The 138,642-nt window shown below is 55.0% G+C and overlaps 5 protein-coding genes and 1 long non-coding RNA gene across 8 annotated transcripts in view; 4 read left to right on the forward strand and 2 right to left on the reverse strand.

The window, feature by feature from the left end:
- STXBP1 (syntaxin binding protein 1) overlaps positions 1 to 8,158 on the forward strand; it is a gene marked incomplete at its 5' end in the record, with an annotated part of 11,883 nt that extends 3,725 nt beyond the window's left edge. Inside the window, 10 exons of one of the 2 annotated variants that reach the window (XM_082492749.1) lie at positions 93 to 200; positions 319 to 379; positions 1,005 to 1,070; positions 1,261 to 1,341; positions 1,450 to 1,588; positions 1,797 to 1,906; positions 2,086 to 2,187; positions 3,386 to 3,471; positions 3,786 to 3,940; positions 6,327 to 8,158. In XM_082492749.1, coding sequence (XP_082348875.1) covers positions 93 to 200; positions 319 to 379; positions 1,005 to 1,070; positions 1,261 to 1,341; positions 1,450 to 1,588; positions 1,797 to 1,906; positions 2,086 to 2,187; positions 3,386 to 3,471; positions 3,786 to 3,940; positions 6,327 to 6,409 — 991 coding nt within the window. In that variant the 3' untranslated portion in view covers positions 6,410 to 8,158. Of the gene's footprint in view, positions 1 to 92; positions 201 to 318; positions 380 to 1,004; positions 1,071 to 1,260; positions 1,342 to 1,449; positions 1,589 to 1,796; positions 1,907 to 2,085; positions 2,188 to 3,385; positions 3,472 to 3,785; positions 3,941 to 4,866; positions 4,999 to 6,326 lie in introns of those variants that run through there. The other variant, XM_082492748.1, reaches the window with a different exon arrangement.
- Positions 8,159 to 9,523: 1,365 nt separating this feature from the next.
- AKNA (AT-hook transcription factor) lies at positions 9,524 to 20,280 on the reverse strand (the record flags this gene model as incomplete). The annotated part of the gene is made up of 22 exons (XM_082492551.1): positions 9,524 to 10,314; positions 10,669 to 10,834; positions 11,157 to 11,282; positions 11,982 to 12,083; positions 12,166 to 12,324; positions 12,508 to 12,611; positions 12,867 to 13,040; positions 13,449 to 13,635; positions 13,736 to 13,968; positions 14,203 to 14,309; positions 14,412 to 14,619; positions 14,816 to 14,989; positions 15,075 to 15,202; positions 15,412 to 15,574; positions 15,672 to 15,772; positions 15,884 to 15,943; positions 16,049 to 16,200; positions 16,768 to 16,924; positions 17,422 to 17,496; positions 18,084 to 19,063; positions 19,179 to 19,451; positions 20,268 to 20,280. 22 exons carry the CDS (start codon positions 20,278 to 20,280, stop codon positions 10,032 to 10,034), a joined length of 4,125 nt encoding a protein of 1,374 aa, XP_082348677.1. The 3' UTR covers positions 9,524 to 10,031.
- A 6,011-nt stretch (positions 20,281 to 26,291) lies between these two features.
- Positions 26,292 to 85,391, reverse strand: WHRN (whirlin; the record flags this gene model as incomplete). Its single annotated transcript, XM_082492465.1, has 12 exons — positions 26,292 to 26,474; positions 27,215 to 27,337; positions 27,997 to 28,175; positions 30,374 to 30,971; positions 31,379 to 31,450; positions 37,092 to 37,124; positions 38,786 to 38,998; positions 39,336 to 39,579; positions 41,747 to 41,970; positions 53,405 to 53,530; positions 66,533 to 66,748; positions 84,795 to 85,391. The coding sequence occupies 12 exons, from the start codon at positions 85,389 to 85,391 to the stop codon at positions 26,292 to 26,294; spliced, it is 2,808 nt and encodes a 935-aa protein (XP_082348591.1).
- A 30,233-nt stretch (positions 85,392 to 115,624) lies between these two features.
- ATP6V1G1 (ATPase H+ transporting V1 subunit G1) lies at positions 115,625 to 119,382 on the forward strand. Its single transcript, XM_082492652.1, has 3 exons — positions 115,625 to 115,757; positions 117,174 to 117,274; positions 118,620 to 119,382. Exons 1-3 carry the CDS (start codon positions 115,676 to 115,678, stop codon positions 118,791 to 118,793), a joined length of 357 nt encoding a protein of 118 aa, XP_082348778.1. The 5' UTR covers positions 115,625 to 115,675; the 3' UTR covers positions 118,794 to 119,382.
- Positions 119,383 to 127,157: 7,775 nt separating this feature from the next.
- LOC309679332 lies at positions 127,158 to 128,262 on the forward strand. The gene is made up of 3 exons (XR_014269826.1): positions 127,158 to 127,215; positions 127,559 to 127,752; positions 128,046 to 128,262. It is a non-coding gene; the product is annotated as an uncharacterized lncRNA (long non-coding RNA).
- Positions 128,263 to 129,446: 1,184 nt separating this feature from the next.
- TMEM268 (transmembrane protein 268) overlaps positions 129,447 to 138,642 on the forward strand; it is a 9,963-nt gene continuing 767 nt past the window's right edge. The window contains exons 1-8 of one of the 2 annotated variants that reach the window (XM_082492768.1): positions 129,447 to 129,640; positions 130,091 to 130,409; positions 132,286 to 132,395; positions 132,933 to 133,043; positions 134,222 to 134,371; positions 135,421 to 135,531; positions 137,211 to 137,291; positions 138,167 to 138,352. In XM_082492768.1, the coding sequence (XP_082348894.1) occupies positions 130,304 to 130,409; positions 132,286 to 132,395; positions 132,933 to 133,043; positions 134,222 to 134,371; positions 135,421 to 135,531; positions 137,211 to 137,291; positions 138,167 to 138,352 (855 nt within the window). In that variant the 5' untranslated portion in view covers positions 129,447 to 129,640; positions 130,091 to 130,303. The remainder of the gene's footprint in view (positions 129,641 to 130,090; positions 130,410 to 132,285; positions 132,396 to 132,932; positions 133,044 to 134,221; positions 134,372 to 135,420; positions 135,532 to 137,210; positions 137,292 to 138,166; positions 138,353 to 138,642) is intronic. The other variant, XM_082492769.1, reaches the window with a different exon arrangement.

The raw sequence follows: 138,642 nt of genomic DNA on the forward strand, positions 1-138,642 counted from the left end.
GTGCCCCCGTGTCCCTAGAGCCCAGGCAGCGAGGGGACAGTGTGCCCCCCCCAGCCTCATCTCCACCGTGACGCTCCCTGTCCTCTTCCCAGGTACGAGACGAGCGGTATTGGGGAAGCCCGGATTAAGGAGGTTCTCCTGGACGAGGATGACGACCTGTGGGTCACTTTGCGCCACAAACACATCGCCGAGGTGTCCCAGTGAGTGTCCCTGCGGGTGGTTTGCCAGCTGGGTGGGACATCGGCTTGGAATTGCCACCCACCTCGCTGTTAGGGTCCCCTCCCCGCTGACGGCTGTGCCCTCCCCTCCTCTCCCCAGGGAGGTGACCCGGTCCCTGAAGGAGTTTTCTTCAAGCAAGAGGATGAACACAGGCGATAAGGTGACCTGACTGCACCCGCTGAGCTGGGGACGGGCACCCGGGGGACTCGGCCGTGGGCTGGCACATGGCAGAGTCTCCTGGGGACACCCGACGGGGACCTCTGCAAAGAGCCAAGGGTGCTCGGGTCCCTGATGGGGGGCGATATCTGGGGGGTGCCGATCCGACGCCTGGGGCTGGGGAAACAAGGTGCCTCGGGAGAGCACCGTGCCAGGAGGGTCAGTTTGCCACTGTCACGGGGTCCGTGGCCATCCCGCAGCGGCTGCCTCTGTCCCCGGCCAGTTCCCTTGTGGAGACCCCCAGTCGGTGGCAGTGAGGGGACCCCCCTCACATAGGATGTGAAAAGGGCCAGAAGCAGCATCTCAGCCTCAGCCGAGAGCGTGGGGGTCCTGAAGGAAGGTGCGGGGGGGATTTCTGCCCCCCGGCACTGCAGGTTGCAGAGCTGCAGACCCCCTCCCGCCCCTCAGCCGCAGCGGAGGAGACCTGGCCATGCCACAGCCACAGCGGGCATCGCCAAACCCCCGCGAGGGGCTCACGTGGGGACAGAAGTCCTTGGCAGCAACATCCCCTCTCTGCTCACGCTCCCTTCATCCCCAAGGGTGAGTGACCATGTCCCCTTCCCTCGTAGACCACCATGAGAGACCTGTCCCAGATGCTGAAGAAGATGCCGCAGTACCAGAAGGAGCTCAGCAAGGTACGGGGGAGGGGGGAAAAGGGTCGTACAGAGGGGCTGCTGCTGCTGAGCCCACCCGGGGAGCAGGCGATGGCAGCTCTCCCCAGAGGGTCCCCGGCCGCGGGTGGGGGCTGAGGCTACGGTGGTGGCACGGGGACCTTCGGCTGCTGCCAGTACTGCAAGGGTGACTGCGGCGCTTGTGTCTCCCCAGTACTCGACCCACCTGCACCTGGCTGAGGACTGCATGAAGCACTACCAGGGCACTGTGGACAAGCTCTGCAGAGTCGAACAGGTACTGGCTTCCCCAGCCCCACGCCCCCATGGGGACAACAGGCTGGCAGCTCCTGCCCCACAGCTCAGCACTGAGCCGTGGGGTGATGAGTACGTGTGTTCTCTGCAGGACTTGGCCATGGGCACTGATGCTGAAGGCGAGAAGATCAAGGACCCCATGAGGGCCATCGTCCCCATCCTGCTGGATGGGAACGTCAGCACCTATGACAAGATCCGCATCATCTTGCTCTACATCTTCCTGAAGAACGGTGAGGAGGAGAGCTGGGCAGGGCTGGGCAAGGTGTGCAGGCAGCTCTGGGTAGCAAACAGCTCAGGGTTTGGACAAGATAAGCCAGCTGGAAAAGCTCAGCCCTGTCTCCCCAACCACCACCAAGCTGGGCGTCCTAAGGTGGGGGGGCTGCGTCCCTGCCGGGAGGCATTTCTCAAGAGGACACCATCTCCCCGTTGCGCTTCCAGGTATCACCGAGGAGAACCTGAACAAGCTGATCCAGCACGCTCAGATCCCGGCAGAGGACAGCGAGATCATCACCAACATGGCCCACCTCGGGGTGCCCATCATCACAGACGTGAGTGTCCACCTCCCGCTCCCCGCAGCCCTCCTGACCCCTCAGCAAGAGCACGGTACCCGCTCTGCTATGGGAACCGCGTACCCCCCCAGGGTGCCCCCAGCACCCCTCCGGGGTGGCCCTGGTCCCACCGCTGGAGCCCCCACGTCTCAGGGTGTCCCTGTGCTCTGTCTGCCCAGTCCACCCTGCGCCGCCGGAGCAAGCCGGAGCGGAAGGAGCGGATCAGCGAGCAGACCTACCAGCTCTCCCGATGGACCCCCGTCATTAAGGACATCATGGAGGTGAGCCAGCAAGGACAGGGACAGGGGACAGGGCAGGGACCTCAGCACCACCCAGGAAGGCACCTGTGGGGAGCTGGCTGCTTCCAGCCCAAACCCCGGCACCTCTCCCCGACACGTGCCCTCCAGGCTGCCTGCTGCCTGCGATTGCTGCAAGGCTTGGATGTTTTGGGAGGTTTTCCTGGCCCCGACGTGCACCCAGGTGGGTTGCACAGCATCCCCGTGATACAAAACGCAGTAAACAAACTGGTTGCTCCTTGTGCTGCAGTGGGTGCCACGATGGGTACGGCTCCGGGTGCCCTCGTCGCAGCGTTGCCCATGTCACGGCTGAGCAGGGGCACAGGCAGCACCGTTCAGCGCTCGGGTAGCACCGGGCAGAGCCAAAAAGTGATTTTCTCCAGGCACTGCCTTCCTCCTGACCCCCCCACTTCAAATCGGAGCAGCCCCCTGGGGTTTGCCCGGAGCCGGAGGGATCCCAGGCACCCAGGCTGCACCCTCACACGGACATTTCCCACCTGCTCAGACAGACCCCAGAGCCGCATTTTGGGGGGTGCCACCTCTGCTCCCCCGCCCCGATGACAAGCGCAGCCCCAGCTCCCCTCATTTCCAAGAGCACACAACGCCAGCTCCTGCCTTCCTCTGCCACGGCCCGCGCAAACCCTCCCGGCATGGCTTTAGGCACCCCAAAACCTCATCCCCAGGACCAGAGGGGACCGCACAGGGCAGCAACAGCTCACAGGGAGCATTAACCCCCCACTACTGGTGAAAACATGAGCAGCTCACTTACCCCAGGGCTGGATCGGAGGTGTGAAGCCTCCAGCTTAGCTCATGCCCCTGAGCTTCTTAAGAAGGCTCTTTGCCTTCTTCCCCCACCTTATCCTCCCTCCACAGACACCCCAAGCTCGGGGCGAGCCTCACCCCATACCCCGGCGCTGCAGCCCCCCCCCCACCGCCCTGCGCTGCCCCTGCCCCACAGCAGCCACGCGCCGTCCCTCCTCCCCGAAAGTGCACCCTATTATGGGAACACAACCCAATTGTTCCAAAAAGTAAGGCTATGCAAATATATGCAAATGAACCCAGCCCCAGTTGGACCAATCCTCCTGGGCACAGTGCTGCAGAGGGGCTCTGGGGTCCGGGCTGTGCCCGGCTCCTTGCTGACCCCCCCCCCCCTCCCCCCCACCTCGGGGCTCTCTGCCCGCAGGATGCCATCGATGACAAGCTGGACACCAAGCACTACCCGTACATCTCCACCCGCTCCTCCGCCTCCTTCAGCACCACTGCCGTCAGGTGGGTACCCCGCGCCCTCCCCGTATACATTAGCACCTATATCACCATTACGTCTGTCCCTCGCCTGCCCGGAGCGGCCGTATCCATCAACAGGCGTGTGAGCTGCTCTGCTGTCATTCAGGCATTCCGTGCCTCAGTTTCCCTACCTGTGACAGCCAGCAGCGCTCATGGCTGGGAAGCTGGACTTTCCCTGCTCTGGCAGCAATTTGGGAGCTAATTAATGTGTGCTTTAGTTCAGATGTGAACTCAACGCACAGTTTGTTGCTGAGCATCCTCCTGCCCATCCTTCATCCCTCTCCTCTTCCTCTCTCTAGTGCCCGCTACGGCCACTGGCACAAGAACAAGGCCCCCGGCGAGTACCGAAGCGGCCCCCGCCTCATCATCTTCATCCTGGGCGGCGTCAGCATGAACGAGATGCGCTGTGCCTACGAGGTGACGCAAGCCAGCGGCAAGTGGGAAGTGCTAATAGGTGAGTGGGAGCCGGGGCCGGACCCCGCGCCCCGCCGCGCTGGCTGCTCATCCCACGCTCCCACCGCCATCCCGCAAACTCCCGCCTCCAGTCGACGGCGGGAGCAGGAGCTCTGCGGAAAGGTCTTCTCCTGCCGCCCGCTGTCACCCTTGTGTCCCCCCCCTCCATCCCCAGTTTTGCTCCCGTTTTTCCTCTCCCTGGCTGGTTTTGTTCAAGCAGAGCTGGGTGAAAGGGAGGGGGGGTTTGCAGCTTGAGTTGCTCCTGGCGCCCCCGTGTCGCACGCTCGTCCTCGGGGTCGTTACAGGGAGAAAAGGCGAAATAAAGAGGCGTGCAACACCGCACGCCAACCGCGGTGCGCCCTGTGCGTGCAACAGGAGATGCCTCTTCGTGTTGCACACGCGCTGTGTGTCCTGTTAGACACGTGTGCAACGGGACGTGCATTGCGTACTCGGTCTCGGCACCCCCCGGCTGTGCTCCGGGAGAAGCCGTGGGTCAGGTGTGGAGGACACAGCGGAAGCCCTGCCAGATGTTAGCAAGTAGCTTTTAGGTCCCCTAAAATTCCCCTAGGGAAGCACAGCTGGATGCACACCTTGTAGGGCAGGGGCAGGAGCCCCTCACCGTCTCATCTGGTCCCTCGATTCTCACCTGGGATGTCTCTTCCTGGCATCTCATCTGCTCCTTGGGAGCAGCAGCCCCTTCTCCATCACCTCCCGCAACCCCCAGCCGTGTCCCACCACCACCGGACCCACCACGGTGGTCCAGCTCCATCCCGCCTCTCGCCCATCTCATCCCGTGTCTCTCCGTGGACCATCCCCTGCATGCGCCTATGATGCTCCGGGTGGCAATCACGTCCTTCCTCGCCCCAAACAATGGGGGTGTGGGGGGGGTCCTGGCGCAGCCGTCAGCCCCGCTCTGTTCTCCCGCAGGTTCTACTCACATTCTCACTCCCACCAAATTTCTCATGGACCTGAGGCACCCCGACTTCAGGGACTCTACTAGGGTATCATTTGAGGATCAGGCTCCAGCAATGGAGTGAGCCAAAGAAACCAAGTAAAGGCAGCTTACTAATGAAAAAGAAACTCTTCCTCCCCGAAGGGTTTTCTTTGATTCTTCCGTTCCTCCTTTCTTTAATTATTATTTTGGGTTTCGTTTCCGTTTGGTTCTCCGATAAGAAAATGCTTGCAGTTCCTCCTTCCAGGTGGAAAAGCATCCAGCGCCGCTCCATCATCCCTCTGCCATGTCTCTTGGCCGGACCTGGCCGGCTCCTTCATGCCATGAGTTCCCCCTCGCCGGGGCCGGAGGGGCCGGGGGCGGCGGGTCGGGGTCCTGCCTGCCTGGCAGAGGTGTCCCGGGGCCGGGCAGGGGGACGGAGCACCCCGGGATGCTGCCGGCAGTGGGCGGCTGGAGCGGGGCTGGGGGTTCGGTGCCCGGGGGAGAGCGGGCAGCGGTGGGCACGTGGTGCAGACCCCAGCGCCTCCGGCCCCTCTCGTCCCCCACGGCGAAGGCTGGGCACTGCCGTGACCCCCCCCCACCCAGCTCCGGGGGCTGAAATCGTGAATCGATGGGAAAGCTCAGGTTTGCTCTTGCGGCGCTTGGTGCCCTTGGAGGGGCAGGATGCCCCCGACGTCGCAGACCCCCAAAGCCTGTGCCGGGGTTTAGCTGCCGGCGGTTTTGCCGGTGAGACCCATCACGGCACGTCCCTGAGCCACCGCTGCCGTGCGTTGGTCCGCGCGGAGCCAGGGGCGCTGCCAGGGCGGCACCGTGGCGTGGAGGGCAGGAGCCGCGCTGCGGGCGGCGCGGTTGGGGGCTGCCGCCGGTCAGTCCCGGGGAGCCACCGGGCAAGGGGCGGCAGAAGGCGAGAGCCCTTTTCCTCCTCCTCTCCCACCCGCTCCCCTCCCAACCGCCTCTTTGACCCAACGGCGCTCCGTACGGGCAGGGGAAGAGCGTGGGGACCCACAGAAGGTCCCTCCATGCCCACCCGCCCCTCCTGGCCTGTGCACCCCGGTGGCTTTTTGGCGAGTGCCCCCTGCATCCCCAGGGGGTCCAGGAGCCACCCCACCGGCCACGACCCCACTGCACGGGCACCTCCCGGCCCCCCTCTCATCCCACCCAGCTCCATGCATCTCCTTCATCCCTCCTTTTTTCCGTTCCTTTCCCGTTATCCTCGCCCCACAACCTTCCCACCCCCCCATAGACGTACATTTTCTCGCAAGCATTTCCACCAACGCGCAGGGCCATCACCGCCAGGTAAGGCCTCGCCGTGGGGGGGGGGACGGACACACACTGGGGACAGCGGGGCCGGTGGCCGGGGTGCAACGGGACGGGGGGTCCCGAAGCCATCACTGATTTCCCCCCCTCTCCCCTTCCCTTTCCTCTGCCCCTGCAGGGTCCACGCACATCCTCACCCCACAGAAACTGCTGGACACGCTGAAGAAACTCAATAAAACAGAGGAAGAGAGCAGCAGTTAAAAGGAAACGCCGCCACCGACTCAATGCCGAATTCACCCTCCCCATGGGGCGCCCGGCCCGGGGTGCCATCCTGCGCCCAGCCCTGGCCTGGCTCAGCTTTTCTCTCTCTTGTTCTTGTGTTGAACCCCCCCCCCCTTTTCCCCTCCCGCTGCCTTCCCCATCTCATTTTATCCACAGGGAGGGGACAACAGCCGAAAAAAAAAAAAAAAATATATATATATTAAGAAAACCGATGCATTGTGTTTAAAAGAGGAAAAGAAAAAAAAAAAAATCTCTATATCTGTAGCTGCAGCTATCGGAAGCGCCCCGGAGCTCATTGCGGAGTAACCCATCTGCCCATCGCTCGTGAATGATGGTGACAAAAAAAAAACCAACAGAAAAACACCTTTTTCCCAAAGTTTCCCTCCTCGTTTGGGGTCCTGTGTGGACGGACGGACGGACGGACGGACGCACCACCATCACTCCAGCCTCCGCTCAGGCAGGCGCCGCGGGCTGCGTTCAGCTCTCGGCCGGGGGGGGAGTCCCCACCGCCGTCTCCTATCTTCTCGGGGTGGTGGGCGCTCCCGCCAGATGTGCACGCCGACATCTGGCACAGGGTTTGGGGAGAATGGGGGGGGGGGGGAGCGCGCGCCTGGGATGCTTCACGCTGCGGCAATTCCCATGTGAAAAAGGGACCAAAATGGTCAAATCCTGGAGATGGGGCTCATTTGCTTGCGCGGCTGCTCCTCTGCACGGCTGCAGCCCGGCCTCCCCCTTCTCTGGGTACTCCTTAAAATGCATATATATATATATATATATATAAAAAAATAATAATTTTATATATATATATGTATCTCTCTCCATCCCCCCCACGGAAGCCCGGTGCCCCCGCGCTCGGCTCCGCTCGTGTCGTCCCGTGGTGAAGCGTTTCTGAGCGTGCCGTCGCCCCGAGGTGCCCCCCCTGCCCCCCACCGCCCCCTCCTCCGGACTCTGTGTATATTAATGACTGTGTCTCGTGACGTTCTTACAAGCTTGGTGTATAGTGATTTAACCAAACCTCTGATTTTAGTTGTTTTGTTTTGTTTTGTTTTGTTTTTAATTTACACCCAAGGATTGCCCCCGCCCTCCCCTGCCATTAGATGCACTGCAATATTTTGGGGTCCATTGTTTTGTTTTATCCCCCCCCTTGAAGGCTGTGACCCCCTTTTCCTTCCCCAAAATCTCTCTTTCTTGCCTCGTTGGTGGTTAGCCCCCCTCCCCCCCCCTTCCCTCCCCGTCTGTTCCTTGCCCATAAAGTTAAATATATATTTTTAGGGCAAAGGCTGTATCATTGCACTGATATTTGTTGGTTCCTCCTTGATCCTCCCCCCCCCTGTTTGAGTTCCTTCTCGGTTTAGCAATGCAAATGCTTCAGGATCTTGTATGTTGGACATTATTATTTTTTTTTTCTGTTACAGTTATTTATATAAAAAATAATTTATCAAAAAGGAAAAGTTAAAAAAAAAAAATAAATAATAATCTAGTCTGTCTTGGAACTTGTTTACCTTGAAATTACTGGAATCTAAATGTTTGAAAGTGTTGAAGCACAAACATGTATCATCTCTGTATATCTGTTCTTCTGTACTAAAGCACTCGAGTGACTTAAATAAAAGCGATCTCCATCCCTAGTGCAACCGGGGCTGTGCCGTGCTGCTTGCTGGGGGGGGGCAGGCAGGCGAGGGAAAGGCTGGGGGAAATATTCTCACCGAAGCCCAGGTGCCTCCAAGGGAAGGATCCTGGTGCGGCGAGGCCAAAACCTCCCCGGAGAAATGGCTTCGGAAAGGAAGAAAAAACCCCCCACACCGCATTTATTTCGTTCAAAAATAGGCGATTATCTTCGTACAAAATACCACCCGAATGGCTCCGCGGGTCGTTACAAAATAGGAGATATGGGGGGGAGGGGGGGGGGAAGAGGGAGAAAAAAGCGATCTCTGCTCCTGGCTATCGCATTTTGGAGAGTTAAATACGGCTGCGCGCTCCCCGCGTACCCCCGCTGGGCTGGGGGGGGGGGGCGGGGGGGGTCACAGCTTCCAGCGCAGCGGCTCGCTTGGGACACGGGTATGAGCAGACGCAACCAGAGATACAGAAATCCTCCGTAAAATCCACCCTCCGCGTGCCCCCCAACCCCCCCCCCCCCAACGTTCCCAGTCCCTCCCTGTCCCCCCCCCCGTTCCCCCCTCCCCCAGGCTGGTTGCAGGATCCGGGCTCAGTGGCTTTGCAGGCGCTTGGGGAGGGCTCTAGACCTGAGTAACTCACGGTGGGGGGCGTTAGCGATCTCTCCCCTCCCCAAAACATGGGGTTTTGTAGAAAAAAAATAAAAATAAAAATTCAAAAATAAATAACTTTGAGACGGGCACTTTAGGTAGGTCCTACACAAACACAGCCAGCGGCACCGCGGGCTGAGATGCTCAGGGATGGAGCGGGGGGGTTGGGTCGGACCCATGCGGGGGGTGGGGGTCCCACACGGGTCCCCCTCAGGGTTTGTGGGGCGCAGAGCACCCACCTCCGCGGCACCCTGCCCTCCCCAGGGGCTGCTCCAGCCACGTCCACGTCGCTAAAAAATAAGCATTAACTCATCACAAAACCAGCCCGGAGGTACGGGGGCTCTGCACACCCCCTCGGGGCCACATCCTGCCCCCGCCTCGGTCTCACAGGGCGGTTTTTCCTCTACCAGCCCACAGTCCCTGGGAATCCCGAGGAAAACCCCAAATCCTTCTGGGTTTTTCTGCCTGGATGAGACGGTGGGCGGCCACATCCAGGGATGGCCCAGAAAAAAAAAAAAAGCTCCTCGAATGCCCTAAGGATTATGCTGGAAATTAAACCCAAAACATATATATGTATCTCTATATAGATACATACACACACACACATTATATATCACCGACGAACCCTAAAAGAGTGATTTAGCTGCTTACTAGCTACCTTGGAGAAAGAAAAAAAATCACATAAAACCACAAAAAGAAGAGTTTTCCCGGGGAGGACCTGGCGGGGTTCAAGTCCAAGGGCTGAGCAGAGGGGGGGGGGGGGGGGCACACGGGTCGAGCCGCGGCGCTGAGCCCCCTGGGGACGCCTGAAGGTTGGGAGAAGGGTTCAAAAGGGAATTGCGGGTGTTTCTGCCCACGCAGGCACAGAGGTAAACGCAGCTGCCAAGAGGGGGGGGGGGGGGGGGGGATGGACCTGCGTTGCAGTAGGACCTACGCAAAGTCAGAGCATCCCCAGAAGTGCTCAGCTCGGGGTGGCTTCCGCCTTAGGGGACGTGGGGCCACCCCCTTGGTCCCAGGGGATGGTGTCCGCCTGCCGGGGCTGTGCTCGCGCCAGAGGGACGGTGCAGGTCTCGGGGAGACCTCTGCCCATGTCTTGCCCCGCTTCTTGCAGCTTGGGTGGTCCTGAAAACGGACGGACAGACGGACAAGCGATGCAGGAGGTCTGGGGCAAGCAGGATGAGGATGGGAGCCGGTGCAGGACCCCGTGGAGATGCCTCCAGCCCTGGTGCCCCCAGATCTGGCAGGGAGCATCCAGTGCGGGGAGGCTGATGGGGGGACCGTCTTCTTCCTCCTGCCCCCTGCGAGGGCAGGGAGGGCTTTGGCAGGTGCCGGTGGGACCCTCAGAAGAGGCAGGAGCCTCGCAGGTCCCGTGCTCGGCTCAGCTCGGCACCCAGCGCCCGGCTCATGCGGGTGGTGGTGAGCCTCATGCTCTGGGCAGCCTCCACGGCCCGGCTCAGCGACCGGTTCAGGTCCTCCAACTCATCCAGGTCCAGGGTCAGGCAGCGGTGGTGGGCAGCGGCGTGCGGCCGGGGGGGATGCTCTGCCCGCCGGGACCCCGCGGCGTGTTGGAGGGGGACCCCGGCCATGGCTGGGGCTGAGGTAGGTACCGCTGGGGAGCAGTAGCTGGGAAGAAGAAGGGGACACGGGCTCGGCTTTGCTCCATGGGCTGTGTCCCCGTGGGGCTCTGCGCCTCCACTCCGCCGTGTTTTTCACCCCTCTCCCCCTTCTCATCCAGCTCCAACCCCCAGCACCCATCTCCCTGTGCTCACCCCCATGCAGACCTCCCCCCCCAAAAAAGAAGCCAGGGGCTGCGTGACCCCGCTCCCAGCCACCTCCCACCGGCGTGCCTGGGCTCCCAGGGCAAACCAGTGGGTCCCTGGGGTGGGCACAGCCCCTCCTGGGTTCACCCTCCTCCCCCGGGAGATGCTGACCTCCCCTCTGCCCCCCCGCCCCCTCCCCACCGCAGAGCATCCTTACAGCACGGAGGGTCCGTAAGGCACGAGGGGGACGGGTGCAAGGCAGCCGATGGCGGTGGTGGCACCGGGGCTGGCCGCCAAGTACCAAAATCCGGGTTGCTCCGGCTTCTCGGCGCGGGGACCGACGTGGGAGCCTGGGGGAGATGTGCCACCGCGGCCCCGCTCCGCTGCGGAGAGGAAGACGGTTAGATGTCCCCAAGGGTGTTTGTTAGATGTCCCCAAGGATGTTAGATGTCCCCAGGGGCATCAGGCATCCCCAGGGGGGTTCAGGGTGCAGCAGCCCCAGGTGAGCCCCCCCCCGTGCCACGCTGGGCTGCCACTGCAGGGTGGGAACACCCCTGCCCGCAGAGAGCGGGTAGTGGCACCGCTGGCCGTCACTTCTGTCCCCAAGCAGTGCGCCAGCGGTCCGAGGGGTGTTCCCTGTCCCCCCCCCCCCAGCCCAAATGCAGGGATGAGCCGTGCCAAGCATGTGCCATCCCCGTCACCCACCGTGCGCGGCTCCGTCCCTGCCGCCGGACGCGGGGGTGACCACGGGTGCTCGGCACATGGGGCAGCGCGTCCTCCTTGGGGTGCTGTGCCGGGGCTGCCCCGCGGCATCGCCCGCCCGGGAGCCGGCTATGGAGAGAGGAGCCAGTGTGTTCGGGAACGTCCCCGCGCAGACGGTTTGGAAAGAGCAGAGGGGTTTTGGGGGAGCGGCAGGGACTTTCCCTGCAAGGTGGGAGGGGGGGGGACATGGGGGGGCAGCAAAGTGGGGGTCTGAACAGGAGGGTCTGCAAAAAGGTAGGGGTCTGCAAAGGGGGGGGTGGCTGCAAAAAGGGGGGTCTGCAAAAAGGGGGGTCTGCAAAAAGGGGGGTCTGCAAAAAGGGGGGGGAGGTCTGAAAGAAAGGGGAGTCTGCAAAAAGGGGGGTCTGCATAAAGGGGGGTCTGCATAAAGGGGGGGGGAGGTCTGAAAAAAAGGGGGGTCTGCAAAAAAAGGGGGGCTGCAAACAAAGAGGGGCTGCAAACAAAGAGGGGCTGCAAACAAAGAGGGGCTGCATGCAGGTCAGTTCCAGGCAGGCAGGGGACACAGCAGAGCCCGGCTCCGCGCTGTCACCCGGGAACGGGCTGGCTTAACCTTCAGCTAAAGGACAGGGCTGGGGACAGGTCCCAGCAGCAGGGAGCAGGGAGGGCAGCCCAGGGCAGGGGGGTCTGGCCAAGGGGCAGCGGGGAGAGCCCCGAGCCTCTGTAATTAATGAATTCAAGTCATTAGCAGCTCCGTTAGCGGGCGTTAGGGAAGGCCAGAAGGGGCTGGGGGCTGCTCCCAGTGCCACTCACCCGACGGCGTCCCGCTCCCGCGACACCGGGGGCACCCCGGGGTGCCCGGCTCTTCTCGTGGTGCCGGGGCAGCGCATGGCATCCCCGTCTGGTACCGCGTCCCTGCCAAAACCCAGCGTGAGTGTGGCCGGGGACCACAACATGTGGGGGGTCACCCCTGGGGCTGACCACCGCTGGCACCCACCTGTGTATTGTCCCCGAAATGTCACCGCACCGGGGGGTCTCCCAGGGCTCTTCCGTGGGGAGGGGGTGGCCCGGAGCCCGGCAGGCGAGGGGTCTGACTCGGAGGCTGTGGCGGAGGAGAGGGAAGCCGGGTGGGATCCAGCGGGTCCGTGCCTGAGATCTGCAGGATGTGGCCCTGGGCTGAGCGGTGCTGGGTCCCCCCGGGGCCACCGGGACCTGCCCTGTGCCCGTGGTCCCGCAGCCCCACCAGCACCCCGCTCTGTTTGGGGAAGGGGAAGCGGCGTGCAGGGAAGAGTGCGTCCCCGCTGTCCCTCTGTCCCCACCCCAGCAGGGTCCCACTTACTGAGGTCCAGCTCCGGTCTGTCCCGCGGCAGCGATGCCGACCTCCCCCTCCTGGTGGGTGCGACCCCGGGGGCCACCCTGCCCCGTGCCGGGGGGCTCGGCTCCCTGCGGAGGGGACAGAGCCGCTGTCACTACCCAGACCCCTCAGTGTCCCCACAAGCATCCCCCCGACCCACCACCCTGGCACAGCCAGGCTACTGCCCCCCCCCCGGCCCCAAGCCCAACATCTCCCAGGTCGCAGCAGACTGGGCTTGTCCCCATGCCCACGGGACACCAGGCACCAGTGGACTGCTGCCACCAGCCAGGGGTGACCACTGCCACCCTCCCCTCCATCCCCCTCGGGTCCTTCCTGCCACCTACCCCGAGGGTGCTGCATCCCTGGGGGACGATGCTCCGCTGGCCCCCGGCTGCCTCCTGGCCGGAGTGGCACGCGGGGTGGATTTTCCCTCGGGATAGCTGCGGGAGCGGCGCAGACTCTCCTCCAGCCTCCGCCGCAGCCGCCAGACCTCATCCCGCAGCGCCCGGATGGCCTGGCTGCAGCAGGACAGATGCCACGGTGAGGGACGCCCACAGTCAGCAAAGCTCCCAACAGTGCCGGCTGCCACTGGGTGCCCTGGGGGGGGGGGGAGCAACCCTGTCCCCCCCCGGACCCTGTGCCTGCCCCCATCCCCACTAGCCAGGACCTAGTGGCTTACGCTGTGATGCTCCCCAAAACCAAACCTGGGGCTTCTCTGGGCTGGGGTCCAGTCTCAGATGGCCCACACATGTCATGAGTTTGCAGGACTCAGCCCCAGCTTGGGTCCTGGCTCTCCCGCAGGGAAAACCCGCTGCTGCCCAGGGGAAGATGATGGTGCCTTTGGGGACTTTGCTTAGTGGGGTCCCTATGTCACCCGGGGCGGGGGGTTCAGCCTGGTTTGGGGTGGGGGGTACATAGACACTCACTCGCGCTGCAGACGGGAGCCCAGCAGGTCGCAGCGAGCCGGGTCGAGGGACGGCGGGTTCGGGGACAGCGGGGTGGGGGACGGTGTTTCAGGGGCTGGTGGGGGGCTGGCCGGGCCCCTGGCCGTGGTGGGGGGGTGGTCGCCAGTGCTGGTGCAACTCCTGCCTTCTGCCTCCGAGTCCATGTGAGCTGGGGAGGAGGGGGGGCACGGTGAGGCGAGGGTGGCAGCAGGGGACATGGGGGTTTTTCCCCCGGGGACCCCTCCCTGCCCGAAACGCTGCCTACTCACTGCCGTCACCGTCGGGTCCCACCTCGCTGCCCGCGCTCTCGGCCCAGCGTGGGGGGGAGCTGCTCTGCGAGGGGGTGCTGGGGGGCAGGCGGAGCCCCCCCCTGCCACCCTGCCCGCCCGCGGGGTAGATGCCCATCAGCTCTGTCTTGGAGGGAAGCGGGGTCACCTCTCTCTTCTGCGGAGGACGGAGGGTCGTGGGGACAGGGATGGAGGGTCCCAGCAAGCCTGGGGTCCTGGGGACGGGAGGGGTCATGCAGGCAGCCCCCATGGCTCATCCCCTGGCCATGGGCCACCCTGAACATCTCCAACACCCCCCCAAAACCCCCTCCCTGCTCCCCACATGCTCACCACCTCTTCTCCCATCTCTGCTCCCCTTCCATGCCCCAAATCCACTTGGACAGAGCTGACAGCCCGTGTCCCTGAATCCCTCCCCGCCCCGGAGCGAGGGCAGGGACCCCGAGCCGTACCCAGTGCTGGGGGGCCGGTGCTCAGGAGTGTGCACGGTGGGTGACACCCTGCTGGCCTCGGAGCCCACGAAGCCACTGTCTGTCTCCGGTGACACAATGCGCTGCTCCTGCAGATGCATTGGGGAGAGCAGAATTGGTGCTGAGCGCTCCCCACCCAACAGGGTCTGGGGGTGCTGGTGGATGGGGACCCGCAGCCAAAGGGAACTCACCTTGCGGGGTCGGTGCTGGGCAGCACTGCTGCCCACCCCGCTGCTGCAGCGGGACAGGGGTGCCCGTGATGATTCGGGGAGCCCCAGGGGGAGCTTGGCTACCTCCGGTGGCTCCTCAGTGGTGGCAGGGGACAGGTGGCCCCGTGTCCCCCTTGGCCATGGGAGCTCCTCGGGGGGCAGCGGCACGGCTTTCCTCTCTGGGGGGTGCCTGTGGGGAGAGGACAGAGCACGAACGATGGGGCAGAGCAACCCCAAACGTGGGGAAACGCCCTGGTGCAGCCAGCGATCCCATGGAGGCTGTTAACTCTGAAGCCTATCAATGCCAATGACGGAAAATCTGAGACTTGACATAAAAGCTCCCACTCGCCCTGCCTGGGGGGGACTTGTCCTCCCTCACCACTTACAAGGGGGAGGTCTCGAGGTCGGCCTCCTCTTCTAGTGACCGTGTCCTGCAGGGAACCTTGCTGGGGCCGCTGTCCCCTGCTGCAGGTCCATCTGCCTCCTCTTGGGACCCGCTCTCTGCCAGGCTCAGCTGCTCCAGGCTCAGCGACTCCGGCAAGGACTTGAAGTGCTTGTACCTGGAGGGGACCCACAAGAGTTGGTAGTTTTGGGGAGCCGCTCCCTGCCCCCGTCCCCCCCCATCCCCGCCGTGCGGGCACTCACTGCGCCAGCAGGTCATCGAAATCCTCCTCCACTCGGAGCTGCTTGCGCCAGAGGGGCCGGGGCAACCCCTTGGTCACCGCCTCGCTGTCCCCCGCTGTCCCCTGGGGACCCTCCATCAGCGCGGGGCTCTGCAGGGCAGAGTGAAAGGGGGTCGGAGAAGCACGGCCCCCACCCCAGCTGCAGCAGGGTGCCCCCACCCCAGCATCCTTGTACCCCCCCAGCATCCTTGTACCCCCCCAGCATCCTTGTACCCCCCCAGCAGCCTTGTAACCCCCCCAGCAGCCTTGTAACCCCCCCAGCAGCCTTGTAACCCCCCCAGCAGCCTTGCCCAGCTCACCTCGGGGCGTGGGGAGCGGGTGGCCGGTGGTGGGGAAGGGGTCGGTGGGCAGCGGGGCTGGGCTGGGGGCTGCGGGGGGAGCTGCCCCCCAGCCCCCGGCTCCAACCGCTCCTTCAGCTCCTCCAGGCGCAGCCCCAGGTGGAAAATCGCCCCTTCCACTGCGCTGCAACACAGTGACCATCAGTGCCGGGGAGACACCGAACCCCGCAGCACCGGGGTTTTGCTGGTGGGGAGGGGGTGGCGGGGGGTCAAACACTTACCGGTCGGGGTCGAAGTCCCCTGAGACCCCCGGGTGCTGGTGCCGGGCTCGCAGGTACGCCCGCTCCAGCGCATCCTGCGCATCCTTCAGCTTCCTAAACCTCTGCAGCGGCACAAGGGTGATGTCCGAGCCCGCCAGCTCGGCCCCCGGTCCCCACTGCCCCCCACCCCGGCCCCTCCGCACATCCCTGGGGTTGGGAAGGGGTTGACACACCTGGAGCTGCTCCCGGGGCGCGGGGTTCCCCATCCGCATCCAGCCCTCGAAGGACTCCACCTGGCCGGGAGAGAAAGGGCTGAGCTCAGCCCTGCTGCAGCCCCCCCCCCTCCCCGCATCCTCCCCCCCCTCCCCGCATCCCACCCCCCCCCTCCCAGGGCTTGCCTGCGCCTGCAGCTTGTGGGTCTGCCCCACCAGTGTCCGTGTCAGCTGGGTCCCCGGGCAGCGGCACGGCCCCGGGCAGGTGGGACAGTGTCCCCCGGGTGGAGGGGGGGAAGGAGGTGACCCCCCCTGGTCTGGTGGTCCCGGTGCTGAAGCTGTGAGAATCATAGAATGGTTTGGGTTGGAAGAGACCTTTAAAGGCCATCTAGTCCCTGTCGTGAGCAGGGACATCTTCAACGAGATCAGGTTGGTCATCAAACCCCATCCAACCTGGCCGGGAATGTTTCCAGGGATGAGGCAGCCACCACCTCCCCGGGCAAGCTGGACCAGGGGCTCACCACCCTCAGCATAACAAATTCTTCTTTTTACTTAGTCTACATCTATCGTCTTTTAGTTTAGAACCATTCCCTGTTGTCCCATCGCTCCCCTCCCTGATCCAGACTCCCTCCTCAGCTCTCCTGTAGCCCCTTTAGGCACTGGAAGGGGCTCTGAGGTCTCCCCGGAGCCTTCTCTTCTCCGGGCTGAACCCCCCCCAACTCTCCCAGCCCGTCCCCCCAGCAGAGGGGCTCCAGCCCTCCCAGCATCTCCACGAGAAACACAAGGACAAGGTGATGCTGGGGTGCGTCCCCCCTGCCACCGGCTGAACATCCCCCCCCCCAAAAAAAAAAAAATCTGGAGCAGGAGGGCGATGAGCCGGATGGGGGAAACACGGTTGAACTCACCTGCACCCGGCGAGGCCGGTGGGGCCGGTGCTGGGGCCATGCTGAAAGCCGCCGTCCTGGCCCGCGGGATGCTGAGGGCCATCACCCGGCAGCCGGTGCCCACGGTGCCCATGGCGAGGCTGCGGCTGGGCCGCGGCGGGTCGGCGTACAGGCTCACCTGGGGACAGGCAGAGGGCATTGGGGGCACCCAGCCTGCACCCCCCCCCAGCGCTGCCCACCCCGACGCACCCACCCCCATGGGGACACAGCGCGGGGTTGGGGGGGAGGAGGGGGGGTGTCACAGCCGGGCACCGGCCGTGCCTCAGTTTCCCCACCCGCGCCGTGTGCGGGGTGGGAGGGTGACACGGGGACACGCTTCCGCCCGCTCTCTTGCCATGTCGGTGATGTGCCCGGCAGCCGCCCCTGCCATTTCGGGGACGTTCCGGCACAGCCACCTCCCCGGCGTGGTGGGGACCCCTCTGGGAAAGGGGAGGGGGGGACGGCAGCCCCCGGCTTTGCAGCAGCTTCATCCCCCCCCTTCCCCAGGCTGGGCGTGCTCAACCGCAGCTCCCCGGGAGGAGGAAGAGCGAGGCCAGGGGAGGAAGACACCCCAAATAACCCACCCCCAGGGAAGGGGGAGCAGAGGGGGGGTTCCCCCCCACCCCCAGCACCCACCCTGGCGCCCAGGCGCAGCTGGTCGATGGTGTTCTCGGCCTCGGCGTACTTGGTCAGCAGCTTGTGGTAGTCGTCCTGCGGGAGGGGGGGGGGACACACACGCAGCGGGTGACAGCACCCGGTGTGGGGACAGGGGCTCGGAGGATGCTCAAGGGATGGGAGGCAAAGGGAGATGCAGCAGGGAGGGGGCATCCCTGCGTGGGGGTGGCGGGGGGCTGCCATGGGTGTGGGGGGGGACACCCTGGGGTTCAGAAACCCACCCCCCCCAAAGCAGCCAGCCCATCTTGGTGCAGATGTGACCCCTGTTTCTCTGCGTAGGGGACAGCCTCCCTCTCCTCCCAGGGGACAGGAGGCCATCCCAAGGGACAAGCATGCTGGGGGGAGGGGGGGGACAGACACGAGCATGGGGGGGGTGTATACGCAAACTGGGGGGGAGAAGAGCATCCCTGCTTCCAGCCCTGAGTGCTGCCCTCATCCCTGCCTGGTCCTTCCCTCCTCGCCAGCCCCCGCGCAGGACTGGGAAGAGGTGACCACCACCAAACCCCTCATTGGTGACACAGGACTGGTGACACCTCCATTTTGCCTGCACCCCCCCCTCCCCCCCACTCTGGAGTCCCTCCCAGTAATGCCCCTCTGGCTGAACTGGGGGAGCCGGGCGTTACCTGGAGCTGCTGCACCAGCTCGGTGGCTTGCCTGGGGGACCTGAACTCCTGCGGCAGCCCGGCGGTGGTGGGGGGCTGCGGGGGGGCCCCCTCCCCGCTGCTCAGCAGCACCTCGCGGACGATTTCGGCGGGGGATTTGAAGCCGATGGGGCCACCGGTGTCCCCGGGATGGGCAGGCAGGGCTCGGCCCCGCGGCGGCCGGTAGCTCTGGTCGAACTTCACCCGCGCCTCCACCTTGGAGAGGTCGGGCAGGGGGTGGTTGAGCCGCCCTCGGCCGTAGCGGGTGCCCTCGGCCGTGCCGGTGCCCGGTCCCGAGGGATCCCTCGCCTCCTTGCCACCCGCGTGCCGCTGCCGGGGGCTCAGCGACCGTGACTGCCGGCTGGGCTTGGGGGGCAGCACTGTGGGCACCGCTTTCTTGGTCACCCCGGACCTGCCGTGCAGTTGGGGTGCAGGATGGGTCCCCGCACGCCAGGGCTCCCCGGTGGGTGCCAAGCCAGTGGTGCTGGGGGCCGGTAGCCCCGTCCCAGCTGGCTGGGGCTTGGGAAGGGGCTCGATGCTGGTGGCATCACGCAGGTCATCGGTGGAGAGGCACAGCTGGAGGCTCCGGCTCAGGGTCCAGCCCTGCCTGTGCCCCCCGCCGGTGTCCCCGGCCGCGTCCCAGCCCCGGTGGCGGTGGGACGGGGTGGCAGGGCCAGGACTGGCGTCCGACAGCCCTGAGGTTTCACCGCCATCCGTGCTGCAGCTGTGGGGCTGGCAGAGAGCCCGGCGGCCCCGCAACCCCTCGGGGCTGCCGCTGGACCCCGAACCCCACCGGCCCTCGTAGGAGAGTTCCGGGTAGGGCTCCCCATCGCTCTCTGCCCCCCAGGGCCCCTCGTCCCCCCCGGAGCTGCCCCTCTCCTCATCCTCCTCCACCAGTTCCTGCCGTGGGTGCCAGTGACCCTCCTCTGCCGGGGACCCCTCCTCCAGGTCCTCGCCGTCTCCTGCAAAACACCATCACGGTGGGGCTGCCGCCAGCCAGCCGGTGCCCCCCCAGCACCAGCAGCTCCTGGGACCCCCCCACGAGGGTCTGCGGGCAGCGGGGAGGGGAGGACTCACCCCACGGTGGGCTCCTGGCATCCTCCCCCCCGCCGATGACCCCATCCTCGTCCATCCGCCTTTCAAAGTCGTCGTCTTCCTCCTCCTCCTCCTCCTCCTCCTCTCCCTCCCAGCGCGTCAGCTCTGTTTGTGTCCAGCGCAGCCATGGTGCCGGGCTGGCCATGGCCCGCGGGCACGGCGTCCCTGTCACTTGCGCCGCTTCATGGCCCGGCAGCGGCGGCTGGCTGGGGACCTCCTTGCCACGAATGTAGGTCACATCATCGCCGCCGCGTCCTGGGGGGGCCGAGGCAGAGGGAGAGATGCTCAGCGGGACACAGCAGGCTCTGTTTGAGGTGTCCCCCCCCCAGCTGCCAGACCTTCCCCCATCCCCCTGACCTTGGGGACAAGAGCAATCTGCCACCACGAGGGGGTGACACCCTCGAGCCATCCCCCCACCCTGCATCCCACCGTGAAGCCGGAGCTGCAGCGTCTCCCACAGCCATGATGGTCTCCAGCGGTCCCCATGGGGAAGGAGCCCCCCAGGGCCACCCCAAAAGGCATTTCCCCCCAGGGCAGGCACCGGGAGACACCCAGTCCAGAGGTCACCCCAGCCAGGCAGCCACAGCCTGGGGACCATCAGCAGTGCCATCATGGTGCAGGATGGTGCCGGGGGAGGCAGGAGCACCCCGAGGCCCCTCTGGCTGTGGGGGGCTGACAGCGAGAGGGATCACAGCAGAGGCCTGGCACACTCGCTCCACTGATGACCTAAAAGCAGGAGCTCACCCTCGCCCCGCTCCACCGTGTGTCAGGGTCCCAGAGCCGCAGCAGCAGCAGCTCGAGAGATGCCGGATGCCGAAAACCCAACCACAGGGCGGGTAGCGTGAAAGGCCACGGGGTTTTCCCAGCAACGTCCCCTCAGCTGGATTTGAGCCTGCCCGTCCCCCCCCCCAAAACCCAATTTTGGCTATGGGGTGCTGGAGGCGGCAGCTGGTCATGTATCGGTCTTTGGTACTGAGCACCGCACCGGCATCACCGGTGGCCACCCCAACCGCATCCCCAACCCAACGCCGGAGCATGGAGGAGCAACCAGTCCGTGAGGGACGCACTCACCTCGTACCAGCATCCCAGCGACATCCCCATCACTACGACCCCATCGGGGTCCCTCCCTCCCTCCGAGCACCCCAAAAACTTTCCTGCGCCTGCACGGTAGCCGGTAGCCGGGCTTTTGCAGAAGTAGGAAACGATGCTCGGGGTGCTTCCTGCAAGTTTGCAGGCAGCCGCAAATTCGTTAACCCCATCAGGCCCTGCGCGGCGGGGGCTGAACCCTCCTCCCGCACCACTTTTCATCAAAACATTGATTTTGCTTCGGCGTTTTGCACCAAACTGGATTAAAAAAAAAATCAGAGTGGGGGATCCCTGGGACCATCAGCAGCTGCAGCCTCCAAAAAACATCAGGATGAGGGTCTTCCAGGAGGACAAGCAGCCCCAAAATTCAGCCATACAGCCCCAAAATTCAGCCAGGGAGACCCTCCCCTTGGAAATCCGAGATATGGGCAAAGTCCTGCCCATGGGGTCCGCCTGGCCCCCACCCCGAGATGATGCTCGCAGCCCCGGGAACATCACAGCCATAACCGGCGCCGTGGTTCATCCTGGCACATTTGCAGGGAGGCAATTAATCCAGCTTGTTACCGTGTAATTAGCGGCACGCGGAGGAGAGCTTGCACAAGCTCCCAGCTGCTAACGAGACCGTGGCCCAGTCCCTGGGATGGGTGTATTTAGCCGGAGGGTGCTGCGTTGATTTTGGGGTGCTGCTGGCTCGGGGATGGCGGTGATGAGCAGCAAACCTATGGCACCCACACGCTTCGGGAAAAAGTCCTCTAACCCACCCCGAAGTCTCAGACCTGCAAATTCCCTGGCTTAAATCCTGCTGCTAGTGGAGTTTTGGGTTTTATTTTTTCTAGTGCCACTCGGGCATCATCCCTGCTCCAGCAGCAGCGTGGTCCCAGCCCTGCCTGCATCCTTGGGGCTTTACGGGCAGGGAGCAAACCCCAAAGCATCCCTTAGCGTCTTGCAAACCTCCTCGGGGAGTGTGCAGGAGTTTTTTCCCCTGTCCACTGGTCGGGCAACTCCACTTTCCGCACCTGGAGATGCTCCACAGCTTCTCCTGCCTCCGGGGTGCTGCCACCAGGGAGGAGGGGGTGGCTTCTGGGATGCTTCAGGCTCTGCGGCTTCTCAACGCAGCTGTAGAGTGATTTTGGCTCTCCGAGGTGGGATGTTGCCAGCCCCGAGCCCTGGACCGCAACCTGGCCTGCAGAAGCAGCGCACCAAAGTACCCTCAACCCGCCTCGAGCCCTGCAGCATCCCCAAGAGATGAGGAGTCCCCAAAACCAGCCCCAGAGGGGGTCCCAGCGGGTGGGCGGTGGGTGAAAGGAGCCCGTGGGTCCTGTTCTCCCAGGACAAAGAGGGTTAAAATATTTCCTACCCGGTTTTGGCAGGCCGGTGCCCGCATCATGCCTATCCCATACGCCAGCGGCTGTCACCCCCTTTCTGAGCAGCGGTTCCCAGGGCTGCGCTGCCCACAGCAGCCGCAGTCGGTGGGATCTGCTTGCGAATCCAGCCACATTTATCGCTTTCCCGGAAAGTCTCTCCACCGACGGTTATGGTGGTAAGAGAGAAAAATCTTGGCTTTTTTTTTTTCTCCCCCTTTAAGTGAGTCGATCACTATTATGGTAGCACAGGAAAACAATGTGGCTCTATACTCAGGAACCACAAAGCAAATGCAAACAATTCCAAGTGTGTGTGTGCGCGTGTGCGTCTATATATATATATTTAATCTTGCTCTTTGAAAGCCGGGGTTTTGCAACAGGGCAATCGGAGAAAGAGCTAAAGAGAAATTTAAAAGCCTCAGCTAGGAAACATCTTGTACCCCCACACTCTGCTCTGCCCGAGACCCTCAGCCCCTCTCCCCCACCTCTGCCTCTCACCAGGGGTTGTCCCAAATTGTGCCTCGGGGCTGGAGGTGTTCGGGTGAGAGAGGAGATGCTCAGGGCAGTGATGAGTGCTGCCAGGTCTCTGCCTGGCCAGCAGGCAGGAGGGGTCGCCTCTGCCCGTCTCTGCCCTCTCCTCCTCCTCTCTGATCCCCTCCGCAGGCAGCTTCACCCTCTGCCACAGCGATCCTGTCCCTGTCCCCCTCCAAACCCCCGTGGGACACACGGCGGGGTGAGGCTGAGACCGCCCAACTCATCACACGTGTGAGGCAGAGGAACAGCAGCGCCATCGAGGCCCCATCGCCGCTCTCGGGTTTATCAGTGGTGACAGTGGAGGAGACGTCGCATCACCCACCCCAGGGCTCACTCGGTGACACGGAGGGGGGGGGGACACGACAACACGACAGGGCCGCTGTCACTCTGCCTTCGCTGCCTCATCAACCTTGGGCAGAGCAGGAGGGTTGGGGGGGGTTAAAGCCCCATCTCCGCGGCACAAAGATGACATTCCTCGAGCCATGGGGTATAACCCTCCCTGTGCCCCAAAATAAAATATCCATCCCTTGCCCGGGAGGGGGGTTAAAGCCCCCCACGCGTCCCAGACCGGCACGAATGTGCCGGTCTGGGACGCGTGGGGGGCTTTAACCCCCCTCCCGGGCAGAGGATCCTAAACCTGATGTCCCACATGTACCAGGCACCCGCATCCCCGCAGGAATCTACACCCCAGCCCCCCCGAGAGGGTAAGCCAGGGACACCCCCCCACCCCCCACCCCAGTAGTAGTCTTTTTTTTTCCTGGCTAAAAAGCTCTGCAGCCCAGGGCTCTGCAGTTAAAAATATACATTTTTCTATTTTTTTTTTTTTTTCTGCTTGAGTGTCTGAAAAGAGAGGTTAAAAGCAAGCTGGGGCTGATGACCTGCAGGGGAGGGCTGTTTTTTTTGGGGGGGATATGGGTTTCTCGCAGCTTCCCCGCATTCCCCTTCCCCTCCTCGGCTCACAGTTTCGTCCGAGCCCCCCCAACAGGAGCAGCATCTCGGCGCTGCCAGCCCAAAACCATCTCTTTTTGGGGGGGTTTGAAGGAGGCCAGAAGAACAGCCTCGGGCTGGAACTTGGCAAGGGGCGTCTGCACTCCAGGAGGGAGGAATTCTTGGTTTATAAACCCCCTCCTCCTTTTTTTTCTTTTCTTTTTTTTTTTTTTTAAGCTCAGAAAGTCCCATTTTATGAGCATGAAAGAGGGCAGAGAAGCGGAAACGGCGCTTTCTTCGTTTGCACTATTTGCCATTAAAACAAGGGAGAAACCACCATAGTGAGGACGAGCCTGACAAACCCTCCTCGTCCCCTGAAAGCACACACGCCTGTTACTACGCCATCGCTCCGAAGCCCACGCGTCCCCCCGGTTCCTCTGCCTGGAGGGGCCGCATCCCCTCCAGCTCCCCTACGCCGGCACATCCCCACGCAAAGGTACCGAAACCCCACGGAAACGGCGTCTCTCCATCACTCGCACGGAAGCGAAGCCCCATGGAGGGAGAGGGAGCTGCTCCGGCGGCCGCTTTCCTGCCTCCTCCCCGGCACGCGAACCTGCTTTCCCCAACGCAGGACCCTGTCCTCCCCGGGGACAGCGTTGTCCCCATGTCCTGCTCTGCAAAGCTGCGGGTTTCCACCGCGACGCTGAACCCCAACGTACCTGCGGGAGCCGGGGTGAGCCGGGGGCTGCGGATGGCCGTAATGCCAAGGGCGGCCTTAATCCCCGTCTGGAGAGAGCCGCCACAGCTGCAGAGCCGGTGGCACAGAGATCCCTTATTAGCAGAGGACAGGGGGAGGTGGCGGGGGACGCGGGAGGGCAGCCGGCCCCGAGCAGTGGCGGGAACGCGTGATGGGGTTAACCTGGGCTGGATGTGGGTACACAGCGCATCGACCCCTCCGCTTTACCGGGGACTCCTTAAAACACGCGTGCCTGGAACGCTTCGAAAGGGCGCTGGAGAGCATGGGAGACCCGTGACACCCCACTGGCACCCCCTGACTTTGAGGAACAGAGAAAGCTCACAGCTGCCCTTTAAATAAAACAAGGAACTGAAGTTGAAGGCAGCCCTCGCAACTTCCTCGGAGGAGCCACAGGCAGCGGCACGGCCCCGCGTCCCGCGATCTCCGCGCGAGCCCTGGCCTTGGCTTGGTGGCCGCGGCCACGCCGGCCTGACGAAACCCTCCCGAAATCCTCCGGCCGTACCGCCCGCGCGCACAAACTGGGCGGCAGATTCGGCCCCGGGTGGGGAGGAACCGCCGGAATAAGAAAAGTTATGACAAGTTTCCTCGGGGGCCACGAAGGCGGTGGTGGCGTGGGCAGGACAGGGGTTGGCGACAAGCGGCGCAGCGGCGTGTCCCGCACCCTCCCGGCGCATCTCCTCCGCCCCGGGGACCTCGGTGGGGTGGGGGGTTCCCCCCCTCCGCCCGGGGACCCCAACCGGCTCCCAGCTGCGAGCCAGCCCCGCCAGAGCCGGGCTCAGCATAGACGGGGGGTGCTGGATGCGGCCCCCGGGATGGGACCAGCCCCGCGGGCCCCCCAGCTGCGCATCCAGCTGTGCATCCAGCGGTGCCTCCGGGCCCCCCTTCTTCCCTCCAGCTGCAGCAGGCGGTTCGCAGGAAGCAGCAGCGCAGCGCTGTCCCCATGTCCCCACGCCCTGGGTCCCCCCCCCCCGGGGCACATCTGGAGGGGAGGGAGGACACATCTGTCCCGGGAGCACCGTTGGAGGGGCACCCCCCGCCCCGCGCATGCAACAGCTGCCCCGCGACCGCCCCGCGGTTGCCCACCTGCAGGGAGAGCCCGACCGGTCCCTCCTCGCCCGGCGCTGGGCGGCTCCGCACGGCGGCTCCAGCCCCGGCCCGGCCCCGGTGCCGCTCCCGCCGCCGCCGCCGCCGCCGCCTCCCCCCGGCCCGGCCCCGCCGGACAATAGCGCGGGCCGCCGGCGGCGGGGGGCGTGGCCCGCGCCCTCATTAGCATCCCCGCCGCTTTCCGCCAATCCGCGCGCCCCGCCGAGAGGAGGAAAAGGGAGGTCGTTAGCATAAAGCCAACCCTCCCCCGCCCGACATTTGCATAGCCCGCGGCGGGCGGCCAATGAGAACAGCGGCGGGTGGGCCTCATTGTCATAATTTATGCAGCGCGGGCACCCCCTGGTGGGGCGGAGCGGGGCCGATGGGAATGGGATGGAGATGGGGATGGGATGGGGTGGATTGGGATGAGGATGAGGATGGGGATGGGGGTGGGGACGGGGATGGGGACGGGATGGGATGGGAATGGGAATGGGGATAAGATGGGATGGATTGGGATGAGGATGGGGATGGAATGGGATGGGGATGGGTGGGGATAGGGATGGGGATTGGACGGGGACGGGGATGGATGGAGATGTGATGACGGTGGGGGATTCCTTCTGCAGGGATGGGGCATTTTTGCCCATCACCCACCCCCCACCTGCCCTGTCGGTGCTGGGGTGCCCTGTAGGCATCCCTGCCCCTCACCCCCCTACCCCCCTCCCCCCCCAGCCCTGAAGAAACCCCCACAAACCCAGCCTTTTTCTAACCCGATAGATTTATTGAAAAATTAAAAGCACAAGCTCTGTATATATAAATATGACGACATTGCCAGCAATTTACAAGGCCTCCGGTTGCTCTCTCTGCATCCCCACCCGTGGCCCATGCCACCCGCCTGGGCACGGGGTCAAACACCTGAGGGAACAGTCACCACCCGAAAAACCCTCCTGCCTGAGCCATGGGCCCACCTTGCTCTGCATGTGGCACTGAAATGATAGCAGGGACACCCAGACCTCCGCCATCCTCCCACTCTGCTCCCCAGCCTGGCCGAGGGGGAGACGGTGTCCCCAAAGGGCAGCCCCCCTCCAACCCCAGAGAGGACAGGGATGAAGACTTTAAGGGACGTGCACTGATTTCTGCCCATTCTCAGCCTGCCCTACCCAGGCAGCGAGTCTGCGGCAGGTGGGGGGACATTTGGGGGATGAGATGGGGGTGTCTGTACGTGCAGGATAGCGCAGCGGGTGAGGGCTCTGCGTGGTGGGATGCTGCTTTCACACCTCGGCGCTGCCTTTCATCCCCGTTCGGGTGCTCCCCATCCCAAGCCACGCTCCCAAAAACCCATTCAGGTTCCTAAAGGGCGACGTTGAATTCTGTGACCAAGAAATCAATGTAGTCCTTTTCCTTCAGCTTAAAGGCTTCAGCGATGATACGGGCAGCTTCCCGATGCTCTTTGCCCCGTAGCCCCGTGCCATTCACCTCCAAAATGACGTGGCCCACCTTCAGCTTCCCGCAGTTGTGCGCCGAGCCTCCGCGCTGCGGGAGAGAGGTGGTCAGCTCGTGGTCCCACCAACCCCTTGGTTCAACCCAGGGATGAAATACAGGCGGTTTTTAGGAAAATGTGAAATGTTTCATTTCCTTCGTGTTCACCATGACCTGGCGAACACCAGGTCAGGGTGAACACGACAAAAATGAAACATTTCACATTTCTGAACAAGGGGATGAATTTGGCTTCCCTCCTGCTTGCTCCTGGAGAGCAGTGCCAGCTGGGATGGCCAAGAATAACCAAGGCGCAGTCAGCTTGGCTTTTCTTTTGCTGTAAATAACTTGAATTTTGCCCCAAGTAAACAGCAGAGGAAATGGTGCAGGGAGACGGCTCTCCGAGCGCTCGGTTCCCCAGCTATCATCCACCGTTCCCCCTCCCCAAACCTTTATCTGAGCAGAAAAAGGGAGTTTCCAGACGTCTGGAGACACCAGCCAAGCTTTTGGGGCTGCCCAGACCCCCTCCAAAATGTCTGCAGCAAATCCTTGGCTCATGGTATGGGATCATCCACAGGACACAGATGCAATCCTCAGCATATCCCCCCCCCAGCAGAATGATGCCTCTGATGTCTGGAGAGATGCAGGGCTATAGAGGGGGGGAAGCACACCTCCAAAATCCCACCTGGGACAGGGCTGCCACCACGTTCTGACTGTGGCTGAAGGGCTTTCCTGATGTCCAGGGAGGAGAGGGACGGGATGTGTATTGAGTTCTTCCCGTTCTCAGCCTGCCCTACCTGGATGGTGACGATGCGGGGCAGTGGCTGCCGCGTGTTTGCTCCACCCTCGATGGCGATCCCCAAGGTCGGTGCGCTCTTGGACACTCGGATCAGACACGACGTGGGCTCCAGGAGCCCCGGCTGTGGGGAGAGACGGCAGCGCTGCCGAGGGAGGCCGGGCACCGTCTGCCTGCCGCGCTCCCTCTGCCCCACGGCAGGCAGGCTCACCCACGGCAGGCTTCCACGGGAGAGGGGCAGACACGCTGCCTGCCATTCCTCCCTGACTCCTGACATCCATGGCCATGATCCCAACCGTGCATAGGTCTGGACGGGCTTGGGGAGGAGTAGAGCAGCTTTCTGCCTGCCTACATCCCCCCAACCTTGCCACCGTCAGAAACCCTCCAATTTACTTCTGATACACGATGCCACCTCTTCTGGGCAATAGGGGACTTCGCTCATGGGATGCTGTGCCCTGTGGACGTTCCGTCAGAGCCAGGGACTCCGCCACGACCCAAGTAGCCGCTTGCTGGAGCCGAGAAGGACTGGATTTACCCAGGATGGGGTGAATCAGCCCTACGGTCCCTCTCTCAGTGCCTCCCGGCTGCCTTCCCCGCAGCTCAGCCCACCAGCGAGCTGACTCAGCTCATGCAAGAGGAGGAATAACCCATTGAAGCACACAGGAGAGGTTGCTGCCCGCAGGCAGAGGGAGCAGAACCGGCAGACAGCACGATGAGGCAGCCCTGGGTGCCCGCCTCCCACCAACGGGCAGCACCCCGAGGCCCGTGGGCACCCAGCCTCACCGGCTTGGAGGCCCCTTCTGCCGCCCCCTCGCTCCTCGCCGCCTCCTTGAGGCTTCGGCTTTTCCCAGGGCCCGGCTGCCGGCTCTTGTCCTTGCCGCTCATTTCGACCTCCCCGATGTCCACCCCGCTGTCCTCGCTGAGGGTCTGCCCGCTGTCCGACAGCTGGGAGAGCGTGGAGGCTGGGGAGAGACGAGGGCTGTTAGAGGCTGGGCAGCACGGCTCTGCGGCCAGCCGAGCACCCACAGGGCCACGTACCAGAGGGAGGACATCTCACCCGCTCCCAGGGCTGGGCAGGTTCCCTGGGATTTAGACCTGGACTTAGAGCGGGGTTCCCCAGCGAACCCCTCCCGAAGAGCAGAGCTGTGCACAGGGAGGAACAAGCGGTCTCAAACCCGTGTCCGGGATCCAACCCGGATCCCAAATTGGGATGGGGGAAGAGGGTGATGAGCTCAGGGATGTGGCTGGAGGCCAGTTTGATTCAAAACCAGGGTCTGGGAGGAGATGGAGACAGACCCGAGCAAAGAGGAGACGCCGGGAAGGAGCATCCTCCCCTTCGAGGATGAAGATTCCGGGTGGAGATGGAAACTCTGCCTCTGGAAATAAGGCTGAGGAACAACGGCGTGACAGCACCTGAGAGAGGGCTGAGGGTCTGGGAAGTCGCTCCGGGAGTTGAAGGAGCGGGGGGGGTCACACTGCTGACACCCCTCAGGCAGGACCCGGTGCCGGGGACAGGCGCTCCAGCCCCGCACCCATCACCCCGAGGCCAACGAACTCACTGCAGTGGGAGGACAGTGCCACTGGAGGGCGACAATGCCACTCGCATCGCGTCCCACGGAGCCTGGATGCAAATACGGCATTTCCAAGGGGGTCGCGGGGGCTCGGGGATGCTGTGGGTACCCCCAACCCCGAATGGGCTCAGCCAAAAGCAGAGCCCACCCTCCTGGGCAACCCCAGGGCTCCAGGGCCACCCTTCCTACACCCGCTGGACCACAGCCGAGGGACCTGCGGAGCCCGGCCCGCTCCTCCCTCACTTCCACTCCAGGATACACTCAGGATAAAACTGACCCCCAAGCTCTGCGTGGGCACAGTAATTATTTTTTTTCCCTCAAATTTGGCGTTAATGGGAAAATCCCAGAATTCCTTCTTTTTTTTTTTTTTTTTTTTTTTCTCTTTTAAAACTCCCCTGGAAGCAGATTTTATTAACTAACACAGCAAAGCCCACGCAGGACAGAAGTTGCAATCAACTGCCTCACACAGCTTGGTCTTTAAGTAAAGGTCAGGCTGCAGTGCCCTGGAAACCCAGGGAGGCTCTGAAGAGCGCCATGAACGCCGATGGGGGGTTGGCAGCCCCGGCCCTGGGCCCCACGGGTTTCCCAGCGTTGCCAAAACGCAGGGCTGAGGGCTTTGTCTCAGAGATTAACACCGCTACTGCTGCTAACGCTGATGAGGGCTTTATGCGTTTCCTGGATTTTCACTTTTTTTTTTTTTTCTTTTTTTTTTTTTTTCTTTGCCATGATGCTGTCAAATTGAATTGAAAATTCATAGAATGGTTTGGGTTGGAAGGGATCTTGAAGATCATCCAGTGCCACCCCCTGCCCTGGGCAGGGACACCTCCCCCCAGCCCAGGTTGCTCCCAGCCCCGTCCAACCGGGCCTTGAACACCTCCAGGGATGGGGCAGCCACAGCTTCTCGGGGCACCCTGCGCCAGGGGCTCACCGCCCGCACAGGGAAACATTTCTTCCTGATATCTCATCTAAATCTCCCCTCTTCCAGTTTGAAGCCGTTCCCCCTCATCCTATCACTCCATGCCCTTGTGAAAAGTCCCTCCCCAGCTCTCCTGTAGCCCCTTTAGGGACTGGAAGGGGCTCTCAGGTCTCCCCAGAGCCTTCTCTTCTCCAGGCTGAACCCCCCCCAACTCTCCCAGCCTGTCCTCCCAGCAGAGGGGCTCCAGCACTCACAGCATCTTCGTGGCCTCCTCTGGCCCTGCTCCAACAGGTCCATGTCTCTCCTACATCGGGGGCTCCAGAGCTGGACGCAGCTCGGAAAAAAAGCAAACCAACCCACAGCTACCAAACATTGCCACACCGATCCAGGCTCGGTGGCTTTTACCCTACCCTACTGACCCGAGTTTGAACCAAAATCACAACGTTTGCCCTTGTGGCCCTGGCGGGGCAGGCACTGCCAGCCCACATCCCCACCAGCAAGGGGGAAGCCCTGCAACCAAGCCTGCTGCTCAGGCAGGGACCTGCAGCTCCGTGTAGGTCTCCCTCTTCCAACTCCACCAGTTCCTGCCCTTGAGATCCATTTCTTCTCCTGTTTCTTGAGGAACACTCCAGAGAGGGTTTTTTCACCCCACGGCCGATAACGGGACACCCACCTCTGGCCTGGGGCAAGGGCCTCACTTCGTTGACGTCGGGCTCGCTGTTGGGTTGGTGCACCTCCACCATGATGAAATGTTGGTTGGCCACAGCCTGGGGACTGCCCTTGTCCGGTGGAGGGGGGGCCGGGTGGGGTGGAGGAGGAGGAGGGGATGGGGAATGGGGGCTCTGAAGCCCACCGGTTGCAGGGCCCTCTGGGGATGGGCTCTTCAACCTCGTTGGGGACTGGACCCTGGGGAAGGGACCGATGGGGTGCTGGTTGACCAAGGAGAGCTGGGCATCCATTTGCCTCCTGGAGCTGTGCAGGGCTGGGGAAATGGTGGCATAGATAGCGCTTGGGGCAGACTCCTCAGTGGATGTGGTAGCAGTGGAGGTCATGCTGACTGTGTCCTTCTCGGGGTGGCTAGGAGGGGGTGTGGGGTTTCGGGGGGCCACGAAGAAGAGGCCTGACTGAGAGGACTCGGAGGAAGGGCGCTTGGGCTTGTCTTTCCCTGGGTTCCTGTGCTGGGCAGCAGATGGGTCCAGCATCTGAGGGGCTGAAGGAGGAGGTGGAGGCTTGAAGTTGGGTGGTTCATCTGGGAAGGAGGAGAGATCATCCTGCCAAACCAAGGACAGAAGCCTTTAGGACAACATTGCTCAGCTGCGAGAACTTCCCCGGGCCCACAGTCACTTGCGTCTGCCTTCTCACAGTGACCATGGCAAAATGAGCTGATTTCCACAGAAACGCCTTTCTGACCTTATCAGCGCTAAGAATACGACTCACAATTGAGGATGATTAGAGGACAAAGTACCCAACTTTTGCTCTGGTTTGCACAGCTACTACTCTTATTCGGGGAGCCAGAATCCTTCGTCCTAACTGGTCTGATTAATTTGCTTCAGTGACCGCAGTGACATCCACGGGCAGGTGATGTAGCAAAGAGCTACAGAAACTCAGGCAAAACTCATTATCATCAATTTGCCTCCAGCTCCCACCCGAGGCGCAGCAGCACGGCGCAGTGTCTTACCAGGGAGATGTCCGGCAGGGTGTTGATGCTACTTTGGTGGCCATCTCCACCTCCCTCCAATTCTGATGTGTTCTGATAAGGCAAAGAAGGAAAAGAAAACCTGGTCACAGCAGCAAGGAGCAACCACCACAGCACCAGCACGACAGGGAACATGCAGAGCGATGCACGGCATTGCCCAAACCCCCCACGCAAGGCCAGTCTTTCACCCAAAGGTTTTGGTTTCCTGTGGGGTTCCCTAGAGACTCACACATACGAGCAAAGCAACTTGGTTGGGAAAATGACTCTCCCAAGCTAAGAAGTGTGCTCAAAGCATGCTGTGATCCTGACCTACCAGGGCAATTCCCTCTGCAGCGGAGGAGCATGCTTCTCTTAACCCAAATCACAGCTCCTCTGATGAATTTGGAAGGAGCGGAGGAATCGGCTTAGATGGCTGCAGGTTCAATACCTGGATCTTTCCCGGGGGGAGGGCAATGAGAAAGTTTAAAACTTCTCTCCCTTGCAAACCAGAGCAGTCGGTCTCAGATGCAAATAGAAGCCGCCGCCGCTGCCTTCTCTTTACGAGTCTAAATGTCATGAGAAAATGTCACAACACAGCTCTGAACACACCACAGCTCCAGGAGTCAAGGGTGTCAGGAATCTACCAGTCCGTCTGCGCAGGGGCAGCTGTCGGTCAGGATGGACCCCCGGAGAGGATGCTGGATGCAGTCAAGCAAAGCAAACGGGCCCCCTGGCTAAGTAAGGGCAGGGAGGGCAGGACTGGGGCTGTGCGGCGGAGGCTGGGTGAGGAGCTCTGCCCTGGCGAGCCATGACATGCCCGGCAGGGCCCTGGCCAGGGCTGAACCCGGCTGGTCCCGGGTCCAGCCCAACGCCACGGCTCTGCTGCTGGCTTTGCCCCAGGCGGGCACCAGGTCCAGTCCTGGGGGATGCTCTGCCGGGGGTGCACAGCCCCAGCTCTGCCCGGTTGCCCTGTAAGAGCAAACCCAGGCTCAGCACCCGCCTCTCACAGCAACCCCTGGTCTGGAGAGGTGTCTGCTGCTGCTCAGAAAGGGCGTACTTCATTTCCATCACGTTCAGGGGGATGTTTGTGTGTTTGTGCTGGAATGGGCAGGGTACAGTTTGTCTTTAACCATGTGTTATTTATTGCAGGGTAAACAACTGATTAGTTGAAATGCTGGTGCATCTGCATTTCCCCCATCTGCTGGAGGCTGCTGCTGTGCCTGTAAGATGTTAGTGTCCCAAAATAGACAAGGGAGACAATTAAGAGCATTAGAGAAGCAGCAAAAACATTGACGGAAAGTGCTTTTATCTCTGTGGCTTCAGAAGGAACCCTGGAGAATGAGAACTACAAGAAATGGCCTGTTCAGAGAGCGACAGGGAAAGTATTAGCTTGGGAAAGCACTCTGATGAGGGCTGAGTTCATCATCAATTAATCCAACGTAAAGGCAGGTGGCTTTCGAAACAGAAACATGCCCTACCCCTCCTTGGGTTAGTGACCGTGTGGCCAAGCCAGTCCAGAGGACTGATTTGGCGGAAAGACATGGCAGCAGCAACACAAAGAACAGGCTTCAGCTAGACCTGACGTGCCATGGGACTGTGCCAGTCCACGCACTGGCATGAAGGATGGGGCGATGCCACACAGCAGGTGGAGGGAGGTCATCCTCCCGCTCCGCTCTGCCCCGGGGAGGCCACATCTGGAGCACTGTGTCCAGTTCGGGGCTCCCCGGGTCAAGAAGGACAGGGAACTGCTGGAGAGGTTCCAGCAAAGGGCTACAGAGATGATGAGGGGACTGGAGCATCTCTGTGATGAGCAGAGGCTGAGGGAGTTGGGGCTTTTCAGTCTGGAGAAGAGAAGACTGAGGGGGGATCTTATCAGTGCTTATCAATCCTTCAAGGGCGGGTGCCGGGGGGATGGGAACAGGCTTTTCTCAGTGGTGCCCAGTGACAGGACAAGAGGGAACGGGCACAAACGTGACCATAGGCAGTTCCATCACAACCTGAGGAGGGACTTCTCTCCTGTGGGGGCGGCAGAGCACTGGCACAGCTGCCCAGAGAGGGGGGGAGTCTCCCCCTCTGGAGCCATTCCAAACCCGCCTGGATGTGTCCTGTGCCACTGCTGGAGGTGCCCCTGCTCTGGCGGGGGGTGGCACTGGGGGAGCTCCAGAGGGCCCTTCCAGCCCTCACCAGTCTGGCATGCTGTGGTTCTGCAACACGTCTGAGCCCAGAGGAAGAGGCAGGGAGGACTACTGCAAAAGCGATCTGCCTTCACATTGATTAAAATGATCATGAACTGCTCTGGGCTGTGTACACATTAGCAACAGGACTTCGGATTCGACTGAAGTGCCTATGAGTTAAAAAAGCTCCAGTGCCATCGTGTCCCTGCACGATGCTCAGCCGGACAAAACGCAGCACTGGGGAAACCGCAACAAACTGCATCAACGCGCTCGCCGCAGGGCTCCCTCCTTTTGCCATCGCCTCCTCTAACAAGAAAACTGCTCTGCAGAAAGCTGCCCGGGCACCACCCTCCCCCTGCACCACCAGCCCACCTCCAGATGCTGCCCAGCGCATTTCATCCCGCCGAACGGCTGCGTGCACAAGGAAAGGAGCCAAGGCGGAGATGGCGGCGTTTCAGCACCAGCCTGGCCACGTCTGGGAGGATTTCAGCTGTGTCCCTAACTCTTCCCTCTCCAGCCCTGACCTCTGCCAGCCTCAACCCGCCTCTAACAGCTCGCTGAGCTCTTGGCAAATGCACGAGGACCGGACCCCTGCGAGGTGAGCGGGAGCAGCCTGCCATCAAACACTCATAGCTACATCGCTACTAAAAAGAGAAGAACCTGCCCGCTGCCCCCTAAAATCTGCCAGCGCCATCTCCTCCAGTCCTGCCACTGAACTGCGTCCATCACCGTGGCATCGATCCCATCCCAGAGCGCATCACGTACCGTGTCCCAGCCCCGGCCTCGTAGCTAGGACCCGTCTGCACCGAGACTTGAACCCTCCTGGCACGCGGAGGCTGTGCCCAGTGTCCCCCCGCCAGCCCAGCGCTGCCAGGGACACTAACACCGCTCATCTTCTTCAGGGCACTTTTTTCTGCTGAAGCGTGCAAGCAGGAGATTTGCCTTTCCCCAAGCTTAGTACTTTTGGGGGCAAAAGCAATTAAATAGAAATCGCTCTGGGCTCTAAAATGTAATGGCTTTTGAGCTGAGCACATTTGCTTTCAGGAATTGACTATTTTAAGACCGTGCTTTCCTGGATTTCCCTTGAAAGACCCGTCGGAAGCCACGTGCCTCTGCTCTAAAAGATGGGTATTTATTGAGGAGGCTGCTCCCTCCTACCGACCCTCTGCTCCTTCACCCCATTTTCCAGTTACTTATAGAAATCGGAGGCCAGACGAGGGCCTCTGAGCCCCTCTGCAGGGCGCAGCTGCAAAACTTCTATCCCTCCTATCTTACACAGAGCCCACGGCAGCAGTGATGGAACTGGAGAGCATCTTTCACACAGGCAGCCAGTTCCCATTCGCAGATTAAGTGGTGGAGAAACTGCCACCTCCCTGGGGAATATAACCCAACCTTTAATTAACCTCACAGCTCCAAATTAGTCCCTTATTTTCCAGTTACTGCTAACGAGAGCTTTGCAGAGCTACTCGCCTGACTCCCGCGGGGTTTAAATTTTGAACAACTGCACCAGTCTGAGGATCAGCCCGGCTTTCCTCCTCTCTCCCCTTCCCTCTCCTTCCCCAGAACCCATCCGCAGGGCTGGAGGAGCCCCAGAGCCCCCGGCCCTGCCCCCGCCTGAGCACAGACCTCTCTCAATTTGGGGACTCTGAGGGCGACACAGCGGTGGCTTCGCTCTGTCTCCATCCCCATCGCCTGAGAGGATCGTGCAAAGTACATGGGAACCCTCCGCATGGGATGTCTGTGCCTGTCCTGGGGGGGGGGGGTCAGAGACCAACTGGGACCTGGAGAAACTCTGTAATAGATGAGGAAGATGTCCCCCATTTCTCTGCTCTCGTTCTGCTCTCCCTCTGGGGACACAGATCATCTGCCACAGAGGCTGTGGGCTCTTGTGCTTGAGATTCACCTTCCAGAGAAAGGAAAAGCTCAGTGCCACCCTCTTCTTACTTATACTCCTTGTGGAACGGAGACTGAAGACAGAGCGGGGCTAGCAACGCTACTGGGCTACCCAGTGGGCCCGATCCTGCCGCCTCAGGGAGCCGGGACCAAGTCAGCCTCTGTGGAGTCAGTCCCCGGGAGGAGAAGGCATCTTTGGACGGCAGCGCCTTTGCTGGGAGGCAGCGGAGAAGAAAACCGAAATCAACGGGGATTTCAATTCCTTAACCCTACCGATGAGGGCTGGGGCGGGAGGCAGGAGCAACGGAAATGCCAGACTGCCTTGCTCGTAAGCAATTAGAAATTCATGCTGCTGTCATCGGACAAGTTGCATCTGATTATTGCAGTCCACAATTAACCCCCGCTTTGCAGGACTCATCTCGAGACTCAAGATTTACAAGAGGTGATGGTGACACTTAGGCAGACACACATCATCCGTGGGTGGCACCGTCAATCACGGCTTTGTCTCATCTCCGAGTATCCTTCAAGCATCCCATAACAGAACCCTTCTTCGCACGGCAGGTCCTGATCAGCCTCATACTGGTTATTTTTGGTGTAAGTTCACCCATCGACCCTTGGAGAGCTGACAGGACAGGGGACCTGGGTTGGTGTCATTGCCTTTGGTCACGAAGCCAAAGAAATCTGTGTCCCACGGTTCAGGGTGCTTGTGATAAACTCAATCTGGCAACACTACAGCTATCCTCTTCTAGATTAAGTACCGATCCCAGAGGGATGTGGCTTTTGGGTCAGGTTCATGGCTACCAGAGGTCCTCTCTGCCAAAGCAGTCCTAGGAGCTCTCAGCGCCACCACTTGCTGCGTGTGCTCAGCCTGCTGACCCCCGCGATTTCCTCCCAGACGAGGCGGAGGGAATGTTCTCCGCACCACGGAGCAGCGCTGCGGGGCACAAGCCTGCAGAGCGTCTCAGCCTCCTCCCAACCGAGAGCTCTGTTACGACAGAGGGATTTCTGAGGCTCCCCCCCGATCCGTGTCCAGCCTCTCTAAACTCCGTGCGAGGATTTCTCCAAGGCTGACCACGCACAACGCGAGTACGCTGACCCCTCCTGTACTGCAGCCCAGATTTTTATAGACCCAAAGGCCCGTATGGAAAATTGTCCCCCATCCCCGAGGATGCTTGATGGGATGGGACCAACCTACTGGTATTTAGCCAGGGTGCCCGTAGAGCGAGACAGCACAGCAGCAGGTAGAGCAGGCAACGGGGCAGGGCGAGCAGTCGGGGGTCCAGCAGGCATCGACGCTGGTGGTCCTTCTAAAAACCCCAGCCCTGAGCTGTCGGTGGCACTCGGGGCTTTAGTGCAAGCAGGACACTGGTACCAGCTGGGGCTGGTTGAAGGCTGAGTCTCGTCCGCAGCGCAGCACCGAGACCTGCAGCCGTGCTGGGGAAAGGGACTCGGGGCTGGCTCAGCGGAGCCACGGGAAGGAAAGGCAGAGAGGGGTGACAGCAGGCGGCTGTTCACGTGGCTGAGCGGTATGCTGGCCCCCGGACGGCCTGTCGCCCGCCTCCCGCCCGACGCGCACTCGCACGCGCTCGCGACCCGCCTGCTATGGCAACCGCAGCACTCGAGCTCCCCGTCTCGCTGACGGGCCCTACCTCCATCAGGTCTATTAGCCACAAGAGTCGCTCCTGGGGACGTGCGAGGGGAAGAGCGGATTAAAACAAGCACAAAAGCGAAAACATAACATCAGGGAGGATGCAGAACAAGCAAATCCCGGCACAACGCATCCCTCCTCCCTCAAAAAACCCCACCCTGCAGAACCCGCATCCAGCTGCACCCAGTGCCGGACGTGAAGGCTGAAATGAGCCCCCTCCTGCCAGAGGTGCGGGGGAGGGGAACAGCAGTGGGGACAAACCAGTTAGGGGGCTCTGCCCCTCTTCTCTCCCTCCTGCTAGCTGGGATAAGCCCCCAACAGCCATGAGCCGGTGCCCTTTGCTTGGCAGTTGTTTGAGGAAGCAGTGGTGACAACCATCTCAAGCGTTAGTGTTCCCAGGACCTGAGGCAGAGCTCGGAGGGGCGTATGTCCTCGTGCCCATGGAAAGAGGTGCCACCCTGCCAGGGAGGACCTGCGGTGTGACCGAGGGACACATATTCTTGAAGGAAGCTCTTAAAACAGTGGTGCCCACTCCCATCTCTATGCCGGAACAGCACCCCTGTCTCCCCCCCCCCCCCCGACCTCTGGGCTGGTGTGCCAGGTGGGGCTGTGCCATCGCTCACACGCCAAGGCCAAGCAGTGATGCTTGGCACGTGGTGTCACGGAGCAGGAGGGAGAGCAGGGCACACCCGGAGCAAGCGGTACAGCCCCAGGCACGGGGACAGCATGAGAACAGGGCGTCACGCTCAGCGCACAAGTCCCGGCAGACCCGTGTCAGCCCTCTGATATTTCAGAAAGATTTTCCCGGGAGGTCTGCAGAGAGCAGAGCAAAAACTCGCTTTGCTTATCCTGATCCAGAAAGGATCTCACCGTAATCCATCCTGAACGGAGCAGATGGCTTTCCTACGGGTATTTGTGAAGTGGAGGGGACAAAGGCCCAGCTCTGATGCTCTGGAACTCTCCGAGGCCTCTCGGGAAGCCGGTCCAAAAGCGCGTAGGCAGGCACAGCCCCAGGAACCCCCCCCGCCGGCTCTCGCCTGGGCCCTCCGCAGCACAATCCCACTCGCCCCGGCCGTGGGCTGGCTCGCTTGCCGTCAAACTTGCAGAAAGCCCATTGTCGCCCGTTCTTTTCATGAAGGTTTTAATTTCCAAGGTTGCTAATGCATTTATGATGAAAGGCATTTTTTTTACGGCTAGGAAATTAATTTTGGGACTGCGTGCCTGCACACTCTGAGGTGATTACGATAACTTAATTAGACGGTGCGTGCAATGACGGCCTGGCAGAGGGACGTGGGAGTGCTGCCGCTTAATGCTGCGGAGTGGGCAGGGGCTGGGAGAGGATGCAGCTGGCCTGGCCGCCGCGGTCCCCGCTGGGACAGGGACAGGCAGCCAGCGTCTTTAAGGAGGTGATTTAAAAGCGACAGCCAGAGCTGGGGAATAGCGGCAGGCACGGTGTGGCAGTGACACAGTTGCTGAGATTTCTGCGTGGCTGCATGGGGGAAAGGGTTTCTATGGGGGAAAGGGTTTCCATGGGGGAAAGGGTTTCCATGGGGGAAAGGGTTTCCATGGGGGAAAGGGACTGAACAGGGCTTCCTGCGGGGTGAAATGCCTTTAGCGCACTCCAGGGAGGTGGGTTTGTGGCAGGGCTGCCAGTACCAGGCGTTAAAAGACAAAGGAACAGCCAGAGGGACTTACCCGGGCTGAGCTGACGGTTGTGGCAGTGAAGTGACTGCTGGAGGAAGAGACGGTGTCGCTGTAGGACATCATAGAGTAGGAGTCGGTGCCAACGCTGGGCCCCGAGGGCTGTCGAGCCTTCATGGACTCAATCTCTCTCTTCAGCACCAGGTTGTCGAAGCGGTCGAGGTCTTGCGGGGAGATCACACCCCGCACCTCTGAAAGCAGTGAGAACTGGGCCAGGCAGACAGACAACCAAAGAGAGGTTGGAGCAGGACCATATTCCTGGGAAGGTGAAGACCCATCCTCCCACACTGTACAACAGCAGTAACGAGACGTACTGGCAGGTAACGCACAAGGAGGTTTGGTCGTAAACTTTACCAGAAGCTCCTCCAGCACTGAACACACCAGCCTGTACCCTCCATAATGTCCTACATCTACATTTTGCTTTCATCCCCTCACCCTTGACCCCGAGCAGATGACCTTGGATGCACTGAGCCACGCTGTGACAATGGCTCTGCTCAGTCCACCGGGTACAAGAAACCATCCCTGACCTCGGTGTGGGCCTCACCTTAGCATGCGTGTTGAGTAGCTCGAAGAGTGCCATGACCAGAGCATCCACGGAGATGTTGCCTTCCTTATACTCATCAAGGTAGTAGCCCATGGTCGCCCGCTCCTGTTCATTCAGCAGGTGCCGTGCCTGTTCCTCCAGCATGACTCGGGTCTGGTTCACCATGCTGCTCAGCGTTACCTGCGAGCCGGCCAGGCCCCGGTAAAACACAGGCTGAGGAAGAAGACAGGAGATAGGTTTTGCCCTGGGGATGCTGAGGAACGGGCTGCTGAAAGGAAGGCAGCTCGCTCCCTGCTGAGACAGCTCGGAAGCATAGGCAGGATCACAAATTGTCCCCTTGCCCCGGGCTCTGCCCACCAGCCCAAGCTGACGGCGTTTCGGACCGCTGCTCTCACCCAACTCCCGGTGGCAAAGCTGGAAAGCGGGACTGGAAGGAGGATGCTGTGAATGACCGGAGGTGGTTACCCCCAAGGAATCACCGGCACGGCCGCTCACTTAGCGTCACTACTTGTCTGGGTAACTCCAGAGCCAGGAGATTACGCAGCACCAGTTGAATACAGAAAACAGCTTCCCGGCTCTGCTCAGCAAGCGCGGGCGCTGCCCCTTGACCAGCTACGATTTACCAGCAGCCTGTGCTGCTGCCTGGCAGAGCTGGGGGAACCGGGGCCACGAGAAGCAAGCTTCCCGTCTTGTGTAAAAGGCACTTTTGCCCTCATTGCAAACTCGAAGCGGATCCTAGGGAAGAAAGAGCCGCTGGCAAGCAAAGGAGTCCCAGGGAGAGACATGTCTGGCTGCAGATGAAAGGCTTTTTTTAATTTGAGAGGGATTTCTAAGAGGAGGTCCTTGCTGTTCCCCTCCCAGGCAGCGTAGGGATATGGAGCCAGCCAAGACCCCGACTATCCTGGAGACACCGAGAGGAGTTGAGGTTGGGGAGCATGTTTTGCCAGCAAACAGCGCCAAGCCGTTATCAGTGAGAGGCACCTGTGAAACCTCGCGGCTTCATTTCCATTTAAAAGGAATACGCTTTGCAAAGAGGTGTTAGGAGAAGACACGCTGGCACAGAGCTACAGTCACAGCGCTGGGTAAGCCCCTGCCACCGGCTGCTGCGCTGGAGAGGGCTGGCTCAGCTCTGCTTTGGGACAGGAAAGATCCCAGGAGCTGTCGAGGCCCCGAGACAGCCACCGCGTGGATGGCATCATGGTCACCTCCGCAGGGTGGAGGGGATCCCCACAGTCCTTTCCCGTATGTCGTCATTGCCCTGTGCCCATTAATGTGACCATTGCCAGGCTGCGAGGTACCAGACGTGCTGCAGAACTGACTCACCGGTGGCACAGGAGAGGGGACACGCAGTATGTCACTGCTTGTAGAAACACAGGGACAACAGGAGGTGGGGAGGAGAAAGGCTACAGCCAGTTAAAACCCACCGGTCCTCATAAAACCAGCATCCCTTTTCTAATCAGGAGTGCAAAGCCCTCCCTCCCATGGAAAATAAGAGCCAATAATGGTGATTTTTTCCCAAGGCATGAGGAAGGCCTGGTATCTCTTACCCTGGCTGTCGCCTCCGCAGCATGGTTGCCCACTGCCCTGCAAGGAGGGAGAAGATCAGTTAGCACCTAGCGCCATGTGCCCATCGTTCATCACCTGAGGTCTGGCACAAGACCTGTTACGTATTCTCCTCTCTGTGCCCGTAAGCTAAGAGCTCCTGCCCTGAGAGAAGAGGGAAGGGGCAGCAGCACATTGTCCAGACCTAATCCACCTCACAGGCTAGAGATCATAAAATCATAGAATGGTTTAGGTTGGAAAGGACCTTGAAGACCATCGAGTTCCAACCCCCCTGCCCTGGGCTGGGACACCTCCCACCAGCCCAGGTTGCCCAAGGCCACGTCCAGCCTGGCCTTGAACACCTCCAGGGATGGGGCCTCAACAGCCTCTCTGGGCAACCTGTCCCAGTGCCGCACCACCCTCACAGGGAAAAACTTCTTCCTAATGTTCAATCTGAACCTGCCCTCTTCCAGTTTAAAGCCATTCCCCCTCATCCTGTTGCTACATGCCCTTGGAAATAGTCCCTCCCCAGCTCTCCTGTAGCCCCTTTAGGCACTGGAAGGCCTCGTCAGAGATAAGATCTCCGCAGAGCCTTCTCTTCTCCAGGCTGAACAGCCCCAATTCTCTCAGCCTGTCCTCACAGCAGAGGTGCTCCAGCCCTCGAGTCGTCCTCGTGGCCCTCCTGTCTTCTGAGCACCGGACATGGGGGCCACATACCCGAGCACGGGGTGTGCTCCCATTGATGGGTTACGCACATCGCAGTGCCTCAGGCTGTCACCATTTCACGTGCTGGGGCTACACACCCCCCGGGTGACCGTGTGCGCCACACAGGAGCTCTGAGTTGACGGACCTACACAACAAGCTTGCACGAGGTATACCCAAGCACATACCCTGCTGAGTTGACGAGGGTCTCTCCGATCTGGGAGCTTGCTATCCACCTGGTCTCGTCCACGGTGGTGCGGGCGTGCGGCAGCCTCCCGATGTCCTTCACCGTCATGATGAGGTGGCGGGAAGACTTGAGCAGCTTCACCGCCTCGTCGTGGGGGATGCTGAGGAAGCTCCTGCCATTCACCTCCAGGATCTGGTCTCCCACCTGCAGGGTCAGGATGGGGTGAGCCTGGCAAGCCCTGGGGGCTTTTCTGTTAGGAATGTGCCACCTTCTCCCACCAGGAAAGACCTACTCAGTCTACCCACCAAACCAGGACCACAGCAATCGGAGGCATCAAGAAAGACGACAGAGAGGTGGCCAAGTGCTGGTGGCTGGAGACCAAGCACTCACACTGACAGCCAATAAAGGATCAGGCTGCAAAGCCTGGAGGAGCCTGTTTAGGATCCCAAGTCAGGCCAATCTGCCCAGTCCTTTCCACTAAGGAGATTTGCAGACCAACTTGGTTAGAAACAACCCCCACAGAATATCACGACTTCCAGCCCCAATCCCTCCTGCTGATCTGGGAGGCCAGGAAGCATCTGTGGAAGCCTCAAACCTCTGGCTCTCTGTGCGCAGCAGGGAGGGTTCAACTTGAGTGTCTCACCACAGCCTCCAACTCTCTGTGAACTGTGGGATCTGGGACAGCTGGATTTCATCTCTCCTCTCCTCCCATTTCCTACCCAGCTGCTCTTGAGAGCTTTCATTTTATGGCTTCCCTGACAGCCTGGCCACGTTCAAGACACAGCGCTCATCTGGCATTTCCCCCTTCATTCCAGGTCTTCTTTCTCTTTGCTTCTCGGGCATTCAGTGCCACTCCTCCTCACTCCTGTATCACAATTCACCCCGTTGCTGATAAGCCGCCTCTTTGAAACGGCTCTTTCATATCTTTGCTTAACCATAGGCTTCTGCTCAGCTCTGTCAAAACACAGTCTTAATTTCTTCATGCTGCAACGCAAGCAGAACGAGACACTCCTTTAAATAACTCACCTCCATCTTGGCGGAAGAAGAGGAGAAAAGAGGGAGGGGGGAGAATTTCTACGTCTAAGAGCATAACTCTGAGAGTCAATATGATCCTTTCAGTTCAGTCCATCTCATCCTGTCGCAGGGCTAAGGAAGTCTCAGAGGACTGGGATTAATGCTCCAGACTCTTACCCCAGTGAGAAGCCACGATTAACCACTGCCAAGGCTATGTGGTGGGCTGCGACTCTGCTGTCACCCAAGTTTCCCCCAGTGCCACCCAGAACTTTGCTGGGCTGAAAGCGGACACCAGGAGCACCACCAGCAAAGCTCAGCTCAGCATAAAGCACGAGAGATCCGTCCGCTGCACCAGCAGGGAAGGGAAACCAGTTGCTGGTCCAAGGAGGCAGCAGATGATCCAGAAGCTGCAGTACGGCCCCTGCACTTGGACATGGCCTCTGTTTTATGCTACAGCCGTGCCGAAGATCACAAGATCACAGGGCCAGAGCTCACATCAGCTACCCTCCAGGCACAGCGCCACCAGCTGAGGCGGGAGGAGGCCAGGGGCTGTGGCAGGGGGACCGACACACATATGGGCAACTCCCACACTTGCGCGCACACTCCCACTCGATTTCTGCCAGCCTGTGCTGCTCTGCCTGCGGCATCCAGATGGTTGATCCAACACCCATCCAGGCTTCAAGGCTAACAGGACCCCCGTGGAGGCATCCACTGCTCTCCTTTTGTCTTCCTGGGACAACGTTTCCCTCCTACTAGTGCACCCAGTGACAGGCTGGTGGGAGCCGAGGGCAGAGTGGCCGTGCCATGGTGTCAGGTACATCGCTGATGAAACCTGACCATGGCTTCTCCAGGCACCTCCATGAGGACATCCATGGCAGAGATAGAGCACAAGAATGGCGAAGAAAAGACAGAGAGAAATCCTGCTGCTTGGGTCAGAAGAGACCTCTGCTCACAACCCTGGCTGTCTTGAGGTCTGTGGTGTGATGGACACCGTTCACACCATCTGAGAGGTGATCTTTATGAGCAATCAAGTAGTGAGAAGGAGAAGAGCGAGCTGGTGGAGAGTCCCTGGGTGGCAGAAGTGAACAGGACTGAGCAGGGTAGCAGGACCCTGACTCTGTTGTCATCTCGAGAGCCACCGACCCACCTCAGGCTGCCTGAAACCGATGCAAATCCCAGTCCCGAGGTTGCTGCTGGAGTGAGGGTGTTTTGTGAGCAGGGTCTGACCCTGTCAAGCAGCCACACTCAGGCACAGTTACCCAGTGGCTGGAGGCTGTCCCAGCTGCAGTGTAACCAGCCAAGGGTGCAGGGTGCAACTGGGAATATGAACCAGAGTCTCAATGGGAGCATGACTGACCATTTCAGACAGAGGGTTTTAGCCTGGGAGCTACCATCAAAGCAGAGGCCACAGTCCCCTCTTGTACCCTGCAGGGCTGTGGTCTCAGCATCCCATTTCTGCCGGGTTTTCCATATTCCTGTGGCACCGGGGCACCTCCCGGACAGACTGCTGTACTGCAAAGTTGGCTCAATAGTAAAGAAAAACACCGTTACCTTCAACGACGCTCCTCCCAGTAGCACTCAAGGGGAGGCTGCAGCAGTTTAATTGTTATTACGTTTTGTTTTGTTTTGAAATGGGTCTTAAAAGAAAATTCCAGGTGCCTTTCACAGGGGCCCTGGCTCCGCTCTCCCAAGTGGCGCCAGGCAGCAGCCGCGCCGGCCCCACTGCAAAACCAAGCCAGGATGCAGGAGCCTGGAGAAACTCTTGGACCCGTGATCCACAGGCGAAACAGCTCATGGACCATTTTGCTCATGGTGGGTGCAGCTGTGATTTGTGAACGATCAAAGCAGCCTGCAACAAAAACACGTGACGGGAAACCGTGGTAAGAGACACATCAAGAATAGCTCAAACTTGTGTAATGGCAATATCCAAGTGAACGCACGACCTTGCTGTGAGTGCATTCCCTGGGTACATCTCTGCCTGCCCAGCAAGGAGACGTAAAGAGAAAAGTCCTAGAGAAGGGAAACAGAAATGATTAGTGGCAGATGAAGGTGCCTGTGAAAGGACAGATCGAAAAGATTAGGCCTGTTAAATTTAGAGAGGAGATAATATGTAGGGAGCTTGATGGAGCTATACAAAACAATGCTGGCAATAATGAGAAGCCAGAGAAGGGCTCCTGTTTACCCTTCCCTCTGATGAAAGGACAGAGGATGCTCAGCGAGGCTGGAAGGACCCTCCGAGCGGCATCAATAGGAGAAAAGGACCTGGAGAAAAAGCACCAGACGGAGCTCGGATGCAGCAGAGCTCGATTCCACATCCAGCCCCGTCCAGTGGCCTCGAGCAGATTTGCCTTATTCTTTTGGGGACAGTTCCTTCCTCTGTGACAAACAGGGGGGCTGTGGCAGCACGGGGCAGCCCAGTCTCCCCCAACACCACAGTCAGGGCCCCTGAGTTTGATCCTCACACGGGTCAGCCAATGTCCTCTGCTTTCTGCCTTCATAACTCCTATTAACAGGGCAGCGGCACAGCTTATAAGGCAAAAGGGATGGTGAAGGTAAGAGAGACCCCCAAAGTCCTACGGCCAGCCAAGAAGTGAGCTGATACCTTCAAGCTGGGCTAATGGAAGCCCGCAGCTCGAAGGGAAGAGGGAGCACGAGACAGACGTGTGGCAACAGTCGCTGCAGGGCCCCAGTGTTGGCCCTGACCGGGTCCTGCTGCACCATCTCCTGCTTTGGCCCCAGTAAGATGCTCAAAGCAGCAGGGCCTGCAAACAGAGCCGCCCGCTCTTGGCTGCCCTTCCCCTCCTCTGGCTTTCCCCGTGGGAGGATGAGCGACAGCACCGGGCAGGGGTCGGATCGGGCGGGTGACGAGCAGGGGACGGTGGCCCTCGGCAGCGGGTGGCTGGAGGGGAGAGAGCAGAGAGAGAGCTGTGTCAGGGTGGGATGCTCACACCTAGTTAAGCGGACTGCGGAGAACAGCTCAGCTGCCAAAATCCCGTGCCAGGGCTGTGAAACTTCCCTGGTTTGAAAGCTAAGAGAGCCTGGAGCCAACCTCAGCCCTGTGGACCAGCTGCAGCAAGAGAGCCGGAGGCCACCGGCTCCACCTCAGCTGATCCACAGAGACCAAGAAACGGGGAGGGAGGGAGCCCAGGGGAAGGCGAACGGCACAAACAACCACGATCCCAACCATCGGACTCCGCAAATATCTCAGGTTCCCCTCGAGCTCTGTCAGCTTTGAACCAACAATCGAAAAAAATCACCGAGCGCCAACATACCGGGGAGGGAAAATCACGCAAGCGCCTGAACTGCCAGGAGGAACGCACCCTGCGGGGTAATGAGTATCGTCTCTCAGGTCTTTCTAATTCACCGGGCAATGCACTGGAGTGGATTTTGCTGCTAAAATAAGGAGCACTGGGCTCACCGCAGCCCTGAAACAAGGAGAATCCAAATTCGATTAGATAGTTTTATTGCAATTATGAATCTTTAATAGTTTTCCATATCAGGGATTAAACTTTCATGATTTTTTTTTTTTTTTTTGTTCAAGTCAGTCATACAGATTTAATAACCTTTCTTTAGTTTCTCCTTTCAAGGGTGGACCAAAAGGAACCTGGCAGGCCCCCACCGTACCAGGGAGACCCGAGGGGCCCTGGACAAGCTACTTCATCTGTCCATGTCCGTCCTTCATCGCTGCCTCAACATTTCTTCAAAGTCCTTCACGGGTGTCTGGTCTCTCGTGTTCCATTAGTATAGTGCCCAGTACAAGCCCACCTCTACCCGGTGCCGCCAGAATATTAACGCTGGGTGAGAACAACCAGCCACAAAATCCTTGGATAAGTTTGATCACCTCGTGCTGAGGGGGGGGAGAAGACCTTGCAAAAATAATTGCTGGTGAAGGACAGATAAGGGAATCGTTGGACAGCCCAAATGCCTGCAAATCAGCCTATCTTGATGATAGGCTCCCATTAGAGCTAGAAAGGATTTTTTTGCTAATTAACATAGATAATAATTATATTTTTTTTTTCCCCCAAAGTCAAGGACAACTGGGAAGGTAACAAAAGACCGCAGAGATGCAAGAGAACCATCTATTAAAACAAACGTTGGCCCTGGCAAATTATTTGCTGTACGCACAGCTCCAAACCAGCACAGAATAATAAGACAGAAAAACATTATAATAAAACACAGAAAAAAATTATTGCCCTGGGTATTGCAGGAACAAGTTTTCGGTTGTGCTCAGCTAATGGTGGGTGGACACAACAGGATCCGCTCAGTGCCTGACCACTTCTGAAAATGGGATTATTCTCATTTCCGAGGGAAAAATCTACCCCGAAGTGCAGGGGCTGAACATGACACGCAAAAGGCGACAGACCGCAGCCAAGAAGCGGAGTTCAGAAATAACACACCTCGAGGAGGGGCTCAGCGCCTTCTCTTTCTGGAGACAGAGAGAATAACATGGCAAAGGGAGGTGCAGGCAAGAGAAACCTAATGGGCTTAAGACAAGGGTTCTGAGCATCTAAAGTCTCTTAAAAATAATCAAAATGGCTCTGGGTGAAATTCAGTCACACAGACAGAAAAATAGGTGAGAGATTTTAAACGTGAGCTAATGTTAAATGCCACCAAATTGAGCTGGGAGTAACAGGGCTAATAGGATGCCAAATGGTTTGGCACCAGCACTAGTCTTATTTAATGCCGCTAATGTGCTAGGAGAGGTTAAATTACACTCGTGGATACCACTAAAGTAGAAGGAGTCTCTCTCTAGCACAAATAATTACCAAAAGCAGACCTTAGGAAATTAAAAACACGGGCAGGAAAAAGTATGAATCGATGCGGAAATGGTCAAATTGAGACTCACAGAAAAATAAGGAGGTACTCAGCTTTCCCGGGAGGGAAACAGGTCGGGGCAGATGATCCGCATCCAACGAGGCTGACACAGCCCGTCGGAAGGATGAGAGACAGGTTTGGGAGCAAGGCAAGGGAACGGCGGGTGCCAAGTGCTGTCTGAAAACACGTTCTTTCCCCCAAACACCCTGCAATACAAATACGAGGAACAAATCCAGAGTGGAAAGGAAAGCATCCAAGGAGAGAAGGTTGTCTCTCGGGGCAGGCAGTGGTTTCGGGGCGGGGAGGTTTCTGGTAGCCTCCAAGAAGAGGAGTAATTTAAGCACCGTCTGTCCCCGTAAAGGTGACACGGTTGGGAGGACCACTCCACACCACCTCCAGCGGAAAGGTTACACCTTCTGTACCACAACCGCGCACCTCCTCACTGAATTTCTCACTATAGGGCTTATTCCCCAGACTCCGAGGCAGCCACGAGGCTTTTTCTTTTAAAATCTTCTCTTTTTCAGTATCTCGGTCTACGTGCCGACTTCAAAATACAAGGCACTTTTCAAGTGGCAGCCCCATGACTGCCACCGATGAGGTAAAATCCTTCACCTCTTCCTATTTACAGTCTCTTTTTCTCTCCTTCTCTTGTATATGGATATACACGGATTGCGGTAGCCTCTTTTTACCCCAGCCTCTGTGCTGGGAACTCAATATTGAGTTGTTTGTTCAAAGAAAGCTCCCTGAAATCTGCTATTTCTGATGTAAAGGGCAAGGAGAGAGAGAAAGAGAGAGAGAAAAAATTGGCTTAAAAAAAATATCCTGACAAAATACACCACCAGAATAAAAATGAACGAGGAAGAAATCGGGATGAGCAGAGCCATAAACGTCAGCACAACACGCTCAGCTCCCGTACGGCATCACTGCGGACGTCATGAAGGAGGTAGGAAGGACAGAAGCCGAAAGCAAACGCGAGTGGCTCCCGTTCCTCCTTCGCAGTCCTCCGCTAACCTCCACTTTTTCAGCCTCAGAACTCACACGGAGGCAGCGTATTTTCAAACGTGCCCCAAGAACATATTGTCAGAAGTTTCATGAATGAATAAACATAAAGAAGGCCAAGGCCAAGAGTATGAATATGTCACTCTTGACTGGCTGCAGCGACCCAGCCTGGTTTCTGCTGGCGCCGCGAAGCCGGAGGGAGCAGAGCAGCAGTCCCCAAACGGGCATCAGCAGGGCCAGACCTCCTCTGGGACCCACTTCTCAGAACCACAGTCTCCATTTCTGTAGCCGGAGAAAGCCAGTTTAGCTTTTGGGCTGGGGAGAAACTTCCTTGGTTTTGACCGGCTTTCGATATCACGTTGTTCACCCTTTAATCATAACTTAAGGGAAATGTAAAAACATGTTAGTAAAACATTCCAAAATTCTGATTTGGTGCCATAGATGCATGGTTTTCCCTAAAACAAAAAGTCTGGCAGAATCAACTCAAACAATCCCGGTAACAAATTCAGCGAAAGCAGCAAAACCCACAGAAGCATCCGCTTCCTGGGAAGTCAGCAGGAACCTTCCCATCGACCCAGCAAGGTTGGGTTGAGCCCGCAATGAACAAACCCGCGATTTTTCTATTTTAGAGAGCAGCGCGTTATCTGGAAATCACATTTATCCATCAGTTCTTCCCTCCTCGTGGTATCACATCCCTTCCACCACCACCACCACCCGGCGCAGCGCGGGGATGCAATCTACACCCGACCGCGTCTCACAGCAGACCATAAAAGGTCTTCCTTTATCTCCGAACCTCCAAGCAGTTCTCAATTTATGGCCTGCAGCATACACAAATCAGGGCGGGAAAGTGTCTGCGCCTATCTGAAATCACATAAAGCCTGACATTCACAAAAGCATCGGCCTGCTGGCACGCACAAATCAGTTACTAGAAAACAGACCGGCGAGGAGGGAGATATAAAGAATCAATAAGCAGAAGCTCCCGCCTGCAAAGAATTGCCACGGCGCGGGGACCGCGCTTGGCGGGGATGGAGAGGAGCAGCACGCTCCGCTCCATGTGTTTCGACTACAGCCCGCGTGCGATTATTTTCTCGCCTTCCTGGCAGGCATGAAATGAGGAGGTGGAGGGATAAAGCCGTGTGTCGCGTTGCTGCGGCTCCTCCTGCGTGTGTGAGTTTGCGGGGTGGCATCAGCCGTGCCGAGCTCAGCGGCAGGCGCGCCGAACCAAGAAAAGCAGCAAAGAGCGGGATTTGGAGCAGCGCGGAAGCACCGAACACGGAACAAACAAAAAGAACCTCAGGAAAACAGTGCAACTTCTTTTTCTTTTCCTGCTTTTAATCTTTTAGGCTCCTGGTGATTATGAGAACTTCAGGGCAGTGATGGTCGCCCTGTACGGGGCACTGGGGAGGCCCCACCTCAAGCGCTGCGTTCAGTTTTGGGCCCCTCATGACAAGACAGACATTGAGGCGCTGGAGCGTGTCCAGAGAAGGGCACCGGAGCTGGTGAGGGGTCTGGAGCACACATCTGATGAGGAACGGCTGAGGGACCTGGGGGTGTTCAGCCTGAAGAAAAGGAGGCTGAGGGGAGACCTTCTCGCTCTCTCCGACTCCCTGAAAGGAGGGGGTTGTGAGGGGGGGTCGACCTCTTCTTGCTACTAATAAGCGGTAGGACAAGAGGAAATGGCCTCAAGTTGTGCCAGGGGATGTTTAGATCAGATATTAGGAGAAATTTCTTCACCAAAAGTGTTGTCAAGCACTGGCACAGGCTGCCCAGGGCAGTGGTGGAATCACCATCCCTGGAGAGATTTAACAGACAGGGGTCTGAGGGACGTAATTAGTGGTGGGTTTGGCAATGTTAGGTTGAAGGTTGGACTCGATCTTAAAGGTCCCTTCCAACCTAGATGATGCCATCATTCTTTGAGATGGAGTCTGACGCTCTGGCGCAGGGTCAGCAGGCGCTGGGGACAACCAGGCTTGCTTCAGATGGTGGGTCCCCTGACTCAGCAAAGTCACCTGTGTGACGCCCGGGGCAGCTTGAGCCAGTCCTTCTCTTTCCAGCCCCGTTAGGCAGAAACAAATTGTCCTGTGACTCTTATCATCTCTGTCTTGAAATCCTCGCATCCCAGAGCGCTGTCCTGCCGCCCCTCACCGTGACCCTGCGCTAATGAACAAGCATGAGTTGATATTAATGGCTGGAGAGCAGCCCTAAGGAGAAGGACCTGGGGGTGCTGATTGATGAGAAGCTCAACATGAGCAGCAGTGTGCGATCGCAGCCCAGAAGGCCAACGGTATCCTGGGCTGCATCAGAAGTGTGGCCAGCAGGGCGAGGGGGGGGATGCTGCCCCTCTGCTCCACTCTGGTGAGACCCCACCTGGAGTACTCCAACTAGCTCTGGAGCCCCCAACACAGGAGAGACATGGACCTGCTGGAGCAGGGCCAGAGGAGGACCACAAAGATGGTCAGAGGGGTGAAGCCCCTCTGCTGGGAGGACAGGCTGGGAGAGTTGGAGGTGTTCAGCCTCGAGAAGAGAAGGCTTCGGGGAGACCTTGTTCCAGCCTTCCAGTCCCTAAAGGGGCCCCAGGAGAGCTGGAGAGGGACTTTTCACAAGGGCATGGAGTGATAGGATGAGGGGGGATGGCTTCAAACTGGAAGAGGGGAGATTTAGATGAGGTATCAGGAAGAAATTCTTGACTCTGAGGGCGGTGAGCCCCTGACACAGGTTGCCCAGAGAAGCTGTGGCTGCCCCATCCCTGGAGGTGTTCAAGGCCAGGTTGGATGGGGCTTGGGGCAACCTGGGCTGGGGGGAGGTAGCCCTGTCCAGGGCAGGAGGGTTGGAACTCTATGATCTTCAAGATCCCTTCCAACCCAAACCATTCTATGATTCTATGCCATCCCTGGGGGAGGGCTGCGTACCCTGGTCGGTGGCCAGCCCAGAGGAGTAACACACATGCCGGGAGAGGGCTGCAGGGAGGTTCCGGCAGCAGCTCTCACTTTTTGCTGCCCTGAGAAACACTCAGCCATCTCCCTCAGATGCTCCCACAGCTCCTCGTCCCCAGTGCCTAAGTGACCCTCTCATATGGCAGGGTCCAAAGCCCCATTTCCCAGCTAGGGACCGAGAGAGAGAATAAGGCTTCAATTAATCCAAACCTCCAAGTTCAGCATTTTCATTGCGTCAAAAAAAGTGAGCAGAGAGAAAGCAGAGCCTGCAGCAGCCAATTAAGTTTAGAATTAGTTGCGTTACCCCCACAAATATCTCCTTGTCTATAAAGGGAACCCTGGTGACCTCAGTGCCCAGTTTTGTGCCCCAGCAACTTGAGGGAGAGGAATGTATCTGTCCCAGTCCGAATCACAGCCCTCTCCATCAGGCTGTCCACCCCCTTCATGCTACAGCCTTTGTGGCTCTAAGTGACTTGATGGGGCCACTGGAGCAAAGCTGAAGGCTTAGCCCTGACCTCGCTGGAGTTGATCAACGGAGAAACAAATCACTTCAACAATACAGAGGGGGAATCAGAGCAGATTACCCCTCAGCAGTCCAACACCATTTCAGGGGATTGAGAGAACGTTAGGGAGTTTAACATCTGTCGATCCTTGACTGATACAAGGAGCAGGGGAAGAACTGTATCTCAGAGCCCACGGGATTGCACTGGAGGAAGCAAAGTGGGCACGATGTGATGGAAGGGAGTTGGGTTATTTAGAGAGAAAATTAAAACACCAAAAAAGAAACCCTGAGTGATGAAGTAAAACACTACCGCCTGGGAAGTTTGAGTCTGAAACGTGCCCCATCCATCAGCAGCACCGAGATGCTGCACCCGAAGTCCAATAGCTCCCTTTTCAACTTATTTTACCGGTGAATGTCCTAGAAAATACAAAATTTTCACCCCAAATGCCCCTTCCAGGAACAGCTGAGGTCCCAGGATGTCCCATCCTGTTCTGCGACCTGGTACAGCAGGAAGGACGGAGGAGCTCAGAGGTGGTGTGGGTGCATGTGTACGTGGTGGGATGAAAGAGATGTAGGATCTCATTTTACAAGAGGTCTGCAGCAAAACTGGGACTCTGGACCAGTCTGGCCTCAGAAGGACCCAGCCAAGCCACAGAGCATTCTGTAGGAACCCGTTTGACTATGGAGGCAGCCTGACGTAGCTGGAGGTCACACCAAGTTGGGCTGCTGATAGATCAGCTCTGCTCTAGCCCCGAGGGCGATCCTGCTGTTCCTGCTCGTTAAGACATGATCCTTGCGAGTGCCAAACGCTGCAGGAGGAAAGTAGCACGCACCTGCTCTCACCGACCTCCTCGCACCGCAGCAGCTACACACACTCCCTGCAGGCAGGCTGTGAGCATCGTGTGTAAAACACTAACTCCAAACATCATGGGTCGGGATACCAGACGCAGGAAGAGGGCGCAGGACCAGGAGCTTTAATGGAAAACTCTTCCCCGCCAGCTCGGGGAGGTGAGAGTGACTTTCTTCACCTGCCCAATCTGGGCTGCACTCTCAGATACCTACACCAAAAACGTCCCCAGGCTATCTCACGGGGGAGAAATCAGGTAGAAGGCAAGTAGAACCTGCTCCAGAAGTTGTAAGGTGGTATTTCTCTCTGCACAACCACCTTGCTCCCTCCAGGCTCGGTATACAAAATGTCCAAAGAACCTGCCCTGAAAAACCATCCCCAGAAATGCACTGCTCACCTCTCCATTGAGCGCCGCGCTTGGCCGGGGCAGGGGGGGGAACAGCAGCAGTTACGCGCTGACGTGGCCCCGCAGCCACGGCGTTGTGAAGCTCTACCTCCTGCCCCAGCCCACTCTGGGGTCACTCTTACCTTCAAGCCAGTGCTTTCTGCTTCGGAACCTTTATCCACACCGGTGATGTAGATGCCCAGGGAATATTCTGCCCCTCCTCGGATCATGAGGCCCAGGGATTTCCCTTCATTCAGGACCAGATTCACCTGCAGAGGAAGAATCATAGAATGGTTTAGGTTGGAAGGGATCTTGAAGATCATAGAGTTCCAATCCCCTGCCCTGGGCAGGGACACCTCCCCCCAGCCCAGGTTGCTCCCAGCCCCGTCCAACCCGGCCTTGAACACCTCCAGGGATGGGGCAGCCACAGCTCCTCGGGGCACCCTGCGCCAGGGGCTCACCGCCCCCACAGGGAAACATTTCTTCCTCATATCTCATCTAAATCTCCCCTCTTCCAGTTTGAAGCCATTTCCCCATGTCCTATCATTCCATGCCCTTGTGAAAGGTCCCTCTCCAGCTTTCTGGTAGGCCCTCTTCAGATACTGGAAGGGGCTCTAAGGTCTCCCCAGAGCCATTTCTTTTCCAGGCTGAACACCCCCGACTCTCTCAGCCTGTCCTCCCAGCAGAGGGGCTCCAGCCCTCGGATCTGAGAAGGATCAGCCATTTACATGGTGTCTGAGGGCTGTACAAAAGCAGTCTCAGCTCCACGCTTCTGACAACAGCCACGTCTCCTCTGCTGCCACCAGCTCTCCCACCGTAGGGAGCAGCGCATGCCCTGGGACGGAGCCGCTTCTGTAGATGCCTCCAGACAACAGCAGCTTCAGATGAAGCTCTAAGCCAGCGATGTCCCCGCTGCAGCTGGTTCCTCTAGCAATGTGGAGGAGACAGAAGAGCAGGTTTAGCTGCTCCCGTGGCTCCCTAGGCTCGTCCCGCTCCCCGTGCCTGGACAAACGGTCAGGGCTGCCTGTGGCTTGAAGGATGCTTTCGAGGTACGCGGCCTGTAGGGTGGGCAATGCCCCAGGCATCCCCAGAGAGCAGCATGGACAACCACAGTCACAGGGAGGGGACAGACGGGTGATTCTGCCAAGGGGGACATCTTCTGGTGAAGCGTGAAAAACATGCAACGTCCGTGCTTTGGGTTTGTTTTGTCTTTTCCTGTTTTTCAATAATTTAGAGGCTCAAGTAGAGTGAGAGGGCAGATCACGTTGAGAAAGTGCGGAAGTCTAGCTCTTCCAAAGGACAACTTGGGAGAAGAAAGAGAAAGATGATGGAATGACATCCAGGACAAAAGTGACTAAAGCAGAAGGTAAAGCACTGCCACGGAAGGCGGTTAATGCCTCAAGTGGAGCACGTAATGCCATTTCAGGAGGGGTCTGGGCCCCAGGAAAGGAGACCCAGGCAAGGGCTGAGAGACCGCTCTGCAGGCTGGAGTCCACCTAAGGTGTCAGCCGCACACGGGACTGCCACAGCTCTGCTGGATACCGCCCTTCTCCTCCTGCCTGTTCTACAGAAACCCAGCGTCAGCAACCGAAACCATCAACTAATAAAGCAAGGTACAGGTTTCCCTCCAGTTTACGGCAAGTTTATGGCAGTTTATGGACCCTCAGGGTCCAGACGAAGCTGCTGTTAAGCTCTCTGGTTGAAGGCCCGGCTGCTCAGGCCCACCGCGCCTCCCCTGTCCCACGGGTCACAGGACACGGGGTGATGAAGCAGCACCGAAGGGGCCCTTCTGTCCCTGTTCTGCGATCCTCAGGAACACGGGGAGCGAAGGCGGAGGTCGGACACACGGCCAGCTGGAACACAGGACGGCTGTGTCCCACCGTGTCCCTCGGCCGGAGAGGGCGGCTCCCGTGGGACACGGGGGGCAGCGGGGAACACGAGATAGACACGCCAGCTCTGGAGGACCGCGAGGGTTCAGCTCTGCGAGGGGCAGCACACGTGGCCAGGGAGGATTACAACCATAAACCGGAGGAAGAGTTGATCTGCGGCAGTTTTCGGGGCTCTGCTGTTACAGGCGCATCTCTGGGATAGACACGCCGCCGAGAGAAATCCCCCGAAGCCCCACGGGCGGAGCGGTGCCAGTCAGCCTCCCTCTGCCCGTGCCCCCGCCCCATGCAAACCAGTGACCGCGCAATTCCCCACGGCCATCCGGACGGGGAAATGGCCCGGCTCCGTTCCTCTGCCCTTCTTTTACACAGCCGTGACTGCGAGGGGCCGCTCCAGGCGTTCCCTCTCTCTCCTCGGGAGAGGGTACTGAGAACAGGACCAGTGGCACAGGCTGCGGTGGGGAAAGACCCCACCGGAGCCGCGGCTGCCTGCGGACCCCCACATCCCCATCACCGTCCCCCCAGCACTCACCGCTCCGTGCAGGCGGCAGCTTTGCAGGACACCCCCCGGCCAAGGCACAGAAAGCACTCGGGACTCCTCCGCACACCCACGTGCTTTATTATCTCTAATTAATAACGCCAGGAGAGATTTTCCATCCATCCTGCCCAAAACAGCCAACACATACTGTAACGGATGTTTAACATTTTCCACAAACCTCTGATGGGCTGAAGGACCCCACAGCACCCGGACAGCTGGTTTTCCCCCCCCAAAATGCTGGCCACGGGGATGATTTTGCAAGGTACGCCAAAGCTATTAGCCAGCTCCAAATCCGCCTTCTCCCAGCCTCTCCTGCTCAGGGGGCCTGACGATATAGGGAGGTTCAGGTGAGAATTTAGAGCAAAAAAGCAAGCCCGTGTTTAGCTCCCTTGAGGACTCTCAATTTAAAATGGCCTTTGTTCACTTGCTGCATGACATTTTCTAAATGAATAACTCTGGGAGGTTGTTTTTTTGCTTTCGTCCCAAGTTTTAAGTCAATTCAGGAGAAAAGCAGACAGCGGGAATAAAAACAAATGAGAAAAGCCCAAACGTGTTTCACGCTGATAGATTGTTTGTGAACGGCTTTTAAATATAAAACTCCTCATTGCAGTCAAATCAAAAGCTTGCCCATTTACCTGGATGGAAAAGTCATTTCCAGCTTCAAGTCGCTAATTAACCTGCCTTTCCAGAGTACACAGCATCACGCAGGGAATTCAGCCCAGCCTTACAGAGGCTGCTATTGAAAACCCATTTTCTATCTTGGCGGTGGCGCAGCAGCGAGACAGAAATCAGCAGTGGGACGTAAATCTACGGAAGGACAATATGCTGCAAAGTTTTGTGCTTTAAGTAACGGATGCCGAAACAGCTCCTACTTTTCTATACCAGTATCACAGCTGGCCGGCAACTGCATTAACGCCCGCGTCTTACGGATCTGCGAGCTGAAGGTGGGGTGACCCCACGAATGCCCCACCAAGGCAGGCAGGTTCCCACGGCGCCGCTGCCCTCCGCTCCCTGCGCCAGGGACGGCCGTACCGGGGAGAGCCAGAGCTGTGAGACATTAACCACCTGTATCGGCAGCCTTGTCGAGGGCTGGAGCATCTCTCTGATGAGCAAAGGCTGAGGCACTCGGGGCTTTTCAGTTTGGAGGAAAGAAGATTGAGGGGGGATCTTATCAACGCTTATCAATCCTTCAGGGGAGGGTGCCGGGGGGATGGGAACAGGCTTTTTCCAGTGGTGCCCAGTGACAGGACAAGAGGGAACGGGCACAAACGTGACCATAGGCAGTTCCATCTCAACCCGAGGAGGGACTTCTCTCCTGTGGGGGCGGCAGAGCACTGGCACAGCTGCCCAGAGAGGGGGGGAGTCTCCCCCTCTGGAGCCATTCCAAACCCGCCTGGACGTGTCCTGTGCCACTGCTGGAGGTGCCCCTGCTCTGGCGGGGGGTGGCACTGGGGGAGCTCCAGAAGGCCCTTCCAACCCCCACCAGTCTGGGATGCTGTGAAAACTGATGTTCCCTGGGCTACTCCCTCCTCGGCTTTAAAGCGCAAAGTGCTGGGAACAATTCCAAGATCGAAGCATTATAAAGGAACCATAAAGAGACCTTCACGCTTCAGGCTGCAGAGGAAAGTTGGGCATTGCACCCACCCAGCAGTGTGTTTGCCTCTCAAAATCAAGGGCAGTTTAACTCTCTCTTTACATGAAAACATCATTCGGGACATAGAGCGATTACTTCATAGAACATCTCACTGTGGGTTTTTTTTTAAACCAGAAAAATACTCAACTTTTCCAAAGTTTCCTCTGTTTTCTCCCCATTTGTCTAACGATACCCAGGGTTTCCCTTCTACTCTAACTTCTCCACCACACTGTGGCCGTACCTTTCGAAAATTCCCCAACGCCGGGAAAAATACAAGTAGCAGAAACGCAGCAACTTGCAATCAATCACAGATGAGAGTCAAATTAGATCGGTAGTGGCAACACTCCCTCTCGACGAGTCCCCGAACAACAAATACACGCAGCAGCGCTTCCCCGGAGTGAGCAACACGAGGGGTATCTCCGTATCAAGACATTTACATTTCCCTTTAACGCTCTCCCGACGGGCTGGTAAGCCGAGAAGCTGCTCTCCCTACCCCGATATCATCAGATGGAGTAAGAGATACTCCCCCTCTCTATAAACTGCTCGAGCTGCTTTGTTTACACACGTACCGGGCAAAGCTCACCTTCCAAAAGCAGAAAGCAATGAATAAAGCCTCCGGCAATAAAGGTCTGAAAGACCTTCCGGCAAAACCCAAGCCGCGTGAAAAAAAAAACAAACCCTAAGCGCTACTTAAAAATAAGTCGCTAATGGCAATCCCAGAAAGTCGGGTTGCTGAGGGCTTAATTGCACTTCTTAATCAACTAATACCTACACCTTCCTGAATAAACCCCTGCGGAAATCGCAATAGAGACTCGGGCTGCCGGGAAAAGCGCGGCGGCGGCAGCAGGGGTCAGAGAAATAACCGCTCTCGGAGCGTTACTGACAAAGTGCAGATTTAGGGAATAGCTGAGGAATAAAGGGAGTGCCGGCAGGCGGGGGGCTGGGTTTGACGAGGCTGGGGAGCGAGGAGGGAGGCAGGCAGGAGGAGCGGGGACAAAGCGTTCGGGAGCCAAAGCGAGAGAGCAGCTCGTTGCCAGGACGAAGCAAAGGCTGAGTCACTCCATGTTAAGGGCTGAGGGATAAGAAGGGAGACTGTCTTGCACACTGTTTCCCAAGGGCCTCCTGCCTCCGAGAGGCTGGCTCCGGTGACGGGGCACACCGCAGAGACGGCGTTAGGTGGCTGCGTTGTCGGCACCCACTGCCATCCCCAGTGAGGGCACCTCTCCCACGCCGTCAGAACCCGCTCCAGGCACGGCTGCGGGGTGGGAGGGAGACTGCGGGATGACAGCGAAGCACGGGCCAAGCTGTGCTGTCCGAGGAGGGAGCTAAACACGTCCGCTGGCACCAGGCTGTTATTTCCAGTGGTTCCCACCACTGTGACTTGATGCTGCCACGATGTGAAGCACTGACTCTGGGCCCCACTGGGAACAGACCCCTCCCCACATCGTCTACTGGACCAAACCCTTCTGCTTGGGCTTTTCCACTCGGGTAAGCGGGTTTGGACACGTATTATTAACACTTCTGGGAAAGTCTTGTCCCAGAAAAGGGTATTTCGGTTACATTTCCACTTTATGTTTGTACCCTCCTTAACTCTCCCTCCCCCTCTTCTACCCCCAGGCTGGAGCTCAGAGGGAGAAGCCGTACCGTACCTCCGGGGCTAACACCAGGGAGAGCTGGGATTGCTCCAAGCCTCTAAATGCACAGCTGTCCCAACACCGGCCAAAAGCAGAGGCAGCATGCAAAGCGGTGCAGGAATTCTGCAGGATTCACGCAGCTATTCTGCGGGGGGAACGCCAAGGACACCCAAGGCAAGGTAACCCCCCCGGTATTCCCAGGCTCACGGCAGCGCAGAGGCTGCGCAGTCCCCACCTCCTCCCCTACACCGTCCCCAGGCTGTGTCCAGCCCCAGGCTGCTCCTGCGCGTAGCACGCAAAAGCATTTGGAAGTTCAGGGTCACAATTTTAATTTCAGTTTCAACGCTGAAACATCTGCTGCCTCTTTAGCAGGAAATGAAGGGGGAAAAAAATGCCACCGTCGGTAAGGCATTTGCTCCGAGTTGATTCTTGCATGGGATTTCTTTTCTCCCGGTTTATGAAATTACCTGTTGACAGATTCAATTTTACCATTAGAAAAAGCACTTTCAGACAAGAATTACTCTGCATCAGTGCGATTCAGCACACAGCTGCGTGAGTGGCGGCGAAGGTTTCACCCGTGCCAACAGCTATTTCCATGCCATTACTGCTGCCCTACAACAAAACCACCACTTAAGGAGGCTCTCGGGGCTCATCCTCCTCCTGCTTCCCATGGAAGCCCCACTGGTTTGTGTCTAGACATCCCGCAAACCTGCCAGCACAGCTCACAGGACGGCGGCGCCAGCTCGCGACCCATTAACGGAGGTCCTGGGAGCAGCGGAGTCACAGCTGCCGCGGGAGCCGGATCCATCAGAGCTGCCCCAACATCAACCCACCTTCCAGGGCAGGCTTTGTAAGGCCATGCGGGGGACTTTGGTGTCACGGCTGCACTGGCAGCCACCTCCAAGCGTGTTTAATATTAGCGCAAGTACGCTGTTGCCATTGGCCACCCAACTGGCAGGAGTGGGGCACTGATTTGCAGAGAGGTTCTCGTAGGAGGCGTGTGGCGGGGCAGGGAGCATCCCCCACGGCTGGGAGGTGACGCTCAGAGCAGAGGGACAGTCTGGAAACCAAGTCCTCTCCCGCGAGGCCCGATCCGAGGCTCAGCCCAGCAGTGCTGCCCGGCTCCATTGAGCCCATCAGCTGCCGTCCCACCGGGCAGCACTGGACTTGTGCCGCACCCCATAGCTCTGGGGCACAAGTAGCATTTTTGGGTGCTTTTTCTGCTTCAGGTGCCTGAAATAACGAAGACATGGCACCGCTGCCTGCCAGCACGAGGTGAGGTGAGCCGAGACCTGACCCAAGTGACGTTTTGGGGAAAGTCTACCGGGTCAGCGCTACAGACAGCCCAAGGCAGAAGGATACCTTCATCCCCAGGGACCTGGGGGACCAGTGGCTCACGTCACGTACTCCAGGTGCCACAGGAAACCTGCAGGCAAGTGGGGAGATGACCACATATCTCCAAGCAGCCTGGAGAGGCTTCTAGCTGTAAAGCGAAGCAAACCCCAGCAAGGTCAGAGCAGGCAAACAGTAAGAGACACGGGGAGCTGTATCACTTCGCACTGAAAATGTCATTACAATCTAATAGAAAGAAATCCGTCTTTATCTCTCCTGCATCTCTTATCCTTCATGCTCAAGCAGTCACCATTAGCGTCTCAAACATTCAAGCCACGCAATGTTACCACAAATATATTTTTTTGTTGTTTTTATTATAATAATTATAGCTATTTTTGAATACAGAACTGCCTGAAGGCAAGTTTGCACTCTCTTCTTTACATATATTTTCTTTCTTCTGCGGCATCAAAAGCTTAAAAGAATAAGCAGCTCCCCTGGCAATAAGCACATTAGAGCAACGATTCAGCTGATGAAATGGCGTTTCTCAGAGAATTAGCACTCCGACACTTGCCGAGCATTTTGCACAGTTCATCTTCCTCCCAGCTCGAGAGCACCTACGAGTTTTTGCTGGCTGATGGTTTCCAAAGTGCTTTTAACGAAATAAGCTGTTGATCCCAGAAGTACACCAATGACAATTCACAGCACAAATGGCCCTTGCTGTTGTGAAAAATCTAGAGGACTTAAGGCTCATCATGAAAATCAAACTGCTGTGGAGCTCAAGGTGACCACTGGCAGCGGGTCCCATCTCTCCAGCAAGAAGGCTACATCCTCTGTCGGGACGGGGCTGGGGGACGGTGACCTGCTGCTGTGTCTGTCCTGGAGACAGGTGGCTTCAAGACCGTCTCACCAGAGCTTGGCACTAGTACAAGCCCTGTTTCACACTCATTACTGACCACCATCACTGGCTACTTCACCTACAGGTACGATCGGCACAGGGCTCTGATGAAACACTGGATCCAGTGATTAGGACTACAAGGAAGGCTGCCCTCACCACAGGAAACTAATAATAGCAAAACTTGGGAGAATACGGCCATCTCTTCAACCTGCCACAGACAACACAGATTTGGAAAGCGTAAAGATTTGCAATAACTTGCACAACCACAGGTGCATACGTGCCAGCACCTCCTCCATCCCTCCACTCCCTTTAATTCCCACATCCCTTCTTGTGCCTTCTCATGAGATATCGTTCGCGGTAGGTCAGGTCTACACTGACTAATTGACCCGGATCTCCGCATCCACCTCCTGCTCATCCACACAGAACAGCCTCTGACCCAAGCCTGGTACAAACCGGGTACTGGCCCAGAACCACTGACTGGAACAGGATGGTGAAAACAAAGCCAGTGGACAGCTGATGGTCCACCAGTAACTTCCCAAAGCCCCATAACGGCTTCTTCCACAGCCAACAGCAAAGGAATCCCAGTCTCCACCCAAAAATACGATAGAAAGCCAAGGGCAAGGAACATGCCAGCCCTAGGCCAGCGATGACGGCTGCCTTCTGCACGAAACCTCTGCGACAGCAAAGCTATCCAAGGAGGTCGGACTGACCCTCCAGCTGGAAGCCCAACCGCCCACCCTGGCTGCACACCAGCCCATCTGCTCCACACCTCCGTCCCACCGCCCGGCTGGCTGCTCCGGGAAGGTAACGCAGCCACGCGCCAGATCCCTCCTCCGCCAGACGGATCGGTTACACTATCACACACACGCCGACAGCAGCGGTTTCCATTTCAAGCCTTTTGATAATGAATGCTTCTGCCTCCAGATAAGCAAACTTGTTAAACTATGCTACAAACCCCATCCTTTCAGGCATACAGAACAGATGTGCTGGAGGGAAAGGCGGCCGGACAGGGATATCTCTAGAGCCTGCTGAACGCCGGATGCCTCCACCGACCTTGAATTTAACCTTGCAAAAGCTGGAAATACCACCTTAACCACAGCAGCGTTGTAGGCTCGCTGAACTGCAGCAACGCATTACCAAATTTGCCGGTTTACATCGCTTCAGCCTCCTGCTGTAGGGCTGAAGTCTGATCTCTGCTGTACTTTCCCAAACACTGCCTGTTTGAAAGCTTTTGCATATGTATTCCAGGACATTCCGATCGATTAGAAATTGGAGAGAGAGGAGGGGAAAAAATAACCGACTAATCCCCAGCCTTTCCCTCGGAACGTAAAACCACCCAGAAATCAAATAGCCCTTGGGAGTACCTGTCAATTCCGCTTGACTGGGCTGAATTAACCAGGGATGTGTTGCATTTATTTGCATGATATTTGTGAACAGAATGACCCCGCTTTCAACAGCTAAATATATATATATATCTCTACAAACAAAAAGAGGGAAAACGAGAGGCAGGCTGTTCCCGTGTTCCGAGACACGGTTTCATCTCTCGACGGTGCACAGTAAGTCAGGACAAAGCGACTCAGTTAATGTCCTGAAGCAGGCGTTCAGAGAACGACGCAGGCAGTCACACCAAATAACACCCCCCCCCCCCCCCCCCAAACCTACCGGCCAGGGCAGGCTCTCCTCGCCACCCACCCCCCTTTCACCATGGTGGGGCTTTTCTTTCCCCCTCGGCCGGCAAAGCAAGGCACCTCTGGGTACAGAAGCATCTGGGTGGCTTTGGTCATTTCAAAGTTGTAGTCTCCAGTAATTTTCTTTTGCCAGATGTACAGATGGGAAGTGAGGAGTGGAGGTTACCGCAGCATGCGTACCGTGCCTTGCACATCGACAGCAAGGCTGGAGGTGCCCCTGCTCTGGCAAAGGGGTTGGACTCGATGATCTCCAGAGGTCCCTTCCAACCCCGACCAGTCCGTGATTCCGTAACAGCAATGCGCAGGGCAGTGAGGAAGAGCTGGGTTTGGAGGCAGGCTCAAGGCAGCGCAAGGAGCGGAGGGGTCAGGTTGCTTCTCTGAGCCACCTTGGGTCCCACCACTGCCAACAGCTACCGCTGACAGCACTTCTGAACCACGGAGCAAGGCACGTCATGCTTGCGGTCAGCAAAGGCCAGAGGCCCATTAACAGGGCGAGGAGAAGGCCTCCAGGCAGCGCCGAGAGCTGCGCTACGGCAGGGCAGGAGGCACACTGCAGCGACACAAGAAGCCCAGTCGGGAGTAGGACAGAGCGCCAAAGGCCATCACCAGAGCTGCATGGCCATCCCAGGACCGAAACAACACACGGTCGATAGCTTCTGTTAGAAGTGCGGTCCATGGCCAGCGTGGCACAGAGGGACCGATGTCACCGCTGACACGGCAGGGAGGAGGGGCGGCAGGAGAAGGTTGAACGCTGCCTGTTCTCCCGATGCCAGCTCTGCCCTCTGCACCGGATCTTTGCACACCCGTTTCTGTGAGCTTCAAATATCTCCCGCAACTGTCATCGACTCTTCCCAGGTTAACAGAGGGGCCTTCACCCCCCTGCCCTGGGGTCAAAACATGATCCTCCACCAAGAAGTGAAAGGGCTGCCAGAGCGTGTGAAGCAGCACCAAGGAATAGAAGGAGAAGCTCAGACTTTGGAAGAGCCAGGTGGAGTGTGAGGCTCTTCACCGCTCCTCACGCCTGGTCAAAAGGTTCTGAAACCAGCAAGCCCCAAACTGGTAGCACCACGAAGACTGGGCATCCCACCTAAGGCTGGCAAATCTTCCCAGTGCTCTGCAAGTGTGGCACTGCCACAAAGAGGCATCACAGCACCAGTGAAGCACAGCTCAGAAGAAGGACAGCCATGGTCCTGCCGCCCAGCTCGGCTGGAATGGTGCCACAGCGGGCGACTGGGAGCTGGGGCCCCTCGCACCTTGGGAAAGAGTGTATCCAACAGCAGCCAAGCCCAGCATGGATGCTTTTCGAAGTTTAACGTGGTCTTCATTCAACTTGGCTTCAATCCCTTCCAAAGCAGATTAAGCTACGGTAATTAAAGCTCTTTTAACTTGCAAAGTTCAGTTGGATTCATTTTTCCCCGTGCAGCCCCCGGGAGCCAGCCCTGAGGAGCTCAGGACCCGGAGCAGCAGAGAGGAGGGTGCTTTGGTCTGATGAGGGACCCGCGCAGCAGCCGAGCAGCTCAGAGACAATTAGGGCACCTGTAATCGCATCTCCCTCGGGACCGACGGGATGGGGCTGTCCGGGGCCACGCGCGGCTCAGGCACCGGGCAGGGATGAGTACAGCTGCAGCTTTCTAAGCGTTTCATGTCGATACGCAGCGAGGAGCAAAGGAACGATGTGTAGACAAACACCTCCCACCTACAGCTTCAACGAGTCGCCGCCTGCTGCATCGAGGTGACACTGAGAGGTAGGGGGTGGGGGACACCAGCAAGGCAGCAGCGGCTGCTTTTCTCTTCTCCTTAAAGTAAAAATAATGGGCCCTTCTCCCTTGTGGCCCACATGAATATTTCATCAGCAAACTGCCTCATCCTCTATTAGATTTTTTTCCTCCTCTCTGGATGGGGTGGGAGGCTCGAGCTTACAGATCTCTCCACAGCCTCTCCAGGCGGAGCGAAGGATATTTTGGGCGTACAACCAAAGTGCTGGGGACAGCCAGAGCAATCTCAGGATAACAGGGTGGAAAGATGTCAAGGCTCCAAGCAACGCTGTGCCTTTGGGAAGCAAGCACCCCGCTCGCTCGTATGACAGCACTTGGATATCCTATGAACGCTGAAAGAGGCAACACCGTGTCCTGCTTGTACCGGGCAAACAGGTTCCCGATCCATCACCACCGAGAGAACGAGCGGAGTCTTCGCCTCCAGCCTGTGCCTCACTGCAAAGGCGTCTGAGCACTGCTCCTCTGCATCTGCAACCCTGTGGGTCTGTTGGGCCCCGGGAAGCACGAGGGAGAAGAAACACCAAATTCCTGACATCACGCATTGCACAGCTTGAAATATCCTCTGCTGGCTTCGCTTATTATAAGGCCAATTTCAAAGGAGGGCAGGCTCACCGTAAGAGAAGAGGACTGGATTTAGATGTGTTGATGTGATTTCCCCTCTGTCAAAGGCCTGAGATCCAGGCCCTGCTGGAGTGGCCACCACTGGCCACCACCAGATCCCCTGGGTACCGTTATGGAAGCTATTCCCTCCCTTCCCTGCTCCCCCCCCCCCCACTTGCCAGGGCTTTTCACACAGGCACAAGTGCTGCTCAGGCCCTTCCTGAAGGCCCAGCTTGCTTCTCCCCAAATGGAAAAGGAAAACCATCCGTTTCATTTTATAGCATTTCTGGAAGAGAAAAATTGGGTTTTTTACTTAGAAAAAACTGCTAAGAGACCCAAGAAAGCCTCACAAAAACAGAATCACAGCATCTCCTAGATTGGAAAAGACCTGTAAGATCATCCAGTCCAACCATTAACCTCACACTGCCGAGCCCACCACTAAACCATGTCTCTGAGCACTATATCTACACGACCCTTAAATCCCTCCAGGGATGGGGACTCCACCACCACCCTGGGTAACGTGTTCCAATGCCCGATGACCCTTTCAGTAAAGAAATTCTTCCCAATATCCAAACTAAACTTCCCTTAGTGCAACTTGAAGCCATTTCCTCTTGTTCTGTCACCTGTTACTTGACAGAACAGGTCGACTCCCACCTCTCTGCAACCTCCTTTCAGGGAGCCGGAGAGAGCGAGAAGGTCTCCCCTCAGCCTCCTCTTCTCCAGGCTGAACATCCCCAGTTCCCTCAGCCGTTCCTCATAAGACGTGTGCTCCAGACCCCTCACCAGTTTCATTGCCCTTCTCTGGACACGCCGAGGAAAGATCTGAAACGCAGGAAGAAGGGCGGTAATGGACTCAGATCCAGCCCTCCAAATCCACGAGCCCTCCTGAACACAACACCTATGGCAGTCTCTCAGAGACCGTGTTGGCAGTGGGCCTCCAGCCAAAACCACCACCTGCTCAGGAAAAACCTTAAAAGCAACTTCTGGTTTGACCGCTGTTCCTGGCAGGAGCCTCACCGCCAGACAAGTCCGCATCTGGACAACGCCTTGCCTCCAGCTCAGGTTCTACTCGTGTCAAAGAAAGCCAATCCATCTTGTCCTACAGGACTCCCTGCAGGAGACAGAGGCAAAGCTACAGCCCTTAGGGAGAAAACCAGGATCCAGGGTATTCTAAAGGAGAGGTGGGTCACCCCAACAGAGGCCAGAATGACACAAACGAAAAATCATAAGGGGAATGAAGAGGGTAAGGGCAGACAGGCCCCCAGGGCTGAGGCTGTGCCCCTCACTCACCTTTTTCTCATCTCCCTCTTGCAGGAGCTGGAGGTGGCTCCTCTTCTCGCTGTCCTTGCGGAGGGAGCTGTTCTGGTGGTGCGGCAGACCCGTCGGCGGGGACACGCTGCGGCCCTGCGGGTCCACCCAGGTGTAGATGTGGTTGGTGACGTAGCCCCCCGGGATGCGTCCCACCGAATGTACCGAGAGGTTCAGCTTCTTGCAGCCTTTCAGCACCTGGAAGACGAGCCAAGGAGAGGAGGGAGTTAACGCCTACGGAGGGGGAAGGACAATCTGCCTTAGGACCGCGGGGTGAAGCAGCTTTGCTCTTCCTTGAGCTTGAAAGATCTCAAGCTACTCTGCAACCACCACTGAATGACTGAGCTACATAAACAGCTAGTGGAAGAGTTGGAACTTTTCTGTTCTCTCCCGAAGAGCAACAGTCTCATGGCAAAGCTGCTGCTGCCAACAGAGCAAATGCCCTCTCCCTGTGGGCCAGGGAAAGAGCGGAGTGAAGCGGAGTAAGGTGGGTAGTGACATGCCAGGAGGAACCCCAGTATGGGCTGAACCTGAGACTGAGCAGTTTCTGCAGCTTTGGAGAGGAATCGGAGCAGGACCGGGATGAATCCTGGAGGAGGGCAGCACTGCCGGTCCCCACAGCTCAGCCCCAAGTTCTGCTGCTGGTAAAGCTCCCGATGCCTTCAGGGGACATTGACAACGCTCCCAGAAATTCAGCCTCTGTTGCCATCTCATTACCGGCTGCCTTCCCAAGCACAAACAGTCAATTAATGAGCACAATAATTATTAAATATACACATATATTTAAAACAGCATACACAGACATGACCTTGGGACCCAGATATGGTGATCTGCAATTGCTCCTCTGCTCCTTCAGCTTCCACCGTGAGAAGCTGACATAGGCTTTATGGTAAAATTAACGTATAGGAGTTCTCCCTGCGGACAGCTGTAAGCGCTGATCTCTTCTGGGGCCTCAGGAACATCACCGCCCTGCATCTGCTCTCAGAAAGGAGGTGCTTTGGGGTTTTTTCCCATATATACATCCTTTTGATGAGCTGCTCCTGCAAGGTGTCCTCTCCCCACTGAGCAGAGAAGCTGCCAAGCAAAGCTCATGACTGGGAAGAACTAATACCGGCAGCTCTTCGGTAAAGAGTAACATCGTCAGTAATACTGGGCTGGCTGGATCCCAGGTCGGACCTGGCAACGCTCCTGTCCCTCTCTGCCAGGGTTAGTGAGAATCCAGCTCGCCAATTCCCAGTTCAGCATCTCCATCACATATAGCTATTTGGCTGCAAATTTGTCACATGCTCCCAAGGTCATCACATGCTTGGAGAGCTTAAACATGGATTGCGAAACCAACAGCCCCATCAGAACAGCCGCAGAGCACTTCAACATCCTGGGCTGCTCGCTACCTCCAGCCCCTGTCCCCTGAGCTCCCACGGTCCCTCAGACACATCATCTGCCACCTCGTCTGTCCCAGCGAGCACACGGAGCCCAGCCTGGCCGGCGGACAGGCGGAGGTGCTCACCGCACTCCAGTCTCGCTGACATCAGCCCAAGTCCCACAGGAGCCATTTCTGAGCCCACTGCCCACCCCAGGGTACCGCTCTCAAACAGGCACCACGGCGTAGGGACCCATCCACGCTTCAGGACGGGCTCAGCTTCCCGACCCAAAGTCTCTTCCTAAGGTGCCAGGCAGACAGGCTCAGGATGATCTGAACTCCACCGCAGCGCGTTGGGGGTGGCAGGGAGGCTTCTCACCTACCCCGGAGCTACCAGGGCAGAGCGACCCCTATGAGATGGAGTACAGCCCACCAACGGAAACATTCTCCATTCATTCAAACTAAAGCCGTCTCCATGAAAACCTCTTTTAAACCTGCCTAACATCGTTTACTTACCTAAATACCGAGACAGCAAACAGCACTGACAGTCCCATGAGCAAAGTCTCATCTCTGAATGAGGCTCATCAAGCACAGGCAAACGACGAGGATAATCAGGGACTTGTCCAACTGTACAGGGTTACAGTCCTCCCTCTGCCACAGAAATGCCGCCCGATCCCGACACCCGCACTCCCACCCTTTATCCCCTCTCACTGAAAGAGCGGGCGCTCCGTTTGCACCGATCCTGAGCATTCCTCACCTGGATATCTTCACACAATGCCCCAAAGCCGGCTGCTGAGCGTCACCGTAATTTAAGGAGCACAGAAAAACCCCTCTGAGCTGCGGCTAGGTGGAGAGCGCGCACAGGGTCCTCGCGGAGCTGCTCTCCCCCTGTCTCACTGCACTCACTGCCACCCCGTTCCCACACGGGTCTCTTCGGGACTGACACAGGGGATCCCGTTTCCTCCCTTGCTCAGAGCATCCAGCCTGGCAGGGGAGGGGGGACCGAAGATAACCCTCCGGGGTTTCTACCATGCAGGAGAGACACCAGGCGCAGAAGTGACCACACGCAGACAGGGCCCCCAGCTCCGCACCAGGCACAGCCTGGCCTGAGGACGGGGCAGCGGTGGTTGCTGAGGGCCGGCAGAGCGCTGGCTGCTCCCGTCCCGCCTCAGCTAAATGTCATCCCCTGAAAGAGCAGGAACAGCAGCAGAGCTGCTCTCTGGAGGCACAGTAAAGTTGCCAGGGATGAGAGGCCGGAGATTTACGAGGGATGTTTTATGTCCCCCTGCAGCAGCTCCCTCGCCAAAGCCACCAGGAGATGGGATCTCAGTCAACAGGGAGATGTTTTATGCATGAAGGTGACAGCAGAGGCAGGAGGCGAGGCGAGCAGCCCTCTGGCTCAAGGCGGCAGGCTGGGCCAGGGCTCCCCGGCAGCCTCAGCAAAAGAGGAGACAAGGGGAAGGAGTGAAGAGAAGCCGGTGGTGCCCGTTGGCACGTGGCTAGTGACAGCCTCTCCCCCCGGAAGCCACCGCTGCGGCGGCCAGGCTGCTGACACTCTGTGTAGCCCTTTACACATTTACGGAAGCTCCTCAAGGACTCAGTGAGCGAAGCAGTCTCCCACCCAGCACAGCGTTTCCCTCCCCACACATCCCCACTGCCAATGCCCATGGGACAGCTGGTGCAGGACTGTCGTGGTACCCCACCAGGGGAGTCCTTCAGGACACAGCTCTGATGGCCTCCAAATCACCTGCGCTGGAAGGCAACCTGCAGCTTTTGGAGACTTTTTGGGTGATCACAGGTAGGGGAGGACAGGGACACCTACAGAGGACTTACCGTACTGCTGTAAGGCACAGTGGGACCATCCACGCGGCTCCACAATGGTATGCCACTGATGGCAGTGGTGGAGTCCCCATCCCTGGAGGGATTTACGGGTCATGCAGATATAGTGCTCAGGGACATGGTTTAGTGGTGTGCTTGACAGTGTGAGGTTAATGGTTGGACTGGATGATCTTACAGGTCTTTTCCAATCTAGGAGATGCTGTGATATTGACCTCAGTAGCTGGGGACTGCAGTTCCCTGCCCTCGTGCCGGGTGCTAAGCACACTCAAAGGGATGGTGCTTCCCTCAAGACAACGTAAGTGAGACAGAACAAGCAGAAAGGGGAGAAGCGAGGCAAGAATCACCTCACCCAAGGTGATGCCACAACCCCCTGAGGAAGGTGGTGAGGGCTTCTCTCTCTCTCGGCCGGGCATCACATCTATTCAGTGACACTGTCCCCACGCGCGGCGGAGTCTCCGTGCCTCCCATTGCAATTCTGACCCGCTGCCCAGCACTGCCTTTCACAGGTCAGGCTACACCTCAGCCCCCCCCAGTCCCCTCCTGCCCCACAGCCTGCAGCAGACGGGCCCCACCATCACATGCACCTTCCATCCTCGACGGTTAAACTCACCCTTCATGGGCTTTATAACCGAAGCAAGCCCTTCACCCAGTTACAAGCTGGTAGAAGAGCTACACGCCACTGGGCATCCCCAAACCACACAGACCTTGTGTGTATATACTGGCACGCAGATGTATATACCATACACAGGTGTATAACACCCCGTCGCAGGAACCACTGAGACACACACACACACGTAGATAAAAAGCAGCAGCTGTTTAACAGGACATAGCAACACTATGGGACCATTTAAGAGAGTTAAACAGCTGATTTTTTTTTTTGTCTCTAGAAGACGGTCTCCCACAGCCCTGATTCAACATGGCCTTCGGGCATGTGCTTCGATGAGCAAGCGTTTAAGCCTCTGCCTAGAACACGTGTAAGCATAGGTCCGCAATTCAGCCAGTGAAGCCCATTTGTAACCTGAATCTATCTGTAATCTCAGTCTATTTATCAGAATAGACTTTTGACTCATGAGCTTGCATCGGTTTGAATAGATTCTTTATTAATTTTAGGATAAGCCTAGGTTTGTGTCAGCTCAGCAGGTAAATCCTTCTTCAACCGTGAGCACAAATAGCCGCAACCACAAATAGCCTCCACTAGAAGCACATCTGGTCCAGTAAGCCAAAGCACAGCTCCTGCCTGAGGAAGAAGCCTAGCGTGAGCGCCAGAGGTTGAGGAGCACAAGGTGCGCTCAACACCACTCACGTCCTCCCTCCTGGCCACCACACTCTTCTCAAAAATCACAGGACGGTCAGCACAAACCGCTTCCCCAACCGCCTGACCACTAAAGTCAGTTTTGTTCAAATATTCGAGCTTCCCCTGCTCATTAGGCAGCCACCAGCTATTCAAACTAGAGCCGACACAGCTATGAGAGGAGATGAGAAGAGAAGCAGCGTTTTCCCTCCGATAACAGCACCACACGCGCTCCATAACGCAGCACAGGGGGCGCGGGAAGGAGATCCGGCACAGGGCTATAAAACCTTTGTCCATCCACACACTGAAGTAGACTTTAACAAAGCACTTGGCACGCAGAGCTGCGAAGCGATGAGGCATCAGGTGAGCCAAACGGGAGAAGCTTCCATCGTACATCCGCACAGAGAGAGAAATCACTATCGGCTGCTCTGGTGAGCTCCAGGTGAGCAGAGCTGCTCTCCACTTCCCTGCATGGGAAGAAACGCCACGCTTCCCCCTTGGTTTTGTTTTTTTTTTTTTCTGGCTTTACAGAGGCTCGTGCATCTGTTCATCTTCTGGTTTGTAGGAGTGCCCCTCCTGGCATCTGGGGAGACAAAGGCTGTTACCTTTGGGGGAAAGGGAGGAAAAACGATGGTCCCAGAGGTATTAAAAGAGATCTCTGGAACAGGAGCTGCTGGGAGAAGGCCGTTCCCTGGAAGTGGTGCGGTGGTCTCATGGGGACACGCTGGGTCAGCCGCTCATGGGAAGGGACCGTCTCTGCACTGCACTGCCTTTGACTCACCGGTTCCACTGAGGCTTGTTCCTATCTGACATACAAAATCACCCCACACTGACCTGTGGGGCTTAACCCAGCTCCCAGAAGCCTACAAGCCAGCCGCTGGGATCCCCAGCACAGCTGCCGTCCAGCAGCGCCGACAGCCTCCACCACCTTCTTCTACTTCCCACCCCCGTGCTTTGACAGGGTGTAGCCTTTAGAGCAGGAGCCAAAACACCTTCAGCTGTGACAGATCCTGCCATAGTAAGTAGCTTCCCATTGTTCGGTGCCTCAGTTTCCCTGTATTGAGGCTGGCAAATCATCCGCTTTTGGAAAGAACGTTGAAGCACCCCAACAGCGAGTTCCATCCAAGATGGATTTTCCAGCCAGGCAGAGGAGACGGACCCAGGAAGGCTTTCTCACCAAGCCTGGGGCACATAAGAGAGTGGTGCCCTCAAGCAGCTCCTCCTCTGCTCCATACCACCGCATCCCTGCTGTTCCGCTAACATATATTTCCATCAGACTCTCAGCAGCTTTCAGAGTCTGGAAGAAACGAGGTTGATTTGACATCCCAAAGAAGTGTGCAGGTAACTTTCTCATCCACTGGGAGTGATTCTCCAGCGCCTTTGGAAAGTCAGCAGCACACGCTAAGGACTCCCTCCTGCCAGTTTCAGGTCATTACGAACAAAAAGCTGAGGGAGTTGGGGCTTTTTAGTCTGGAGAAGAGAAGACTGAGGGGGGATCTTGTCAGTGCTTATCAATCCTTCAAGGGAGGGTGCCGGGGGGATGGGAACAGGCTTTTTCCAGCTGTGCCCAGTGACAGGACAGGAGGGAACGGGCACAAACGTGACCACAGGAAGTTCCATCTCAACCTGAGGAGGGACTTCTCTCCTGTGGGGGCGGCAGAGCACTGGCACAGCTGCCCAGACAGGGGGGGAGTCTCCCCCTCTGGAGCCATTCCAAACCCGCCTGGAGGTGTCCTGTGCCACTGCTGGAGGTGCCCCTGCTCTGGTGGGGGGTGGCACTGGGGGAGCTCCAGAGGGCCCTTCCAGCCCCGACCAGTCTGGGCTGCTGTGAAGCCTCCCTCAAAAGGATGCTCCAGCCCCAACACTGGCTCCTATGAGAAATCCAAGTGACCACCAGAGTGGAGCACTTGGTATACATTTCTTAATACCATCTTGGTCCTGACTATATTTATTGCTACAGCACTAAGATACAGAGTAGATTTTACCCGCTTTTACCTACTAAGGTAACGAGGCACAGCCTACTGCTGCCCTACCGCTGGGCGAGGATCCCACCGAAGCAGGGTTAGGTCTGGGTACGCCGCAGGGCTGCAGTGCTTCCCACGGCACCACTCCTCTCCAACGCGGTATGCGGCCGTAGCTCGCTGCTAAAGTACCCAAGGAAACAACTTCAGCGTGAGAATCGAGGTGGAAGTCTAATAAAAGCAAATGCTTTGGGTGTAGAGGGGCTGCGAAAATGGAAATCATTAATAGCCATCCAAGGAGGCGAGAGCAAAGGCTGATGGGCTGAGCTGGAGAGGCAACGGGTGTCTCTGCGACACCTCGCTCGGGGACACATCGGCGCTAGGGGACGATGGCAACTGCATTACAAGCAGGCGACTCAGCAGCATGGGCAGGATGGGAGGTTTTCAAGCCAAGGATGCGGCAGCAAAGCCGTTCATCACAGGGAGAGAGAAGAGGTGGTCAATGTCAGGGCATCGGAGAACACAACAGCCGCTGCTGCTCCCCAGAGCCTGCCCCGCTCGCGTTAGCAAGAGCGGAGAGCCTGGTTCTCCAGGGACACGGTGCGGAGAGGAGTCCTGCCATCCCCCGGGAGCAGCCGGCAGCCCGGGCAGGCTCTGTGCTGGTGGCCAGAGCCCAGATACAGCCTCTGGCCGGAGCTCTGCACTGCCAGCACCGTTGCCATGGGCTTCACTTCCCTCTCCCGAGAGGGGGACCCGGTGCTGGCTCTGCCAAGCCAGTTGGGTCACCCAGGGCATGGGTGAAGCCAGTCTTGGATGGGCATATTTGGACCAGTGTCCAAGGGCAGATCCAGCCCTAAGAGTCCTCATTCTTGTCCAGCTGTCCCAGCAAGCAGGATTATTCTCCCCTCCGTTTCATTTTAATTTAGTTTCTCAGGGTTGGTGAGGGGGGGCTAATTGAGAGGTGCTAATTACTGAGAGAGCAGGGACCCGCGCAGACAGCTTCTTCAACACATCTCTCCCTGCCATTGCCAGAAGGGACCACATCTACGACAGAGGGCAGGACCCATTTTCCAGCTGACCTCCCTGAACACCAAGCCATCAGCAGGAATTCTTTCCCAGCCCTATCACATTGGCTTCTCCCACACTCCGCATCCACCCCGCCACTCCTGGAATATATTCCCAAAGGGTCCCAACACCCATCTGAGCGTGGGCTCTCGGCCAGCTGCACGGGCCCCTTGGTGGCAGGGGGTTTATGACGGGTTTCCACCACCGTACCCTCCTCCCTTGTAAGCCTTCAGGCTGCTGGTCCCTGTGCCTGGCTGCTGCTGGAACGTTTAGCACTTTGCCTTCGCCCGCTCCCAGCGAGGTGCCACAGTGCCAGCAAGCCGGCACGGGTCCGCTGGCCTCGATTTTGCTGTCAGCCCTACTTACAAAGCGACACCAGCAAGCGAGAGGGCCGGCGCCTGCCCACGCGAACAATACGCTTGCCACCAAGCAGGTCACCCCGACTCCCCGGGACGAAAGGAAAAGGTTTTCAGGTCAGATTTTTTTCATCTGACATAAAAAGCGCAAGGGCCCACGGAGGCTCCGGATGGGAATACTGCAAGGGAGGGTTGGAACTATTGAAGGGAAGATCACCTTCGAGGTCCTTTCCAACCTAAACCATTCTACGAGTCTATGACACACAAGTTGTCTTGTGTCCAGTGACTGCAGAGATACCACCACAAAAGCAGCAGCATAATTCATCCTGCAAGCTCTTCGGAGAGGCGTGTTATTTGAGGGGCATACCGAACCTCACCCATTTGCAGTGGACCATTAAATAAAGTAATTCCACCTCCTTAATCCCCTCGGCAGAGCCAGGCGGCGCAGACCGCATCTCCACTTGCTTTCTCAAACCATTTCAGTTCAGGGACTCGCTCCGTGTTGTTCAGTGCTGCTGCATTTTGCTCCAGACTCAGATAAAATTTGGCTTCGCCCCATCTCTAATGCGTTTGAAGATGGTGGTCCGAAATGTTTAACGTTGTCACCACAGGGTGCAAGCACACCTGCTAGAAGACAAGCTTAACGAAATAATAACCAATCTGGGGATCAGCGTCAAAAGATTTAGCAGGAAAACAGTCACCAATTGCCTAGAAATACTATTAGAAGCAGCAAGTGCCAGAGAGAAGGGCAGATTGATTCCATAAGGCCACCGATCCCTTGACAACACACTATTTAATTATCTACCAAGTCCTCTGAGAGCAAAGTAGATTGCTTAAAATAATCAAAAAAAAAAAAAAAAAAAAGGAAACACACATCTCACATACCCACGGTTATCACCTTAAAAAAAAAAAAACAAAACCAACCCACAAACCAAATCCCAAAACAACACACAAGACAGAATGTTCTTTGCTGAGATGGAGCCCGAGAGCTGCCACCCGCCTGCGCCGCTCTTGCCCGGCGCCATCTCACGGCACCGAAGGCTTTCCTCTCCTGCCTTCAGAATTTCCCTCTTGCTCTTTCCACTTCTCGGGGGCGCTGAAAGGTTGAAGGCTGTGTAACAGCGTCTTCCGGGCCTTCAAAAATTCCCCCAGCAGGAAGGCAGATGTCAGAAATCAATGGCAATTAATCACCGGTATTCTTCTGGCAGCCTGAATAAAATGTGCGCCTCATACGGATACAGCCCACTCACTTACCTTCGCCCCTAATGAAATGAGCAATCTATTCCAATTCATTCCGTTAGTGGGTAGATCCCAGTTTGATACAAGAAGCATTAACTGTGAGCCGTCCTCCCCCTCGCCACAGACGCGAGCTGCTTTCTTCCGGCGATAACAGACTCGCCAGCGCTGTTTGGCTGTTCGGCTAATGGGCATCCCAGCGCTCGCTCCAGTCGCGAGCTGCTAAGGTCAGTGCGGAGGTTATCAATCATCCAAGTACCACGCAATTTTGCACCAAGTCCCCCAAAAGTAAGGCACAGACTCAGGAAAAAAAAAAAAAAAAAAAAAAGCCACAAAGGGGAAAGAAATGCGGAGATACCGCAGGAGGGAGGCAGAGGGAGCTTTGACAGCGCCATGGAGGGAAGAATTTGGAGAAGTTTGTCTAACTGCTGTTTCCTGCCCTATTCTGGGGAAAACTCTGCCCTATTCCTGCCGGACCCAGGTGAACTCGGGTATTTTTTTAAGCTCGTGGGCTCAGCTAGGCTGAGCAAAGCCATCTCAGGGCCAGCGGGAAGGATGAGGGTCCCCGTGTCTACGGAGGGGAGGGGGCTGCAGGGGCAGGACCGCGAGACCTTCCACAGGCAGAGTGATGGAGCCCCATCAGCCGAACGGTTCCTCTGCTGGCAGAAAGGACAGGGAAGCCAGCAGGCAGAGGGACTACCTGCCTGCCTGCCCCCCAAGGCTTGTTCCACGCATCCTCTGTGGCCAGGGCAAACATAAGACTATTACAGCTCCCACTACACACCTCGGTTAGGGCTAAATTTGCCAAGTGCCATATAAATCACAGAATCACAGACTGGTGAGGGTTGGAAGGGCCCTCTGGAGATCATCCAGTCCAACCCCCTGCCACAGCAGGGGCACCTCCAGCAGTTGCACAGCCTTTCCTCATCAGAAAGATGCTCCAGTCCCCTCATCATCTTTGTAGTCCTTTGCTGGACCCTCTCCAGCAGTTCCCTGTCCTTCTTGACCCGGGGAGCCCCGAACTGGACACAGTGCTCCAGATGTGGCCTCCCCGGGGCAGAGCGGAGGGGGAGGATGACCTCCCTCCACCTGCTGGCCACGCTCTGCTTGATGCCCCCCAGGATGCCATTGGACAGGGAGAGATCTGATGCAGAGGGAGAGATCGTCCCCTGCCCCAGACTGCAGTCTGTAGCCGTAAATAAGATGCTTTAGATCGAGTGTATCTCCTCCCCATCTTGCCTGACAAGGACGAGGGAAACCGGCAGCCTCATCCGCACCGACGTCCAGCTCGTCCCCGCACGGGGAGGACGTGTGGCCAGGGCAGGCGAGAGCGAAGAAAACTGGTACAACAACAACAACAAAAAAAGTGACACAGAGGCAGGTGGAGAAAGAAATAGGAGGGATGAAGGGAAGCGGCGGCACTCCAGATGGAGCGCTGGGCGAGAGGAACCAGAGAGGAAAGCAGCGGGTAACGCAGCGCAGGGGATGGAGGGTGCGAAACGGTCTCTCTGTCGGGAAGAGAAATGGGAATTGCGGGAGGCACAGTCCAACCTCTCCCCTTCTCCCATGGCAAAGGTGACAGCAGTTTGGCTTTCAAGTAATGGTACTTATGCAAATAAATGCAAATCGATGCATAATTATGGTGATGGCACTCATTTAGCCCCAAGGCATCAAGGAAGCCCACGTCCCTGTCCCCTGGAAAGGTCAAATGAAATCTTAGCTCCAAGGCCTTTTCCCTAACCCCTCCAAGGGCTGACACCCCCCATCCCCGCTTCAGGACAACACCTCTGTCACCTCCCATCCCCTCAAAGCTGGTCACTGCCCAGTGCATCCCTCAGGCAAGTCCAGGACAATTATAAAACCAGTAGAAAACTCCACAGAGCTTTATTTCAATGGAAATCTGCGATGTGCTTTTGTGCTTTCTGGGGGGTTGGGGAGGAATCTAGATTCCTCGTCTTCTCTTTCACCTCCACACCAAACAGCGCTGAAAAACATCACGAGAACCACCACCAAACCCCATCCTGTCTAGATACCGTTAACTCCTTGGTGGAAAAGCTAACTTTGAAAGAATCAATGGGGGCAAAACGAGCAAGACGCTTGACTACTCCCCAAGGGTACCCAGTCAGTGCCTGCACAACGCAGAGTCCTGCCAGCCTTCCCTGCCAGCACATCCCACCCCGAGAGGCTCAGATGCAGATTCCGAGTCCGGCACCAAGAAGCTGGTGGGAAGAGTTGCTCCCGGCTGCCCAGGTCCCCGCTTTGCCTCTCTTTACTAAGCACTTTGTGGTCCGTGACTGGGAGAATTCACAGAGCACCCGGTCCAAAGAAACTAAGCCAAAATCATTTCAGCAGACGCATTGTCAGTTTAGGTGAGGGGATTTAGAGCCGAATAATTCTCTGAGCAGACACGGAACTGAGGAAGGTGTCAAGAAAATCCATCGTCTTCCCTGAGGACAAAGGAACCGAATAAAAGATATTTTAACTCACCAGCTATGCCGCACACTAACGCTTTTGTTTTCTTCTAATGGACACTGGAAGGAAAGACATGTTTTTATCCTTCAGGTTATCCTATCAATTTCTCTACTGAGGCAAAACTGTTTATTTACAAGAAGCCCACTAAATAACATTTATGCTCGAAGAACTCAAGGATACCCTAACAATACTAACCCTGATGAACAAGCCAATGCTGACGCCGAGTACTATCATCCTTGCATTATGAAGAGAGGAGAGATTAAGGACCTCATTCTAATCTTTCGCATCAGTATAATGTCATTTGATTTCATTAGGGCTGATTGTGATTTGCCGGTGTAATGAAGGGAAACAGATGACTAAGTAACTTGCCCACTGAGGGAAATCAGTGGCAGAGCAGCAGACGTAACCTGCTCCCAGCTCCGGTGCAGCACTTAAATCCCCCAAGTTCACCCCGCTCCAAGTTACCCATGATATTAATTTGATCAACTCAGATTAGCTCACGGTGACAATGGAGCATCGCCCCTCCGCCCGCGGCCGGTCCCCCCGGTACCAGGCGAGGTGCTGCGCTCCAGCCCGCTCCCCCGCGCGTCATCAGATCCGCCTGTGAAACCAAGAACATCACTCGCCAGATGGGCGCTCTGTCACTGCCATGAGCCCTTCCCTTTAAGGAGCATTAAAACTCATTTAAAATGCGGATGCCTCCCAGGCCGAGAGTGACCTCTTTCCCTCTCCCTTTTTCCTCGGGATAGATTCTGGGGACTTGGCACTTCCCACCCTCTCCCTCTCAGCTCAGCCGGCTACAGAAGTTAAAATGGAAACTGCTCGCAGGACAGAAAAGCAGAAGCCTGTGGCATTGCACAGCACCTGCGCTTTAAGCTGTAGGTGCTTTTTTGTGTGCAGTTCTTGGGGTTTACTGTTTCTGAGCAGACCCAGAGACCAAAGAACAGGTTATTGCTCTGTTAATTAGGGTGGCTGCTACTCACATCCTTCTTTTCCATGCTCCAGCTACCCGAGCTCCCTCGGGAAAGGGAGAGCTTTCTAGGCTCTGGATCAGTCAGTAACTTCTAAAAATACAGAGACACAGCGAGAAGCAAGCAGGCATTTAAAGGAACAAGCCAGGTATCTTTACAGAACTTGAGGATCGATGTATTGCTTTCGCTCCTCTTTTATCTCAACCACAACCCTCTGCGACGGTCCCACAACTCCAAGTACTTGGAAGGGTTAAAAACCAACCGAAAGAACCAAGCTGCGTTCGTGCCTACTAGCTGTTCCAATGCCTGCACAGTGGACTGGTGACGACCGACTACAGCAAAGAAGCAGTCCCAGATAACGATAATCAATTAATCGGGCATCACAAGAAACAATGAAATGAGATTTGCTTTCTTGTAAGCTGCCTGGAAGGTAAAATTGCTCTAAATATGCTTCCAAGGCAGAGGGCTGCACGTCTCTTCTGTCATTTCTCAGCGGTCTTTTAGCAACGCCACGAGCACCCAGAGCACGAGCAGCTGGAGCCCTTTCTACCTTGGATGAAATATTACGGTCTCTGAAGAAATCACTTTGTTTGCCATCATTAAAGTCCGAATGAATAGAATGGAACATAAAAAGAATTGTAATCTCCTTTTAATTATTTTAAATGCCCACTTGACGCTATCCGAGCAGGAGATGGAAAGGCTGGTTTGGAAGGAGGGAAAACCTCTCTCTACCCGTGCGGGGAGCCGGAGGTGGCTGTCGAGGCGAGGCGATGCGATGCGATGGCCCTCCGTGGCAGAGGAGCCTCCCCAGGCAGGGCTGCGGCAGGGAAGGAGAGGGAGCAGAGCAGGGCGCTGCGTTCTGGAGAGCTTTTGCCTTGTCCTCAACATCTGCCTCATCACAAGCTTTCCCCCAGCCCCACCACGCCTGCAGCAAAACCCGCCGCTTCTCTCCAAAGCCGCTCTGAAGAACCTAAGACAGTGGACTTGAATTACCCCAGTTCCTTCAGAATAGACCCGATGTGAGTCTACTGACTTTGGCAAAGCTACCACACATTTACACCAAGATGAAAAGAATCACGCTCCCTAAGACTGATGAATCCAAATTAGTCTAGTTTTGGTGATTTTCACAGAATCATTGAATGGTTTAGGTTGGAAGGGACCTTGAAGATCATCTCATTCCAACCCCCCTGCCCTGGGCAGGGACACCTCCCCCCCAGCCCAGGTTGCCCAAGGCCATGTCCAGCCTGACCTTGAACACCTCCAGGGATGGGGCAGCCACAGCTCCTCGGGGCACCCTGCGCCAGGGGCTCACCGCCCCCACAGGGAAACATTTCTTCCCGATATCTCATCTAAATCTCCCCTCTTCCAGTTTGAAGCCATTCCCCCTTGTCCTATCACTCCATGCCCTTGTGAAGAGTCCCTCCCCAGCTCTCCTGGAGCCTCTTTAGGGACTGGAAGGAGCTCTAAAGTCTCCCCGGAGCCTTCTCTTCTCCAGGCTGACCCGACCCCCCCCCCCCCAACTCTCCCAGCCTCTCCTCCCAGCAGAGGGGCTCCAGTCCTCACAGCATCTCCAGGGCCTCCTCTGGCCCCGCTCCAACAGGTCTTTCCTATGTTGGGGGCTCCAGAGCTGGACACAAGCTTTTTTTGATCAATTTTGATCAAGCTCATCAGATTTGCCCAGCTGTCAGCATGAACAGAAAGACACAGCAGGGCAAAGAGTGGAATCAGCGCGGCTCTTTGGAGGCCGGTGTAGCTCATTAAGCCAAATCCTCAATCAGGAATAAGCCATCGGAGTCATGGTATCTTATGCTTTCTCTTCTCCCCTTCCTCCCTAAATTATCTAAGGGGCATTAAAACCTACTGTAAAGCAACAAAAGTAAAGGGTGGAGGAGAAAGGGAGTGCAACTTTAATGCAAAGCCCAGAATTGAGGAGAAACACCTCCCTGTGTAACGTTTTGATGATCTAAAACCACAAGCAGGTCAATTTTAACCACTCTGGACAAAATATTACAACTTATCAATACAAACTTTCAGCACAACTGTTAAAATATCAACCCTGCCCTATACAGCACGGCTGATGAAAGCCAAGCCAGCTCTAAAAATATGAGAGACAATACAAACTTCTCCACTTACACCATAATTCAAATGACAGTGATCTTTTGCTAAAGTGCACTCTCGAATGCTGGAATGATAGAGCTATAATTGTAATGGAGTCATTTAATTTTGATTTGGATGAAAAGGAGAGCACGAAGCAGACAAGGCATAAAACTCTGCTACTCCCATAAAGGTTAAGAAGCTGGTCATTAAGTGAATTGATTTGGAGTGCTTAGGTAATCCTGTCATTTAAGTCAGAATTTTACCTTTTCTCTAATTTACACTAAAATATCTCCAAACCCCATTGCACCGGTCACAGGCCCCCAGTCAGTTTGCAGCTGGGACAGCGTGCAGCTCATTGCTTTTGTCTCCTTTGCCCAGCGTCGTGGTCATTTGGTGCCACAATTCCACTTTTGGTACAACACGGCTCTGAGCGATGCCTGAAAATACAAAGCAGAAGACGGAAATTGCTCCCACCCCACAGGCAGCGTCTCTCCTCCTGGTGAGGGGTGCTGGAAACAGCTGGGGTACCCCTGCGTGGCCGGGGGGGGGCATGAGAAGACGGCCACGGAGCTATCACAATTTGTAAAATGAATGCAATAACTACCGTGGGAATGCTCCTACAAGACTGCACAAAACAAGTTAAGACTACGTATTTATTCACCGCTCCATCCGAAGAGCTGCCTCCACTGCCTGTACTCCCTGCTGGGCATCTCCCGGCACCCTGATAGACAGAAAGTTGATTTTTGGTTCAGTAAGTTTGTCACGCTCAGCCCTGGAGAGAGCGACGTGCTCGGGAGCAGACCAGGGCAGTGCCGAAAGAGCCTTCCCGATCTCTGCAATCGTCTTACGCCCCGAAGAACAAGCGTTGACAACTTCTCTCACAACACCACGTTCTGCATATTATGAATAAACGAGGCTGTCCTAACCAGACAGCTCCTTGCTGCAGGACAGGCGAGAAGGAAGCGCGGCACGGGAACGTGCTCCTTCTCAGGCAGATGGAGCGCCAGCCCATCGCTGCGCACGCAGCCACGGGGGCTGCGCTGGAATCAGACAGCTTCTGACGGAGAGAGTTCACCACATCTACTCCTCTAAAGCAGGCAGACAGCATTTGGGAGACGGAGCTACGCAGCCGTGGCTTTGTATTAAGAAAGCCTCTCGCTGCATTTGATCCCGAGTACAACGTGTGCATAAATTCCGGGACCAAACGCAGCTCCCGCACAAGCCTGTTTATCCAACGTTTCTCTCTCCACCGATCCCCTCCAGAGCAGACCAACAGCCATCAGCGAGGCTATCGCTGAGGTTTGCTCTGCTCCAGACCAGACCACAGCCAGAGGCCTTTGCGGAGCTGGTAACACGTCACGACTGAGCCCGAGATCCTGGGTTTCAAGGGGAAGCAGAGAACACGGGGTCAAGCCGCCCTGTACATCACCCTCTCTCGTCCCTGCAGCTCTGACACATGGCACGATGTCCAAAACAGGAGGCTGAGGTGTTTGTCTATTAACCCCAGGGAAACCCTCCGAAGACCACTTCAGCATTGCTGAAGGCGACCTGCTCGTCGTTCCTCCCCCCCTTCCCAAACGCAGCACGCAAGGACAAATTAGCACTTGCTTAATTTTAAAGTCTCCAAAGAAACTCTCACAGCTGTACTGTGAATCACCCTGCGACTCTTCCCAAGGGAAGTGTTTCTACCACCACTACACGGGACACAAACCCCTTCCCAGATGGAACAGAAGTGCAGGAGCTCTAGAAGATGCCGGCACAACCGGGTGTGTGACGAAACTGTTGTTTAAAGAAGTCCAGCTCACAAGCAGACAATTTCTAAGCTTCTCTTGCCTCTCAGGATGACATTAAGAAAATAGAGCTCTTGTCACAAAACAACCCCTTGGCAAACTGCGTGCTGCAGGAATTATTTCTGTGCAGGAAGCACTTAGTTTCACTCAGTATTAATAGTGTCTAAAAGACATCACGTACATTGTATTAGAGAACAAACAGAAAGCGATGTGAATTATCCAGCAGAGTGGGTTGAATTAGAGATGAAGTCATTTAACAGACCAGAGAATTCCTGACACCCGGTTTCTACCCATCCCAACTCCGCAGCCAAAATACGGGGGGGTTGGCAATCTTCGGGGCACAAAATTGCAGGCTAACTTCCCAACGCTTACACCATCATTGTCCTATCATTAGGAACCAAAAAAAAAAAAAAAAAAAAAAAAAGAATTCCTACAAATCTTTTCTCTGCTCTCAAGATTACAGGGGACTCATTTCCAGCCTGGAAGACGTGCCCTTGCCCGGGGCACAGATTTAAAGACAGGGCAGGGAGCACCAAGGTTGGCTGTGAAGACGCTGTTCAAAGCCATGCAAGATTAATGCACTGTCACAGGAACGCATCACATGAAACAGGCTGCAAACAGGAGCGCTTTAGCTTATTATGGAAGAATTAAAGCACAAACAACTGCAAAACAGTCTTGTCACCCCAGATTCCCCGCTCTCCACGCGTTGCCTACAAATTGCTGCCCTAAAAGTCGATTCCCCAGCTCCATAGGTTTATGCCCGGCACCGCTGTGCCGTGGGAACGCTCTGAGCTGAGCCCACCAACCACAAGATCACCTCTGTGAACGATTTGGGTCACTTAAACGGGGACTTTGCCACAAAATAGCAAGCTTCAAGTGAAAATCCCACAGTTTACCCAGCTCCCCGTGTAGCTTTAAACGAAAGCTTTTATCGATAGCACCCTTGCTGTTGTGTACAACAACAGGTCTCCGGAGCGTGTGGAAATGCGCTGCGGGAAGAGCCGGGGACGCTTCGTTGTGTAACTGTTCTCCTTCTCTCCCCGACACCGTCACGGGGGATCTGGGGTCCGCTCCTGCTTTGGGCACTGTGCAGCCCTTGGGGGGCGGGGGGGAATGGGATTGTTCTGCTTCTCCGTGCCTCAGTTTCTCCACCTTCGGGAGGAGAAAACATGGTGTAACAGCCGGAGTACCTGCCTGAAACCCCGGCTCAAGCTCATCTCCTACTTCCACAGACTGCCGGGAAGACACGAGCAGCATCGCTACGTTTCAGAGACGTCGTGATAAATAAAAAAAAAAAGCATGCCTTGGCCCCGAGGGGATGAATGAACCTGCGGTGTGTCAGGAACCGCAGCGATGCCGGGCTGGCGGCCGGCCCCCGGTTCCTGCCCGCCCCGCCAGCACCGACACCGCCATTCGCACCGTAAACTTCCCGGCTCGGCTCCCCGCGCGGCCGCTGCCCGTCCGCCGGCGGGACGAGCCCGATCCCTCCCGGTACGATGCAAACCGGGAGCCGCTCCGCGGGATTCCACCGGGCGGAGAAGGTGGATGGGACGGGACGGGACAGGATGAAACCGAGCCGGGGGCTCCCGTCCCACCGGCTGCAGCGGGACGGAGCAGCGACCAAAGCCAGAGGGGGTGAAGCGGGACGGGGGCGCCCACCGACAACACCGGAGGGAAGGGGGGGATGGGGGGGAGAAGGGGGAGACGACACACGCAGAGCGGCGCGGAGCCCGGGACGGGGCGCACGGCGGCCAAAGCACCGTGACGGGACGGGACGCACCGGAGCCCGGTTCGCAGCCGCTTTACCTTAACAGCCTCGGCGTGGGTCACCCTGTCCAAGGACTTGCCGTTGACCCCCAGGATCTGGTCGCCGACGCGCAGCCCCTCCCGCTCGGCCAGGGAACCCGGTTCCACCAGGGAAACGTAGATGCCCACGCCGTGCTCGGCCCCGCCGCGGATGCTGAAGCCCAGTCCCTCGTGGGCCTTGCTCCGCCGCAGGGTCACCTGCCGCAGCTCCCCGGGGACCACCGGCGGCGGCGGCGGGGCGGGAGGGGGTAGGTAGGGCCCCTCGGCGGTGTACTGGTCGAAGAGGAGCTGGTCGGAGCGCGGCAGGACGAGGCGGAGCAGCGGGAGGAGCTGCCGGCGGCGGGGCCCGTCGAGGAGGGCGCGGAGGGAGCGCACCAGGTCGCAGACGTTGCGGCGGCCGTGGTAGGCGTTGAGGCAGAGGATGAAGCGCTCCCGCTCCGCTTCGCTCAGCAGCGCCGTCAGCGCCTGGTGCAGCCGCCGCACGTTGGCCGACAGCGGCCGCGGCCCCGCCGCCGCCGCCGGTCCCGCCGCCGAGCCCAGCGAGCCCGAGGAGGAGGAGGAGGAGTGCACCGACACGCCGTCCAGCTCCGCGCTCATCGCGCCGCGCAGAACCGCTCCGGACCGGATCCGACCGGCCCTGAACCGAACCGGACCGGCCCCCACCGGTCCCGAACCGGCGCCGCACGCGCCACCCTCCACCTGGCCGCCCGCTCGCCGGCGCCTCGCGGCGGCTCCCCAGGAAGTGACGTGCCCGCCGTTGCCCGGAGACGGGTTATACAGAGCGGCCCCGTCGGCCGGGCCGGACCGCGCCCCGCCCCCCGCGCCACACCCACCCCCGGCCCCGCCCCCCCGGCAGCGACAATTAGCGCGGCGGCTCATTACCGGTGCGACGGGGCGGTATCAGCCCCGCCCCGGGGACCGCCCGGGCTGAGGCCTGCGTGCAGCTCATCGCAGGAGTGGGCCCTGCAGCCAACCGGGGGGAGGCGGGAGCAGGTTCCCCGCAGCAACGGCGGCACAAAGTCCTTCCAGCCTTCCTCAGGCCCAGCGGCGGAGCGGTGACACGGGGGAAGACGGCTTTCCCCAACTGTCCCCCTGGAGACCCCCATGCAGCACCTGCTGGAAGGGGACCCAGGCTGGCGGGTGGCTTACAGCCCGGGAGAAGAGCCTGCCCGGGGCATACGGCCCCCATGACTTCGCCCCTAGGGCTGTTTTTCCATCGCCCAATGTGCCAGATGGTGGATTGCCGTTAAGTTATAGCACTGGTCATTATAACTGGTCATAATAATTACAACTGTTCAGTTGTAATACTGCTAATTATTCAGCAGAGAACTTCAGCGCAGGCTTCATTTTAATCACAAATCAATAGGATTTAGCCAGTAGAATCACAGAATGATTTGGGTTGGAAGGGACCTTGAAGATCATCCAGTGCCACCCCCTGCCCTGGGCAGGGACACCTCCCCCCAGCCCAGGTTGCTCCCAGCCCCGTCCAACCCGGCCTTGAACACCTCCAGGGATGGGGCAGCCACAGCTTCTCGGGGCACCCTGCGCCAGGGGCTCACCGCCCCCACAGGGAAACATTTCATTCTAATACCTAACCTAAATCTCCTCTCTTTCAATTTAAAACCATTCCCCCTCATCCCATTGCTCCTGCCCCTGATCCAGAGTCCCTCCCCAGCTCTCCTGGAGCCCCTTTAGGCACTGGAAGGGGCTCTCAGGTCTCCCCAGAGCCTTCTCTTCTCCAGGCTGACCCTCCCCCCCAACTCTCCCAGCCTGTCCTCCCAGCAGAGGGGCTCCAGCCCTCACAGCATCTCTGGGACCTCCTCTGGCCCCATTCCACCAGCTCCATGTCCTTCTGCTGTTGGGACCCCCACTGACGGGGTGTTAAAGCAATTTACGATGTCAGGCTTGGAGTGGAACCCCAACTCACAGCAGCTAACCCCCCTTCATTTGGCAAACACAGCTGTCCGGAGAAGCCCTTCCTGTGAGGGATCCTGGTGATCTCCATCCAGCGATCGAGAAGCCAGCAGGGAGCCGGAGTCGTGAACCTCAGCGTGGATCAGTGGGATCGAGGGGAGCGCATCCTCACCTGGGACGCTGCCACGCACCTAGCCACCCTCTTCTCTGCTTCCACACCTCTGACTGCGACTGTGGATCCAGAAGTGAAGCGTCACGATTAGAAGGCAGTGCAGAAATCCAGGGGCTGCTTTTCCACTTGCTGGATGAATTATTTCTTGCTACACGAGGTTTTAGTTTCTTTTACATCTCCGGAGCACTGAGCAAAGACTATTTTCCACCTCAGTCACATGAAATCTTCCCGTCTTCGCTGAAGTGCCTTCTATGCGCCGCAGTAGAGGAGGATTAAACCTAATTTATCATATGCATCTTGATAAGAATAGAATTCATTTTGTTCATGGATATGATGGAAGAGCTTTAACAGCTGCATTACAAGTAGTTTTATGTATTAAAGCTTTGTCGGAGCTTTCAATGCCTTGTTTTAAACAAGAGTAAACAAAGCAGATTGCTAATTGAAATTCAGGTTCTAACTGTGAGTGATAAATAAGCAGATGGAACAGTCAACATTACTGGAAAAAAGGGACAATATAGGACAGAAAAGCGAGTAAAAACAAAAATACGCCTACGTCAGCCCAACAAAATAAGAGAAGGGCAAAAAAAGGTATTGCGCGTCTTGGAATTGCACTCAAACACAATTTTAATGCTTAGTACCCCGCTGAAAGATTCCTCTGTTTAAAGTACTGCTATTACCACAAGTGCAGAATCTGAGCAACTCCAACCTTTTTTTTTATCCTACGAGAAGACACCAACTGTGTTACCAGGAGCAGAGGCAACAGAGCTGCCCCTGCACGGCGCTAGCTCCCGACCGGAGCAGCACCTTGTCGTGGTTTGGGCCAGGCTGGCCACGAAGAGGAAGGACAGATGCTCTCTTTTACCTCTCTCCCCTTCAGAGAAGAGAGAGCATCTCCCTTCAGAGGAGAGGAGATAAGTTAGAGACAGAGAGACTCATGAGTTGAAAAGAAACTAAACTAATGAAATATTAACAATAAAATAAAAAGATATTAATATTAATAAGAAAATAATTAACTATACACAATATATACAATCCTTAGCGAGCTCCCAGGGCGATGATCACATCACCAGCAGGCACTGGGAAAGTCCCAGTCTGGACTCGGCGATGGACGGGAGCTGAACTCCAGAACTGGATTCAGGAACACATGGATTGGGATCAAAGGCAGATGAACAGAGTCCCCCTCAGACATCGGCCGTTGAAGGAAGAGAGCTGACCCTTTGATCCCTCAGCTTTGTATACTGAGCGTGAGGCAGATGGGATGGAATACCCCGTTGGCCAGTTTTGGGTCACCTGTCCTGTCCGCTCCTCCCCACAGGTGGGACGCCTTTATGCTTTTCCACTGCAGACCCTCCAACGTGGTGGAGAGCACGGGGAGCTGCCCCTGGGCGTTAGAGCAGTAGGTGTGAGCGGGAGCCTCTCTGCACGCCATTCCCTGGTATTCGTTATAAATATCAGACCTTATCTGCTAGAAGAGGATACTGTCTGAAAAATACGCCATTAATTTCAGAGAGTTAGAAGAGGCTTATGAAAAGTAAAATTACTGAAAGGAAAGTTGGTCGTGTTTTACCTCAAACCAGGACACACATCCGGTTCTTCCCACTTTAGCAGAGCACGGCAATGCCCCAACCACAGCTGCCACTGCTGTTCAATGACCAAAGCTGCCTGTTTGGTCCCTGGCATTTTGACCACTACTCTGGAAACTATCAATAAGCCAGTTTCCCGAGCTTAAGACAAGTTCAACCCAATGCTACGCACAACATCCACAAGTAGCTACATCTTAAAATAATTCTGTTTTCTTATTGCTGCTACAGCCCTGCCAGTGGAGGTGTTCATCCTCATGATGCCCCATCCAGCTGCTCCCTGCCGTAGGCCGGCCCCGTGGCACCCCTCTGGAGCAGGGCTGGATGTGATGCCCATTCCAGTTTCTGCTCACAGAGCACATACAGAGTTTTGATCCCCAGATCATCATAGAATCATCGAATGGTTTAGGTTGGAAAGGACCTTGAAGATCGTCGTGTTCCAACCCCCCTGCCATAGGCAGGGACACCTCCCACCAGCCCAGGTCGCCCAAGGCCACCTCCAGCATGGCCTTGAACACCTCCAGGGATGGGACCTCAACATCTTCTCTGGGCAACCTGTCCCAGTGCCGCACCACCCTCACAGGGAAAAACTTCTTCCTAATGTTCAATCTGAACCTGCCCTCTTCCAGTTTGAAGCCATTCCCCCTCGTCCTATTGCTACATGCCCCAGTAAAAAGTCCCTCCCCAGCTCTCCTGTAGGCCCCCTTTAGGGACTGGAAGGCCGCAATAAAATCTCCCCGGGGCCTTCTCTTCTCCAGATGTTTTACAGATTCAGACTGTTCACACATTGAGCAAGTTGGATCTTCATCGTATACTCTCCAGCCAGGGACCCCCACTGCTTCTCCTTTGGAGAAGAAAGGGATTGAGATCTTCCCATAGAACCTCAGCTTTGAAGTGAAGCTGATTAATTTCTAGGGGCTTTATCCTCTCCACTGCTTTAAGTGCTTAAGCCATGCAGTTGAGAGAGAGCAGTGTGTGGCCTTGGGCCAGAGGGGAAAGAGGGGCTTCACCCAGCTCTGGGGCGCAGGAGCGTTCCCACACCCGAGTAAAACCTCTCAAAGCTTTCCCAGCACAAGTGACGCTGCTGAACCAATGCCCCACAGCAGTTTGCCGTACCTGCATAGTGCCGCGTAGCTCAGCGGGCCAAGTTCTCGCTACTGAAAATCCAACTCGTCCTTTTGGGAAGGGAGCCCTGCCAGCTGGGGAGCTGGCAGCGAGCGCTCAGGGTGGAAAGTCAATGCCAGGTACCAACGGCATCACTCCGCAAACATGCAGGTAAGCGGTCCTTTGGAGCTGAGATTAGCAAACGCTGAGTGTCCACGCTCATTCCTGGGGCGACTCCTGGCTGAACTGGACCTTTGTTAATCAGAGGGGCTACAGGGACACCGGCAACCAAACTCCAGCGCCCTCGCACAGAGCTGGGCGCTGCATAGGCACAACTCTCAAACCACATTTCAGATCCAACACCCAACTCGTGCAGCGCAGTGCCTTAAGGCTAGCAAGAGCCGCAAAGGTGTTATTCATTTTCTTTTTTTTTTTTTTTTTTTTTTTTTTTTTAAAATCATCCTTGCAGCGCAAAATAATCCCATGCATTCGCTAAGTGCCAGATGAATAAATTGCCTAACCTTTCCGCTTTAATCCAGTGTAATCACTTTCCAGAGCACTCTTTGAAAAGTGAGCTCCGTGTTTCCACAGCAGCTGTGCTCCTAATTAAAAGGCACTGTAGCAAGAAGACGAGGCAACGTAATTCTGGTTGGAAATGCCTTGCTGCAGAGTCGGAGGACTGAGCTGAACTGCGAGGAGGACCAGGGAAGAAGCAGCAGCAGCTGCCTGTGCTCTAGGCTCCTTAAGAGACTATTAGGGGATGGCTGGCACCCAGGGCTGCCTCTTGGCTAAATCCCTGTTTAGCAGATTGGCTCCCAATCCCCTGTCCCCGGCCGGCTGGGCTGGTTTGTGCGCCTCGAACATGTGCTTTCCTCAGCACGGGCGAGAATCAGCTGAGCGCTGCAGTTAAGCACTCTCCAGAAATAGCCGACGCGGAGGGAAAAGCATCACGAGGGGTTTCCGAACAGAAGTCCTGGGCTTGGTGGGCTCCAGCACTGCCCCACCGTTTATCTTGCCCTAACACCGAGCCCAGCACAATTCGGGGCTGAGTTCCCCACCGCGCTGGGTGCCGCGCAAAGAGCGGAGACGCCCACTCCGTCTCTTCAGCTCCAGGTATAACGGGCAGAAGTCGGATTGAAAGACAAGCCCTCGGAGCAGTGAGAAATCATCATTTCAAGGGGGATTTTCTGAGCTCCGAGTTGTGAGCACAGATGTAATCCACTCGCAACGGGAATGTTTCCAATTTATGGGCGCTGCCGTGCTTAATCAGACCAAGTTCAATTCGACACGTCCCAGCAAACAGCCAGTGGTAGATGCCCAAGAGCACAGCTCAACCTGAAACAGGTTTCAATCCGGTGGGAATTTGTTGTTTTCCATTGTGCAAGGGAAGATCAAAGACAAGAATTTTAGCTCCGCACCACTGAGACACACCATTTCCATTGGGGGGATACCACAGGATTACAGTTTGTCAGTCATTTAGATACCGCCTGGATTAAAAAGTTAATCAAATCAGAGAGCAATAGTTTCACCTATGTTACCAGAGATATTTTGGTTTAATGCCACCAGAGTGCTTTGATACTTATTAAAACTGCAAGTCAAAGCACTTCAAATTGAAACAAAACCACATTTTGGGAAAGCATTTGCTTGAGATAAAGTGACTTTTTCTGCTGAAAAAACCCTTCCAACTAAAAAGTTTCACACCCAGATTTGCCTGCAGTGGTATCTCCACCGTGCCAACACCACTGTACGTAACCCTGCTTCACAGTGCCAGGCGACTTAAAAGCTGCAACCCTCCTCCCCTCTCCGGCAATTTCTTGCACTTACGCTCTTTCCAGTCCTTTCTGAAACGCCTGAAAGAAAAAAAGCCACTTACGTCATTGGCTTTTCTTTTTTTCCCCTGATGCCCAGCACAAATCATCTGTAAGTCACGATGTGGACCCGGACGTTACGGACAGGCAAAGCGGGGACTTGCTCAGGGTCAGTCTTTGTCACTGCCTCGTCTCTGATTTGGGCACTTTGGCTGTTAAACTTCTCTGTCTTTAAAGGACACGGAGCCCGTTCACGAGGGTTGACTGTCTGTAGGTGCGGGAGGTGATGTCTCCGGCGCGGTGGCGTGGGCAGCATATGCAGAAGGAACCAGCCTTAGCGGGGCAAGGAACTGGCTCCGCAGGACTGGGCTGATTTATATTAACTGTGGAAATCGTCAAGCAGGTCCGATGTTCTCCGAGAGAGGAGCTGGCTGGCAGAGGACGACTAGCCAGGTTTGCGCGTGAAGTTGCAGGATGCTTTGGCAGAGCACGGACCCTTTACCCTGAGCGTTGCCTTTACGCAAGACCTTGGGGTCTACCTTACACACGGATGGTGCCATAGTACGAATTTATGCCTCCAATGCCAAATTCTCCTCCTGCTGGGTACATCGCTTCCCCAGCCTGGTGGCCTGATTAGTCTCCACCCTGCAGACAAGGGCTGCCTGGCACTGGGTGTCTGCACCGCAGAGCCTTGACTTCTCCAGGAGCTACGGTTGAGGCACCCGAGCCGGTGCCGCACATCACGCAGGAGCTGCGGTGCTTTCTTACAGCAGTCACTGTGGCTGGAGAGTACTGAAGGAATAAGAGGGAAGCGTAGTCCCTTTCTGAAGAGCTCTCAATACATCCGACAATTTGTGAACAGACCTGAGCGTCGCAGAGCTCATTTGCACAAGTTCAGCCTCCCGGCGGGTGGGAAATACAGGGGCTTCACTCCCACGGAGAATTGACAAACCTACACAGAGCTAATCCAGTTTGAAGATATTTATCTAATTTGAAGACGCTTACCTAATTCAAATTAAATTTATCTAAGTCTGCTGCTTGTGGAAGCCTGTCAGTCTAGCAGGATTCATGGACTGACCTCCTGACCACATTGTCTGCAGCAGCGGAAATTCGGCTGGCTGACTCCAGGGGAAAACACCATCCCCACAGGTTTGCATCAAGAGCACAACGCAGTCCAGCAGGCAGGGTAACTCAGCTTCAAGGTCTGATTGCACAGATGTGGGGGAGCAAACACATCTGGGGAAAAAGGGAGGTTACTCCTTACAGCTGCTCACTGAGACTCTCTGCTTTTCTGGGCATCTCTCACAATAGACTGTCCCGTGTCCCAGGGGCAAGTGCAACACAAAAAAGTCACCGGAGAGCAGCTCCCTCCTGCTGTGACAACCCCGAAACACCGTCAGAGCACCCGACGGTTGTCTCTTCCTCAGGCACATTCACCACACCGGAGGTTTTCCAGCGCTGAGAGTTTTGCTCCACATTCAGCCGTTGCCACGGCGTTACGGGGTTGAGACGTTTGCTGGCTTATGCCGCAGGAGCCTGGAGGTGAGCGAGCCTTCCCACGAGCATCTTTCTCCCGGCGGGAATGATTTACGCTGTGTTGCTTCCACTTACTCAGAGAAGTAATAGGGCTGCAGGGTCACACTCATCAACAGCATCAGCACTCATCTTCTCCAGCCTACGAACCCATCTCTGCCAGGCTGGAGAGGGATGCTCTGCGCTCTGTTATTACAGCGCTGCAAGGAGACAATCAAAAGAACAGAAAAGGTTAATGAGGTACTAATCATTATTGATTTGTAGTATATAATGCAATAAATACCCGCTGCCATCGATTAAATGTAGCAGGGCAAAGGCATCTAATCAATCACAACAGCCATTTGATTTTCTTTTTCCAAATTAATTTCATACCATCAGGGCAATGCTGAGAGCTGCCAGGGGAGCGATCTCTAGCCCGAGGAGCACGGCCGGCTGAGCAGCTACAGCCCCAATTCCCTCCCTGCCGTGCCAAACCTCGCTGATGGGGCTCCGTGAGGTTTCATTGAAAAGGCCGCGGTGGGGAATTAGGAGCGTGGAGGGATGGGAGGAAAAGCCAGCACAAGCTTGAATCCTGGATCCTTTCTCCGCAGGTTTTTACTTGTTTGCCTCCAGCCCCAAACTCATTTTCTTGTAGAAATTAAGCATTTGGTGGAACAAATATTGGTTTTAGCAAAAAAAAAAAAAAAAAAAAAAAAAAAAACCAAACAAAACTGTTCCGAATGCTCCGAGTTCTCCTAAAGTGAGAAACGTCCAATAGAAAACAAACAAACAAAAAAGTCTCGGCCGTCATAACATTTCAGAAACTCCCCCAAAGAGAGGGAAAAACACTCAGACTCCTCTTAGGGAGATGAAGATGAAAGAAACCCTCTACGACCAGGTGTAGGTCCAGCCTGAAGACACGATGAGCACGGTGCTATGCTGAAGTCAGTGTCACTCCAGAGCATCGCAGGGTGTTTCTGACTGCGCTGGACAGGCAAGTGGCTTGGCTGCCAGTAGAAGATGAGACTAATTAAGGCTGTGATCCCCTGACTCACACACACTAATGCCTGTGGATAGATCTCTAATGCTCTCAATTCATGCTCATTAGTGCAGGCGGCAGAGACAAGACAAGCGTGTTATGTCATCGTTTAAATCCTGTCACATTTCCCCAATGACTCTGATTACATTTTAAAATATTTATTCTCTCCCCCCGAGGCAGGATTGGCTTGCCCTGGAAGCTCTGAACCCAGCAGACTTGCTCTGAGCAAAGCTCCCACACGCGGCAGCGATGAACTGATCCCCAGCCCTCCCCTTCCCCGTGCCCCTGGGAAAGAGGAATTCCCCTGGCACAAGCTTTGAACCCATCAGCTCATCCTTCCCTAATTTTCAACATGACTTGACATCTCAGACTAGAGTTAAACTGAATATTTCCTAGTCCCCCCTAAAGGGGGCCTACAGGAGAGCTGGGGAAGGACTTTTTACTGGGGCACATAGCGATAGGACGAGGGGGAATGGCTTTAAACTGGAAGAGGGCAGGTTCAGATTGAACATTAGGAAGAAGTTTTTCCCTGTGAGGGTGGTGCGGCACTGGGACAGGTTGCCCAGAGAGGCTGTTGAGGCCCCATCCCTGGAGGTGTTCAAGGTCAGGCTGGACATGGCCTTGGGCAACCTGGGCTGGTGGGAGGTGTCCCTGCCCATGGCAGGGGGGTTGGAATGAGATGATCTTCAAGGTCCTTTTCCAACCTAAACCATTCTATGATTCTAATCACCTTTGCAGGAGGAGGGAGGACCGCACCGGCAGACATGCGAGTATGTGGCCGGGCATCTCCATGCATCAACAGTCATACTCCAGTTAAATCAGCACAAAACGCTTTTGCAAGCAGAAGCTGCCAGTTTTCCTTGAAAGTCAACTAGCAGGAGTGACAAGAATAAATATTTAAGGGCACATCCTTCACTAATCAGTACCAGCTGTATTTATACCAACCCTCCTTACCCCCAGAGGATGGTTTCAGCCTTCTGCCCTCTTGGGTCTTTCCTGCCCTCATTGCCCAGTGACCTGCTGGGGATGGGGTGGTTGGGGGGGGGGGGGGTTATAGCTCCCTGGGGCCTCTGGCCAGCCGGTACCCAGAGGCTGCTCAGCAGCAGCATCCTCAGAGAGGAGCAGGGGTAGGGAGGGATGCGAAATAAGTCTTTATGCTGTGAAACCCTGGGGCAGCACTACATCACAGCGCTAATCACAAGCACACCTGATCCGCTCCAGAAGGAACATCTCCCACCGAGTTCGATGCAGGTTGGGTCCGGCCCATTCCCTCTTCCCTAGCAGCCAGCTATTTCCACGCTCATTTTGCAGAAGCTGCAGAGGGAGGAGACCCGGCCGGGAGCAGGAGGTGTGCCCAGAGCACCCTGGCTAGCCCCCAGCCACAGATTCAACCCCACAGCGCATCCATCCCATCCCGTCCCATCCCACCCCACCCCTGCTTCGGTTCCCCAGCTGGGCTGTAGGACAGATGTTGCTGTAGGTCCGAGACCTCTGTGCTTCTGCTGTCCTCCCTTTAGCACTGCAGAGAGCACGGGTGGGCACCTGGGGAGGTTTTTACTGCAGGATCTCCCAGGGGAAGGGCTGAATTGCTTTTGTTACAGCACTTGTGGATTTTAGATCTTGCATATCAAAGCCGGGAAAGGAAGAAATAACAGAAACCCGGATGGAGTCACATCTGCATTAAGAGAATAGGTTTACACTAGGTGGCACCTGATCTCATCATTTCAGATGCAAAGAGTAAAGCCACCAGGATTATTGTACAGAATGATGTTACCCGGTTAGCAGGAGCCGACTTTGTGGCCCTCCCTCGGCTCTCAGCAGCAGCGATGCGCGAAGCGCTGCTGTGAATGTTAAACACCCTTTGCATAACCCCAGTCTGAATCTCATCGGAGATGCTGGTGTACCTGGGTTTGCTCAGCCCAAGCCACTTTCCCACAGCCCCTGCCGGAGGCTGGCACGGCCAGTCTTTTTTTCAGTAACCGGCCAGCCAGGCATCACCTAACCTGAACGACCTCGCTCTGTGGAAGCGGAGGGAGTTAGAAGGGCTTCATCCCTCACCAATTTAACTTGGTGCTAACAGGCAGCAAAGCGGCTGCAGGGCCGTAGCGCGGCTAATCCAGCAGGTACGAACCACCTGCCCTGAGCACAGCACTGCTGCAGCAGCCACCCAGGCACGCGAGGACGCCCCGGCCCCACTGCAAAGCCGAAGAGGTGGCTCAGATACGCCAAACCCAACTGCGAGCTCAAGCCTCTTATCCCGGCTGCTTTCTGCAACGACACGGACAGCACTGTGATAACAGCCGAAGACACAAAAAAGCGACCGTGGTCTTTGCAGCACCGACGCACGAGCAGCCCGAGGACCTGCCCGCTGCTCTGAGGCACGTGCGGATGGAGGGCTTGCAGGCATCGCTGCTCCACACGAAATGATTCACACTGATTTGCTCTGAGAGAAGAGGGAAAGGCCACCATCTGGGAAGGGGAGAAAAGGAGGCTCAGCCTCAGGCTTGCTCCTAACCCAGCATCTTCTCTCCCTCTGTCACCGAGACCTTCCACTGAAGGTGGGAGCTGGCTTCAGTCCATGGGCACAATTAGGGAGTATTTCCTGAATTACCAGCCTGAACCTGAGCTAGAACTTCCCACCCCATGCAGTTTCTGCCCCTAAATACTATCAATAAAAACTGGTGATAGCTAGATAAAAGCTAAGTGAGGAAACGATCCCTCTGTAGATCGGTGGCAGAGCCAGCAACAGGTCTCAGCCCGTCATCCCGGTCCCTCGCCTGAACTGTTCTGCCTCTTGGAGTCTGCCCTGGGCTGGGGAAGAGGTTTCTGCTCCTGGGAGCTACGCAGCACCTTTGCAGCGAGTCTCGGGGTGAGACTGCTGTCACGCTGCTCTGAAGACATTCCTAGGGAAATTATTCAGTCTCTCCCGAGCACAGATAGTCATTGCTTCAGCGGGAGGCAGCAACTAGATTACATGAGATAATTTAGTAGCTGACATTAAAAACATCTCATTTAGCCTGGAATAAAAATGTCTTCATTCAGCCTAAGCTGTATAAAGATAACTGAATTCATAGTAAGTTTTGAATAGCTGCTCACCTGGGCAGTTGAATGAAGACTGCCTCCTCCAAGCCAACATCTCCCTGCCACCACGGCCTTGCTGGAAATAAGGAACAACAGCAGGGACTACCGGAGTAAATGGATTCTCATGTGGTCTAAATCCTCCTCTTTGGTACAACAGATTTAATTTTCCAGCTTTCCTATATGAATTGCTTTTTACCTTCTTCCCGGTGTGGGCCCGTGGCCTCCAGCTAATCGGAAGCGGAGATGAATTTTGCTGCATCTCAAGCAGCTGTTGCTCTATTTTGACTTAATGCTGTGCTGTAAGCAGAGCTGCAACTAAAGCGATTGAGTTAATAGTATCCTGAATGAGACGGGCAACAGGGAGAAGAAATGTAATGGGATGCAGTGAGGAGGGATATTTTAAGCACTGGTTTAATCTGACAAATTCTGCAGATATACATCCTGTGCTCTGCTTTCCACCGCAGCCCCTCAGCAGACAGATGAAAACAATTTTTACATGGCATAAAGCAGAGGAGAAGCAATCAAAGCCCTGCTCCCAGTGCGAGACTCAACTGCAGAGGTGCCATTTCTGTAACCTTTGGAGACCTTCATAATAAAGGAATTACAAAAAAAAAAAAAAAAAAAAGAAGGTGTAATCCTCGTCCAACTCCATTTTGGGGGCAGCAGCTGCTCTGAGGTGTTGGGGATTCATTCCGGCACCAGCCCAGGAGAATCTCCTCCCAGCCAAAGCGGCTGAAGGGATCCTGACTTCCAGCAGCAGAACCCAGAGCTCTCTGTGCACAACGGTGTTACCACACCACCACCTCCCCGCAAAAAAGCGCATCACCGCAAGGCCCAGAGCCTTATTCAGCTGTAATTTTTGATTCCCCATCTCAGTGCTTTTTTTTTTTCTTGCTAATAGCTGGAACTGAAGAATTAGAGTTTGCATATCCCACCCCCCCCATGGAGGCTGGTAGCAGTTCAAGATGTTCTCTCTCTCTGCCCAGCTGGAGAGGACTCCCCGGGAGGTGCACATGTGCTGCCCCGGCTCTCTGCTCCCACCTCCCACCACACTACCAGCAGAGCACTTCTTTCAGAAAAGGAATCAAAGCACCTGATCTTAAGAAAAACCCGGCTCTGGGTCCCCGCTCTGTGCTGAAGTCCACACAGAGGCAGGAGTTGGCATGCAAAGAGCGGTCTCCATTTAATGTTTTAGCAGCTCTAAGGCAAAGCCCCTTAGCACCCTAATTTTTTTTGATCCCTTCCAGAGACGCCTTGGTCCCTTCAGACCATCTGCGTACCCAGCTCATGGTTAGTGTTGCTCCAATTGTTAGCTATGTCTGAACATAACTCCTCATTGTCTCCCACAAGGATTTGCACCGTTGATGCTTTATGGATCAAATGCTCCTGGAGACGATGGACAAAGGGACTTCCAGCACTGAGGAAGAACAGGACAATCTCACCTGGTATAAATCACAACAGCACCTTTGGCTATGACAGAGCTGCCTGATTTACACCAGCTGGTGATCTGGCCTGAGGACCAGACCCCAAAGGATTGCAATAGCTCAACTGCAGAGGCTTCACAAAACTGAGCTCTGCGTGTCTGTGGTCTGCAAGAAACACCAACCCACCAGAGCAAACCAGAGGGGACATACCTGCCCTTCTGGATTTGCTCTCTGGAGCTCTGTAAGAGAAGTCAGAGGACATTTGTCACATGCAGCTGGATATTAAACTTACATTGAGGATGTCTGGGCTTGGTTCCCAGCTTTGAAACCAACACAGTTTGAAAACTCAGCCGGTTCACCTGGCTGGTTTCTCCCTGCTCTGCACCTCACAGAGTCATCTTGTACCTGTACAAAGCATTAACCCAACCAGAACATTTTGCTCACTTACACAGTTGTCACATTTTAACATCAACAGAGGAGTACTTTCAGCATCGCTTAATGAGGCTTTTCTACTTTGCATAAAAACTTGGCAAGGCAACTTGCCGGGATGCTAAAGGAGCAGAGCTGCCATGCAGGGAGAGAGGCAGACGGTGCTCAACACCCTCCTGTTCCACAGGCACAAGCGGGAGGGTTGTAAAGGCAGTGACACTGCCCCACCGGGGCTCCAGCAGCACTCATGAACTGAATTCACGTCCCCTCAAGCTTCCCAGAGCACGTCTGTGTTAACTCTTGGCTCCTGCTCTCCCCAGCCTCCCCTCAGAGTGCCCCAAGCCTCAGCCCACCTCGTCAGGAATGTGCTTTCCTCCAACTCCGACACCCCATGCGTGAGCCAGAACAGCCAAGAGAATAGCAGAGTTAAAAACCCAACAGTGCATTTTCAGTAGCTGCATTTTCTCACTGCTCTGAAAAGATATTCCTTCCAAACCAGAGCTCCAACAGCCCTCTAACTCTCCCAACCAGCAAAACCCACTGCAACCACTGCCCTCCTACTGCCCTCCCCGCTTATAAACCCCAGTCTGGCTTTCTCAGGTGCTCTCCTCCTGCTGATAAACACTCACCAGGGGCTGAAGTCTCCCACCACCTGAGCTCCTTCTTGCTTTCCCTCGGAGGATTTCCATGGGAGAAGGTGCTGTCGACTCTTTGAACAAAACTATCCACGTAAATGAGCCGTCGGTGCAGCAGGACGGCCGCTGCTCCGTTGCAGCGTGACCTGTGCCAGACACGGATATGGGTCCTCTTCCCTTTGCTCGTGTAGCTCAGGAGCAGCTCTCAGAGCTGCAGAGGCATCTCAGACGGGGTGGTCCCCATCTGCAGCTTGCAAGTCTCCTTCTGCGCTATTAGGGACAGAGAAGTGAGGTTGGCCGGTGCCACCTCGGCTTCCCACCCTTCCTGACCGCTGGTCACGGTGTCCGTAGCCACCCTGGCTCAGGACATGCCCTCCCTTTCCCGGGGAAGGGACACTACGTGCTTCCCTGCACTAGTTTCAAACAACGAGCTTCCCAGTGACAGAAAGTTTTGGCACAAGTTGGTACCGTTTAAACTCCTTTGTCTCTGAGAGTGATCAGTGCCGCAGCTTTGGTAGCACCGCGCGGGCTGGGGAACGGCGCGTCCTGCGGCTCCGGGAGCTGCCCTCCCTGCAGGATGAGCCCCGTTCCACGGCAGTTTAGCGTTCTGTGTGTTGGGAGATATTTCACAGAATCACAGACTGGTCGGGGCTGGGGGAAGACCTTCGGAGCTCATCCAGTCCACCCCCCTGCCAGAGCAGGGTCACCCAGAGCAGGTTGGACAGGAACGCATCCAGGCAGGTTGTGAATGTCTCCAGAGAAGGAGATTTCCTAGTGTTCCATCTGGGCAGCATTGCCTTTTTTTTTTTTTTCCTTGTACAAACCAGGGTGTTTAAGTGGTAGATTAGATCCATTTGGGATATGTATGAAAATGCAGACGGATAGGTCAGGAGGCCGTTAGCATCGTTAACCCTGGAAGTTCTGAACTACCGTTTATTTCGCTGCAGACAGGAGACTTTGCGAGGATTATAACAAGAAATGCAAGAAACAGAAAGGCAAAAAGAAATCTTTCACACTCTCAGAGATGCCTGTGTCTTGTTCTAACACGGGTGACTATGCCCTTCTGAGCCAGCAGCAAGTTATAGAGGACTAATTTTGTCAAAACCATCATTGCAAACACCGTTCAACTTCCTTTGGCCTTCCAAGAACCGAATCATTTCCCTGATTCGGGTCAAATGGATCAGGGACAGATCCTTCAAAATAAGGATTGTCTGTAGTGTTGCACACTTAACTACCAACCTCCGGCACCAGAGATCTTCTGTTTTCCCCAATCACCAGACTCTTACCGCCCCTTTCTGCCGGAGGCATGGAGGGGCAGCCCGACACGGCAGTGGGCTGAGCGCTTGCAGTCGCTATACACAGCAATCCACAGCACATAGGAGCTCGCCCCTAAGTTGTCACTTCAGGACCGTGCACGAGGAAATCCCTAGCGCCATGTACTGTGGCACGAGAACAGCAAAGAGGACCTTTTATCTGATATATAGCTTATAATGCTTTAGAAGAAATTGGAGAGAGAAAACACTTAAAGCCCAGATTTAAGTGGGAAACAGCATAAAAGTCAACACGGCTAATGATCTGACAAGGAACACGCAAAGCTAATTTAGTACTTCTCTCAGTAGGATGCTTGATTTAATAGGCACCAGAAAGGCATTAAATCACGTAGGTGCTCTTTGGTAAAAGCATCTGTAATGAGGCTGCGGCGGGAAATTTTTAGTGAAGTTGAAGAAAACAGAGACAAGGAGAAAAACAGAGAGAGGATCTGGGGAAAGAAGAGATGGCAACAGGCACTGACAGGGGGTCACGGCACTCCTGATTGCAAGCAGCACAGCGATGGAGCTCCTTTGAGGACTGATTTTGCTTAATAACTCCTTCATTACTCCAGCAAAAAGGTAGGACTGGGCAGATGAAGGGTCCTCCCTGGCTTTGGTGCCGTTCCTCCCTGTGCTCCACCTGGCTCCCATTGCTCTGGGCGGTCCCATCTGGGGTCTCCCCACACCAGCTTTCACCTGGTGACTCAGGAGATGTATTTAAGCTCAGCCCCTTCCTTGAGTTGTGATGGGTGTGGGGGTTTGTGCTATGGTTTCTTGATTGTGGACTTGTATGGGGACTGACAGATTGCAAGCCAACCTAGATCTCCTCTCTTCTTACACAGGTACAGTGGCACTGCACCCTCCTTGGTGGGGACCCTGCCTATTGCCCTGCGGTCCCCTTCCCTCGCACAGCAGCCCCCCTTTGCTGTTCCCTGGTAGCCGCTACTGAAGCTACGGCAGCGACCTCATGCTCTGTGGTGGTGTTGCCGGTTTCCATGGTTGTAGATGCAATAGGATATGGGAAAAGAAGGTGATGTGCAACTGCCGATAAATGATGGTGCAACGCAAAAGGCTCTGGAGGCTGAATGGAGTAACAGTGGTAGCTATTAGACAAGAACAGGCAAGCTAAAAGCGTATTAAAAATGAGGTGTTGCTCCACGAAGTTCCTTCTTATCCTAATCCTCGAACGTACAGGTCCCTTACATAAAGTCTGTGTTCTCAGTGTTTGCCTCCAGCCACTTCCGCAGCCAGGCTTGGTTTTAGAGAAGAGTCCCCGGGTCCTCCCTGTTGGGGTGCAACCTGTTAGCGGAGATTACCGCTTTGTTGCCTGTCTATCCAGGCACCAGAAGAGAGCTGCCGTCTCCCCTGCTGTTTCTCGTGGCCGGGTGTTCTGTGTGAGGCACGGGGTTTCGTTTTTTGCTGGCCTCCTGCTCTCCCAGCAGAGGCCAGAAGCTGGCTTTGCCTGGGGGCTGATGCCTGGAGCAGCACGTGGGCTCTCCACCACTCGTGGGATGGCGACAAGGTCCTTCCACAGCAGCGGTTGCACTAATTTTATTTCATTTAGGCAGTGCTGAATGCTCCTTTTGAGCAGCCAGTGTATGACAAATAACCTTGTGTTTTCATGTGTGATTACAGTCTTCATAGTCTCAATCGATAAATACAACGAGCTTGAGCAGTCCGGAGCTGCAAGTTCTTTAAAATCATATCCTCTATTAGAGACAACAATCGATAGTACTTATTCCAGTTTAACAGTGATTATCTGCTAGTTACTGCCGAAAGTCGCTAGCAATCCAGAAGGGAGGACTGCTGTTTTCTTTTGGTGTATAGCACATCCGCCTTGCTCTATAAATATTAGTTTTTAATTAAAGTGGATGAAATGCTTTAGAAAATGCCATGTGCTTGTTTAAATACCAGTCATCATTCACGGGAAAGGGATTTGAACAGGAAAGTCGGAGCATTTTGTAATGAAATATGTAGCTGACTGCATAAGGTATCTCACTTGGCTAGATGCAATTCATTCAGAGTGTCAGCCCCAAATTACACAGGCCCTCTAAATTACAGGGAGAGGAGGAAAGGCGTGTATGTGTATATACATTCTATATACATATGAAATGTTTGGGTTTCATAACAAACATCTTTATTAAAAATGGTGGAAATCACCCGGAAAAGAAACACAGTTGGGAGCTAACCCCCTTTCTGTGGCAGCACATTGCCTCCACCTGAAATAAGGACCACCAGAGAGCTTAAGTTCTCCATTATTAAACAAAATTCCAGGCGCGGATAGGTGTAGCAGATAGGTGCATACCTGTCAGTTTGAATCTTCTCTGCTGGAGCAGTGTGGACAAACCGACCCCATTCCTCTTGAGCAGCATCCCAGGGCTTAGGCTTCCTACACCAATCAACTCGGGGCAGAACTGAAGGTGGTTTTACCCATCACAAATGTATTTTTCAGCACCAACGACAGTAGCAAAACCAGATTTCGTAAAGCGACGGACAGGGTGGCTGCGGTAGGAACAAGCAAAACTTTGATGTAATCCCCCTTGCTGGGCTGGCTGCGATGGAGCTGCAGTTTGGATTCTGCCAGAGCCCTCCCCAGGAGCGGAGTGAGACTGCCAAGAGAAACTCCTCGTGGTTTTGATTTTTCTTTTTTTTTTTTTTTTTTCCCCTTTTTATTTCAAATTCACTTTATTGTATTTTCTGTCGGGCAGAACAACCAACCTAGCAAGTAGCACAGCAGGAGCTGTGCTGCTGGTGCCAGGTAGGCTTCATCGGTACGGCTCCAAAGGGACTACTTCAGGCTACAGCGAGAGGTGGGTCATGAAAGCGATGTGATTTGGATTTAAAGAGTCCGAGGCTGTATAGCACAGGGTATCGATGGGCTCTGCCTCTCTTTATCACCAAGAGGGGATTCAGGGCTCCCTTAGACCTCGCTCTGGGGTACGGCTCTGCAGCGTGGAGCTAATGTACTGCCTGGGCTGAAACGCTGGATTAGACTGTGGGACCTGGGAGAGGAGGGGGTTGTCCGCTGTTTGCTAATGTCTGCTGCTCCCCAGAAATGCGGGGAGTGTGGGCGGCAGCTCTGGGGGTCGGACGAACGCTTGGTGCACTGCAGGACACGTAAGAGAAGCTGTGTGTGTGATTTGCATGGAGTTCAACCTAGAAGGATGTCAATTCTAGCAGTGCTAGATGCTAATAAGCGTTTTCTTTCTATGCAAATATGAATCTGCTGAAGTCTTACAAGAATTAATATGTAAAAGTTGCAGCCAAGTACCAGAAGTAAATAACTTTGCCTGCTAAAACTGCAGCAGCGCCCGAAGGTCCTGGTGGGGGATTGGTCCTCATGTAGCGCTTCATGTGTGCAATGAAGGTGTGAAAAACCTGAGAAGAGTTTTTACCTTTATGTATGTTGGACCTCCACTCGATTATGCTATTTTGCTATGTAAATCAACCAGAAACTCCCACTAAAACAGGTGTGGATAACTCAACCATCCACTCGTGCCTGATGATGGGAGAATCGGTGCAGTCTTACCACGCTAAGGCTTCTCTCTTGTCACGCTGATGACTCGCCAATATTGTGCCTGGGGCACAAATGTTACTAAGCGCGGAAGTGAAAGGCTGCACCGGTTGATTTTTGGCAAGGTACAAAGTGTAGGTGTTTCAGACTTTGCTTGTATACAGATGTCGCTCAGACCGTGGATTAACGTGTGGCAAACTGAGCTGTCACCATCTCAAAATGCTGCAGATATGTGAGCAGGTGTAGTGTAAGTCTAAAAATGACGGATCTGTACAACAGGAGTGGCAAAATTATCCCTGGATGAGTCAACTGCACTTTCTTTTTTCTTTTTTCCTTCCCCTGCTGCCTGCCTCTGGATGCCCGGGCACAGCCGTCTCATTTGTAGGCAGCTGCTGAGATGCACATTGCTCCGGTTCTGCACCTCGGGGTTCATTTCACGCGTCCATCACCGGAGGATTGGCCTGATTGTTTGTTTAGTGATGCTGATATAAGGTACCATTCTTGAGTGAATGCAGTTTTACTTGTGTAAAGATGCCTCCACTGTTAGAGATTCCCTTCTCTGTGGCAGTAGCTAGAGCAGAACGAGCAATCTCAGCTGTACCTGTGCTGGTATGAGTGGGTGTTGATTTAGGCATGGTTAAGTCTGGACAGCTCTGGGGGATGGGCAAGGCCTAAGGGGTTTAGGCTCTCACTTTTTTGTATGTGATTAGGAGTTAGGAACTTTATTCTGAGAGTCCCAGAAGTGGGATTCTCACTAAGTGGCACTAAGTGTCATCTGTATATATCATAGAATAATAGAATGGTTTGGGTTGGAAGGGACCTTGAAGACCATCCCGTCCCACCCCTTGCCCTGGGCAGGGACACCTCCCCCCAGCCCAGGTTGCTCCAAGCCCCGTCCAACCCGGCCTTGAACACCCCCAGGGATGGGGCAGCCACAGCTTCTCGGGGCACCCTGCGCCAGGGGCTCACCGCCCACACAGGGAAACATTTCTTCCTGATATCTCATCTAAATCTCCCCTCTTCCAGTTTGAAGCCATTCCCCCTCATCCTATCACTCCATGCCCTTTTAAAAAGTCCCTCCCCAGCTCTCCTGGAGCCCCTTTAGGCACTGGAAGGGGCTCTAAGGTCTCTCCAGAGCCTTCTTTTCTCCAGGCTGACCCCCCCAACTCTCCCTGCCTGTCCTCCCAGCAGAGGGGCTCCAGCCCTCCCAGCATCTCCGGGGCCTCCTCTGGCCCCGCTCCAACAGGTCAATGTCTTTCCGATGTTGGGGGCTCCAGAGCTGGATGCAGTACTCCAGGTGGGGTCTCACCAGAGCAGAGTAGAGGGGCAGAATCACCTCAATATGCACAAATGGTTTTAAAAGCCTGGTCTTGCATTGTTTGAATGTTTCAGCATCTATTTGTGAAGATAGTGTGGGATTATCAAAGGCCCCTAATACTATTGAATCCCTTTGGCTAAGTAGGAGACCCTCTTAAAACTATTGAAAGTCCCACTCATGCAAACCCCCGGGGTCTGTTCGTTCACAAATGGAGGTGGATACAAACCAACCGGCAGCCCTCCAGCGTTGCCGTTGGAGCCAGCCACTGAACTCCGTAGCTACCTTCTTTCTGAGCCTAGATGTATTGATTGCAAAGGGAGTGAGAAGATCAATCCAATAGAAGAGCCTCACGTGGGGGAAGAGCAAGCTCATACATACTGGCAAAACCCAAGTGATGCTTTTAAAGCCCTAAGTAAGCAAAGAGCTCTTTATAAGAGCGTTGTTCTGCCTCGGGCATTAGGATTGCCATGAAAGCCCCCTGAAATCAATAGGTTTTGTTGATCCGTGCTGCCAGGGCTTGGATCAGGTTGAGGGTGAATGCAGAGCTACGTCGCAGCTACAAGGATTCTGCTTGTCGTGCCAACGGCCCAGCATTGCTCTAACAGATTGCATCCTTCTCTAAGTAATTGCCTGTGTTCATATATCATGTTATTATCTACAAAATGAATTTGTAATGTCTCTCTCAGGATCCTGTGTCTCATCACTGGCAGACTAAAACAACGGATCGCTCTTTCCTCCACCTCCGTCCTCAGTTCCTGGCAGCGAAGTGAGGCTGCAGGGAGCCCAGTCTGTCGGGAAGGGCTTCCAGGACAGGGCTGGGGAAACTGGATCCAAGGCAGATGTCGTTCATCACAGGATCCCATCACTGGATCCATCACAGATGTCTAAGAAGCAGCAAGACACTTTGTCCGTTTAACCTGCAAGTTCCTCCATGGGAGAAGAGCGCTGCAGTGACTCAGTGGCTCTGGGGATGGCAGCAGAGCTGAGCTTGGAAGCTATTCTGCTAGAAGATGCTATGGGAAGGAGTGACTGGTCCCTCTTCCAGAGGTGAGCCTCACCTCTCTGGAACATTGCTGCCAAGGCTGGAAGAGGGTAAGTCCTCCCACCTGCCACCTCGGTCTTTCCATGATGGCAATGTGTGACAGGCTTTGAGATACCCAAACTGCCAATCTCTTTCTGGATTCCTCCTGGCCCAGAAACGTTGCTGTAAAGGTCTCCTTCTGGGAAGGAGGAGGTAGTGAAAGGGCTGCAGGGAGCCTTGCTGGAGTCCCCAGTGGGTCTCAAAGCCCAAATGGGTCACAGCCTGTCTTTCCTCTGATGCCAACATTAATTCGGGTCAATAGACAGCGTGGTACCAACATACCCTGGCTCAGTCCCTGGATGTCTTGGTGATCTCCTTGGATCTAATTTTTGTCACTGCCTGTAAATTATTCTCAAATTAAAGCAGTGAGCTGTGGCCCAGCAATTTGAATTGGATGGCTGGACTCGCTTTGACTTACTAACAGCAGTAGTTGGCACTTCTTGTCCCATCTGTCTATATGAAGACTCCAGCTCGACTCCTAGGCTCCGTACAAGGAGCACAGAGCAGCTGTGGAACTCCTCACGCCCCGGAGAGCCTGCCAGGGCAGGGACGCTGCAAAGGGGTCTGTCATATGCTGCTTCCCAGCACAGATCACAGTTAATAGAAGGGACATGGGGGGGGGGGGGGGGGGTTGAGCTACAGCAATGCCTGAGCACCCTCCTACAGAGGTGCTATGGTTGAAGTACACGTGAGAGCACCCAGGAGATGCCTGGAAGCAAAATAAGCCCTGGTCTGACCTGGAACTGGTGTAATGTAAGCCCTGATGGTGTGGATGGTGACTGGGTGTAGCAGAGGACCGAGCCAAATGGCTATTTCTCTGCTGCTGCTTCTGTATCTGTGGATAGCGTTTGCAAATTATCACCTGAAATGTTCCTTGATGTTATAAATAGCCTGCAGCAGCGGCTGAGAGGCGCATACTTGTTCCCTCTTAGCTGCGCTCATCTCCAGCTGCTTGGATGTGGATACGTGCACTGCAACGCAACAGCGGATGGTTAATGAACCTCTCCGGACAAAAGGTGCCATCTCCAAGGCAAGAGAATGACTCATCCTCCACATCTGCGAGCAGGGCCTTTTGCAGGGCTCACTCAATGTTTCCTTTCTGGATCAGGGGATGGGAGTAGATGACTTGTATTCCACGTGCAGGAGCTATTCACTTGTGCCTTAAAGGAAATGAGAGTTCAGTTTCCAGCTGAGGCTTCCGTTGAGTGAGATCTGGGCATCTGATGCTTTAAGGTTCTTCCAGCAGTGCAGCACAGTGAGCTTTGTTGGACCACTCACTGCTGGTGGGAAGGTTGCTGCATCCAGCTGGGTTGAGCCGTCAGCAATAGCCCAGTTTGCATTCAATGGATTGCGTATGGAAAACCACATGAGCAAATCCAGGGAGCTCCGGGCTCTGGGATGCAGGGGGGCACAGCTCATCACCTCGATCTACCTTGCGGGCTCTGGACTGCTCGATGCTGGAGCAGCCACGCTCCTGCTCGTGTCCTTCGTGCCCAGAGCAGCCGCATCTTGTCCTGGCTCCAGACCCTGTAAAGTCAGTCCCAAAGTCTTCTGAAAAGGACTGGCCAGTAGATGAGGGTGGGGAGGGGCAGGAAATTAGGATGAAAGCTTGTCATGTTGCTTGCGTCCAAATATTAAGGATTTAAAAGCCAGCAGCCTTCCCCTCCTTTGTCTTCTGCGTTCCCAAAATAATTTAATCAAGTGGTGTTTGGCTTTTTCCTGGGTATTGCTCTGTGCTGGTGGTTGTTATTGTCCTGTAGTCAGACTCACGGCTTTCCAATAAAAAAAAAAAAAAAAGCCAAAACCACCAAACCAGGCTACCTGTATGTGTAAGAAGGTGATTTATTGCTCTTGATAATCAATTTGTTACTGTGGTTGTTTCAGGTTAATCACACTATTAATGTCCTGAAACCTACTGAACTGCAATTTCATTACACGGAGCTCAAACTCGGCTCCTGCCCCTAACGCAATTAGGCAGCTGATTGCGACCTCTGGGCTAGCAGCTCTCCCATACAGCGAACCAAATGGCCTCGGGCTTGTTCGGTGGCGGCCAGCTGCTGGAGAACTCCTCGTGGCAACGGAAGGTTCGATGCTGGGTGAAGCATGAAGCTGATGGATGAGGCGGTGGAAAAATGGATTGATTTTTATTTTTCCCCTGCAGCCAAGAGCTGTCTGGCAAATGGCAATGGAAACAAGCGGGATGGGGTGGGCTTTTGATCTGGGGAGGGAAGAGCAGTCAGAGAACAAGGGGGTAATTCAGGTAAACCGGGCAGGCTCGGTTCTGCGATGAACTTTGCCTTTGATAATTAAAAGTCAAAAATGGGTATACAGCATTACCAAAGCGGACCCTTTGGGTTTTGTTCAGCAGAAATAATGGGACCACGGCGGGGGGTCGTGCTGGCGGTCAGTTTCTCTCTGGTGTTTTCCCGTAGCCCCACGTGAGCGGATGGGGCCACGAAGCACAGGGATATAGAGCTCAGATTTTTCAAAGGCATTAAGACTAAATATAGAAATTGGTTATTAAGATTTTTCCATGAATGTTGTAAACAAATTAGTTCCGCTAGGTAGCTATCTGCGTGCGTAGGGGCTTACATACCTCTGGAAAACCTTATTTCAGGAGCTATTTGTTGTCTGACTTCAGGCTCCAAACTCTGCTGAGCTGAGAGTGAAGAAAGTTCCCTGTCCCGGGGCAATTCAGAGCATTTGGTTGAACTTCTGCAGTGAAGGCTCTATTGCTCCGCTGCCTCTTTATGGAGAAAATCTGCTTCATTTAGCAGGCAGGAGTCCTGCAGCGGACCGACGTGAGCGGTCCCGTGAGGAACCTGCACATGAGCAACTCTTGTTACGCATCTCGTCAAGCCCCAGAGGCAAGCGGGATATTTGCCAGAGCCCCAGACGCTGTCACTTAGATGCTTTCCAGCATCGCTTTTGTTTGAACAAGTGTTGAAGGAGGATCCCCCGGCGCCCACATCTTCTTCCCTCGTAGCCTAGAAATAACGCCAGCTCTCCAGCACGGCTCGGAGCTGGTTGGCGTCACCGCTGCGGTGTTTAGTTATTGTCACATTTTCCCATTTCTCTGGAGCCTATGATAAGCATCCAAATTAAACTGAGGCCTCAGACAATTTTGATGGTTCCAAGCAATATTGATAATAAGTCTTACACTGCAGAGCGTCATTTATTCCAACGTCTCTCAAAGCACCAAACAATTTACATATGCAGGAATTACTTCATCCATCACTGCAATTCAGCCACCTGAAAGCTGCGGCCGTGCCGTGGTACCCAGCGACATTACTCAGGAGTTTGAGGCAGAGAAAACTGAACTGAAAAGCCAAGAGAGACCTTTTGTGGTAGGAAAAACAATATTGAACTGTCTTTCTTCCCGGTGGGGCGGGAGTAAGGCTCTCGTTCTTGCAGAAGCTAATGAAGAACTCGTAGTTGCCTTCAGCAGTCAAAGCTTTGGTGCTGCCCATTACAGAAGCTACTTATTAGCGTATACCAGGACCCGTGTTGTTCTGCTGTCATTTCTAAAAACCCTGGTGCAGACAGGCTGTACGCTGTCTGGCTGTGGCTGAGTCCGTGACAGCCCACACAGTGGTTCACCCTAACGGGGGGACCCCCCGGTGGTTTCACAGGCATTGGCCCCACCAGCAGCTGGTGGCTCGGAGGCAACGGCCCCGTGGGGAGCGTTCAGTCACTCATCAAACGAGGGATTAAACTTTCCAGTCACGTCCCTTGCAAAGGACACTTGGCCTCTGATTAAGAATGGACACCAGTAGATGTCTAGGAAATACGAGTGGACATTTCTTTTGGTACATGAGGAATTAATAAGGTCTACTGACACTTCATCACAGCAGAAGAATACATAAGCAGCGATGCCGGCTGCCCTGGCTCTTATGAAAAGATCCTGATTTATATGAAACGGAGACCTCAGTTTGTTGCTGGGGGTGGTTGTCCTGGTTTGAGCGACACAGGACTCGTTTCTCTTTCAGTAATTTTACTTTTCAGTCAAGTCTCTTCTAACGCTTGGGAAAACCGCATTTTTAGAAGAGACTGGTGTCTGAATTTGTGAAAATATTAACTTTACAGCCAGCGATGGTGTGTGGGTTTCAAGGTCTCGGTGGTTTCGAGCTCCCCGGGGGTGAGGAGGAGCGAGACCTGAGCACTTGCCCCAGGCTGCCAACAGGGTTATTGCATACCATTGACGGCACATTCGCTATAAATTAGGAAGTTTGCTGAGGAGCTCTCTCTCTCCCATGCTGGCTGCCATCCTGAGAACTCCTCACCCCGGTGCCGCAGCCCTGAGCCCTTCCCTTCCTCCTGAAGCCGCAGCGCTCGCAGGGTCCCGCGTTTGCTGTCACTGCGGGGAGCGCACGGCTTCTACGGATAGAACGGGCTGAGGATAGTCCTGGTGTGATTTATATTGGTATCGGGATTAATATTGCTTCTTTAGTGTTATTAATGCTAATTATCTAGTCTTATTTTATTAAATTATTTTATGTTTCAACCCTTGGGTTTCTTTATTTTTCCCCAATTCCCCTTCCCAGGTGGGGAGAGGTCATCGGGTGAGAGAACAATTGTCTAAGCGACACTAAATTGTTGTGGGTTCCTCAAGCCGTAGGAGTGGCGAGGCGAGGGTGGGTTTGTGACGGGTACCGGGGATGGGGCCCCGCAGGAGAAGGTGCCTTTCAGCGGGGCTGTGCCACAGCCCGGTGACACCGCCGTCACCTGCTCCATGGCGCCGAGCTCCGAAAGCGGCTGGCTGGTGCCGGGGGAGGGGGTCGGTGGGGGGGAGCCCGGCAGAAGGGGCTGCAGCAATGAAGATGTGGCGGTGGGAGAGAGCGCCCCGGGGGCTCCTGGAGAACCATCGAAACCAGCCCGCTTTTCCCAAAGAGAGGTAATAAGAGCTGGCAGCAGAAGTACGGCTCCTTGAACTGTTTTTTTAAAAAAAAAAAATCAATTCTTACAATATAAACATAAGCGCAGTCTTCTGATGTAATTCCATCACCGTAACCAGGTTACTCCAGGTTTTAAACTGTTCTTGATTGCAAAGAAACTCCAAATGAAAAATGAAAGATTCTTTCTTATTTGGGGCAAATTCTTGGTGTAGGTAAAGTGCAGTCAAACGGTACTGATATTTGCAGCTGTAGGTTTTGTTGATTTTTCTGCGTAAATTTTAGTGCTATGTTGTGCTTAGATTTCTAACACTCAGTTTATAAACTTAAAATGTTCCTCCAAACTATGAATTCTAATTACTAATTGTTCATTGGTAGTCTTTTGACGATCAACCAGTGACCGTTTATCGAGAACCAACAGCTGCATCTTCTCAATGCCTCAAAGTGATTTGTGTTAATGAATTAAACCTCAGAAGAGAGAAACCAGTTTGGTTCCCAGGCGTTCAACACAAAACCTTTTTAAAAGAGTAGACAATTGCAGAGCATAACAGTTTAAGTTGGGGAATGGAGAATAATAACGTATCCAATTGAAAGTGCAGGGGAATTTAGAGAGGGGAAAAATGTAATTACCTGATCTGGAAAGAAGCCAGACACAATGTTTAAAATCTCATTCTTACGAACTGTGTCTTGGAATCCTTAATGACTGCAGGATCATAAGACATGGCACATGGTTTCTGTGCTTGGAAACTAAAAGAGAAGCAAAGACAAAGGAAATCTGTTTTTTTTTTTTTTTTTAATTCCTGATTCTGGAAACATCTTCTGTTATTTCAGAAATCAATATAACACGTGTTTGGAGTTATGACCCAGTGTAGAACAAAAGCAGAAAGATGAAAGGCATCACTCCAAAAGGCAAATCAGTCTTCAGTGCTCGCAAGAAAAAAGCACCTTTGGGGGGGGGGAGAAGAAAATTAAATAAGAAATGTGTTTAATTTCACTTTCATTAATGTGATCTGTAGAAACAGCCGCAGAAAAATGAAATGCTTTTGTTTCCTCCAAGCTCTGCAGGACAGTCCTCCCTTTCTGACAAGACCCGGCACGTGAGCCCCGAGTCACCCCCCCCCCGGCCCAGCGCTCCTCCGTGCTCCGCGGGCGCTGGGGCGTTCGGATCCCGACAGACTCCCAGGTGCAGAGATGGTATCTCTAAAATGGTAAAATTTTCATCTTGCTTAAATAGCTTTACGGATAGCCAGAGAGGCCGGAGTCTCGGTGGGACAGGCGGGGAGGGGAGGCAGGGAGCGGGCAGGACTCGCGGGCTTTGGAGCAACCCCCCACCCCGGGCAGAGCAGCGCCAGGGGAGGGAGTTTTGTGCCAGGAAGATTTTAGCAATTTATTTTCCCATGGTAGAGAGCAAGAGCAGCCTTAGCCTCCTAAAGACGTTCTTCCTCCGGTCTTCGTTGAGCGTGAGGTATGTGGAATTTAGGATTAATCAAGTTTACAGTATTAAGAAATAGGGGCTGGGCAAATAACGGGATGGTAGTATCAGTTTCAGCAAGAGCGCTTTCTCTGTAATAGGGAGTGACAAGCTCATGTACAATGAATCTGGGGGAATAAAAGCCAAGTGCAGAAGTACTTGTGATACTAATTAATTATAAATCCATCGCTGATAGAATTAAAGCTGTACAAGCAGCTCTCTTATTCATGCAAAAGCAGGTCTGAGAATTGGAAACATTATTTTTTTCTTTTTTCTTTTTTTTTTGCAACAAGTGAGAAGTGATTTTTCAAAATTTTAAGTGAATTGAAAAGTTGATCAAAGACCTTTTAGATTCACCTGTGTTTCATGTGACGCGCACCATGAGGTTTCAATTAGCTTTTGAGCAATCTGAAACTAAAAAGCAACGCAACCAACCAAAGAGTTGTTTTAAATACAAACTATTATTGCCTCATTTGTTAACCATCAAAATGAAATCACTGAACACTCATCAAATGTTTTTGGTCAACCCAAAGCCGTACTTTGGGAGTGACTTTTGTCTGAAAATGTAGCATGATCACAGCCAGGATATTTCTGGGGGCATCGTTATCTTACGGACAGAAACAGCGAGTCTGAAAATCACCATCACCCAGGAGGAAAATAACACCCCAGTGTCCGCTGTGACTTCAGGGGAGAGCTGGGCGTGTTTCGGCCCCTTTGCTGCAAACGCTGCTCGATGCATCGCGTCGCCTTCATCAGCAGCATCCTGCTGCGGGGGTAATTTGTGGGTTCAGCTGAAGTGTTTTAATTAGCAGCAGATGAACATCCCTGAAAAAATGGCAGCAGCTAATGAGGATGGTGAGTTTCTTGATGGGAATGGGATGGAGGCATCATCCGAGGGCTGCGGGAGTCAGTTTAATTAATTTGGTGGCTTTTGCAGAGGTCTGAGGTGAGAAGAGGGCAGGGGGCTCCTTAGATTCACAGCCAGATGAGACGACTTCCATTTTTGGGCCACTTCTCTTGTAAAACCTCTTGGATGTGGCCCAGCTGAACCGCACTGCCTCTCAAGGCGCTGTGGCATATTTTGAATCAGACCCTTATTTTCTCCCTTTTCCTTCCTGCGCTCACCGATAACCAGCGCAGCGCCTGAGCTGCGTCCCCTCAGCCGAACCGAGGGGACAGATGACTTGGGACCAGATTTGCCGGGTTTCCCTCCTGCCAGCACAGTTCCATGCCTGACGGGAGCAGCCGGTGCCACGGCGGGTACCCACTCGCTCCTTTGCACCCAGCGGCTGCTGCTGCTCCCCGGTCACACGAACCACCCGGGTTTGCTTCAAAACACAGGTCTACAACCAGAGCTCTTCTCCCCATCTTCCCTTTTACTGAAGCAAATATAACACTGCATGGATAGGCCCGCTAAGGACATTTAGCTAATCACTGGGCCCAGATGAAGGTCACCCTGCCAAAACCTCATAATTCCTATTCGCGTTATAAATATGCATTTGATTCGTTGTCTCCGGTCCCGTCCATCACGAGGGATGGAAGAGGCGTACCAGCAGTCCCTCGTTCCACCCTGCAGTGGTGTGAGTCACTGTCACGGCTCTGATGCTTTATCCGTGGCAATAATTGTAATTTATGCTCCGAAAGCGTCGGGGCAGCTGCGTTCGGGGTTTTAAATCATCCCTGGGATGTGATGGCCAAGGGTTGGGCTGGAGTGGGGTTGGGGTGTGTTTGTTTGGAGTAGAGGGGCTCGGCTCCCCTGGGAGCCCCTGGAGAAGATAGTCCTGGATGATTATAAATTCATAGAATCATCGAATAGTTCGTGTTGGAAGGCACCTTTAAAGGCCATCTAGGCCGACTGCCCTGCCGTGAACAGGGACATCTTCAATGAGATCAGGTTGCTCAGAGCCCCGTCCAACCTGACCTTGAATGTTTCCAGGGATGGGGCATCCACAGCTTCTTTGGGTAAACTGGGCCAGTGTCTCACCACCCACAGAGTAAAGAATTTCTTCCAAATATCTCATCTAAATCCGCCCTTTTAGTGTAAAACTGAACCCCTGTCCTATGGCTCCCCTGCCTGATCAAGAGTCCCTCCCCAGCTCTCCTGGAGCCCCTTTAGGGACTGGAAGGGGCTCTAAGGTCTCCCTGGAGCCTTCTCTCCTCCAGGCTGAACCCCCCCCCCGACTCTCTCAGCCTGTCCTCACAAGCAGAGGTGCTACAGCCCTTGGAGCATCTTTGTGGCCCTCCTCTGGCCCTGCTCCAACAGGTCCATGTCGCTCCTATGTTGGGGGCCCCAGAGGAGGAGGCAGCACTGCAGGGGGGGGTGTCTCACCAGACCGTGGTGGCTCTGTGCCCGGGGGTGAGACCCCATGTCCCCCACTGTCGGGAGATGCTCCTGCCCGGACGGGACCAGGATGTCCCACGGCGGGGTGGGCTGCGAACGGCCGGAGGGGGCGGGGCCTGAGTGCTGGGGGCGTGGCCTGACTCTTAGAGGCGGGGCCCGGAAGCTGGAGGTGGAGTTAGGGCGGGTCCTTGCCTGACGTAGTGACGTTGGCGGCGGCGGCGGTGGCGACGCGTTGAGGTGAAGGGAGGCAGCCGCCATGGCGAGCCAGTCGCAGGGCATCCAGCAGCTGCTGCAGGCCGAGAAACGCGCTGCCGAGAAGGTGGCTGAGGCCCGCAAGCGTGAGTACGGCCCGCACGGTCATGTCCCACAGCGCCGCGGGGGCCTGAGGCGGCGGGAGGGGGGGCCTGGCCTGGCCTGGCCTGGCCTGGCCTGGCCTAGCCCGGTGCGGCGGCGCCGGGCTAGGCCAGGCCGGGCCCCCCCTCCCGCCGCCTCAGGCCTTGCCGCCTCAGGGGAGTAGGGGGGAGCTGCTGGTGCGGGAGGAGGGTGATGGCTCCGAGGGGGAGCGGTGTTTGCGGGCCGCAGTGCCAGCGGGAATCTCCCCCCGCCCCCCCCACCTCCGCCTCCGTGCCCCTGGGTCGGGGATGGCCCCCCTGACCCGCCTGCCTAAGGGACCGGGGCTCGCCGTAAGGGCTGTGAGGGGCGGTGGTGAGCGCGGTGGGGCTTCTTGAGGGGGTGCAGCGTTGGTTTGCGCCTGCGGGGACCTGTGTGCTGCGCGAAGGTGTGGAAAGGAAAGTGGGGTGCGCCCTGGTGGCAGTGGGGGACTTTGGTTTCAGGAGCTGGAGGGAGCTGGCATGTCTTGGAGGAGCTCAGGGACTCCTGTCCAGTGGGACTGTTCCCTGGGAGGAGGCTGCCACCAGAACCCTGGCCTTCATGGCAGCGGGGTCTTCAGATGGGGGATCCTTGTGCTTATCTGCATCTTTCCTACCTTTTTTTTTTTCCCCTGTTGTTCTTTATGAAAACAGTGTATTTTCCTGTCAATGATTAGACGTATAGAGTTGAGAGGGCTACTCCTTGGGGATGCAAGTTAGCTTTTCCTGTTAAATGAGAGAAATTCAGGTTACAAACATCCCCACCTTTAGACGTTTTAGAAGTTTCTCCTGCTGCAAATGTTTTACTTTTTTTTTAATGAAGCTGCACTGTGTTGTGGATCTACCCCCTGGCAGTTTTTCGAGAAGTAGATTATTGTAGCTCACTGTAATGATGATAACCTTGGAGGGGAGGGTGTGGTGGAAAGTCCAGGAGGGGAACTTCATGCAGTAGCCAGTTTTTCCATCAGTTGCACAATTTTCCTGAGACAAAACTAAGACTTAATGTTCTTTCTGCTGTGCTCTTTGGGATCACTCAGAGATGTTGCACACTCACATGACCAATGCCAGACCTGCAAGTTGTCAAATGTGACCACTGATTCAGAGAACTTCTCTGTTTCTTGCTGGTGGAAGCTCATTGCATGGTGAGCTTGGCAATGGTTTGGTGGCACGCAGGGCAACCTCGTGCTCCTGAGGTTGGCTAACACAGCAAAGCTGGAGGGGTTGTGGGGGTGTGCGATGCCCTGCTGATGCTTGCTACAGAAGGAGCTGCTGCAATAGCAAATGCTGCAGTGGTTGCTGTGCATTGGGCAGCTGGAGAGGCATGGGGAAATACGCTCTCAGTACTTTTGTCTTCTTTATTTAATTTGGTATGTTCTTTGGAAACAGGAAAGAATCGGAGGCTGAAGCAGGCAAAAGAAGAAGCCCAGGCAGAGATTGAGCAGTACCGCCTGCAGAGGGAGAAGGAGTTCAAAGCCAAGGAAGCAGCGGTTTGTTTTCTCAATCATTCGCTGTTACCTGCCCAGCCTCTTAGCCTTGCATTTGGGGTTACTTGCCCTGAGAGCAGCCCTCGGGGTGGAATGTGTTGCCGGAGGAGTACTTCCCTAACTGCCTTCCTCTGATGCACAGCCGTGTATCATGCGGGGGGGGGGAGTGGAAGTGAATCAGAACATGGTGTATTGCATCTCAGCAGCCAGAACTATTGACTGGCAGTGAATTAGCTTAATAAGCCTGTGTACTGGCTGGCGCCCTGATGGGTGGCAGCCTCTCAAAACCTGCTGTATTTAGCAGTGTTAAAAAAAGACCAAGCTCATTCCTCCTGTGACAAGCTGGTTTCTGTGATGCTAATGCCTGCTGTAGGTGACCCTGCTCTGACAGGGGGGTTGGACTGGATGATCTACAGAGGTCCCTTCCAACCCTGACCAGTCTGTGATTCTGTGACCATGATAGAAACTGCTTGCCTTGTAGATGCTGTGCTCTTGCTGAAGCAGTTGTAAGGCTTAGTGGTTCTTGCTTGCTGTGTTCCGAGGGGTGTGTTTTCCTTTCCTTTTGAGCAAGAGGAGGTATTCCCAAAAGGTGCAAAACTGGAGCCCTGTGCCTGCCGAGTGCTGTAGTACAGTCAGGATGTTTCTGCTGCATACATGCCCCTGTCAGTTCTGAAATCTTTGGAAAATGACCTGACAATGACCCTCTATCCATCGTCTGGTTAGCACAGTACCACCTCCTCTGTTCTGCATAATAGCCTTCATGTCAGTAGGTCAAGATTAATATTTTACAGGCACTTGTTAGCTTGGTTCAGTAGGCTTATGGTATCAGGCAATTCCAGGTTGCTTATGGGGCAAGAATAGCATTGTAAGCTGTGAGAGACTCCTTGCTGTGCATATCGCGTTTCCCACAGTCCTGTTTCGAAGGCAGAGGTTTTTATGAAGCTTCTCCAAGGGTAGACGCAACGGGATGGTGTAAAGACTGTGCTTAAACTAAATCATGGGTGTTACTTACACTATCTGGTACAGTAGTGCCCAGGGGTTCCCGGTTCCAGTCACCAGTACAGCAGGACCTTTATTTCAGGCACTCTTTAGAAGCCCATGCTCTAAACTGATGGATAATGAATAAGAGAGGAAAAAGGGCGTGGGCTGTGGGTGAAATACAAACTTGCGCAAGTTTAGTGGGAAATCTGAGCAGAGTACTTTTTTTTTTTTTTTTTTCTTAATAGTGCAGTTCTTCTCTCTATTCAAGTAGAGATGCAGTGCAGAATAACAAATACAGAGTTAAGAGCAGTGTTTTCTTTGTCAAACTACTCATGTGTGAGCTTTCTCTTTCCTTTGCTGTTTGTAGGCACTTGGATCTCATGGCAGCTGCACCACTGAAGTTGAGAAAGAGACGCAGGAAAAGATGAGCGTGATCCAGCAGAACTTCCAGAAGAACCGTGAGGTGGTCCTCTCCCAGCTGTTGTCGCTAGTGTGTGACATCAAACCAGAAATCCATGTGAATTACCGCATCAATGGGTAGTAGTGGAAGAAGGAGTAAGCATACTGGAAATGCTGGTAGTAACGTCTGAGCTTCAGGTGGAATGTACAGCTCTTAGCCATACCTTAACTGTTCTTTGTGTAAATGTGTTAAATTATTTCAGTGAGTTGTAAGTCATCAATATCTTGTTGGAGTTCTCTTAGTTTCTCTCTTGACATGGATTCAGAGCTTATTCAAACATTAAATGCCCATGTCTCAAATCTGTGCAAAGTTATTAAATGCATATCCAAGCTGGCACACTAATGCTCCCATTTTATCTGGATAGTATTCAGTGAGAGGCTTTCCTCTGAGAAGTAGAGAGCGCTGCTGGCCCGGTTTAAATGGAGACCCTGTGTCAGTAACTGTTAAACCTGTGTAACTGTGTTCTTGTTGACCAAAATGCATTTTTCAGTGTGGTGTTAACCTTTGTACAGGGGTTAAACCTTGTAAGAAGAATTCCCTGGCTGTACAGTGCTGGCTGATAATTTTCAGGTGCTTGAGTTTCTCTGTGTTGAATATCCTCTGTATATTCTGCTGTTAGCTTGTTACAAGTCTGGCACTATGACACTTGAAAGTAAAAACACTTATTTAACTTCAAAGTCTCTAGTCAGTGTTGTTCCTGATGACTTGTGCTGAGAGTGCTGGAAGGTCTCACCGTGTTGCACGGCAGTATGGACTCTGAAGAATGAATACCAAGTATCGATAAAAGAAAGAGTAAGAGATAGAGCAAATGTCTGAAGGTCGCAGCAGGTAAGTTAAAATCCCATTACAGAGCTCCTCCTCTTGGCTCCAGTCTGATGCTTTACCTGCCAGATCATTCTGAAAACCTTCAGGAACAAATGTTCTTGTGACCATTAGGGGAAGTAAAATGTTGCCAGATCGCTAGAATAGTTTGATAGCCAGGTGCTGTGCAGTAATTATCCTTCCTTTAGTCAAATACTGGTCACTGCTTGTTAATACCAAGGTCATACTGTATCCTGCAGCATCCTGCCGTACCCAGGAACGGTGTGAAATAAGTGTGTTGGGATTGTGCATTGCTTTCTAGCTCTTTATTCAAAGGTACAGATGAATACATCAAGAGGCTTTATGTTTCAGCGGTTTCTTCCTCTCCCTCTCACCAACAGAATGTTAAATGTAGCTTTGCTTTTTTGTTGAGTTCAGTTTAAGGCTTTTTGCAGAAAAGAGACCTCGATGAGCATGCCTCCGATCAAACACAAGAATCAGGCCGTTGGGAATCTAAGCAAGCAACCTTACGGATGTTCTGTCTGAGGAACAGCATCATATATTTCCACACACCCTCAGCGTAGCATTGAAAAACCTCTCAGACCTGTAGAGTTTGATTGTGATTGGGAGGGAGGAAAGCAGGACAGATGAAAGTCATCACACAGGAATGAATGTCTGCCTGCAGTCGCACAGGGCAAGGGAAGAGTAGGCTGTGATGGCGTCTCCTCTTGTAATATTTTATGGTAGTGTACTGTAGTTCTGAAAGGATCTCTTTAGGAATTCAAGCTATTAAAGGGGTTGTAAAATTGAAACAAAAGCCTCCTGCAAAGTCAAATGTGCCAGGCTGGGGAAAAAGCCTGGTCGGTACAAGGAGAACAGGATCAAAGCAGTTTTAATCAGTCTGGTCTAATGACTGGAGAGGTGCTATGGCCTCATAAAAGGTTGCAGCCAGTCTAATTCTGGTCCATCCTTTGGAGACAAAACTTCTTACTGTTGAGAACAGGTGCTCAGACTCCAGCATGATATTCCTAATAGAAGTCTTCCTAGCTCCAGGCTGTAATTAGCAATTTCATCCTGTTTGTTTATCAGTAAAAGACTGCTGCTCTGTCCAGAAAAAAATACAGTGCACGCCCCACTTTCTCATGTTGGTTCACAAGTTTCCCTTTGTTAATGAGGACTTTTTATCCTTCCTCTCTAGAACAGTAAGAGGCAGGAGAACAGGAAAAAGCCTTCCCTGATTATTTCCTCCTGGCAAAAGGTGGTGTGAAGATGCTCCCTTTAGAACATTGTGTTGCAAGAATATCAATTTTCTGTCACATTTCCCTGAAACTTAACTGCTTAGAATTACCTGACTCTCTAACTTTGCACAGAAGTGATTATTTGCAATTACTGCTCTTCAGGAAGGCTGACTTTGTTTGCAGTGTAAATATTTTGTTTTAACATGAGATTCCTTCATCTAACACTGTGATGCTCTGGGAAAGGGAGACCTACTGCACTCTGCCTGCCTAAGCTGGGTTGTGCCGGAGAAATACTCTGCAGGGAACAGTTTTATACTGACAAAGGTATGGAGTTGGACACGTGGCTTCTTGCCTCTGAAATCTGATTTTTCTAGACTTTCTGCAGCAAGTTTGAATCGTAAGAGTAAAACCTACCCCAGCTGCTAGTACAAATCTGTCTCCGAATTCTCCCTGCTGCTGATCTGCCTCCATAGTCCCCCGCAGTTGTGGCCCCGTGTATATGAGCCATAATTCGCTCTGTACCGCAGAAAGGGCCATAAGCTGCTTTGGGCACATATACCCCTGTCTGATTCCTTTAATGTGGGCTCTCATCCCTGGAAATACCAGCTGTCTGCCAGGACGGTCGGGGTCCTGGTGCTGTACGGAGGTAAGAAGCGGTCAGCGCTTGCGTCTTGTTTTGTTCCCGCAATGTCAAGCGAGTGGCTACTGCTGTTGGTTTCTCCCAGTTAAAACTGCAAATAAGCGCTTTCCTGGGATCAGCACAGACACGTTAGGGTTTGCATGGTGCGATTTAGCTCCAGTCACCATGTTCATCAACACCGGTTTGTACTTGATTTTTGTGGAATTTCTTTTCAGACATTATCTATGTATTTATAGAGTTGATACATTTCACTTTTAAAATGCCATTGAGAGGGCGTGTAATCTGTACAAGCACCAGATGGACAAATGGCTTATTAACACCAGAATATGAGTGTCATCTGGATGGCTTAACGTGCAGTGCGAGGTACAATTAGGACATGCGTTTATGCTGCTTGAAGCCAGGGTTCAATTTTTAAGGCACGTCTGTGTTGGCAGAGCTTGCTCGCCTCTTGGCTTGCACTGTTTGCTCTGCAGGTCGGCATCTCCTTTTTCCTGCTGACTGTTTAAGCAAAGGGTTAAAGAGCTCAGCACCCCTCGGGGAGGGGAGGCAGAGGGGAAACCAAAGCCCCCGATCCCGCTCAGGTCTGACAACTCTGCTCTGTCTGTGCTCGGTATTTATTATTTTTTAGGCAGTTCAGAGCCAGTACAGGTTTGATTCCCCCTGACTGCTTGTTGCAGTTAAAATCCAAAAAACATGAGAGAAAGGTCTAGTAACGGTCAGGAGGGATGAAACGTGGTGTGATTCTGTGATTCGGGGTTCTTCCCTGCTCCTACCCAGCCCGGGTGATCCCCAAGGGCTGCGAAAAGCAGGCAAAGGGGGAGGTAGCGCCGATGCCGGGAGGTGCGTTCAGACCCCGCGGCGTGGCAGGGGAGCGTGCTGCCTTCTGCCTTTGCTTCACGCCGCTTCCTCTCACAGAACAATCATCGTTTAATTAGTTTTATGGGAGCATTTTGTGTGATATTTAACTTTTGTGGTTTTTTTTCTGGTGTTTGTTTTTTTTTTTTTTTTTTTTTTCAGAGAAAGTTATTTCCCCCTCTGAAGGCCCTCCCTTCCCCCCCTTTCCAGGGTCCAAACAGAGAAATAAAGGAGGGAAACCACCCCCAACCCCGTATCTGGAGTCCAGGAGTTTGAGAGAGCTTTCGATAAGAGGGGAGTGATCCTGACTGCCAGTGCTTTACCACAGACTCCCCCGGCAGCTTGATCGGGACAGTTTCAGAACTGGGAGAGAGGACCCTAAATTTCCCCAGTGCTGCGGCTGCTGCCGAAGATCGATGGGCCGTTCTTTGTTCCACCCTGCGGAGACAGGCTGCTGCTGGGGGGTAACACAAAGGGATCGTTCGAGGTATTCCGGTGCGTAAGTCCAAATTTGGCAACCTTAAATTCCTAATTCTTCTACTTTTGTGAGGTCCCCAAACAATTCCTGATGATCTAGAATAAAGCTGGGGCTTTTCTTTTGGGAACAGCAAGACGGTGTGTCCCAGCGATAGCGGCGTGTAGAGTAGCTGGGCTCGGTCCTGTAAAAGCACACCCTAATTTTGACCGACCTAAATACTCCTGTGCTCCCTTACTCTAGTGGTGCACCATCACACAGCCCATTCTGTGGGTTACAGATGACTATGTAAAAAGAATGCCATTCCTCCTCCTCCTCCCCTCTGCCTGTGGGAAACCTGCTCGTTTTTCCTCTTTTTTCCTCTCTGTCTCTATTTTCCTCATCTGGATTCTCTTTCCCTTTTATCTGACATCCCTCGTTCTTGCATTAATGTGTAATAAGACAGACAAGCCTAGAACCCACCGATCCCAGCAGAGGTTTTGGCTTCGAAGTATTAAAAGAAAAGACTATCGAGAGTCCTCAAGATCAATATTTTGTTGAAAAAGTTCCCCAAACTAATCCAAGAAAGGAGCATAGTGTAATCTTTCTTTGAGGTTGAAAGGACTAATTTCATGCAGAAAAAGATTGTATCTCGGGCTGGCATAGGAATAGAAAATAAATAGGTATTAAATTACATTTGGCTGTTTCAAAATAATCTAATAAAGCATCTGCTGGATCAATAGCTGAATCGTTATCCAAGGCACATAGCAAGCTTTCCCTTTTTTAATTTGAGATGCAAGAAAGAGGTTTCTGCATTACCATAATAAAAAGAATAATACTTTAAGTCTTCACAGGAAAAAAGCAGAAATAGAGAAAAAAATCCGAGAACCACACTTTATGCCTTAAGCAAGTGTCATTTTTCATTTGAAACATGTAATTTAGGGATATTGTGAAATAAAGTTTTTATATTTAATGACTGTCAATCTGTCAGCTTTGCTGAGCTGTTTGACAAAAAAACCCCAACTCCGAGTCCGTGAGAGATGACTTTGTGTGCAGGAAGAGAGGGGAAGGGCGAGACAAGGCTTTCAACTACTTTGTTCTCCCAATTAAGGCTCTCTGGGGAAAAAAAAAAATAAAAAATGATGGAACAGTTATCCACTGAAAATGCAGTTTCATCAAAAGAAAATGAGCTCTGCCTATGCTGACTGCTGCTCACCGCTGCAGCGTGCACGGCCACAAACACGAATTATATAGGGAGAAACTGCAACTGCGTGTGGACCGCTGCAAATAAAGCAGAGATAACAGGGATGTGTTATCAGCCTTTCAAATATTGGGGGAAAAAAAAAAAAGTGTACCAAATTGTCTAATAAATATATACAGAAAATATGGTCTTTGGAGTCAGAATAGGAAGAAGCAGACTAACGAGAACACGTCTCCGTATTTAAAGCAGTGGGACTTGAGGTAGTGAAGAGGGATCTCAGAAATGATACGAAGAACATGACAGAGGATGAGGTTATCCCTGAGGACAGTGGGTATCGGTGGTTACTGTCCGTCTGGGAAAGCACTTCAAATGGCAGATTTTTTTTTTTTTTTTTTTTTCCCTGGAATCGGGTTCCCTGCAATATATTCATTAATGCAGCACAATGGAATAAGGAGTATGGTTATAATATATGCCCAGGGCACCAGCCTGGGAAGAGATACAAGCGGTACAGAGGACTGAATTACAGTTCAAAAGGATCTTCATAAATGGGAGAAAATGACCTGAAACCGATAGCGTGAGACTCCCTGAAGAGGAATGTGGCGCTGAATCAAATACGAAGGTGACATCAAATACACAAAACCCAAGGGGTCAATAACAGCTGTAAAGCGCTGCAGAAATTGTGAAAATGAGGGTGAACTTCCCCAGATTCAGCAAATGTTTTGTTTTTGAAGTGAAGTCACCGCCGCACAGCCTATCGATGGAGGTGTCCCGTGTCAGATGGAGGTGAGAAAGAGAGAGTCGTCCTGCTCAGGAGTGAGGTGAGGTCTGAGCGTCCTTCTTCTGACGCTGAGCTTCCAAAGAGGTGAAAACAAACTGCTTTTCAAATAGAGCATTGAAGGGCCTGGGGAGGTTTGGCAAATGCGGCTCAGAGTGATGATGATGATGGGGTAAGGGTTTATGTAGTCTGGAGAGTCCATCACAGGATGGAGAAGTCTGGAAATACATTAGGATTGTTTCCAAGAGGGCGGATATTTAATTTTTCACCCGGTTAACTGAGTCTGGAAGAAGTAATCAGCTTAATTTGAAATGGGGAAGATTTAGTTTTTAACTGCTTTTCACCGGGTAGGTGGAGGGGCCGCGGGGCGGATGGCTGCGAAGGCTCCGGCATCGCCACCGCCGCTGTCCCCGTGTCCCGGGGCTGTGCCGTTGGGGTTTGTCCCCTGACAACCGTTGGCCCTGGCGGCTCGTTTTGTCGCGTGGGAGGGAAAGGAGAGGTCTCATCTGGTGGTGGGGTGAAAGCGTCCCTTCGTGAGAGAGCTGCGCTGGGAGCTCCTCACTTAATTATCAGAGAGGTAAGAGCGGGAAGCAGAAAATGGGCAAAGGGAAGTGAGAGAGGGAGACCTGGCGAATCGCTTTGCCGTGGGTCTCCGCTGCCAGGGCTCGTGTCTCCGCAGATACCGGTGAGCGAAGCACAAGGCCAACCTCAGGCTGCCGTCACTCTGCTTTGTATAAAACAAATCCCCGAATCCCCTTCCAGCCGAACGCACAGCCGCCACGGTGCTTCCTGCGGCAGAGAAGTCGGCGTTTTCATTCGCTTTCATTTCGCTCATTCTCATTTCTATTTTCGGAATACCTTCCTTTTTAAATGAGGGCCGTTTCGGAGGCTGTCAGCCGGGGGCCAACAGCGCAGAAGCACCTCCAGTCTGCGCTGGGATCCTGCCAGCGTCCTCTTTCTGTTTTACCGTCGCGGAGTTCCCCATTTCTTGTGCGCCTTTGCCTCTCGCCGGGTTTCTATCATCTAGTTTACTGATTGGCTTTGCATTCGCTGCTAATTACCGGTCTCTGTGCTGGCTTTGGGCGGGTTGCGTTTCTAATGCTGAAGGTATGGGTGGGCCGTTAAGGGGTGAGACAGGAACGCGTCGGGCACATCGCTGCGTTTCAGAACCCCGAATACACAGGCGCAGGTGCAAACATAGGAGCAGCTTATTGCGCAGCTAGCATCTCAAATGCCTTCTTTATTGGAACACGCTAACCACCGAATATTTTATAGACTATTCGGTGGGGCCCGTGGCTACAGGAAACCTGGCCGGATTGAGAAAATACCCCAGAGGATCTCGCCTGCCTGACAAAAGCATCAAAATTATGCCCCGAATAAGATGATGAGAAAACTAACACCTGCCGAAGGTCTCTGAGCACGGGGTTTGATGTCCGCTTTTGAAGCTGGCTTGGAGACCTTCGCTCCTCAGGTCCGTCATCTCCTCTGGGCCGGAGCTGCGAGTTCAGGGTGGTGGTTGGGTGGAAAACTTTCTCAGGGAAAGCAACTGGAAACCCTCCCCTTCCGTTCAGGTTGGTTTAAGCTACTGTGAATCTTCCCCCCTCGGTTCCTTAGATGGGTGTGAAACAGATGCTTTGAAAACCTTCAGAGAGAACACCCGTCCGTCTAAAAGTTTCTAAAGACTTAATAGCGTGTGGCCTTTTTTTGCTGCTTCGCAGCAGAACTGGCATTGCTTTAAACTTGGAACGAGCTTTTTTGAGCTTTTTTTTTTTTTAATTTTTTTTCTTTTTCCCACCACCCCTCCCAAACGAGCAGGATCTTTCTGCTTGTGCTGATGGGGTGAGGTGTCAATGCCAAGATCAGCCCGTACACGCACGTCTTGCTAAACGGGAGGCGTGCGGCGTCCGCGCTGCAGGTTAATTAAGAGCGTTGCTTTCAAGTTTATTGCCCCCACCGAGTTTTGCCTCGGGCGCTTGTGTGCGGTGAGCTGACGGCGCTCTTTCTAAGCACTTTGGTCGTCACATTTTCCCCTCTGTCAGGATCCTCGCGGGGGCGGGAAGAGGAGGAACCGAAGCCAAAAGCTTTTGATGAGGAGAGTTTGCGAAAGAACCCGAAGCTTTGCGTGGCCCTGTCCCGGGGAGGGGATTGGAGCTGGGCCTTGAGCTCGTGACAACAGCAGGAAGGTTTATCTGATTTTTTTTTTTTTTTTTTTCTCAATACCTGGACGGTGTTGCTGTGTGAGCTGCCAGTTTCCAGTGTAACGAGATCCCGCGCGGGTGAGGGGTTTGGGAGCCAGCCCTGTTCCCCGGACGCGGCCACGTGGCGTAACAAACGCATCGCTCAGCGACGTCTGGAGCGAGCAGGGCTGCAGGGATTCGTCCCTCCGAGAGAAGAACGGCGTTTTCTCCGGGACGCGTACACAGGCACTGCGATGAAGATTTTCTTTTTATTTTTTTTTTTAAAACTATTCGCTGAGGCTCACAGTCACTCAGCTATTCGGTCGCTCTGTTCCCAGCCTCCGCGGAGCCTCCAGCTTTCGGTGAGCCGTGAAACCCTGATTCCCCGGCGAAGGAGTCTTCTCTCCTGTGGCGCTTTTCAGCGTTACCTCTTCGCACGAATGACGTCCCCAGCGCGTGAAGCTGCTCTGGGGGGGTCTCTCTGACCCTGTGTCCAACGCTACTGCTTTTCTTTGGAGTACGGCAGCCGGAGAGGAAACTCGCACCCGCCCTCTGTATCGGCGCAGCCTCCTCTTTTGAGGAGGGTTATGGTTCCCCCCCGGCACGTTATCCCTCTTTCCTCTGTGCTTTAACGTGACTTTTTGCTGAATATACACTGACCCGTCCTTAGCCTTGATCCTCGTTCACCTCTTCCCGCCTCTCCAGCCCTGTCGTCCATGCTCGGCCGTCACTGATATATTCACGGCAACTAATCTGACGCAACCTTGGGGTTTGTACTCCGTGAGTGCTGCCCAGCTGATCCAGGAGGAGGACAGCCTTCTGTCCTTCTGTCTGTCCTGCTCTTCAGCTCTTCGCAACCTTTAGGGTCCGGCTCCAGACCTTCCCCCGCCCCCAAAAAGGTGAGGATAACTTGAGCGGTGGGATCTCCTCCCATGGCTGCGCCTGGTGGGGAAGCACTTTTGAGGAACTCTAGAGGGTTAAAACCACGTTTCCGAAACCAGCCTAGGGGAAAAGTCACATGCACGAGGGAGATTTTGCAAGTTGGTGCTTGCAGCTTGGGGGAATGAGAGGCAGTACGGGGGGGCGGGGGGGGAGCGGGGGAAGGTGCAGGCTCCTTGCCTGGGGTGAGCGGCGCTGGGTTAGTCCGTGGTCCCCGGGAGACGCAGGGAAGAGAGAGACCTTCTCCGCGCAGGTTGAAGCTGTGGGACCAGAGACCTCCTCGCTCGGCCGTGGGACAGCACAGCGCACTGGGCAGAGCGGGACAAAGGACAGTGAGGAGGAGGAGGAGGAGGAGGGAGCTGAACTGGACCAGGTAAGCCTCTGCCAGCCGCTCTGGAAACGAAGCAGAAGGACTTGCTGAGTGTTTCCCTGCTGTTTAACGAGGGCTTGGAGATGTCCTAAAAAGAAGGTCCATAGCCTGAAGGAGGCAAAGTCACCAGAGGGACGTTGGCATTGCATAAAGGATAAGAAGAGATATAGAGGAGCGCAGCAGACGAGGGGACGGCCCTCGCGTTAGCACAGCAGGAGGCAGAGGAAGGTTTCGGGGGGGACCGATCTCTGAAAACGGGCAGTCACTTGGCAGCACAAGGCCCAACGACTCTATGCCGCACAAAGAGGGAAAAGCGAAGGTGCTTTTGCTGAGGAGCCGGTCCCGGCTGGCGAAGGCTGTTTCCCTCCCACAGCCCCGGGACGGGCCGGGAAAGGCTGAGCTGCCCTCAGCCCGCGGCACCATTCCCTCTCGCTTCCCGGGGACTGTCCTCCAGGGACGCAAAATCCTGGACATCTGAGCCAGGGAGCCTTGGTTCATCTCTACCTGCACGTGACAGCAGCGAGGACAGGGTGGTAGGTTTTAATTAGGTTTTCCTTTTGTTCCGTCTGCTTTTTCGCTCTCTGCTTTGCTGCTGGTTTGCCTGCGTGTTTCCGCCTGGTTTTTAATTTTCCCTTCTGTTTGATGCTAACCCGAAGGCTTTGAAGGCAAAAGCCGGGGGGGGGGGGGGGGGGGAAAGGAGTGAGAAAATCCACCGTTTGAATCCGTGTTTCGGTGCTGGGAGCCGTGCTGCGTAACGCCCGTCTGCCCGTGCTCTGCGAGGAACTCCCGCCGGAGAGCCGCCCTCAACGCGCCGCAGCGTCGCTCCTCGCCCGCGCCGGTGAAGAGCGGGTGCTGCGCGCGCACACCCCCCCCCGCACACCTCCCGTGCAACACCTCCCGTGGCTTAATTCCTTTAAGTGTGAGTTTCCAGCCCTCTGCAGTCTGTTTAGGTCAGAAGGACCGTCCGTGTTGTTTCTCTTGCCTCAATTTCCTTTCCGACTGTCCTTCGACCAGTGGCTCCCCAGTGTGTGTGGGGGGGGTAATTGCGGTAATCAGTCAGAAATAAGCAATCCTCTCTGGGAGGAGAGCGGATGCGCTCCCTGAGGGACTGTTACGCCAAGACACAGCGACAGGCTCCTGGTGGGTCCAAAAATAGGCGAGACCAGCGGTTAAAAAGTAAATGATAGTTTCGGAGAGCCAACGCGGCTGCAGCTGCGCCGCGGCAGTGGGAGATCATCGAAAAGTAAACTTCGGGGGTCTTCCGAGCATTTGCTTTAACAACCACTCACTGGTCCTGGCAGCAGGTTGGTGACCTGTGTCAGCCTGGAAAAGCCGCGGGCACGGTGCCGCCTGCGGGGACGTGCCCCCTCGGCTCCCGGCACTGCCGCGGCGCAGAGGAGAGGAGAAGGGAAAGCGGAGACCCCCAAAGGCTTCACTGCTGCTGGGAGAGGGCTCCTGCCTCCCGCTGCCGTCAGTGGGTGCGTTTTCCTTCCTTACCTGCACGGCTTCCTTCGGGGGGGGGGGGGGGAATTACCCTCCGCGCAGGGAGAGGGGCCCGTCGCTTCCAGGGAGGGGCGATGAAAAGCGCCCGCTGAAAGCAGTAGCGAAAAGCCTATTGGCATTGCAAGGAGAAAACCTGCCTATTCCTTGACTAATTCTTTTTTTTTAAAAAAAAAATAATATTTAGGGATGTCGGGATAATTTAAAGAATATTTAAGGGTAAATTTTCCCACCTATTAAGAACAGCAAAAGGCAATTGCAGCAGAAGGGGACCTGTGCATGCCGCGCTCGTGGCTGGCCAACGCCTTCCCGGTGATAATATCCGCGGGGAGCGGGGTCCGAAGAGCAGAGTACGCCCGAGTCCTCTGGGCTGTTACCACTTATTTGCCGTCTCTGTAAGATTTGGGTTTTTCTTTTCCTCTTTTCAGGGCTAGAAAATGCCTCCTTGCTCACGGAGAGCAGGATCTCGAGGAAGTTGGCAGTGGGAGTGAGGATTTCACAATCTGCTCGCCAGGGAGGAGAGCACGCGGCTGCCTTGGGGCGACTCTGTGTCTCTTAGCAGTGAGAGATAAGGCAGATGTACAAAGTGCTGAATTTCTGACAGTACGACAGAGCCTCCCTCAAGGAGCGGCACCTTCAGCATGGCCCATAAAATCCAAACTGGTGGAATTGATAAAAACGGGTCGCTTTCCTCCATCCTCTACTGTAAGAGCGATCTAAAGGAAGGAGCCCTGCAGTGGGTGAAAGGTAAGCGAGCGACTTGATGATGAGGAGAAAGGCGGTTTTGAGTACAATGCCCCTAAAATAACAGAAGCCGGGTCTTTCAAAGATGCTCATTAACAGCATCTCATTTGCAAAAGTAACTAAACATTACGGATGTTTCAGCATTTTGGGGAGGGGATGGAGATACTTTGACTTTTTTGGAAAGCTTGATATATAGGAATGAATGGGCACCCACCTATTGAAAGCCAGGACCCTGGAAGGTCCTCTTCTCTTGGCCTTCAAAAGTCAAAATTTTTGGGAAACTTGACATGTGCTTTCCCAGTGACTCCCTTTCCGGGTAACAGTTTCCTCCCTCTCTGCAGCACTACTTCCAAAACCGCCCGAGGTGCTGTGCAGAGACAGAAGGCAGTGCCATGGATGGCTGTTCTCACCGAGATCTCCACGCACCATTCAGCAGGGCACCGTTTTTCCTTGCTGAGTTCATGGCACCTCCTTAGAGCTCAGTTTTTGCAGGGGCACAGCAGGTCTTGTCGCTCCTGCAGAGGTCAAGGAGCTGAGCCCCTGTGCAAATCTCGGGTATCTCAGCCTGGCACCCAACTTTGTGCCCAGCAACTTGACCAAAGCTGTGGAGCACAGAAGAGCTGAGCCCGAGGCTGAGGCCATTTGTCTTTATTCTTGCTTTGTACTCACCGCCTCCACTGCTCTGTGTCAGGAGGAGATAAACCTCAGTAAAAAAACCCAGGACTTTGTTATCCTGGAGATTTCAGACGCATCTCCTCTTCCCTTCTTGACACGATGCAGTCATGCCCTGTTGTAATGTAATTGCCTCATTTCACTTGGCATCTCCTGTTCCTGAGCAGGGAAGAGATGATGAGGATGGAGGGCATAAGTGGGAGAGAAGGGAAACGTGAGCGAGCGCTGCGTTTCAGCCAGCGCAGCGGTCTGGGAGAGCACTAAGTGGCATCTCGGTGGGAGCAGCCCCAGGAGACACCTGGCTGACCCCAGGTCTGCAAAGGGGAAGGAAAGCTGGGTGAAACATCTCGGTGAAACAGGATCTCGTCTGAACAAGGCACTTCCTTAGACCCGATCTCTTCCTTCCTCTTGACACAGCACAGCTTGTGTAAACTCTAGATGAATGCCAGATGGGATGCCTGGAGATCACAGCTCTCCTGTGCCACTCCGAGGCTGCTCTGCCTCAGCTCCGAGCAGCCTGCTCCTCAAATCTAGGACAGGATGTCTTCACACTTCTTAGGCTCCTGACTGCAACTTGGGTCTCTGGATTACATCTCTGATCCTAGCCCAAGCTGAAACTGGGAAGCTGAGAGCCTTGAGCAGAGCCATGATGCCCAGGAGCGCTGCTGGAATGGGGACCTCAGCGCTGGAGGACCTATAGGGCTCAGTCCAGTGCAGCCTTGCGACATCCCAGGCAATATGATTGTTGGAAAGCACTTTAATTTCATTGCTCAAGCTTTTTCTTGGGGTGGGTGGGGTGGGTAGGCAATGGGGGATCTCTCTAAGAGGTAGCCTCAGCAGCACCGAGCAGCTTGAGTCCATTGTCCTTTCAGTTAGGGGTCAGTGAGGCAAGACATTGCCCTGCAGAAGATAAGAGCATCACGTTATCTCTGACTGCTCAGTGCTGGAATGTGTTTGGGGTTTCCTGGTTGGTTTGTGTGGTTGTTTTTTTTTTTTTTTTGTAGGTTATTTCCTTACAAGGGAAGCCAGGCTGCTTCCAAAGCTCCTTGTGATGTTCTTAGAACTGTCCAAGGGGAGACTCTGGATCCATTTAAAACATGTCAGGGTGGTCTGTGTTCCTCAGCCTTCCCTTTGCCGTGTGCTCCTTAGCTGCTGGGAGGAATACCCATGCCAGAGTCATGCTCATCACTCCTTTGGGCTCTTGCAGAACCCCTCAATGGCCAGGTGCTCATGGTGCTCAGCATGGACAACAACTTCTCAGCCACCTCCTTTGACATGGAGCTTTGTGCAGAGAAACTGAAGTCTCTTGGGGTTGAGGTAAGCTCCTCCTGCGTAATCTCCCCTGGGGACCCTGTAGGAGTGAACGCTCACGGGATTAGCATCATTTACATTTCCACCCACATCACAGGCAGCTTCTGGGTTTTTTTGGTTTGAGTGGCTTGTTTCAGTTCAACTTCAGTCTATTCCCCATGGACTGCAGGTTGACTGTAATGATCTTGGCGTAAACCTCCATGAAGAAACCAGTTCAGCATAAGTTCTAGTGAGTGGCTTGAAAGTCACTCTGATGGGAGGGAGCATCCCTGGGACAATCTGTCTTGTTCTTTGTCGTAAAGAGGTGTTTTTCTCTTGTGGCTTTCCCTGCGCTTTCCAGGGAGATATTACTCATTGCAAATGAGGCAAGAACATGTGTTTTTGGTCTGTGACAGCTGTATGGATGAGATTGGAAGTGTGCTCTGTGACACAGCTTTGGGTGGCAGTGCCAGCCTGGCCCCATGATGACCGCCTAAGCTGGTTCTGATGGGACTAGGAGCCCCAAACTGGAGGGTGGCCCCAGTTTGCTGTTTGCTCCCCGAGCAGGTGGCAGCGGATCAGTGGAGAAGGTTAATCCAGGATGCTGTCCTGAAGCCTGAAGTGAGGCGGTACATGTTCTACAACTCCAGGGCCTTCCAGATAGCCATCGCTGTGGTAAGGATGGCGGGGTCTCTCCCAGGCTTGGCATAGACATGCACTTGCTGAGCTGCATCAAGACCCACACCTGGGGTTTCTGTGCCCAGGGAGGGAGAGAGGTTTGGATGGGGGAGAGACACTGGTTTTCACATATCCTAGTGGGCTTAAGGCTCCTTTGGAAATCCCAGTTCACAGACTGGAGGGCAAGGCACCTTCTCCAGCCCCTCGCTGGAGGGCATTTTTTTAAACTTGATTTAAATACCCTGTAGATATTCTGGTGCTGATGTTGATTAAGACCAACAAACCAGTCAATTTTGGTTACTGAGTTGCCTGTCTGGTCTTGTTTGGCTGCTTCTGGTGAGAGAAGCTCCTCCGGAGACTCCAGCCATTAGCATCTGCTGTAAGGCTGATGCTTTGCAGCGTGCTGAGGCCGTGATAAAGCCCGACTCCTTCATTTTAGTTGCATTTATTTTTTTGGATAGCCATTATACATGTCTGCTCCTGCTTTCACTAATATTGTAGGAACTGGTGCTCAGTGTTTTGAGGGTTTTGGTGCCCGTTTAGTGCAAATGAGTTATATTGTTGTGAGATGATGCTGTGACATGTTGTGCTGTACATGTACATTATATTTGCTTTTAGGCAACCTCCTGCCCAGCTGCACGCTATCTGAAGTAAAGTCCAAATGAATTCAGTTTTGCCTGGCTTTATGCAAAGGCCAAGTTTGCCAGTCCTTAAAATAGTCCTTGAGCCCAGTGTCAGTGTCCACCCTTTGAGCGTTATTGTAATTGAGTAGTCTCTGCAGCACCTTGAGTGGTTTGACATAGGAGCTTTCTAAATACAGGGACTATTAGAAGTATTATCAATATGCCTCAGTGAGTGCATTTCTTATCTAAGTGGAAGAACTCGGTTCAAATCCTTCCTAGGTATGAATCATCATTAATAATTCACTCTCTGTCTTTGATGACCAGTAATTTTTTATAATAAACTAGGGCTCGCTCCATCCTTCTAGTCCTTTCTTTCCCCTTTTTATTATTGCAAAGAACTTCTGTCCTTTCTCACCCTCTGAAAATCTCGTGTGACTTAATTTATGGTAAGGTATTGCCCCCGGGAGAAGGGACCGGTAGTTTTCTTGTTCCCTTGACTTTTCTCACTTTCACAGTTTTGTGAGTATCATCAGTCTCTCTGGCTTTTTATAGGTTTTCTACGTGTCTCTCTGGACAAACATTTACTCCACAGTCCAGCTGTGTTCCTTCGGACGCTACTGGGGGGCCAGCGTGCTGGTGACCCTGGCTGCCGTAGCAGTCACTGTTGTTGTGATATTGGTTATCGATCGTCGCCAGAGGAAGGTAAGGGGAGGCTGACTGTGTGCGGGCGCACAACACGCGGGGAGCAGGACTCCCTCCCACCAAAGCGCTGGGACCCAGCTCAGCATCCTTGGAGATGGGGTTCAGACAGGGGATGTTTTGCAGCCAAGTTGAGTGTCGCAATGCCTAAAAATGTAGGTGCTGAGCCCGGCAAGGCTGGCTCAAAGCGCCTGCTGTCGCTGGAGAGAAAGCAACCCGTTGCAGGGTGCAGTTGGCACCCCCACAGCTGGTGGGGAGCCACAGGGGTGGCCAGCAGAGCCGGCTCCTGCCCTGCTTCCGACCATGGTCCTTGCAGTCTCGGCTGTGTGCAGCCATTTATAGCATCGTTTACTTGTGTCGCTGCGGTGCCCTGGACCTTGCGACAGGTCCAGAATGAAAAAGGCAGCTCCTTTTTTGCAATAAAAATATAAAACCAATGTAGACTGGGCAGGAGAAGGAAACATGGAGGTGATGTTAGCGCGAGAGGCAACCAGCCTGCAGCATCCACTGGTTCATTGTTGTAGGAGTTTTGTTTTGGCCAAACTTTTGTTTGTAGGAATTGTTGGAGTATGGAAAATGCTAAGGAACAATCTGAAGAATAGTATTGGAAAGGCTTGATTCAAAATCCGGAGGGGTCCTTGCACTGATTTGGATGGATTTTGGAGCAAGCCTCGAAGGACAGCTGCGCAGTGATTCTCCCAAAGGGAAACCTGGCAAATGTGTGGGTGCGCAGAGGTTCAGGGAAGGGGTCCTTCACTCAGGACTGCTGGGGAAGGAGGAGAGAACATGATCCTGGAAGTCGATTCCACTTCAGACATCTTGTCTGTAAGAGAAATAATCCTTAGTGGGATTTCTGACTGTGCAGACACCCGCTAGCGGTGGCTAGGCCAGTACTGGTGGCTGGTGACAATCCTGCCTGACTGAAGACTGCTCTTGTCACCGCTTTCCTTTCAGAGACGTGGTATTTGGGATTATCCAGCTGCAGATTGTAGCTGTAGGCTCACCCAACTCTTGCTGTAAAGCGCGTTAATTTTTCCTGCATTCTTTAATAGATAAATATGAACACAGATGTGAGGCTGGCGGCTGTCAACGAAATCTTTATGAAACACGGTTTAATACTGGGGATTACAGATGCCTTGGATGGGCCACACAACATCCTACAAGTATCCTTTCTGTAGGGAATCATTTATACCCCTCCGGGGAAGCTAATGATGTGGAGGTATTTATTGATGTTAGCGATCCGTGAGGATTTCCAGTGGGTGGGATTTCTGGGGTTTCTTGGATTTTTCTTTTCTCCTGTTGGATGGCATGAGGGATTGGGCATTTTTTCTTCTCCTAAAAGTGGGGATTGACATATACCCAAAGGCAATATGAAATAATGTCTAAAAGATTGAAGTGGGGTTATCCTTTGGGCAGGCAATTATTCCCAAAGGTGTATTATATTTACGTGACAGTGATGATTCTCATTGTGAGCAGAGTGACAGCAATGTGCCTACAGCAAAAAAAAAACCCCAAACCCAACACGGAGAAAACCAGAGACTCCATCCCTGGGAGCTCCTGTTCTGCCTTGCAGAGATCAGCTAAGCCAACAGCATCCAAGTGCCTCTGCTCTCCGGGTGTTTCGTAGCCCTGGGCTCCCTCCTTCCGGCACATTGATTTCAGGGGGTGTGTGCCTGGCAGCCCGGTCCGTACCTGCCAAGCACTTCTGGCCTTCATGGCCTTCTAAAAATGCAGGTTGAAGAAACCAGGTAGGGGGGAGGCTCATTTGCGGCTCTTCAGAGATACCTTTTCTGGACTGGGCGGAGATTTAAGGGAAAGAAGAGAGTTTTAAGACAGCATGGGAGTGTAAAATGAAGGTGAGAGAGATGGTCACCCAGATTTGCTGGTGGACCTCATTGCAGCCCATACGTACAGAGAGGTATGAAATAGAAATGGAGAGGGAGCCAAGGCTGAAACGCAGGGTCAGAGAAGGGGGCAGGGAATAGCCCAGGAGGGCTGGCAGGGGTGAAGGCACGCAGAATGAGGAGGAAACGCTGAAGAACTTGAATGACGTGTTTGTTTTGCAGCTCAGTAAGTGAGGACTAATCCAACGAGCCTTTGCCTCTACCTATGTGTCCCAAAACTGCCTGAGAGCAGAAAACAACTCAAGGATTTATGGTTTCTCAGTCTCCTCCAACGTCAGATCCATTTTAACCCCCTAGTTTTCACCCTGTTCCTGAATCCCCGTGATGATGGCAGCTTGAGCAGATATACAAGGGCAGGCCCTTGGCTGCCTTCTGAAGGGCTGCTGCTCTCGGTCTGGCAGGAATCCCATCCCCAACGCATTGCCCTCGGTAGACTCTTTGCAAACAGTGCCTCCATCCTGAAGACAAGCACCCAGTACAGTAAATTTCATAAAAATAAATTGAATGAATTCCTAGAAACAAAGGAAAGAAAGCAAGAAGGAGTTTAGGGGGGTTAAGCTAAGGTGACCCACTAATTTATTTAGATATGAGGCCACTGGGATGGGTGATGGACAACGGCCCTGGGTTATCCCAGTTTTCACCCTCCCAGGGTGCAGGAGGTACGCAAGGAGGACTGGCTGCCCTCTGGGGCAACGTCCCCCTTCCCTGCCACCCCTCTTCTCTTCCCCTTTACCTTGAGGTTTTGCCTTAGCCCAGACCCTCTTGGCTTAAAATTAACCCTGGGGTGTGTTATTTGGTTGCCGTGTCCTGAGCATCCCGTGGGCATCACCTACCTTTGCTCCGTTTCCTGCGAGGTCCGTACCACGATCCGCATGGAGATGGAGGGCTGCGGAGGGGGAAGCGTGGAAAGACCCCTTCCTTAACCCTGTCTGTCTCAGCTGTGGTTCGTGCGCTTCAGCCCAGAGCGCTGCCTCCAGTCCTTGTCAGCCCGCATCACGGACCTGCAGAGGACACGGCAGGTAAGTGGCGGTGGGTACAGCCCGAGCTCCCGCGGTGACACGTGCAGGTCCACCCCCGTGCCCTGGCTTCGGTGGGATGGAGGTGGACAAGGAGAACCGAGCGTTTGAGTGTCCTCCTGGGCATCCCCTGCTGTGAACTGGGAGCTGGACAGACTGGGAGGTGGGTAAACTGCCCAGTCCAGTAGGAATTTGTTTAGGCTCCGTGATACATGTGCATCTGGATAATTAACCATGCAGCTTTAATAAAGGAAAGTCATCAAGAGTCAAGGGCAAATTTGAAAACGTGTATCACAACCTGAAACAGCTGAGACCTTGAGCCGCCCTCCTGAAATAAATGGGATAGCCTGAAGGAATAAGTAAATGCTGTACTGGGTTAACTGTATAAAAATTTTGTCCTCTTGGCCTTCAGAAGATCTTTTCCTCTGTGCGGGTGTATAACATGCAGTGCTCTCCTGCACTGAATCGCCCTGGCTGACCACGGCCGCGGGATGAGAGGTGGAGGGGTACAACCCTCCGAGAACCTCAAGGCTGCTCGTCACACCGGCTGAACCAACAGATGCCAATCGGGGGGTGGACAGTAACGCACCGATTCGCATCTTGGCTGATATCTCTCATCTAATTTTTAAAGGCAAAAATTCTCTGTGCCAGGCTGTGACTGGCAGCAGCCGCCAGCGCAAGAGGCCGCCGATGGCAGTAGGGCTGTGGGGAGAGGACACCCACCTCCCGGGGCCAGTGCGGTTTCTCGCTCTTGGATGATAACTCCCAGGAGGAAAAAACGTGCAGGAGGAATTCGTGCCCTTTAAAGGCTGTCCTCAGGACACCGCTGCTGCCTGCCTTTGGAGACACCCCCACCCACAAATCTCTTTCTCTTCCAGTCGGGCTTGCGGCACAGCCTGGACCAGCTCTGTGTGGTTATGGAGGCGGCGGTTCGGCCCGACCCCAGGACAGAGGAGGAGGCTTTGCGTGAAGAGTCCCCTCTTTTATCCAGTGGAGTGAACCTCAATAAAGAGCCCGTGACATGCAATGAGCTGCTCCGCCTCGTTCCTGAGGGCCCACCAGAGGTAATGAGAAATATCCCTCCCCAAAGGACAGAGGTGCCGAATCATCTCCCCAGGCACCTTGATTCCAAATCTCGCTCCAGCAGCCGCCAACCATGGGGACACCTCCTTTTTCACCAGTAGGAATACCTGGAGGTCCGCACACACCTTCTCCAGCCTGAGCAGTCAATGCTCACTGAGCAGCTAGTGCTGAGCAGTCAATGCTCACTGAGCAGCTAGTGCTTAACCCTTGAGGAATTCATGGATTGGGCTTTCCCTTGCTGGGGGCCGGGGGTTCCTGTTTGGAAGACAAC

The sequence above is a fragment of the Vanellus vanellus genome (assembly GCF_965231255.1).
Source record: "Vanellus vanellus genome assembly, chromosome: 18".
Classification (NCBI taxonomy): domain Eukaryota; kingdom Metazoa; phylum Chordata; class Aves; order Charadriiformes; family Charadriidae; genus Vanellus; species Vanellus vanellus.

Excerpts from the sequence above, each read along its gene's own strand:
- ATP6V1G1 (XM_082492652.1), top strand. The coding sequence starts at position 115,676 with ATGGCGAGCCAGTCGCAGGGCATCCAGCAGCTGCTGCAGGCCGAGAAA. Across the intron at positions 115,758-117,173 it reads GGTGGCTGAGGCCCGCAAGC|GAAAGAATCGGAGGCTGAAG; the intron begins GTGAGTACGGCC and ends CTTTGGAAACAG. Across the intron at positions 117,275-118,619 it reads TCAAAGCCAAGGAAGCAGCG|GCACTTGGATCTCATGGCAG; the intron begins GTTTGTTTTCTC and ends TGCTGTTTGTAG.